Source organism: Oryzias latipes, chromosome 9, assembly GCF_053564925.1.
Source record: "Oryzias latipes strain Hd-rR chromosome 9, Olatipes_Hd-rR_3.1".
Taxonomy (NCBI): Eukaryota; Metazoa; Chordata; class Actinopteri; order Beloniformes; family Adrianichthyidae; genus Oryzias; species Oryzias latipes.
Genome location: NC_136245.1, coordinates 24,595,144 through 24,724,896, shown reverse-complemented (window position 1 = coordinate 24,724,896; position 129,753 = coordinate 24,595,144). Strand labels below are relative to the sequence as shown.

Genomic DNA, 129,753 nt, shown 5'->3' with positions numbered 1-129,753 from the left:
TTCTACAAAGGGCACAAGTCAGAGGGTAAAAAAGCTTCAACTCTCGAGCCCTAAATTCGTTCAGGATGTGAATTTCTATCTATTCCACACAAGTAGAATTAGGGAAAGGCTAGCCAGTTTAGCAAGCGAGATAATCCAACTCTGATAGCTCTGCATGGAAAAAGCTGAGCAATGAAGTTGGCGAAAATAAGTCCCCTAGGGTTTTTAATTCACAGATTCAAGCTAATGAGTTAAAAAAAACTAAAAAATTTTTTACACAATATTTTTCTTTTTATTTGACCAGTCTTTGACCAAACATTTTGCGCTCTAGTGTTAGGACTTTTATTTTGAAATGAGGACATCATGTTGCTGATGGTCAAATTCAAGTTCTCTTGTTTTTTTTCGTTTTTGTTTCAGCTACTTTTTACCACAAATAGTTTGTCAGCTTCATTTCTTTGTTGTCATGTTCTCTACTGCTATCTTATAGCCCCTCAAAACCCCAACCTAACATTACCGGTGCAAAAAAAAAAAAAAAAAAAAGAAGAGGAAAGCAAAATTGAGGCTATCCAGCCTTACAGATTTAAGCCAGTTCAGACAATGAAAATTAAGATGTACCACTATGTGGATCTATTTGTCTGCAAGTGGAGAGGGGCAGGGAGCTAGCTGCTCGCAACAAAGTTTTTCAAACAGCACTTTGTTGTCTGCTCCTGATTCACCTCCATTGAATCACCACTGACCATATAAAGAAACACAGACATCAAGACCTGGAGGAAAATTACTTACCCCCTTCTAAACCCAGAAAAAACTGAGGTCATAATACTAGGTCCTAAAAACCTGAGAGATGCTCTGTATGCTCAGAAAGTCTCCCTGGGTGATGTAAGTATATTCTCCAATTCCACAGTTAGAAACCTTGTTTTTTTTTTGACTAGGATTTATCATTTAAGGCTCACATATCACAGACTCGCAAAACTGCATTTTTTTTCACCTGCGCGATAGGGATAAGATCAGAAATATACTATCTAAAAATTATGCTACGAGATGTTACGTCTAGGCTGGATTACTGCAACTCTTTGCGAGCAGCTCGTCCTTAAAGTTCTTTAAGAAGTCTTTAGCTTGTTCAGAATGAAGCAGCAAGATTGTTAGCAGGAACTAGCAAAAGGGAACACATCACTCCTGCGTTAGCTTCACTTCACTGGATCCCAGTTGATTCTAGAATCAAGTTCAAAATCCTCCTAACCTATAAGGCCTTACATGGTATGAACCCATCCTATATTAAAGACCTCATAGTGCCTTACCACCCAAACAGAACACTTTGTTTACAAAATGTAGGACTGCTTGTGGTTCCTAGAATTTGTAAAAGTACAGCCCCTGTCTTATGGAATAAGCTCCCAGCTCATGTAAGAGAGGCCGGCACAGTTTCTACATTCAAAGTTAGGATTAAAATATTCTTCTTTAGACAGGCTTGTTGGCAGACTAACTAGTTTTCAGAGAATATTTACCTTATTGCTCCCCTTACCTCACCCACTGTGATGAATTTTGGGGTAGTAATTATGATTTTTATTATATTTTTATTACTGGATGAAGCCCATCTGCTGGACTATTTAAACGTGTAGTTGTAGAGTTAGAGAAGTTAATTCTCCTTCTGGAGTTTTGGTAAATCGCCTGTCGATTCTGGGAGAGGATCCCTCCTTCATGTGGACATCCCTGAGGTTTTACAGAGAAGAAGGGTCTAAGGGCAGGGATGCCCAGTTTAGCCTAGACTGTTCAGTTATGTTTAGCAGTTACCTATTGAATTTTATGACTGATTTCCTGTTCCTTTACCGGTAATTACCGGTATGAAGCCCATTAAGACAACTATTGTAATATTAAGCTATATAAATAAATTGAATTTAATTGAATTTCTCAGTAATGCAGTTTTAATCTAAATTCTCTTAACACATGTCCCTTAACCTATAAGAACCCATGGTGACATCATTGTAACCGAAAAATATCAGAAATCGACTCTGTGGTCCACTTGGTTTGTGGTAAAATACACATAATTTTATTCTAAGAAAAATGGGTCTGGGTTATTAAGGGGTTAAAAATGAAGCAAAATAGGTTTAAAAAAAATAATATAATTTCCTGACATTCATAGTGTCAACCACAACATTATGGTTAACAGTATTTTCTTTCTGTGGTCTTTTCTGAGCACATCCCATTCAAAGCTGCCACCAGCTTTTCAAAGGGGCACAGGCTTGTTTTTCCAGTTGGTTTTCAAGAGAACTTGTTGAATTTTTGCGTCTGACTTGTAAAGTCAAAGCTGGTCTGTGTGTGGGATGTCTTCATGTAGTTCTCACCAAATCTCACACCTAACAGTCAGGAACACATTGTTTTCAAATCAAAAACATTTCTCTGGAACCACAATGGAAACCAGTTCCAGTCGATGCTCTGACACTGTGAGACTCTCGTTTCCTGTGCGTGCACGTCTGCAGAGAGGTTTTGTGTGTTGTTTCTGCATTGATCTTCGGCTTGCTGTTGCACTGAATGGATGCAAGTAGTCCTCTCAAGCAAAATGTCTGCAGGAAATAGAAGTGACAAATGAGTGGAGGGTTTTTTGTTTTTTTTCAAGTGTAGGCAGGCGCAGAACACAGCAGCTGTTCAAATCAAGTGCGCATTAAACAACTGAATCCGATCCCCTGCTTAATACTAACTCGAACAACAAACAGACGAGCTCCATGTCTCTCCCCTGATGTAAACTGCAAATCAGATTAATTACTGTGAATATATAATTCTCTAATTGTCTGTCCCCAGCTCCCAAACACTTGCGCAAACACGAACGCACAAATGTTGTACAGAATGAGGTAATTATGTGGCAATTACAGCAGTCACAGTGATGGAGCAAAATCTGATGCTTGGAGGAAAAAATGGAAAAAATGTCACTCCAAGTTTTCAGCCAATCCTGAGATTTCTGGGCTCCGAATCCCAACGTTCTCTTTAATCATCACCACTGCTGCTTCTCTCCAATACATAGAGGGATTATTCCCACTAAATCTCCCAAATCCCTAATCCTATTTATCTGTACGCCACACAAAAAAGGTGCTCTCTGCTTACTGCTCAGCTTATGTGTACAGTATGGATGTAAGTACCGTATGTCAGAATGATTTGTGAAGCCTTGTTCATAGTTGTGTTTCAGGCTGGAAATGATCAGTTTTAGTGTCACTGGATGAGGCCTATTAAAGATTTTCCTTAAATGCCTGCACGTGGTCCTTAGAGCTGCGGCTTGTCACAGCCTCAACACTAAAACTATTTGACCTCCATTTGCAAGTTCACAAGTCAATTCATGTTTTGATTCCAAATCGATGCCATTCATCACCAAATTTGTTTGGCAATAAAATATTCTTTACAGTTAACTGACAAAATAAACTAAAAGAAGAATTTTGATCTATAAAATGATGATTTCTTGCATTAAAAAACTCAGTATCTAGATTTTTGACTGAAAAATACCAGAGAATCAACACTGGAGCATCTTTTACAGGATTTGAAAAGGCTAAAGTTAGCCTCCGTGAAACTGCTTGTAACCAGTTAAGGTTACAAATATGAGAGAAAAACTCTTTCTGTTGACGATTTTTACTTGAAATTCACTGAGTTGGAATTGGACGATTGGTTTTGAGTTACCCCACGTACTCATAGTTTTTGATATGCTCATGCAAAAACATTTGCATGACATTTGCACAAATGTTGTGTGGTTTTTACATGCTCAAAATGTCACATTCCCAGTTTTAATTCCAGTCAGTACCAGACCTTTAAGCTACATTCACACCATTCACGTTCAAACGGCAACTTCCATGTGAAAAATCGATGTAAGCCTGCATTTCAGGCTTCCACATTCAAAACTCTGGCATTTACATGTCGCTACGCAAGTTTCTACGACCATTTTTTTTGGATCTATGTACAAAATGCACAACCATTGAGCGCAAAGTGCAAGTCAACCCAGTGGTATAGATTTGGTGGCGATGTATGGCTCTTTAATTAATAGAAATCCTAACCGTTTGTAAATGTTGATCACGAAGGAGAAATTACTAATTGAGGTTTTTGTCCGGCTGGAATTATATGACACTAAGTCTTGCATATATCGGCATAGAGCTGTGAAAAAAAGCCTGGAGTAAGATTCTTGATATTTGCACTGTTTTGCACCAAGCCTGTATCAACTATGGTGGATATGCGCTAGTGAACATTAGGTAAAAAATAAGAAGCCCCTCCCTGCTTGGGCTAAATGCACGTCCATGAACCAGTGTTTAGCGCATTCTTGAGCGCGTGCCACAATGTGTGTAGCTTTACAAAGTTTTCTCACACTTTTTGGTCACATGTTTTGAGACAACTGCAGAACAAATCAGTGACAGGGAGTGGGACTAACAAATGCAAGTATTTCAAGAAGTAACGAGCTCTCACAGCAAAGGAACGGAAACCTAGAACAGTGAGAAACAGGGTACAATAACAGTGTCTAAACAGCAGTTTGTAAGAATTATTCTAGTCAGTAAGTGCCATTTCAGGAATAGCATGCCACAGAAAAACATGTGGACAAAACTGTTAACCCTCTTTGAATGGAAGAAAAAAAAAACTAAGAACTGGCTCATTTTGTACAAATTTTCTGAAAAATATCTAATAAACAGAATCTTAAAAAAAAGGAAAGCTAATGGAACTAATGAAATAGGCCAGGGCTAAAAAAAAAGTACTTTTGGTTAAGTACCGGTACTTTCAACTTATTTGATGCTATTGATATAATTGTCAGTGAGACCTCTGCACCTGCCAGCAGGTACTTTGGCTCACGTGATTTAGGTTTGAATTATGTCTTCTCAAGAGCGTTCCCGTTCAACAGATGATCATCACGAGTCAGATCAAGGTCAATTTAGAGTTTCCTTAGAAAACCAGAAAGACCATTACTTTGGATTTCAAAGGATTTGTAAAAAAAAAGAGATCTACAGGATGCAAACATTTCTGCCAGTAACCATTTACAAAGGTTAAAGGTAGGGTTAGCAAGTAGCTTTACAATGTTCATGTCTTTCAGAATAAAATTGTTTGTTGTCAACACAGGAAATTTGAATCAAATTTTTCCAGAATCATAAGAAAGCTCTGTTTTTCTGAGCATGAAATATCATGACAAAAGTGTGATAAGGTCCCACAATCCTTCCTGATTACCTCTCGGCTCATTTCTCTTTATCCTTAGTTGGAAAGCAAAACCAGGAGCTGCATTTTGTTTTTTAAGCTCCAAATATTTTAAAGAAAATTTCAAAACTATTCAGCAAACAGCTTCAGTACTTTCATGTTAAAACCAATAAAAACATCTTTTCAATGTGATTTCTGTTCCATCATGTTTTAAAGTCTCTTTGAGGTTTTAATTTGGCTTTTTAAAGCCCCCTAAGTTGTGCCTTTTTCTACTGGTGGTGTATAAATGAATTGCTTTTTGATTTAGAATGCAATGCAACATGAAAAAGAATTGCAGAATTGGTGCACAAATACAAGAACTACAGCAGTGGAAGGTATGTGACTTACAGTACATATAGGTGAAATAAAATCAAATCTGATTTTGAAATAATTTGGATGAATAAACCCAAGACTTAAAACTATTAGATCCTATTATGATGTCTTGAAGAGGCTGATCTTCCAACTCTTTTTCTGTCTCCTCCTTCCTGGTCTCACTAAGGCATCCCCCCTCCTTTTTTTTAAAGCCTTTGTCTTTTTTTGCTCTTTATTTTCTATTTCTCTTCATCTGTCCTTCATCTTTCTCTTTTTTCTGTGTTGAACCGACTGTCTCCCCTCCTTTTTTAAGCCCTTTTCTGCAAACCCCTCCCATTTTTCTTTTTTTCCCCCAGATTCCTCAGGAAGCCCCTTTAGTGTGCGTGTGCATGAAAGTGTGTGTGCTAATGAGCTTAGAGCTGTCTCTCCCCCAAGGTGAGGTGCCACGCTGAGGTGATCAGCACTGCTGGAGCTGCAGGTATCAACCGCAAACACCTGCCTGGTTGAGCACTACTGCACACAAGTGTGCAACCCTGATGCCAACACACGAGCACACGGGAGCTTTTCACTTCCTTTTGCTCACATGCACACTGACACACTGCAGAAGAAAAACTATTCCATTCCTCTGTTTCACTTGTGCAAATGTAAATATAGAGTAAATCTTTACTTTTCTGTCTCGTACAGTTTTGCAAACACACACACAAATGCTGAATTTAGTTTGTTCTCTTCTTGCACACACGTGCACGCGGCTGACTGCTGTGCAAGGCTGATAGCATAACTGCGTCCTGTCAACACACAGGATAATCAGCTGCTGGGGATTGTGGGTAAGCTGTAATAATCCCTCGCTTGGAATATGGAAAGCATCAGAGAGTTATTCAATAGGACAGAGATAAAGGTGTGTACATATTTGTGTGCATGTGTGTGTGTGTGTACACACCATCTTTAATATGCATCTTTACCTGAAGCGAGTTGTCAGTGGGAATAATTGAAAAAAAAAAGAGAGAATCCCTCCCATGCACGTGTGTACTCTGACAGTAAAACATCATCTCAGCTTCCTCCCTGAGAAACTGCAACCGCTGTGACGTTGCCTGCTGAAGCAAGACAGCTTTAATTAAGAACTACATCTTGTTCAAGCCTCATTTAGTTCTAAGAAACTGACAATGTTAGTATAGTTGTTCGCTGCCAACTTCAGCCCAGGAGAAAAAATGTAAATACAAATATTTTGTCTTCTTTAAAATGGTTTTAGCTGGTTTATGTCATGCAGGATTTCTCTGTTTTCCTTGTGAATACTTTTAATATTTTTTAAATTTTATTCCTTCATGCATGTTTTATACCAGTTACTCAGGTCATCACATTCCCGGTCATCACCAAAACTTTAAGTAGGAGGGATTAAAGTTGGAACACTCCCTATCAGGCCATGGAACTCAAGATTCAACACCTACTTCTTAAACCAGTTTGAAACCTCAAATGTAAATGAAAAAATTAACTTTAATGTACTTTTGTATTGTATTCACAGTAACGTCAGAGGCTAAAAATGTGCTATACTCAGACTGGTGCTATTATTTATAACAGCTTGTGTAGTTTTATTCTCCGTTGTCCGTTTAGAACTCAACACTGTCTAATGTATCAGCAAATGTCCCGGCTTCCCCTGTCCTCCCGACGTCAACTTCACAGGCTATTGTACATCTTCAAATTTTGTAACCTGAGTTACCCAGAATATCACAAACGACATCTAATTCCTTTTCAGTCTTCTTATAATCTATGTCATGCGGATCAAATCTTTTTTGTTGTTTCAAGAGTCAAAAAAGAAATCGGAAAATATTCATTTTATTAAAAAAGCACCCTCTGACTGGAACTTTCTTCCTCTATCTATGCGTTCTTTAACCTCATTCTTTGCATTTAAAAATGCCTGTTTAGAACATCTTCAACACTCATGTAACTGTTTTTGATTGAATTTGATTTCTTTCCTGCTTTTTATTCCCTTACCTTTAAACTAACTGCTAAGAAGTGCAATAAATGTCTGTGTTTGTGTGTGTGTGTGCATGTGTACCTGCTCGTTGCCTTGTATACTTTAAGTTCTTCATTGTTTTGACTTATGTAAAGTTTGCTCAACTGTATCTGTCGGTATTTGCTTGTTTTGTTGTATGTCAAGGACCCCCTTGAAATCCTACAAACTAATAAATTGAAATTTAAATTGGACTTTTTTTTTTACTTTGTTGTAAAAATTCTGATCTGTGAATCTGAAAAGTCCATCTTGTTACATTACAATGATTTTTACCCCAAACCTGAGGTCAAAATGTTGCTCCAGAGTTTAAACCAGGGATTTCCCACTTCAGGCCGCAAGGGTTGGCCTCCTGCTCCCCCCCCCAGGAAACCTGCCTTGTCTGTTGCTGATTACCTGGAACAGATGTGCTTAGCCAATAAGGAGCTTCAATGGCAGGTTGGTTGGAAGCATGTAGGACACCGGTCCTCAAGGCCTGAATTTGGGCACCCCTGCGGAGGAAACAAATGCACAAAGTAGAAAAACTGATTTGTGTGAGTACCAGGACTTGTTTCATCTATTGATAAATACAATCACTTTCCAGATTCAATTTATTTCCTGTTTATTTTGAGGCAGACTTTTATTCAAGGATGTAAAACATGGGCAAACGGCTCCAGTGTCAATGCATGGAAATGAGCTAAAGGAAGCTCCTATTCTAAATATACTATTGGTATAATCACTGAAATGTTGCTTACCTATTTGCCTTTGTTGTGTGTTATTGCTTTGCTTCTTTCATTTTCTTTATCAACTTTATTTTTCTCAATTTCTGTACAACCATCAGCCACCATCTTTGTTGTTTCCATGAAAGCTGCAACTTCACCCAGGTTATGTTTGCAATGGTTGTAAAATGTTTGAGCTTTTTAAGACAGAACCAACCGAAATCCCTGAAAACTCAAAGCTACATCAAACATCTGTGGTTTAAAAATACAGTTTGCCTGTCAGAAACTCTGATTACTTCTACTCTGAGTCACAACTCCTGAGGCCAATCACTGAGCACACCTTTATTTTCCCTCTGAAACTTTGCATTTGATCAAATGAGAAAGACAGTCATCAATCATCAAGACGCAAAGGAAATTAAAACTTCTTATCACTCCCATACTAATCCTCTATCGTTATTCTTTTTAGGATTTAGCTGGCGACTGCAAAGACATTAAGAGGGCATCACACCATATTTTCCATAATTATCCTGCAGGAGAGCGCTAACACCAAACACAGGTCCTAAATAGTGTGAGTCCTCCCAAGAGTCTGGATTTTCAAGGATTTTAATCAGTTAAATATGTGCGTGGCTACGTGTCTAATCTGCTGGTTAATCGCACTAACACTTTTTATGGGATTGCTAGCTGCGGCAAGGATTACTGAGCCACAGATCACATCCTGATTTCCATAATCCTCCTCTTTTGATAAAACTCTGTTTCCCTCAGCCTGTGCCTTTGTCAGAGCGTAAAACATTGTCCTTTTATTTTGTAATTTATAGCCCAGGTACTTCAGCAGAGATTGTTTTGTTTTCTTTAGCTGAGCCAACTGAACCTCTTGTTCTCATATTAGAATACAAAGTGAAAGAGCAATGAACGACCGGAAACTGAGTATACTGTGTTTTAATTTCCTGGTGGACTCTGCCTTATCATAATTATAATCTTAATGGATATTAAAAACTGGATTCTGGAGCTTCATGCAGATTTTGATTACTTTCTCATGAGAAGAAATGGAAAAAAGGAGAGAAAAGGGTTGCAGTGAGTTTAGTGACAGTTGAGTGTTCTCAGTTTTATATTTCAGTTAAAGCTCTTTTTCTCACATTGTTCTGCATTTCACTGCAATTTCTCTTTTAGGTCAACAATGTTTTAAATTTCTCAGCAGATTTTGGGAAGATGCAATGTTGCTTCATTGGCCTACATGAAACTGATTTCCTTTTTTATATCTGAGCCTTTTAATTTTGCATCAATTTTTTGCACAATATTTATTTTGTTTGAATAGAATAGAATCTTTATAACGGACTCAAGGTCCAAATGTAAAAAAGACAACAACCAAAAGATAAAAATCAGAAAACAACACATAGAAAAAATTAAAATACAAGTAAAACATAGGTTGTAAACTTTAAGACCCACTCCAATCAAACTCCTGTTTTTGGTGTTTTTAACATGTTCTTGTGGCATTTTTCTCGTAATGGAAGACATCTATAAAGAAAATGGAGCTTAAAATTGCTCGTCATTTTTGTTGCACCATTAAATTGGGGTTTTAAGGGGCTGTAAGCCAGCGGGAGAGCATGTAAACAGATAGATGATGGGAAATGGTGGTGGGCTTGCTCCGTGCCAACAGGCAACAACTCTGAGATTAATTTCTACTAAAAACATCAACATTCTTATTTAAAAAAAAAAAAAGGAAATGCTTTTGGAATAGATAAAAAGAGGATTAGTGTGGATCCTTAAGGGTTTAAAAAAGCCTTCCATGCCAGTACTTCCAAACTGGGGACTGGTAATGAAGAGTGCTTTGCCTGATGTTGGTAAATCTTTGATTGACTTCATTATACGAGTCATTAAGACGATGAATAAAACCACAAGACTTTTGTTTGGTCAACCAAAAAAGAGGTTTGGTGAACTAAGAAGAAGGAACTCAAACCATCAAACCTGTGAAGTTCTGGCATCTGATGAAAAGAAAAAATACCTGTTCTGTGTGACTGCTGCATCGGCCGCTTGCAATCCCACAACAAGAGAAACAATTCAACCTTTTTGACTCCTTCCGTCTACCATTATCTAAAAATGAAAGCCGTTCTGCTTGTTTCTGCTGCAGCTCATGTTTAGAATTCACTTGATTTTGGCATTGATGAATAAAATATTGGAAGACAAAAAGGAAAAGACGGCGCTCTTCACAGAACTAAACACCGCCTTGACAAAGAGGGGGGAAATGGCTCTGCTTGATCAAAAGATTCTCATTCTCTTAGGTGCTTCTGTAAAAGTCATTGAATTGAAAGAGGAAAGACAAATCAGAGGCTACACAACAGTGCAGTGACTGCAAAGTCAAAGGCTAAACATTAAAGATTTACTTAAAGAACAAAGTAAACAGTAGGAAGTGAAGCAGCTGGTTGATATGTCATAAATCGGCAGTGGAGGAAGCTGACACATCTGAGCATGAAGAAACACAAAAATGAGATCCGTGCAGAAAGGATCAGCAAAGTCAACCAGCTGGAAGAAGCTCTGATCACTGATGGACCAGCAAAATGCTAAGCCATAAATGCATCATGCAAACCATCACTTTTTGGTAGAAGGGTCTGTATCATGCTGTTCTTAAGCCTTTCAGAGTGAACTATACCCTTATATAGGACAATGCATCACCTTTGCCACACTAAGAAACCATTTTTAAAATAAAACATTAGTTATTTTGTAGCTCATTTTCCTACTTGGAAGCAAGACAACTCAATCTGTGAGGCACCGCCCTTCTCTGTGTGGGTGCCGCCCATTTCATGGCGTTGTGTCATTTTCATACCTGTAGCACTTAGTGGCACTATAGCAATAGTTATATCCATCCAATTGTCCTACCTTATCAGATACACTGTGAGCGCGGTGCAGGATATGAAATTTTGCTGGAGCTGAACCACTCAGCCAATGTTTAATTCTTATTCTGCGCTGCGCTCATGTCATTCGGATTTTGCAGATTTTGAAACGTTTACCACGTGGACAGAGAGGCACTGTGGACACAGGTCTGTCCCGGAGTTATGGTGGGGTGTGAAAAAACAAACCGTTAAAACTTTGGATAAGAAACCCAACATTGCTCACCAATGTCCAATATTGTCCAATATTACTAAAACATGGATTACTGAATTGGGGAAACATGGTTCAAATTTTCAAATCTCTGTCTCATGTACAAAATCATTCATGGCTTCATCATCCCCTCCTCTTCACCAGTTTGTTAACATCCGGACAGCAAGTCACAACAGAACTCGGAGCGCATCCAGAGGAGACTGTATCATTCCCTTTCGAAAAAGGGTTTTTGTCAGACTGCTTTTTCTATAACTATTAGAAATCTAAACACATATAATTGATTTAATACACACTTAAAGAAATGACTCATTGACAATCAGAGCAGTCAACACTAAGTAAATCTCCTCTCACCGATCCCCGGTATACCATCTTTTCTTGTCTGTGTTTATATGTTCATACGTTTGTCTGATTTTGGATTGTTTTATCGCCAATTTATTTTTAGGTTAACTGCTTATTTTACTGAATGTATGGTTTAATATATGTACGTAATATTATGTTAATCTGTAATTTTATTTTGATCTTTTAGGGTGATTTTAACATCTACATAGGGACTGCAGATGAAAAATAGCCCCTTGGCTAAATATTGACAGGAATGTTTATCGATATACACTGTCCCTGTATCGAATAAATATATGAATCTAAAAAAAAAACAAAAAAACGTATGAGTCCCAGAAGTTTAGTTGTGAGCTAGCCAATAAGTTCAGAGCTAAGTTGACAAATGTAGCATTGCAATAATTGCATTAGGCATACAAATTAATGTAACTTAAAGTTACAAAATTGCCAAAAACTGTAGAGTGGCGGTAGCACGGATTTATGGGTGATCTACCAAAAGTAAAAATTATGACTTAATCTCAGACTGTGCATGCACAGTGAGTGTTTGAATAAAGATTTCATGGTTGGAAAGGATTTATAGAACACCTGTCCCAGCAGCGATACAAACAACATCCAAACCTTTGCAAAGATTGATGTGCATATTTTGCATATAAAATAAAAGCGTTTTGCTGATCACCGCTAGCTCCGTGGAGAGAAAATGGGGCGAAAATGGGACTCTTCCTGGAAGGGGCTGATCCCCCTTTTCAAGTCACAATGTCAGAATCCACTGGTTTTTGTTTGTGGATAGGGAAGGGTGAGTGCTCAGCGCAGACTTTAGGGGAATACTCAGAAATGCATGAATGAATACCACTTTGGGGTTGTTTTTCATGGGGAGTTAATATAACAATTCCCTTAAAATCGCAGATATGTTGATTTTTTTTTTTTTTTTTTTTTTTTTTTTTATATCGAGCCTTTAAAAGCAGCCCAGCGTGGTACATGTGTGTCTGTGACATTTTCTCTGTTATGATTTTCAGTTTTATCTATGACCGTCTCCCTCCACTACCCTCCATTTTCTGCTCTAAAGGTCTAGAGAATCCTCACATGTGGAGAGAAAGTGTAATAAAATGAGCAGGGAAGAGGCAGGGAAACTGGAAGGGAAAAAAAAGGAAAATAAGAGGAAGAGGAGCTGTTTGGAAAAATGGCAGGAGGAGTTGATGATTGGATGGTGGGGTGTGGTGGGGAAGAACAAAAAGGCTACTAGTGTGGAGGAAAAACAAGGGCAGAAAGAAGGAAGGTCAGCTGTGGGAGAGCAGGCAAATGGGGGTTGAAATGGGGACTTAACTGTGTTATACTCTGGCATCTCCATCTTCATGGTTTTGTGTGTGAGTGTGTGTGCTGACACTTTCGTGGGTTTGTAGCACACCCACAGGGCCTTTATTCTGACAGTGCTCTGCAATAATCAACCTTCTTCTGATCCATTTCTCCACCTCTATCATTCACCCTCCTCCACTCCATTTTTTTCTTCCTCATTCCCACTCTTGTCACTCACAAACACACACACGTGAACACACGTATAGTTAGATAAATGTGTGCGCGTGAATCGATTCAGCCTCCGCCCTTTTTAAGTGTTCTACAAGCTCCATTGGCCTTTCACTCTCCACTGAGCAGCATCTGTTTCACACTCCACATCTGCTGGATGTCATATCACTCCATCACGCCAGCGCTCTGACTTTACATGTTGTTCTTTCTCCTCTTGTGCTTTTGTCTTTTTTTTAGAGCTCCTCTTACTCTGTTTTGAAAACCTTTTTTTCCATTTTCTCCTATCACTCCTTTAGGCAAAATGGGACTTATAGATCCAGGTTTTATTGGAAGAAATTAAATTAAGAATATCACAATTTTGCCATTTAATGACAACAGTGGCTCTTTGTTTTAATGTTGGTGAGTATGCAGAGCTTTGACTTACTGATCAAAATTTCTGATAAAACTATAATTTTTCTCTAACTTCAAATCATGTCGATTGAATTTGATACTGGAACCATCTTTTTATTTTTCAAATTTTGACACAGGGAGTCAGTTAAGATTAAATGGCCAAAGCTCTTCTTCTGCTTCCTTTTAGCGCAAAGGAACAAGCTCCTTCTAAAATGTCAAAGCTGGTCACTTCTTCACTAAGACTAAACTCATTGGAAAGATCTTGTTTCAAGCATTTGTGCTCTCGTGAAATGCTTTTTGGAAAGCAAAGTGACAGTATTGCTTTTTGGCTAATTGCTGTCAGCACTGAAACACAGCAATGCAGCATTGGCGCCACATCAGTTGTGGGCCAAATATGTCACTCAGCTTCACATCTTAATCTGCATATTAGTGAATTCAATCCAGTCCAGGAATCAATTAATTTGTATCCCAGACAAATCTACATTTTGTCATTGATGAACATGACTGCCGATTTGAATGTTTACCCATACTCTTGATACTCACAGGTCTACGCTTCAATAAGACCATGTCACACAGCCACTACATACATTTTGCACATATTGCACAGATGAAAATTGGTCATACATGAATATGCATGAAAAAAGTAAGAAAAATTGTGGTCTTTACGTGAAATTTACACAGATGTATCCTGAATGAACCACGTTAAAACCAAGGAAGAAGTACGAAGAAACCACGCAAAAAACATGTAAATCAACGTAGAACAAGAACATGTGTTATAATTGCGCTCTTTAAATACAATTCATTCATACTGATTGTTGCATTTGTACAATGCACAATGTAGGAGTTCTACATCGGTGGTACATGCCTGAAGAGTCTGTTAGACGTATAAGGAACGGTCGTGGAAAACCACAAATTTGCGTTCGCATCTCGCAAAAATCACGCACAATGACGTAAAATTCACGTAATATTGCATAACAACTATGTAAAAAAACATGTAAACTGCATAATTCTCAACTGACCAAACATTTTGAACAGCTCAAAACTGATTTCACAAAAAGGTTCTGCAAAACCCTTAATGGACATCTGCGCACATTAGCGAATGACAAGTAACACTTGTAAATGATGTATATCACTCACGTATCTCAAACAACTGAAATTTCATACATGGAAAATGTGAAAAACGTTTGTGGCTGTGTGACATGGCGTTTTGATCAATCTTTTTTTTTTTTTTGACTAAGCAAAAAGGTTCTTTCCATAAAACCAAACTAAAAGCCATCTTTAGAAAACACCCATGTGTGCTTTTCTGGCAGCACAAACCAAATTATTGTTAATAAAAAAAGCTTTAACTACAATAACATGTAAAAGAAAGCTTTAAAAACTAAAGGATTTTCCATACCTGTGACATATCATGTTAAATCTAAATGTGTTTCAAACCCTAATATCTGTTTTTGATTTTTACATGGCTGTGGCTGAGTGTTTTTGTTTCGCTAAAAAAAAATTTCACAGACCACTCTGTTGTCTTTAATTGAGCTACTTCAGCTGCAGTTTTTCCATTCAATATTTACTATATTTATGATGCACCTTTTATAGTTTTAGCGGGTTCTGGAAAGGGATTTTAGGTATTTGTATTCATGCTCCAAGCATGAATGTTACATCCACGATCAAGCAAAAATAACTTTAAAGAGGAGAGTTTCTTGTCCAAAGACACTTCAGCACACAATAGATCATATCAGTTTTTGAGTTTGGAAAGGTGCAACTCTACTAACAGTGCCACCGTGCAATCCTTAAGCATCACAGCTTTAGCGATGGGCTATAACCTCCAAGCTTTCTGCTGCATTCTTGAAACAGTTAGGAGCTCCTTTTCCTCCAACTATCATCACTATTTTTTGCTTTTGTTGCATTCACATTTGATACAAATCAATGTAATAACATGCAACAATATACAAAAATATACATTGCAATGTGATAACATAACTCTGTGATGTGATACAAAATAATGCGATAGGATGCCACCATCTTTAGCCTTTTGATTCTAAAACCTCACTAAAAATTCAAACCCTTTTCTGTCCTGAAACTACTGTCAACAGGGTGCCACTTTCCTGTCCTCAGACTAACCAGTCATAATAGAAAACTTACCTTCACGAAGGGGGACAAAGTGTTGCATCATCTCAGCTGGATCCTGCTCGCCATTCAGTTAACAGAGTTAGCGTTATACACGAGTTTCAAAACTGTTGCGTGTTACTTGTGGCAGAGCTAAAAAACAAAAACAAACTGGCTCTAAAAAAAAGAGAGATTTGCTGATCACATCTCACCAACCCCTGTTTCACAGGTGTTTTATTTTTGAGAAAATCAGAGTAGACAGGTAGACAAATAAGTGGAGGGGCAGGTACATCAAGCTACAGGAAAAACGCACTGTTGGATTCAGGGTAACAACTTAAGTAGGGGTGTAATGATTCATTTTAATGATTTGATTCATATCCTAACTATGATACGGTTCACAGCGGATGTTGGTTCATTTTGAACAATCCGATCCAATGACCAAAAATAGATCCAGGTCATCTTTAGCCAAAACTTCAGCAAGTGTGACTCAGAGATAAATACCTGGCTACTGAACAGTGCAGGCATGGTTGTTCAGATTCTTTGTATTTCTTGCAAGATGATCAAGTTTAAATGAAATATGCTTACAAAAAAACAAGTAATCAAGAATTAAACGTTCAGAGAGTTTAGCTGTATAAACATTGGAACATTCTACCACACTGTTTTTGCGAAATTGAAAGTGTTTCCACATATTGGACTGGAATGATGGCTTGACTATTTTTCACTGTCATAAAATCAAATGGCATTTTTCAATAATTATTACAATTGATTTATTCCATTTTGAAAGGATTTTATAATGGTACAGGTCGACTCAATTAACAAATTTCCTCAAATAGATGGATCTGGTTGGATTCTAGGAATAAAAATTAAATACTCGATTACGTCGATTAATCTCTACACCACCAGTTTTGAAGCTTTTGTTTAATCCATGAATGGAAATTTAGATTTAACCCTTGTGCTAGCTTAGATGACTCCACCCTTACATTGACATGTTCTCCCTACCATGACAAAGGTGGATAAAGGTGGAGAGGATTTCATGTAATCCATGGACACCAGTGAAGATCACAAATCATTGAAGAAAAAAGGTTCAGCGCACTGTCTAGTGGGTCTAGATGACCCAACTCCCAACGTTAAAGTGCCTAGGATAGCAAAAGGGTTAAAAGCTGCAAGAATTTAACATCTTTAGATGAAAATTATTAATACTTTTCCATCAAGTTGGATCCTTTCATCGAGTATACACTTTTGTTGATTTTAAACTTTTCTAAAAACTATATCAGAAGTGACATTACAGGTAAGAAAAAGCAAGCTGTAATAGCTGCAGTCTTTGTTGTTTTGCGGCTGCAGCAGCAGAAAGGCCTCTGCTTTGTTATCTATGTGCTGTCAGGTAGCATTGGCCCTGAAATAAAGGCAGTTAGTGTGCATCTGTAATTGCCCTGTGAGATACCTCAACACGGGATTTGATTCACAGCTAGGAGAGAAGATAATTAATGTTTCCTCCTCACCTCTCCTCTCTCCACCCCTCCGCCCTTCTATCCCTCCCTCAACTCTCCCTTTTTATTTTTTTTGCAACTCTTCTTATCCAGCTGAGTGATTACCCCTCATTAAAAATCAGAATAAAACATTGTTAGCGCAGATCGTTAGGGTGCTTCACTCCCTCCTCTCCCTCACCCACCACTCCATCGTTAGCACTCAGCTTCAGCACTAAACGAGCGGCCTTTGAGGAATGTTATTCTAATTCCAATTAGCTCTTCGGGCTTGGATAGAAGCCAAGTCCCTGAGAAAAACACTAAAGCTGTGAGGAAGTGCACACCAAAGGGAAGCAAGGTTGCACACACACCACATAAAAAAACAAGCTCACACACACACTGAAGTGACGTGCACGCTCATTTTCAAGAGAGCAAAAACACACACTCAAGTGACATACTGAATTCTGAGAACAGCAGCGGCTAATGGCTTTGGCAGCACTGCACAGGGACCTGAAGAGCAATTAGGCTCCAAACTACACATAGTAAATCCCCTCTGATTACCCTATGTGTGTATTTGTGTGTGTGTGTTTGTGTTAACCGCTGTTTATCTGCCACCAATTACCTCGCCCTGCCACAAGAGATGCACACTAGATAAATGGGCTCTATAAACACACATGCGCGCTCACTGAGTGTGTACACTCAGGTAAATGGGCACAGTGACACCGAGCCAAACTCACACTCGCGTATAACACACTTGCAGAGTAGCTGTCTTATCAGTTTGTGTTGGTGTGACTGGAGGATTTAGTCACATGACCTGCAAGACAGGAGCAGCCAGGCGCCAAAACTAATTTCCACCTTCAAAGACTCCCTTATCTCCTCAGACGCCATGTGTACGTAGGCGTGTGTGCCTGCAAGTGTGTGGGTGCGTGCATGTGGTTGATGATCTGATGTCCTCTGACAGGAAGACTTGCAGTAAATCATGTATCACTGCCTCATCTGAATCAACTAGACAGACAGACAAACACAGGAAAGCAAGTAGTGACAGACAGTCAGATGGAAAGATCAAAAGAGAGGACATGCACCTACCCTGCAGTACACACAGCAGTAGAGAAGAAGACAGCAACTGTGAGGAAATTGCAGATACGGCAAGTAAAAGATGAGAAGCATTGGCAGAAATGGAGGGAAACGCGGGGCCCAAAGAGGAATGAAAAAATGTGAGTCGCATTGGACTACACAGTGAATAGAGGAAGAGAAAAACAATGCTTTGGTTCTGCATTGAGTTAAAATTTTAGTAAAAATGGAAACAAGCACACAAAGAAACAAATTCTATCCTAATAGTTTAGTTTTTGCAACCCAGCCTGTGAAAAATAAAACTATTAGGCTGGGTTGTTTATCCAACCTTATCCTGAATATCAAAGGTGAGCCCAAGCAGAAAACAGCCTGATGTAAAAAAAAGAAATAAATAAAATAAATAAAAACACCTGGAGGTATCAGGATTTTAGGCGACAGCCGCAACGGTGTGTTGTATATTTCATGGTGCTCTTTTGAAGTTGGCTCTACATTTTCCACCAGCTCTTCAAAGGTCAGTCTGCAACTGCGTTTCATCACTCCAGCCCCACCCTCGCCGTGTCCTTCTCCATCTCCTCTCTGCTCCCACTGATGTTTAACTCACATCGCATTCTCTCTGTTCATCTCTCTTGTCGAGCTCTGAGTCTGTCGGTAATGATTTCTATTGAATCGAGTCACAGTCAGAAGAACACGCATAATTCTCAATGCTCTGGGACAAGGTTGTGATGCTCACGGGAAGCATAAAGAGAGCACATACAAGGAGATGAGTAGGAGCGCATTCACTTTCCTGACCTGCAAGATAAACTGCAAATCATACAGAGATCAGAGAGGGCTGCAATGCTTGAAAGCATAGTGTTTGTGCCGGATGTAGACAAATGGCGTGTTAAAATTAAATCTTTGAAGTTCCTGGATGCATTATGTCCTTTTTTGTGTGCAGGAATCATTTCTTTAAAAGCTTTATGCTATTAAATGTGTGCAAATGAGCTAATTGAGTTATATTTGGACTTCCACATCATTATAGATGATCACTATGCTAAAAAAGCACACAAAGTCATGGAGAACGTGATCTCTCGTGTGTGTGCTGTACTCCCTCATACAGTATGTTGGTTTGTGACCTATTTCCCCTTGTGTGTCCTTGTATGTGCCTCGGCAAAACTGTGCACAATTTGTTGTCCACATCATATCCATTAGCATCCTCCTGACCTGGAGCTGTCCCGGCCAATCACATTTAAGTCTGCTGTCAGCAGGTGTCATCGGCCCTCGCTGTGAGATTTATCAAAGTGACAGAGCGCGCCGCACAGCACGACTGCAGCATTTATCTCTCTTCCTCCCGCGCTCTCCTTCTATCTGCACCATTAAGTGCACACACACACACAGACACACACACACACGCACACACCCACACACACAAAAGTCACATCAGCATCAGAGTGTTTACTGTCGAACCGCAAGATGCTCCTGCCACAGGAATGTATACTGCCTAATTGAATACGATTTGTGCACGTGTGTATCTTCTAATTTCCATTTTTAATGGAACCACTAATACTAAAAGACTTATCCTGCTCTTGAGTCTTTCTTGAGGTTGTTTGCTGGTTTGGAGGAATGAGTATAGAGGAAACAAGAATGTTTGCAATTTAACAGTTTATGTATTTAATAAATGACTCTAACAGCATGGGTACCCCTCCTTGTGTTGGTCTGTTGGTTATAAGGACTTCCATTTTTTTATTTTTAAATCTACAATTCCTAATTTATCGTAAAGGACAAACTGTGAGAAAAGGAATTTTGAACTATGCAGAATCTTATCTTGATATCTATCGGCACTGAGATTGCCTCCAGTGTTGACAATTTCCTGAGAAAGCTGCTTCCTCTTCCCATCACGTTGCCTCCACCAAAACGCATTTTGACCCGAGTGCCAACTGCAGTGGGCAGAATTAGGACTGAAAGGAACAGACTGAAAGGCCTTATATATATATAAAAAAAAAAAAAACGTTTTGGTATTGGCAGATAAATCAGCTTTATTTCTTCAGCACTTTTCATGGAGCTTGTAGTTTAGCATGCTTTTAAGGAATGTCAACATCCCAACTCACACATCAGCTCATCATAAAAACACTTGGAAAATGACATGATGAATGATAAAACAAGATAACAGCTTGACAAGGACTGTAAGAAACTTAAAAACTGTTGAAATAATGGGTATTTTGGAAGATAATAAGCACTTTTTCCAATTATTAGCATTTTTTCCAATAAAGCGAATTGTTTTAACATAGAAACAAACTAAAGCCCTTTTACGTTGGATATCCAACTTTATCGTCAATAATTTGACCTCTATCCAAACATAAAACATTGTAATACTATTTTTTTTGAGAATCACAAGGGTAATCATTAGTATTTAACCTTTGAGTTGACCTTTTAGGGTAGGACGCCTCTTTTAAAAAATATTTTTTGGGTTACAATTAAGTACAAAGCATATTTATAGTCTAAAATTTGTATATATCTTGCATGTTTTATTTGTTAGAGAAAAAAGGGGACTTTACAACTTTAAGAGATCTATTTTCATCCTGAAAAGTAAAAAGAAGATTGAAATTTCAGCGACTGATGAATTTTTAAATCAAATCCTTTTATTCTATCCTCACAATATAATAATTAATACATATATATTTATTTTTTTTGTAAAGAAAATGTTTTGACTTCCCCGTAAGAATATGGACAGTTCCTTCAGCTCAAAACCGTGTTGTTTCTCTGTATTTACAACTGAAGTGCCTTTGTGCAACAAACCCTAAAACCCCCAGAATGTCAGAACTGTTTAGGCCCACTACTCTTTATAGTGTTGCTTCCACTGATCAATGCCTTCAGTGTCTACACAGTCTCAGCTAAGGGGTACAACAACTTCAGAATTCCTTCAGTGTAATAAAAGCATGTGGAAAGCCTGTCTCCTTTTATACTGTACATTTACATCATAAGTGACAGCTTCGGGGCGGATTCCGAAGGAATTGTGCTCACACTGCCGGATCTTTCCCTCAACACAGCAACTTGTATAGACTGATACACTCCAGCACCCCATTCCACCCCTGACCTTTACCCTTTAACTGGTGCCACGACCCCATCGTGATGATGTACAGCAAGCACATCATCTCCATGGTAACATGAGCTAGCTGCACCGAGCAAGCCACAGGGGGGAGAGTTCATGTGTGGGTGTGTTACGTGCGTTTGTGGGGCTCAATTAATGAAGGCCATGCACACATATGAGCACAGACACACATCACTAATAGGGCTCTCCATCTGTCGATGTAAATCAATCCTGACCTTAGCTGAACTCTGGAGGTGCAGTTTGACAGTTAATCATTTGATAATTGTGTTATGTGAGCTTCACTGTACTACTAGTTCTCTCTTTGTGTGTCTGTGTGGTAGCAAGTGTGTGCAAAAATGGTAATCTCTTTAGAGCAACTGAGTAAACATGTCACTAAATCTGAACTTCAGATATTTCTTTTCACATAAAGTTGGGCAGAGCGCTGCCTTTTTTGTCTTATAAATAACGTTTTGTTGGTTTGTTGCATAAATTTCAGGTGGTATTCTAAGATTTAACTATAACTTTACCTCCAATTTTGTTTCTTTTTGGAAAACATTTTGAATTGCCTAAAGAACTGAAAAAAATATCTAAAACATTTGGATCTTTTCCTGTTTTGCATACTTTATTAACCATTGTTGAATTCTAAAGCTAAAGAGCATGACCAGTGATCCCAGCCCAATCCAGCTTCCTGCTGTTTGAGCAACAGGTCAATATTGATTGTTCTCATCTGTGACATTGCTCGATATGTCGATGCAGGTATATGAGGTCTTTATGCTGTATCCGTCATTAAGTCTGTGGGTGTCCCCAGACACTCACATGAACACGTAACAGTGGATTACCCTCATGTTTCATCAATGACTCCATGATTATGTAAAAGAGACCCTATGTCCCATTTCACTTATGAAAATTTTCATTTTAGATGTTGTAAGAAAGCAGACATTTTTTCATGGTAATATGAGCTTAAAGCAGTGACATAAAAGCTGAACCATAGTAACCCTTGTGCTATCTTAGATGCCCCCCCCCCTTACATTTAAGTGTTCTCCCTACTATGAAAAAGGTGGATAAAGGTGGAAAGATTTTCTGTAATCCATGGACACCAGTGAAGATCACAAATCATTGAAGAAAAAAGGTTCAGCGCACCTGTGTGTAGATGACCCAACTCCCAACGTTAAAGTGCCTAGGATAGGATAGGATTGACAAGTTGCTGGTCTAAATGCAAACTTTCACAAAATCTTTACTTGGAACAGATGAGATCACAGAGGAAATGCTTTACCCAAGTTCACGCTACAGCTCTCAACGTTTAAGTTTTGTTGCTGCAAATGTGAAAAGTTGAAGCCAGTTTGAAAAGGAGAGTTCTCTAAAATTGCTGAAAGAGCAATTTTTAGCAAGAGACACTAGGAGTTGGAATATTAATTTTATTCCTATAATAAAAGTATTTTTCTATATGGACTTTGAAAAGCGGCCTGACAAGTATGTGATGTACCTAAAGGCCAATGGAAGTGATGATGCCTCTCAAAAAGAGAAGAATGAGGACTTGTGTTAGCGGCCTGCAACGTGGGAACACAAAGGAGGATGGAATTTAAGGGAAAGGAAACATATATGGCTGGAAAATGCATTCTGAATGGCTTTTAGACCAATGAAGGGAGCTAGATGATGGATGAATGAAAGCATTAGAGTGAAAGTGGCAGCAGCCCAAGGTGCAATGAAAGGAGAAACAACTGATCTTCCTATTTAAAAAAATATGCCAAAACTTCCCTTGATTACAAAAGCATGAAATAATGAAAGAGAAGAGATTTAACATGTTCCAGTCCACAGTTGTGTGTCTGGACTTTTGTATGAAGGAACACAAACGCAAATGCTCTGCCCTCCCCAGGGGGAAGCTAAACTAATCTGTTAGATTAACACACATAAAATGGGTTTTAATCCAACCCATCCTTTAAAGGAGTTGATTAAACAGACATAGAGATTAACACTAAAGTCTCTTTTGTCTTTGGACTGATGCTCACGTAATACAAACAGAAGAATTTCCCTGGTTTTGTTCAGCTGTCTGACATTCATGAGGACAAAAACATGCTAATTTAAATTATAATGTTCATATTTTATGTATAGGTTAAAAAATAAGATTATACTTGTAATATTTTTTGGGGGTCTTGGGATAGTGGAAATCACATCACGGAAGTGTCCCAGACAGAGTGGGGTGAGAAGAGGCGTAAGAAATAACCATGTGAGCGTCTGCGCGTGTCTGACCTGGCGCTGGGTTTGGAGTCAGCTGTCCCAGATTGGAAATGGTCTGTTTTGACCTCTGACCTCACCAGATGGTGACAAACCCCCTCGCTCAATAAACGGCGCCCTACCAGAAGCACCTCATGTGAGTGTTTCTTTGCTGATGAGGTTTGACAAATGAGCCACAAGGACCTAAATTAATTTCAGCTCTTTTCAAGGCTTTGTTTGGAGAAATATTGATGGAAGACTTTTCATCCATCCTTCTCTTTCACAGGAATGAATGACGTATGTTTGAAGAGCTTTGCTCATCTGCCAGGCATGCACAGACACACTTTTGCTCTTAACTTTGGTTGAGAATAAACCACTCATGTGCAGAAGTTAATAAATTAAATACAGGTTTTTGTAGTTTCTGAACAACAACAGCAAAAAGAGCCTACTGCAGGTCCTCCACACTAATATGTTCATTACTGTCATTAACCTTTTGACAGCACAGTCCACTCATCTAATTATCCCCTTATTACTAGCGGAGAACACACACTCTCTAACAGACAGCTCTCTGTTGCTTCTCCTCAGACGCCGTTCCCGTCTCCACTGTCCCACATGCTGGTTGACAAATGAGTGGTCTCGCTTCATCGAGCACACGACAATGTAAACAGATGGGAGGAACAGACAGGCACTTGTGCCAGCTCTAAACATATACACACTCTGGGAAAAAAAAACCCAAACATATGCGGTAGTAATTCAAACTGCTGCGTTTGAAGACGTCGCCCGACGCCCTGGAACCACGGCTGATGGGGGGTGGGGTGTCTTTCAGAGCAACCACCAAGGGAAAAATGCCTGTTTTATGACATGACGTTCAGTGGAGGTTCAGAATTAAACGAATGATTTAAATAAATCTAAATCTGTACTTCTAACATCCAGCATTATTAACTTTCCCTACTGACAAAAACAAGACAGCAAATTAAAAAAAAAGTATATTTATTCATTACCATTAGGCATGCCTCAGATAAAAAAAAAAATGTTTTTAAAACAAAGCAAGACAAATATAAGTTTCACCTAGTTTCCCTCCCTGTGGTCAAAAATAAGAAAATCACAATCTATTTTATATAGTGTATTTATTTTTGCTTTTATTCAGAACTTTTATTTTATTATTGTATTGTGAGTTCAAAATATGATGTAAATCCTCATTATTTATTTAAAGCCCACTGAACCTTCATTGTCTTTCATTAAATACATATTTAACATGGTTAACATATATAACATCGGTTAGAACTCATGTTTAAACTCATTCACACATTTTAACAAACAATTTTTGTCGGAAGAAAAATATTACATTAGAATTCTTATTTATGTGTCATATTTGTTACTTCTTTTTCAACTCAAATGATCTACTAACTGTTCAGATGTACAAACTCTACGTTAAAAAAAGTAATACTGTCTCGGTGTCTAGTTTTCCCATGATCCTCAGCCTCTATTACAGCAATAGTTACACTCTGATTCCTTCCAAACATCACAAATTTCAACAAATGTCCTCAAACGGCAGAACTCACAAGCAGTTACTCCACTTTATATCACAAGAGAGATTGATCTTGTATCACCTGCCTTCTATTTCCACAGTAATAACATGATTAGCTTACCTCATGACTTTCATCCTGTGCAATTTTTTTCATACACTTTTTAAACTCCCTTTGTAAACTTCACGGCCACAGAAATCGTTGTATTTGCATGATTCACTTTTTACTAAGCTTAACAATTTTTTCTAAAAGCAGTCTGACATACATTATAGTTTTTAACCAGATGTGAAAGAGGCAAAAATATGCTTGATAAACAGAATTCACATATTCTAAAGTTCATACTGATGAAAACGTTCATATTAAATCATGTCATTTAAAAGTTTATTTATCTGATTTTCCAGTTTTCTCTATTTGTGGTCTTTCTTAATCCTGTGCTGAGTTGATGGGGATGGTCCACCTTTTGAGGTCCAGGTCTGGTGAGTGTGATCAGGTGCAGCAGAGGTGCTTCGGTTTAGTCCTCGGAGCGTCTAAGCTGGGCAGTGACTGACCACGACGTTTTTCCTCAAAAGTGGCATGCTTTTTTACCAGCCTGTCCAGTGCAAAACAAGAGAGAGAGAAAAAAAAGAAACCCAAACATTTATCTTGTTCTTGAGTGGTTGTTTGCCACATTTTACATTCAATTAATTTTACTTTTATTGTCTTTACTTCAGATATCTTATCTTTAGACAAATTAAACAAATTAAAGCAAAAATGAACACATTTTGGGAGGGCGGAACTAATAAATCCGCAAAAACGTTACCAAAGTACATCCTCGAAGTACAGTCTTTTATTTAAAAGCAAATGTGTTACTTTAGCTATAGTTACTGCAACCCCTTCATGGCACAAAAATGTTCTAAATATTTATTTCACCTGGCCAGATGCAGCACAGCTTCAAGGATGTTAGAGCCATCTTTAGCACTGGTTTCACAGAACAGAGTGTTGTATGTCTGTGAAAAATAGACAAAGTATATTCAACTTTCACCCTTAAACTCTGTAAGCTCCAAAACTACATTCACACCGGGCATGTGACGCAACATGCATTCTTAACCCTTGTGCTATCCTCGGCACTTTAACATTGGGAGTTGGGTCATCTAGACCCACTAGACAGTGTGCTAAACCTTTTTCCTTCAATGATTTGTGATCCTCACTGGTGTCCATGGATTACATGAAATCTTTCCACCTTTATCCACCTTTGTCATGGTAGGAAGAACACGTCAATGTAAGGGTGGGGTCATCTAAGATAGCACAAGGGTTAAATGTGCTTTCAGCATATGGTGTTCACACTGGACAAGAAAGGGGCTTCTTCTCTTATTTCTTTTTCTGCTGTTTTTCTACTGTTTACTAGCGCACGTCCGCGACCTACAGTTGGAAGAGGCTTGGTCTGAAAAGTTGAAGTGGTGCAAATCTTATCAATCTTGCAGCCTTTTTTTCTTTGACAGCTCTATCTGTTCCAATATATTAAAGTCTTGGTGTCATATTTTGGCACAAACCCCAACTATTTATTTTATTCATCATGATAAATTTTCAAACAGTCGGAACGTCTGTGAATTAGTGTGAGGGGGACGTCATTCATTCGTCAGTACCAAATCCAAATCACTGAAAGGTCAATGTTTAATCATGGGCGTTCAATGGTCACGTGTTCTGCACGTTGAGATCGAAACTGATCATAGAAACTTGCAAAGCTACACGTGAACGTTAGTCTTGAAGCGGATGCCCAAAACGTGCGTTTACGTGTGTTTACACAGAATTTTCCTTGAAAGTGGCCGCTTGACGATGGCGGTGTGAATGTAGCTGAACAGTGAGCTGGATTTACAGGAACACAATGTGAGGAGAATGCTTCAAATGTCAGAACCAATGGTGTTTTTATTCCCAACAATTATTTACCATGGCCAGCTTTTCTCCATAGCTAATGGGAACACAGTTAAATTCTTCTTTTCGCATATCACATTTGTTGCCCACGAGCATGATGGGAATATCTTCGTGCGAGACATCCTAGAGAGCAGAGCATTAGAGAGGTGATGATCAGTTGAACGAATAGAGGAGACATCAGCAAATTTAAGGCAGCACTTTCACTTTTCACAACAGTTTGAGACGAACTTGATTTAAAAACATAAACAGCATTGACGGACACAAACAGAGCAGGCTTTACATCCAACACTTACATATCTGCTGCATGAGGAAGAAGAAAGACAAACATCAACTTACTCTGACATTCATATAAACCGTGCAAAAGGTGTTATGGAATATGCTGTGTTCAATATGAACAGTCTTTTACCTCAATCATGTCCACCCATTCTCTGATATTAAGAAAGCTCTTCTCACAAGTGACGTCGTAAAGCAGCAGCACGCCGTCTGCACGCCGGAAGTATGACTTGGCAATACTGCGGAATCTGGGAGGACAGTATGAATGAAAGTTCACTCAAACATTACGTTTTTATGTAGGAAGTTGTGCATGGATTTTTTTTTAAATTAGATTGAGTATCTTTAAATATGACTGTACCTCTCCTGACCAGCTGTGTCCCACAGCTGTAACAAAACAGGTTCTCCGTCCACAATGAGCGTCTTCATGTGAAAATCCACACCTGACAAGAGATGAGGCAAGTGTTGATTCTCATCCTAGCTGCTTCACACACTGAAGGCTCTCTAAGCAAACCCCTTTGCACTGAGAAATTCTGATTCTGTTGATAAAAGCAGCAAACCAAGCCCCTGATTTATTTGTTCAGTGATTGAAGGAACCCCCACTGTGGGCCATCCATACTCCCAGAACTCTTCTCATAGAAAATGCTGAGGCATTTGGTAAAGAATCTTCTCAAAGTAATAAAAACACAGAAAAGCTGAATCTTAAGAAAGTAAAAAATACTATTATTTCAAGAAAATTTGTCTACTTTATGCCTTGCAAGAAATATAATCTTTTGAAGAAAAAGTTTGAATAGCATAATATTAGTTTGAGAAAACATTTCTTTGTGACAAGAATTTTTTTTGAATTTGGAGAAGACCTTTTTTCTTATCCCTTTGGCAGATTTTTTTTTTGCATTTTTAAAAAAAATCCACCAATGGAGTAAAAACTATTGACTTATTTCAAAGTAAAAAGAGCCTAAGTGTTGAAACTCCCAAAATTTCAGGAGAAAACTGGAAAAGGTAAAAAGCCGAACCACATTGTTTTTCCTGAATCTGAAGATCAAAAATTAACTACAATTCTGTTTTCCTGGGATACTTGACCTTAAAAGTTGATCCTAAAGTCATTTTGCTGCTCTTATACCTCTGGGCCACAGTAAGACCCCCACCAAGTCATAAGACCTTAGCCGACTTGTCAGGCAGGAGTAGGATCGTTGACATTTGCTGCTAACATTAAATCTATTTATTTCACTTTTTTGCCACACTTTTTAAAGCAGTCGGCCCATGAAAAGCCCTCTTCAACAGCAGTTAGAAGACCCCAAGACAAAACATCAACAAGTTTTAAAGTCCATTCGCTCTGATGACATGACTTGTATGACCAAAAATCTTCCCAGACAATTTTTTTCCAGTATTCCAGCAAAGACCTTACATAGGAGGCAAAACATTGTAATTTCCCAAAAATCTTTTATTACAACATATATGAACTGTTGGTTTGCAGGCCCTTAGATTTACAGCATGTTTATTTTTAAAATCTACTAACTATCAAGTGCAGAGATTAAATCAATCCTCAAATTTTTCTTTGTCTAAATTCTTTATGGGTCTCAAAGGAAAAATCATAATATGTTGGTTAAATTTTTCCTGTACTCACCCAGTGTAGCGCTCGAATTGAGTTGGAATTCATTTTTGCAGAGGCGGAGCAGAAAGCTGGATTTTCCCACAGCTGCATCTCCAGCTAATACAATCCTGTAGGCCTTCTCTGATGTCATGTAGCCCAGGTCAGCACCGTCAGTGTCCTGCCTCTGCAGAGGAGCAGAAAGGCCGAGTGAAGATTAGGAAAGTGTGAGCTCTGAAAGCCCAAGAGTATGAGCGTGTTTGCTACCCTCATTAAATCCCAGTGGTTTTGAATGTCTAAAATGTTGACTTGAAAATATTTCTGTTGACTAGAGCTGTACTTCCCAAACTCCCATCATTATTTTATTTGTAAGCAGAAATCTTGCGCTATCTATAAGCAACAAGCTTCCGTTGAGTTCATTCCTCCATCATAAACTCCTTTACCCACCTGAACACTGATGGCGCTCAGCGTTTTCCTTGTTGTTGGTGTGCTTGACGAAGGGATGGTTATTGACTGTGTCAGCTTCCATTCCAACATGGAGCTGGTATCCGACCCGATCGCCGACTCGGCATCCACCGTCTCTGCCTGCTACAATGTTGACACGCAGAGGCAGATGGACTGACTGTGACACAAACGTCTGAGCACAACTTCTCAGCGCTAAGAAGGCGTCACATTAAATGTCTGACTGAAACATTACTGCAGAGAATCTCACCTCCGTGTCCGAGTTTTCTCCCATCAAACTATCATTGTTGTCATCCTCTACCGACTTCATCTCCTCCTTTTTCTCCTCTTCCTGACCCTTGACCTCCTGCTCTGAGTCGTAGCCTTCATGGGAGCGTTTGAGAGTCGACAGGCCGCTGTCCACAGAGACCTCCGGCAGGCTGTCTTCCTCACAGTCACTGCTGTGTCTGCGCCTCAGGCCCGGGTCACAGATGGCCAGAGCCAGAGTGTCACTGCTGGGCTGACGGCTGAATGGAGATAAGTCGTTGATGCGCTCACTGACCCTTAGGACAAGGATTGTGAGGCAGAAGTTTTATGCCCACTGGAAACTTCTTAGGTAATGATGGATGGATAAACTACTAATTTATAATAAAAAAAAAATCTGTGTTTAAAGTTGTTTAAAAAAACATAGGTTTACAAGTAAAGTCATGCCGGCTGATTAAAAATAATTCACAAAGAACATTTAAAAAAATCTATTTTGTGTTGTTTGCTTTCTCACCTTTCTAGTAAAGCATGTGGTGATGAATAGCAGATGCTTTTACTTCTGAATCTCTCTCGGATTTCTCCTGGTGAACCACCACTACCGGACTGAAAGAAACACAAAAAATACTGCAGTTTTCTTATGTATCTATTTCTACTCAGGATGCCACCATTTTCAGTTTAAAACTGAACCGTATGTCACACCATTGAAACAAACCAAGGGGAAAATTAATACTTTTCCATAGGTTTACATTTAATGTGTCAAAGACGTGTTGTACTAGATCTAATATATTTAATATTGTTGTATGACATTACTCCATGTTTAGTTTAAGCCAGCTGGAAGGTTTCTCTTCATTGTTACTGCTCATTAGCAAATCTAAAAGGATTTTTCTGAATATTTTGTTGTGCTGTCATACACAAATCATATTTGAACCAAAACAAAACTGTCACCTAAAATTCTAAATTTGAGTTGAATTGTGGGGCAAGTGAAACGTTGTATCCCTAATTTTTACCTTTATTTAGAATCTACTTTGTTATCAAAAGACTTTTATTTTTCAATAACTGCTTTGGATCAAACAGACAGAAAACAGTTCAAGTAAACGGTGCAGACTTACTCTTGTTACTTTCTCCAGAGCACTCCTCAGACCATCATTGCTGTCATGGAGCTTCCTGTTAGCTGTCCTGAAGCAAAGTAAATTTAAAATACCATGACTTAATGTTTTAAAAAATGGTGCTGAAACCCAGCACCCAGGTGCTGGGTTTCAGCGATGTTGTGTAGTCTAACTTACTGCAGAATTTCAATCTGACTCTCCAGGATGTCTCGTTCATCAGAGAACTGTTTCATGAGCTCCTCGTCTCTAAAGCAGAATCACAGTAATGTCATCAGATATGTCAACCTTATCAACAAAAAACGTCTCTGTATATTAATCAGTTTTATCTATCTTTAACATTAGATGCATCAATTAATCAGTTGTATAGCACTTTAAAAACAACACAGTTGACAAAAGTGGTGGATATAGATGGAAATATAAGAAACAACAAATTTCAAAATTAGAAAAATAGACTCTTTGAAATAGAAATAGCCCCATAGTAAAGCTGTCATCTTACTGTGTTAAAAACCTTCACAGTGGAAGAAAAGTCTCAAACCAGCAACTGCAAAAGCAGCTCGAATTTACATTAGTTTTCAGAATTGAATGGTGTCTCATCTGCTGACTTCAAAATGTGAAAGGGAGTTTGTGGGGCAGTGAGGTCACAGAAATACTGTGGAGTGAGACCATGATGCTATTAAAAAAATACAGTTATTTTAAAATCAACATGAAAATGCACAGAAGCCAAATGAGTGAAGATAAAAGTGAAGTAATGTTTTGCTGCATTTGAGTTAAGATAGAGGAACAACAATGATCATTACAGGGAAAAGAAATGTAAAATAACAAGAACGTTTCATGATTTGTCATTTTGCATTTGTAATTGTGTTTAAACTATGCTTATACTAGACTCTTTCAATTATGGGTAACTTATGGCAACAAAAGATGGCAAAATGACAGAGTCAACAGCTGATCCACGGTGCCTCTTCTTGCCTCCTTCTCTGTTGTTTCTGTTGCTAGGCAACCGCTCTGAAGAAGTGATTGTGTGTGTGAAGTCACTCCAGGATATCCTGTTTCAACCCTGGCAAATAAAACCTCCAGAGACCAACCCTATCCCATACAAATGGTGTCTTCCTCTCTCTGTGAGTCTCTAGCCCTTCGCAATAAAAGTAATCTAATATCCATAATCCAATAAGCAAGGCCATTTATGGCTCCAAATGTTATTACATAAAATGTATGTGTTGAATCATTAGAGCTGAACTCAGAGAACAAGTCAACAATACTCTTGAGTTCAGAAACAGGAGCACAACCTGTTCTGCAAGTTGTAGCCATCAGATTGAAGGATTTAACTTTTTTTTCCCTTTCTTTCTTTTTCTTTTTTTACAGAAAATGTGAAGGGTTTTTTTTTAAGAAGAAATGTAAAGTGTAAAAAAAACGTTTTTTTTTCTGGTCAAAGCTCTTCTCAATTTGTTTCTACTTATTTTTTACCAAAAAAATCTAGATACATGTATGTGAGACTCTGAAAATGTTACTTCTTACTCAATTTCTGTTAGACAGCTCTGCCCTGTAGAGGCCAACTGGAAGCTGAGTCTGCAAGCTAACATCCCCACTTTTCCACTTTTTTAGAGCTTAATGAGTATATGAACAAATAACTTGGCATTTTTCCAAACCACTGACTCCTTAACTTAACCTTTTTAGACTTCTGACTGACAGAATTGTAATTTTTATGAAATATTATTTCAGTTACAGAAAATCAAAAACAAAAAAGTGCTTAATGCTGCCACTAATTGACTTAATTTAAATGCAAAGAAATTTAATAATTTTTTTCATCATGATTCAGCAAATACAATACGATCATTTTGAAAAGGAAAAGATTAGTATCCCAAGAAATTGGCACCAACAAAAGCAGCAAAAAGCAATTTTACAGTCTTTTCACCGTTCAGAGTTCATGCTTTGATCGGTCAGCTCCGTCTTCAGCGAGTCCATCTCACTCTGCAGAAAAGCCACTTCAGTTTGGGACTTCAGCAGCTCTTGTTTTAACCTCTGGTTCTCCTGAAAATATAAAGAGTAAAATGTGAGGAAAAACTGACTTTTTTTATTTCAGATTTTATAAAACTTGAAGAACTTTTAGTCCCACCAGCGTCAGCTCATTGATCTTCTTCTTCAGAGCTGAGCTCTCGTCTTTGACTGTGATGTTCTTGTACTTCTCTTCAATCTAATGAAGAGATTTTTGCTGTTAGGTTTGGTATCATCAGAAGCTCTTCGGCAGTGTTTTACAGTTTAGGACTGTTTTTTCTGAGGTTTTTATTTTATTCTCTTATTGTAAAATACAGCACATAAACCAGTCCTGCTTTCATGATGTTTGTTGAATGTAAAGTGAGTGGAAATTACCATCTGCATTCTCTGGACCTTACACTGCAGCTCATAGACTTCCGTCTCATAAGTTCTTCGTAATTCATTCAGGGCCGTCTCTGCTCGCCTCTTTTCCTACAAAAAAAGAACATTTGAATTTCCTAAACAGGCAGTTTGACACTTTACAGTCCAAGTAAATGCTTTTTTTTGAGGATCTGCTTCAAAACTAAAAAAAAAAAGTTTCCGTCAGCATTGAGATACACTTTTCTCTAACAGGTGTCAGGACATTTGGATCACGAGGAACACAGGTGAGCCCCATCCCGTTCCGTCTGCTATTTTAAGACAAAGCAAACATTAGCTCCTGAGTTACGGAGAACACTTACATAAGACATCACCCTGAAGATAAGACAAACCTCATGCTTCCTTTCAAAATCCAAAATGAAAGTACATGAGCAAAAACTTGGATGACGGATTTAGCAGATTGTGAATGTTTAATAATTTCTTTTATTTCAAAATTTATGCCATGATACGGAAAGCTTTAATAAAATACCAAAGTTTCTAGAATTTACTTTAGTTCTACAACTTTAACATTGATTAGCAGATTTCTTTTTAACCAAGACTCTAGAGTGCCAGTCATGTCCTTTCACAATATATAATATTATATATGTTATGTTATGTTATGTATGTTATGTTAGAACGTAGCTTTTAGTGTATCAAACATTTCACAGAGAGGATTTAGGCAAAGTAGAATGTTTCAAGAAATTATTTTCTTGAAGAAATTTTTTTTTTACCTTTCTGGCAGTCATTCTCATTCAGTCTAAATATTCAAATTATAATAATTCGAATAATATTCAAATTTATTATCACACTAAAAATAAGTTATCTGGAAATAAAATCTTTGAAAAGCAACTTGACAAAAATGAACCAAACGTAGAGTTGGTATGAAAATATTAAAAAGGCGATAGACAGATGTATTTAATTAATTGATCCCACAACAGGGAAATTGAATTGTTACCTTAAAAAACAGGACAAAAATAAAGAAAAATATATGATAAAGGGCATAAAAATATACAATGAATAACATGAATGAAGTGTAGAGTGTCTATGAGGTGTTGTGAAGTCTAATTGCTGATGGGAGAAAAGATCTGCAAAAGTGCTCTTTGCAAAAGCCCCCCCCCCCCAGCAACACACTCCATAGAAGAGGGCAGATGCAACAACCCCATCATAAAAAAAAACCTCTAACAGTTTCCTGTAAACTCCGAAGAACTTCAGGCTTCTTAGCAGGTGGAGTTAACTCTAATGCACAGATTTTTAATTATTATATCTAGAATAATACATTTGTTAAGGTCAAAAAAAAATTGTTTTTTCTACTGCAATAAATATTTTAAACATTGCAAAAAAGTATATATATATATATATATATATATATATATATATATATATATATATATATAATGGTGCCGTTTTTTTAAATTAGCTGTGCTGAGGTCACATGATGCTTGTTTAGATATATTTCAATTCCGATTTAACAATTTTAACACTTAATAATTTTATATTCTTGCTCAATTGACAGATGCGCTTTTTATGTAGATGCATATAAATGGTTTTCAGTGAGCAAATGATGCACTTTTTATTTTTCAGTTGTAAAGTTTATCATTTCTTATTGTTTTAATGAATGAATGGTGAACTGACCACAGAGCACTTTTTAAATTTGTTGTACCTGTGACTATGACAAATAAAGCATTATCAATCTAGTATGATCACAACAACAAACGGTTGGAATTTCTCCTGAAATTTCATCAAAGTTTTAAACTCTTATCTACACCGTGACCCCATACACAGTAAAGATTATTTCTACAGTATCATTCCAAGCCAGACGCCACCCAAACATATCACTGCAAACATGTAGAGTTTTATCATTTCCAACTGAGGGATAAAGCATGCTTCAGCGTCTCCATCTGTCTGCTTTATCTCCTCAGATTCATGAAATCCCTCTGATCAGAGGGTTTGGATCAGTAACCTGATAGGCCTGCGTTTGTTTGTTTGACAGGAGGGAAGAGCTGAACAAATGAGCTCTGCTTATCACTTTATCTACACAAACTCCAGCAGAAAATGTTGCTTTGTGCTAAAACCTGGCTGCACTACTTGTGTGCATGTGGATCTGCTGTGGTGTCAAGTGTGTCCCACCTGCTCTCGTGTTTTTCTCTCTGCACCATGTATACGTTGATCCATCTCCTCCTCCATCTCACTGAGCTGCATTGATGCTTGGTCCTGTGCTCTGAAAACCAGTAAAACAAGTACTCACAAAAGATTCTTCAACATGAACATCCTAAGAAAGATTCCATTATCTCTTTATTGTTCTTCATGCTTTTTGTGTCTCACCGTTTAATAGCGAGTGCCAGGTTCTCCATCTCTGAGTTCTGCTGTTTTATCTCCTTGGTGAAGTTCATGATAACTTTCTCATACTGAGGAATCAACCTGGGCTCAGTCAGGCTGATGTTTTGGTACAAAGTCGCTGCTTGTTCATGCCTGAAGAAAAAAAAAAAAGAAAAAGTTTAGCTTCGTACTTATAGACTTGATCCTCTAGTCCTCTCTAAGGCTGGGAACCACAGCCAAAATACTGAATGCATTTAGATATATAGAAATTTAGGATTACAGTCTTTCCAACTTTCATTATGTCAATGATATATCTTAGAAAAAAAACCATTAGAATACTTATCTGCTTTCTTGAAAAATACAAACAATAGTTAAAAAGGGATTTGAATAATTAATCAGTACTGTCATGTCCTGCGTTAAAGATCAATTGACATTATGCTTCTATATCTTTTTTCATACACACAGCTGTTGGGAACATACATTTCAGCCTACACTAAAAACTAAATTTGAATGCATTTTAAATAGTAATCCCCACAAGATGTGTCGAGTTCTAATCAATATCTGCTGTTAAAACCCTGTTTGTTGTGTTAAAGTCATCAAAAAACAGTGTATGCATGTGTAATATGCTTGTTTGTTAAGTGAGAACTAACAAACATATAATCCTTTGCATACAGACATAGATATCTCTCCGTCCAGAGGCTTCCAGAGAAACACTGCTAACTTAAATACTATGATGCTTTTGTCAAAGTTTACACAAACCCTTCAGCATCAGACCTGCACACACGTAAACAGACATAAACTCAAGGAGTTGCCAGGCAACAGTTTGATCCGTACTAAACAAATATGAAAACGGAGATGAGGTATGAAACAAAAGTGAGTACGAAACCTCTTATTAAAAATGTTACTCTAACAGATGTAAATGAGAGGATGCTGTTTCCATCCTCCTTCATTTTAGATCTTGGACTTATTTGTCCCTTTGTTCTCAGACGAGGATTATAAAGGGGTACGTAGATCTAGTTGTCCTAAGTGGATGTATGAGAAACCTTGTGTCCTCCCCAGCGTATTTACTAGATTACAAATACAACTTCTTCAATGTTTTTTTATTTGCCCCTAATTCACAAACATTTAAATAAAGAAATACTCAGAAATGCAAGTTTAATCCAAAATGTTTTAAAATGTCCTCCATTATATCAAAAAAATACCAAAAAATCATGTTAAAAACACCAAAAACTCAATTATCACCTGAGTGGGTCTTTAACCACTTCAATTTTCTCTCTATGTTACTTTGTTATAAGGTTGGGGAGCTCGCTTAGTTGCTGTAACATGGACAGTTTTTCTTGAAGTTGCTCCGATGCGCAAAAAAAATGCACGTCTGTGAAGGTTTAACTAAGACAGTCCCACTAGTTTATATTACAAAAAGAAATCACACTAGTATATGCTTTGCTTGTATAATCATACAAACTTTTAAGTGTGATTCTAAGTTATTTTAGCCTGCATGTGACACAAAAACTGGAATGAAGCACATTTAGCACAAAGCTCATTTTGTGATTTTAGAATTTAGCAACTTCTTGATCAACTAAAAAAAACACTAAATTGTTATTTGGACACAAAAATTACTGTATCAGTACAGTACTTTTCAGTATCAGTTTCTGGTGTGACCAATATAGCCTCAAACTGCACGCATCGAGCCTATCAGGTGATTGTGGCCTGTTGCGTGCTGATCTATTCCCCTGCATTGCAAATTTGCTGGAAATTGGTATAAGAACTGGAGAATGCTGTCGGATGTCTCCATGCATTACATTACATGCAGCTGTGGCCATTCTCTATTAACTTAGCACAGGGGTGGGCAATTCCAGGCCTCGAGGGCCGGTGTGTCTGCATGATTTCCAGATAGTCTTGCCCTACTCATGGCTGATTACCTGGTTCAGGTGTGTCCAGCCAATTAGAACATGCCAGAGCAGGGTATGCTGGAAAACATGCAGGAATGCGGCCCTCAGTGCCCACCTCTGACTTAGCATAACCGAATACTGATATCTGCAAACCCCTCCATATACACTCTTGGATCTTGGATGACAGGGAGCAAAGACCAAAACGTTGTTTTGACTCTTGTTGGGAGTATTCCTCTTACACAGAACACTCATTCATCTTGAGAAAAACCAATGGGAGCTGTGTACTAAATTGTCAGTGTCATCTCTCAGCTGACTAACTGACTGGGATTTGTGACTGTTTGAAGATAAAGGGAGTACTTTCAGTGGACAACGCCGCTGTGACAATCAATGTCCTGATGGCACAGCACAGCAGCGCGAGGAAGAGTCCCATGCAGTGCTCGAGGACTCACTAGAGCACAGACAAAGATTTATAAAAATGTGCTGATAGATGATTGAAATGGATTGTTGAACTTGAGCTACTTTAGTGTCTTGAAGTTGAGTCACTTCCAACGTCACCTGCAGCCATGACTCAACTTCATGATAACACCTGGACAATTGAGCATCTTTATTGATACTTTCACATAAAACCAACTAAGCTGAAAGTACATCTGTTTGGTATTGTAAATTTGGCCAGCATTACATTTTAAGAGTTTTTCACAAAGCCATGTTTGTTTAGATTTACCTTTAAAACAATTTACAAATAATAGTAAATTACTTTACTGACTGTGAAAGGCTTGTGCCAAAAAAGGAAATAAGCTTTAGATCTACTGTTCACCGTTAGATCTGTGTTTGCAGTAGGACAAATAGAGAAATATTAACAGTTTTTGGAGACATGAAAGCTTTGCAACTGCATACAAATGTATAAATCCAAACCAGTAGCTTTCACTGCTGTACAAATAACTTCATATGGAGCCAATAGGAGATCTCAGAGATTATGTGGCTGTTCTGTTTTCACTAAGTCACTTGTGGAATGGTGGGAAACAAATCTATTGTGTAAGAATTCCTTCACTACTTTCTACATGGTGAACTATATAGGACGTTTGCCATTTTGTAGTACTGTCCAAATCTTCAAATCCAAAATCGAGTGCCCTAGAAATTTCCCAGAAGTCTCTGTGAAAAACCAGTGTGCATCGATGCTCACTAAATTGGTGAATATAGACCACAACACACTGCATTTTTTTCTGGAGAAAAAAATAAATTTTGTTGTACTTTTTTATTTTAGAAACCATACAAATTTTTATCATCAGAACAGTGGGTTCATAGATAGTCTTTGTAATAATTTAATTATATTAGGTTTTTACTTTGGGAAATCGGTGACGTTTGAAAAGAATTAAAACAGTTCCAGGGCTCTAGAGAATCCCGCAATATATAGTTTAGTAGTTATGGAGTACTAAATGGTCTCTTAGCCTCCAAGGACATCATCTGATGTGCCAATGGAAAGGCTAGATTTTATCAACATTTTTTAGCGGATTCTACCTGCAAATAAAATAGTAACTAATGTTTTCCTGTATTTTCCCATCTTGAACTTGGTCTCTCCAAAACTAGGTCATTTTTCATACTCATAACTTTTACAAACAGGCATCATATAAAACATTGTCATCAAAGTGAACAAAGCACAACAACCAACAAACTAGATACTTTAAATCGAAACACAACTGTTAAAATTAGCAGTACCCTATGTATTTAAGCCTTTGGATCAACCCCATTTATTTTATCTGTGTGTCCTAATTTTTAAGACCAAAATTAAAAAAGACAAAGATAAAAATAAACAAAACAAATGTGTAATATTTGAAAAAAGGTAAAATTATTTGTGTTGTAATCAAACTACAACACAAAGTCTAAATTATTAAATATACTTTAGTCAAATTTTACTAATCTCCTAACTTTAAATATAATTTTTAAAGTAATCAGATTCCTGCAACACCATTACTTTAATAATATCTAATTACTTTATGTGTGTCCCTATAACTACACATGTAATCTGATTACATTCTGAGTAATCCAATAATTTTCTATGCAATAGGATTCCTCTTCATGTAATATAACAGGGCTGCCACCCAGCACCACAGGAGCTCTCCTGTAGGTTGTGGGCTCTCAGAAGAGTGATCCCACATCATTCATTAGGGTTTGACCCAACCAGGAAAGTGCCTCAGCTGCCAGGCCTTTGCCAACCCGAGTCCTGACTCCAAGGTGGGGCCTCTAGCCGCGTTTACATGGACAAAAGTAATCGGAATGAACGCCTGATCGGAAAGAAAATGCGTCATGTAAACGCGTCGTTCGGAATACTCTGCCCCGGTCAGACTCATTCGGATCAGAATTTCTTTCCGATCGAGATAGGTGGGTTATACCGATCGTTTATCCGATCGTGGAGCATGTAAACGGTCATTCCGATCGTGTGTCACTGCTGCTCTGGTTTACGTCACGCATAGACGGTGTTTCGCTGAGAGAAAGCTTTGGAGCGCATACGGGACCGACCAGCTCTGCGGACGCCCCGTGAAAAGCGCCGCTCCGCTCTCGCCCCGCTGGCTCTCCCCTCTCTTACACCCCTCACGGGGGAGATTAGGAGGAGGAGCGCTTCGTGCCCCCTGACGCTCACTCGGTCCACTGGCACCCGAGTGAGCAGAGCAGCTGGATTAATAATTTTGTGTCGGGGGGGGGGCTTTTTTACGTGTGCGTTTTGTTGTTTTGTTATGTGTGGGAGAATTCAGACTGCGAGCCGTCCCGCCGCTCTGGGTTAGCGGCTGCAGGACTCAGGAGGAACCGTGTTCGAACAGAGCTCGGGCCGCTAGCTCACAGAGTGGCTTTGGGGCGGTCTGTGTGAAATTTCAGAGCAGAAATAAATGTCGCTCAGTCCTTAGAAAGCTGCAGATTGCTGCGTTTCTCGCACGGTCCTGGATTTTGTGTCCATCCATCAGGCTAATGTTAGCCCGTGTTAGTCTGTCCTAAGCTTTCGTCCAGCTTAATTCTTCCACAAAAAAGCACTGACCACACAGATTAAATATAACGATGAGCGAACAGGCAATTCATAATATTCATGACATTAATAAAAGCACGTTTGGAAGATCGTCTCGTATGTTACCGAGCTGCTGCATAAATGTCTGTGGCAGCGGTTTGTTTACAACGGGACCTATATCCGCATCCGGGTGATTTTTACACTACTGCGCATGCCCAAATGATTCATTCCGAACGAGAGTATGAGCCATGGGAACGTTTGTTCTAATCGGAAAAAGGTTTTCTGTGCCCATGTGCACGGGTGAATTTTAACCCGACCATTGATCCGATCAAGATATTCTGCCCATGTGACCGCGGCTTATGACACTAATCCAAGCAACATAACAAAATCTTGATTTTACCAACTAATTTGGAGATTCTCAACCCCTTACTGTCTGACTCGTCATTTGAGTCTGTCTGTCATGGGAGACACTACCAATAGCATTAGCTCCGGACAGCTTAGCTCCACAAATCACTCGAGCTCTCAAACCTCTCCACGGCATTAAGGTGGCATTTCTTGGAGGGTTTGTTGAAGTTCATTCATTCAGTGTTTTGTGGATTTGGAGAAAGCGTTTGACCACATCTCCCATGGCGTTCTGTGGGAGTGCTCTGTGAGGATGGGTTGGGCTGACTGGGTTAGGAACCCATTCAGCTCAGCGTCAGTTGTTGGAAAAGGCATAGCTTTACAGGAGCAAGAAGAATTCACTGAACGGAAACAAGACTGCACTTTGGACAGCTTTTGATTGGTCATTTCAGTTGCCCAAGATGGCCAATTAGGCTATTTCCACATTGCTCCCACTTTCCACAACATGTCTGTGTGAGCTGACTGAGGGGAAAAAACGAGTCTGGTTGACACTGGTATAAAGGCCCAGAGACTCATCCAGACAGAAAACTAACTGCATGAAGAGCACGAACTTCCCAAAACAAATGACCTTATAAAAGAACAGTCATGTAAATGTCATGAAGAAACAACAGAAACAAATCTGACTTACAAAAAGACAAGAACTCAAAGAATGCACAGAAACAAAAGCAAAGTGACTCAAAAACACAAGTGAAAATAATGACAACAAGAATGGATTTGTAGTAAATGTGAGCAACATGAAGCAGGTTGAAGCATTCAAGACCAAACTTCAGGTTTTTTTCACACACTTCAACAAATCTCCAGAGGCATGAGGAGAATCAAAAAATTCTAATAATGTAGGTCTGGATCAATACATATGATTTATAGCGGGATCTAAAAGTTAATGAATCAGGCAATAAATAAGATTAAAGGACTAACAGACAAAATCTGCTACTTCTGTATCCCTTGTGCTATCCTAAGCACTTTGACATTGGGAGTGAGGTCATCTAGACCCACTAGACAGTGTGCTGAACCTTTTTTCTTCAATGATTTGTGAACCTCACTGGTGTCCATGGATAACATGAAATCCTCTCCACCTTTATCCACCTTTGTCATTGTAGGGATAACATGTCAATGGTCATCTCGACTCCATAGGATAGCACAAGGGGTATACTAATACAAAACGTTGGATTAACTGAATGAACAGAAATATTACAAACACTGAATTTTGCCAATATCAGACATACTGATAGTGACAAACTGATTGTAATAGCATCTCAAACTTAATGAATTTCATTTTGATAAAAAAAATACACAAAGACTCTGTTATTTATCAGTTTCCCTTTCTTCTTTGAGTATTTTAATCAGTTATGCATATGTAGATTTCAACACACCTTTGTGTCTCCAACATGAGGAATTTTGTTACAGGAGAAACTGACCCCTTATTGTTAGACTTTGTACATGAAATAATGCGTTTAGATATTGAGTATTATAATTGTGGTATTATTGGATGATTATGTAACATTTAGTAAAAGTACTAGAGCCATAAAAGTTTTAGGTAACAGTAAAAAAAGGACGTTATTTACAGTTTTGCCAAATCTACTTAAGTAAATTAGTAAGTGTAATCGTGTGGAAATATACAGGCTTATCCGTGAGCCTATGACAACTGACAACAAATTAAAAAGTTTTTTTTTTAAAAAAACGATAGAGGATTTAAGTCAAATATTTTTATGAAAGCAAGCAAAACTAAGGTGTTTCTTTATCATCCTTGCTCATCCGGTGGCTTCTGTTCTGTTGAGCGCCTGCATATCTTCGGGACATTTTCATACATTAACCACATGCCTGCAGTCTATCTCCACCATGACAGCGCGCAGCTCTCACCTGGGGATGTACTTTGCCTGCTCGCCCAGCTTCAGCTCGAAGTTCTCCCACGCTATGGACACCTCTCCCCCGTCAACGTCCATCTCCTCTGCGTAACGGTCGTGGAAGCCGTGGATGAACTCCTCCAGGTTGACTGTTCCGTCCTGGTCCACGTCCAGCCGCTCAAAGATCCTGCCGGCCTCATCCGCAGACACCTGTAGCTCCGAGCAGATGGTGAGGAACTCGTTCCTCTCGATGCGCCCGGAGTTGTCCACGTCGTAGGCGCGGAAGAGCGTGCGCAGCCGGTCCTGCTCCCCCGAGCTCATCCCTCTGATGGCCGGCTGGCTAGTGGACACAAAGGTGATCACGAAGAAAAAATAAAGTCTTACTCTTTTCTGCTGGACTACAGCCGCTCCTGTCCAGTCAACAAGTCAAACCCCGACATGCTTCCTTCCTTAAGGTTTCCTCTTTTTTAAAAACCTGGGAGAAGGACAAGCAGCGCTCCTGTCATCAGTTTACCTATGCGTTACTCCTCCTCTTTAGTCCAGAGGTGTGAACTTCAGGCCACCTTACAGCGGAGAAAACCTGAACTGCAGCTTGTATAAACAGGTAATCCACTTATTAGAAATGCATCATGGCTATGCATATAGCAATTAGATCAGTTTCTATCTTTGGTGTCTTGGGGGGCTGACTTTTACTTTGTAAATTCTTCTTTTCCAAGGGAGTCCTGGTCAAGAGGCAGAACAGTTCCACACACCTTAGAAATGGTTCTACTCTAAACAAAGCCTCAGATATAAGGGATGAAAAGTCCTCCCATACCATCCTCTTGAACTGCATAATTAACCAACTTGGTTTTGAAGATCCTCTCCAATAAGAATTGTGTTTTTGTCGTTTTTTATATGTTCTTGTGTAATTTTTCTGATTATAGAGGGCACATGTTTAAAGAAAATTACGTTTAAATTGGCATTTATGAGTACCGGTATGTCTTTATTCAAATTAAATCGGTTAGTTCAAAAGGGGCCCAAGTCCAAGAGGTTTGTTTTTCCAGGAAATTATTTGAATTGCATAGCTTAAAGGGAGGCTACACCAAATGATTAATACTTTACCAAGATTTAGTTCCATTTCATAGACTACAAATGATATAATATGAAGCACCTCACTTTTATAATTTCAGATGACTAGCAAACTAAAGTTTCTGGACTTGGGCCCTTCTTGAATTAAACAGGGGCACTCCAATATTGGATAACTAGTGTTGCCATCTATGGGATAAAGCAAAACCAATACAGGTCCAGGAATTTTGCACTTAATGCATTTTAAATGTCAAGCATAGACAATACATTACAACAGACTTAGGACTTTTTTTGCACATAATCAGATAGCTTTTCCCTTGAAGACCATAGAAGATCTAATATCTCTATTTTGAAAAAAACTTGTGGACTTGGACCCCTTTTCAACTAACTGATTCAATTGTTGTGAATCATGAGCAGACAAAATAATGCCTTTGGAAATCCTTGGAACAGTGACGGGGAAAATAGTACGGCAAGCCCCAAGCTCCCTGCTCCACTCTATTCTGCTGCATCTGCTTGTAGACGACTACATCGATCTATGTCTTTGTTTTCGTCGTTCAAGCTGGCATCTGGCCCTAAACTGTACGGCTCGATAGATACAATATTGCTCGCCATTTTTGGTGGCTTGGAGTTGTGAGGGGCTGTAAGCTGTTGAGAGAGCATGTAAACAGATGGATGATGCATAATGAGGGGAGGGCTTGCTATGCACCAACAGTGCCCCCTACTACCTCACTGCTGATCTGCAGAAACTTTGTCTGAGAAATGAATTTTGGTATAATCATAAAAGACCACTGAGAAAAAAGGATTAATGTGAGACTTTAAATGTAGCTTTACACTTTATTTACAGCTGCAAAAACTTCATGAGAGCTTTAAAAGTGCAAGACTTTGTCATCTATGCTCAAATATTGAACTTCTGGTAGAACAAGGAACTAAAGTATTTTCTTTCTTCCATCTTGTTTACACGTCCTTGTGTTGCTCAAAGCATATTTGTTGACAGCAAATGCTCATAGAAAGAGGAAGTTAACAGGAACATACTGTAAATGTATGAAGCTCCACATCTGCACCAGCAACTTTTGGAACCAGCTTGGACTTGTTCCAATGATCCCTTTAAGCTTTGCCTAACATTTGACAGAGTTGATGTAATAGTTTCAGTATCAAAAGCCAAGGATTGTGCCCTTTAAAACAAATATAACTCTAGCAAAATATTAATTTAGTTGAACAACCACATAGTTTTTATTTGACAGCACCTTAAGCTTTGTTTTTTTATTTTTTAAACCAAAAAATATTATGTTTTTGTGATAGTTCAAGCATCTTTTCTGAGGCTGCTGCGGAAAGGATCAAGCTTAAACATATTTTAAAAATATATTTTTGATTCATTTGAACAAAGGGTTTTTACTTTTTACATCATTATAGTATTTCTTTTTTTTTTTGAATGAACATTAATTGTGGAGGTTTATTTCAGAAGTAGTATTTTTTTGCACAAAAAAATAAAAAATTGTCTTGTGGGGTCTAGATGACCCAACTCCCAACATTAAAGTGCCTAAGATAGCACAAGGGTTAAATATGTAAATATGGTTCTTGATATTGACTTTAACCTCCCTCATCAGTGGTCACTGTTGCTATAGTTGATCACCAGAGGTCCTCTTTTCTTGTTGCTGCAACTAAAACTTACTTTTTTCCCCCTCAAAATTGTAATCAGTTTCAATTTCCTGTAACGCTATGTACTGATAAATAGTGGGGGGGAGTTCTGTTGTATGGTTAATTGGTGTGATTTTTCACTGTTGTGCACATGTTAGAATTAGCAAGAAATCCATTATATGTAAAATAGTTTTTAAATTGGACGCTTTTCACAATTCAGTGTTTTGACCAAAGATCTTTGCAACACAAAATTGATTTTCGACATAAGCAATGACGTTGATGATTGGTTGCAGGCCTAATCATAAGATACTTAGTGACCCCCCCCTCTCAAAAGGATGCTGTGATCCTTCAACTTTCGTCTGAGCTTAGCTTACATTACTGCTCTGTGCTGTTAAAGAACATTTGTAGCTGGATCTGCACCCCATCTGATGACAAAACCCATTGAAAAATTGGGTGTATGAACCAGCAACAACACGCTCCTGCATACAAGTCTACATTAACGGTAATAGTTAACTGTAAAAATAAAGCATTTCAGCTGTCAAAGCTTTAGTTATGTGAATAATCCCCCCAAATAGTTGCAGCTTAAAAAACATCTAAATTCACCAAATTTCTTGAATCACATCTCTTTTTCCCCCATTTTGTTCCCTTTAAATTATGTTTCAGACATAAAAGTTTTGAAAGTTACACTTAACATAATTTATTATTATCTTATTGAATTGATTGGAAAAGTGATATTGGAAGAGGTAAAGGAACCATTACTGATATGTCCTAAACTGAGCTTTTGTTAATACTCTGTTACATGAACTTCAACCATTTCAGCTTGAAAGAGGATGTCACCTAACATGCCGTACAGAACCAACGACAAATGGTGATATGTAGAGCTTTTCATGTCTCACCTGCTTATAACCTGTTCTTTGGTGATGGAAAATTCTTCCACAGCTGGCAGGTTCTCATCTTCCTCTTTATCCCCATCATCATCTGTGTTCTTCTTGTGCCGCTCTGTGAAGCCATCGAGGAGCTCTTCCAAAGTCACCGTGCCGTCTTTGTCAGTGTCCAGCCGGTTGAAAATGCCCTCTGCCTCTTGGGAGGGGACACAAAGATCTCGACATATGGCAGAGAATTCACTCTTTTCAATCCGTCCCGAGTTGTCCACATCGTAGGCGTGAAAGAGCAAACTCAGGCGGTTCTGTTCCTCCTGACTGTTTCTCTTCAATGCCATCGTTTTGCATTTAATTCATCTACAAATGACTCTGAAAGCAGGAGTCCGTTGAACCAAACAAAACTCAACCGACACCTAAGTTGTACTTTTCTTTAAGAAGAATTCAGGAGATGGTGGGACAGGTTGCCTCCTGTTTAGCAAAATAGCTTCACTTCTAAGAGTATGCACAATTTGACTTTCACATCCCCACCCACTTTTTACCACATTTTTATGCCCGTAGTCTTGATAAAAAATGATTTATGCTTGCTAAAAATGGTGTTGCTAATAGTGTTAAACCATGACGGCCATAACAGAAAGAGATTTCTCCAGAAACTTGAGAAAATGCATTAAAATAAACGTTACTTTTCCTTTCAAATAGAAGAATCTTTAGTACCAGTTTATTAGAATGCCATATTTACTCCGTATTTTCAACAGTTAGACAGTTATTGTTTCTGTTTTTTTCAACTCAGTTACTCATAAATTATAGATATGGAAGAGGGTCCTAAAAGGAGCAGCTGAAAGGCAAAGAAGAGGACAGTGTGTTAAAAAAAAAAGTAACATTCAATCATTTTTTGATAACAGCTTGATAAACCCAATCTAAAAAAAACAAACATTGTTTCTAATGATATTAAAGACATAATTCCCAAATGCAAGTGTGTTTTATCAACCATGAACAGAAAGTAAAGCCTCATGTTTAAAAAAGTAGTTGAACGTTTCATTAACATTCATAGCAATGAAAGCATGACGACAAGTGGAAGATATTTTGTATTTTAAAAGTTTTTATATTTTTCATTGATAGATAACTTGTGTTAGCTAATGTACTTTAAAAAAATCCTTTAATTCTATTTTTCACTCTGGTATTTTTCCATTTCTTGACACCACAAGCAGCTGATTTGTTTTATACTTTCCAAGTGGTGCTTTCAGACAGTGAAGTGTTGTGTTCCTCCGCTATGCTTTATTTTTATGGTCTTGGATGGATTTCACTGCGCGCTCATCACAAGAAAGAAGCAACTCTTGTATGTTTTGCAACAGTCACATCTTATGCAAGCGAAGAATTTAATGACATTCATCTCAGACCTGCGTCTCCTTCTAGCAAGTCCAAACCACCAAACAGGCTTTTACAACAACCTTGATTTGTGGGAAAAAATTGTATAACATAAAATTCATCCTAAAATTATTAAATCTTGTCTATTTAAAGAATTCATCTTGAATCATTTTTTTCACACTTTAAATTGAGTATGATATTGGTTATTGTAAGGACTTTCAGTTGGTTTTATCCATTTTTAAATGAGAAGGAAAAAAAGAGTTGTTACAGAGGAAAATAAGTTCTTCAACTTTTACAGTTTCTCCGATCCATCTGCCACATCCTGCAGTGATCACATGATCACCCATTTGACCAGTCAGTGATGGCATGTGGTTACCATGAAAACTGGGACAAGGGAAACTTGTGACCTTGATTTGTTTTTTTGAGAAAAAAAAGTGAATATTTTGCTGATTCTAAATTCTGTGTTGTGTATTCGCTAATTCATAGCAATTTATTCAGTTCATGGCATAAAATGCACAGGTCGAACTAGCTGTATCAAAGAATTAATAAATGTTCTTACGTTGATTTTCCTTAATGCACTGCACTTTGATGCATATTTTCCATATGCCAAAGTTTCACACAGACTTTTTTTGGCTTTTGCTGTATCAGCATCTCTTCTACAGCCAGTAGCTTTGGTTGAGTTTTCTTTGTTTTTAAAGAGGAGTGGGAAACCCACAAGTCTTCTTCATTTTAATGTTTGTTGCTGTGGTTCATTGAGGTTGTTTCTAACCTGTGTGAGTCTGAGTGTAATTCTAGTATAACTGCTGTTTGTCCAGGGAGGGGTTTATTAGCACATGAAAGTGCTGTAAGAGCTTACTTCATGAGAACACACCATATGCTGCTGCCTATGGAGTCCTAAACTGTTCATAATTTAATTAATAAATATGACATTGTGCAAATACACAATCAACCAATATATATCTCATAAATATATAAAAAGATCATGAAATCGTGAAAAACCTGCACACAGATTTTAAATTAGCCGTTATATTATTAAATATATTTCATTTTGCTTTAAAAACCTGTTCATTATTTTAAAACAGCATTTTAAAATATTCATTTTTAATCAAGTTGAATATTATTAGAATTCTATGGCTTTTTTCAGAACCTCGGATTTCAAAATCAATATTTTACAAAGTAGCTTTGTTTTTATTTCACATTGCTGTTTTTCAGAATGACTTATTTATTTATTGTTATGAGAGATTTATTGGTTGATTGTGTGATTGCACAAGGTCATATTTATTTATATAATTATGGACAGTTTGGGACTCTATAGGCTCCCTGGACAAAGTTTGGGAAGTCCCACCGCTGTGTTTCAAACTTTATCCAAAAACCCCCCCCCCAACAAATCAGAGGGAAACAAACAGGAAACATGCAGGATTGACATCTGTCGACTGACTAATGCAAGACAAGAAAAGAGAAAAGTGTTTTTTTGAGGAGGGAAAAAAATCGCAATTTACAAAAACAAGTTGTCCATAAAGGTAGAAGTCCTTCTGGTGGGCTAGTTAAGGGTAGAAGATTAAAATTGAAGCAATTAACCCTTGTGCTGTTTTAGATGACCCCACCCTTACTTTGACGTGTTCTCCCTACCATGACAAAGGTGGATAAAGGTGGAAAGATTTCATGTAATCCATGGACACCAGTGAAGATCACAAATCATTGAAGAAAAAAGGTTCAGAGCACTGTCTAGTGGGTCTAGATGACCCAACTCCCAATGTTAAAGTGCCTTGGATAGCACAAGGGTTAAAAATCATCTTTGATGAAGACCCCTCTGTTTTATGTCGTGTAAATTCCATAAAAATAGCACTTTTATCAAATCAAGCATGTGTGTTAGATTAAGTTATTTATATTAAAAAAATTTGTGAATTTAATGTTATTCATTTCAAAAGAGTTAACTTGCACTAGTCTAGTCTACTGACTCGTTTAGGTTTTCCGCTGTTGTTATAAAAATCCTCTTTGTAATGTCAGCCTGTTTAGATTCATGGTCAATTCAGTAAAACATAGATTTTAACCCAGAAGAACCCATGTGCAAAATATCTCGATCGGATCAATGGTCGGATTAGAATTCAACCGTGTACGTGGGCCCAGAAAACCTTTTCCGATTAGAACAAACGTTAACATGCGCAGCACTTTCTGTCGGAATAAATCATTCCCACATGCGCAGTTCTGTTTAAAACACCGGAAGAGGAAATGAGTCCCGCTGTAAACAAGCCGAGCTTCCACATGCATATATGTAACAGACCACGTAATTTTTCTAAGGACTGAGCCGCATTTCTGCTTTGAAAAGCTGATATGAAAAGCTGGCGGCCCGAGCTCTGCTCAGAGACGGGAGACATGGTTCTCCTGAATTCGGCTGGTCGTTGACACAGAGCTGCGGGACGGATGGCAGTCCGAAGCCTCCCACACGTAACAAAGCATCCTCTCCTTCCCTCAAACACAAAGCTATAAGTCCGGCTGTTCTGCTCAGAGTCACGGTTCGCTCTGGAGCGAAACATCCGCCTATGCATGACGTTAAACCAGAGCAGCAGTGACACACGATCGGAATGAACTGTTTACATGAACAACGATCGGATCAACAATCGGCATGACCCACCTATCTCGAAAGAAATTTTGATCAGGAGTCTGATCGGGGCAGACTATTACGAACAGCTTGTTTACACAACGCATATTTCTTCCGATCAGGCATTCTTTCCGATTACTTATGTAAATGCAGCTATAATAGTGACATTAGTGGTGTTTTTTTCTGATCTGGTAGATCCACATTTAGTTGATACAACTTAATTTTATTGTTTAAAGAAAAAAAAGAGAGCGAAATTAACCCCTTCACGTGCCGCTAATTCGGAATATAGCATTAAATACAGGACTCCACTTAATTTAGCATCACCTTGAACTGAAAAAAGATTGAAGAATATTAATTTATATAAATAGAAAGTCAGACATGAAGGGGTTAAACTGGGATTTGCAACCCTTTAGCTGTCAAAAAGAATGCTATGGATTTTGCTTAAATAATGCACAAATATCTGAGTGGGAATTTCACTTCGGATTTCTTTATTCTCTATTTATCTGTCTTCTCATTCCAATGATTTTGTGGTTTACTTAACATAAAATGCGTCCGTAAGTTCTTTGCCTTTTCATGGATTCATTATGTAAAACTAAATGAAGACTTCAGCATGAGCTAAAAAAGTATTGTAATTATCTTATAAATAAAATAATTATAGAAAGGATACATTAACCAGTGTGTTTTAGGTTGACATGTTTTCTGTTTAATGTGAGAACTTTTCTAAATGTTTTGGAAAACAAGTTGGCCTATTACACTGGACAAAAATCTCACATTTTTCTATTTTCTTAATTCCAAAGCAACTGTGAAGGTTTGTTACGCACAAACCATTGGATCAGTGCCTGCATAAATATTTGAACATGACTTATACAAACAAAGCTATTACCAAGAATGACAAACTGCAATAACTACTTTTCTAACACCAGGTGGAGACAAAAGCTCACAGAAAATCTAAAAATGATTTGTTAAAATTGTGTACTCTGGTGACATGTTTAAAAATAAATAATTGTTCCACACAACTAAGACCAATATATATTCATTGAGATTTATTGTGGCAGTATTAACATATAAAACAACTCATTTGTTTTGCTTTTAGAACATAGAAACATTCAAAATTTTCACTTCACAAAGTTTATAAGGCTTGGTTGTCCCAGAAGAGGAGGGTCAGTACTAGAGTTTCTTTTTCTTTTTTTTTTTTTTACTTAAGTAAAATCTCTAATTGTGTTCTTTTTAAAACACAGAAAACAAAATATAAACAAATAGGCAGAAAGAACATAACAAGTAAAACAAAATAAAAAAATAAAAAAACAACAACCACACCAATAAACAAGAGGTTTGATTGACAGCTGAAAACGAAATCCAAACCGTGCAATAGAATTTACCACTTTGCATGCCCACATAACACTGAAAGAATATACATTATTTCTTTCAAAATTTATTTTTTATCAGTTTTGCATAAAGTAGACCTGAGTTCAAATATTTAAAATCTTAAATAAACGAGTTCAAAGCACGTATTACTTTTAAATGGTTATGTTAGTTGAGTTTAACTCGTCTCCACAGCGCAGTCATCAAATTTAAGGTTTATAAATACTTGACTCATGTCAGGAAATTGTAACTTTGCATTGAAATAATCTGACATCAATTAGGTAATCACAGTTTAACATTTGTTGCTTTTAAAACAAAAAGAGAGAAAGCTTTTTGTAACATAAAAACAAAGAAGTTAGTTTAAAACAGCTACTGAGGACATCATAGATGGGCTACAATGTCATGTAATGCTACAGTGACTAATGGGGTAATGGTCTTTGTTACCACAGGTCATTCAGACTTTTTACTTCACTCAAAAAACAACTCTATTATTTAAGAAATGGTTTACATTGATCATAAACTAATAAACACATGAACTTTCAGTATTCAGTTAGTTTGATGGCTGAAATTTGGTTCAAATTTTCTTTTTTTATAAAAATGGACAAATTTCCAACAATGTTTCATTTAGTTAATATGCATTCCTGTTATTACTGAAGCAAAAAGCTATTGAACATTGTACAGACACGCAGTGATAGCATCATAATGCATCTAACTGAAATGCTGTTTATGGGATGATAGAATTACATTTTCTGTCGCAATTGTTTTTTTTATCTCAACAACAAAATTAAAAACCAAATTTTGCCAGTCTTTCTGAGCCAAAAAATAAAGTGTTGAATTCAAACAATTTTCCTGGATAAGGCTTTTCTAAAAATCCTTTAGACTCTCCCAAATGTTCAAAACACATGCAGAAGTCTAAGGTGGTTGAGACAGCCAAGCCTATATCTACACTACCTTACACTGAGAAGACAAAGAGAGGGTAGAAAGAAAGGACAGCTTTTACTTTTTCTATTTTTTTTTTTTTTTTTTTTTTTTGCCTTTGCCACAAATATAAACACAATATTTACAAATGAGGGCATGCTCTTTGCACTGACCGATGAGAAAAAGGGGCAGACATGACTTTTTCTAGTTTGGCTGGAAGCAGATGAAGCACAGCAAAGTGCTAGGAAAGAAGTTATACCAGGATGGAGCTGTGTTTCTAAGGCAATACTGATTTTTGTTTTTAGAGATGAAGCTGCTGGTTAGTTGTCGCATTGCATCAAAGAGTATTAATGCTTACAAATGGAGACTGAGGGAAATTATGGGGTAGATAGACTATGTATTTGTTTCATTTGCTGCATTAAAGTTGATCTTATCTCAGTTTTGCAAAGTTTTTTTTAAATCTTTTTTTGGAACTGAAAATACTTTGACAAATGCTCAATGATGCAATGATGAAAGTCTGCATATATGACACAACAATTTCACATGTATTTTCTGTTACAGGAGTATATTACACAAAAATGATGCTGTACAAATCTGTATTCTCTCAAATCCAGCACTAACGCTTCAAAAAAAGAAAACAAATGTGATTTTAACGTATATCATCCATGTGGTAAATGATCATATCATAGTATCTGAGTTTTAAAGCACAACTCATCTTTTAAATGAGCCTGATAGAAGGTGTTGGCCTTTGCATTGTAAAACTCAACCGAGACGGGTTTTGTGATATACAAAATGACACACTCTTTCTTGATAAAATTAAAGCAATATTCGAGCATACACATATAAAGCTTGGATATTGATGAAAGCTTAATGCCTGAAGAGTAAAATACATGATTAGAATATGTTAAGATGCACATGTTGCATGCAGGTTTTTAGACATACTTTGATTTTGACAGAAATTGCTAATGCCCTTTCCTGAGGTGTTCATCCAAACTGAGCAACATTTTGAATGAAACTTAGTTTTTTGTTTTTATTAGACAACTGTTATTGTGCCTGAAGATTTTTTTTCTCACTGTTTGCATGTTTTAACTTCTACAATTCAAAGCAACAACACTACACTGAAGAAGCCCTCTGTGTGACAAACTTACAAGGTTTTGATGGCTTTATGTTCCAAGACAAATCACACAAATAAATATCTTTTAGTTTTAAGTTGCATGAACTAATTCGCAGTATTACAGAAAACAACTCCATGCCATACCTTGGTTTTTTAGCTATCAATTTCCGTTAAAAATGCAGTTTTTGTCTTTTCCTTCTTGATTTGATTAAGACTTTATATATGTTCCAGGAAACATTTCAGAAAAATGTATTTGGGTATAAATTATTTTTTTATTTGTGCCACTAAGTAAAACATATTTTGTTTCTGTGGGGTCAGCAGAAGCCCTCATTAATGACAAACCTTGTAACTTTCTTTTTTTCCCTTTTTTTCTTCTCCCCTTGCATTCACATTTGAAACACTTCTCGTCAACCACAATGCTGAAAGATGTTCTAACATACAAGCTAAGATGTAGTGCAAAATACATTTGAAAGTCCATCAAAACACAACATTTATCAGGTACTCGCATCTCCTTTCCCTCTCCTGCTTTCAAAAGGACATCGTCACAAACAGCTCTAATCTGAAATGTCTTGTGCTCTAACCTCGGCACGAAAAGCCCAAGGGACTACCACGTCAACAAATGCCAGCGGTAGTCTTAAAACTATGTTTCTCAACACCCGTCACCCAGACACTGCAGCAAATGGGTGTTCTTTTTTTTTTTAAATACATCTTTTGTAAACTCTTAATTTGAAAATAATCTTAAAGTACATCCTCTGATTGAAAAACTCTTGAAAGATCACATAAAAATGTAAAAAACCTTAAAAACAATGTATTTAACAGTACTTTTTAATATATTTGTTCATTTAGATATAAATAATGTATCTCTGACTGTGGTTTGTGTACACTGCAAATAAGTCATTTTGACAACCCCCCCCCCCCCCCCCCCCCCCCACTCTGTCACCACTGACAGGGTGTGACCAATTTAGCATCGTGAACTGAGGGAGGACAACACATCATAAATGTTTCAGGGAAAATTTGTACCCACTTGTCAGCATCAGGTGTGGTCAGACTACTATTGGATTCCATAAAAACAACAAAACAACAATTACTGTTGTTGTTTTTTATTTACTTCTTAATGTGTATTTGTAATTTTTTTAACCTATTTCTTGCTTATTACCATCCTTTTTTTTGCTCCTTCATTTAGTTACGTTGGCCAAGTGTCCATCTTAACAGTATCTGACTCTTGGGGTCAGGATCATAGTTGGTGTTATGCTCCTGCAGTCATTCATACTGGCAAAGGGGAGAGCGTGTCCTGCAGAAATGGATGTAAGTTCCACAGAACTACCTCGTTGGATATACATTTATAACAAGCACTTTGCTACAGTTTTGTCAGCCATCATAAATAAGTAATGCGCCGTTGGACAAGACAGTGAAAGTAGAATTATTTCACCTCACTGACTGATTAACTCTTTTGACGTAAGTTAGTTAAGACTGAACACACATCAAATAAATCAAACAATTAAGACAGACAACCGGACGCTTGTTTTCCAACGGGAACTTCTTTTCTTCAGTCTGACCACAGGTTCTCCATGGCCATGCTGATCCTGCAAAGGATCCAGCGCCGGAGCGGGCAGTAATACTCGTAGTGGAACTGCTCAAACTCTGGTGTCTGTCGGATCTCGTGAAGGAATGACCAGTTGATGTCTGACTCCAGGAGAAGCAGCAGGGCGGGCACAGTGACGAGCAGAACGCCTACCACCACAGAAACGAAGCGGACCACGCTCAGCATGCATGCGTTGACTCTCTCATTGGAGGAAAGCAAGCGGAGACTGTTGGTCAGGACTCCGCTCATTTGACTTCTTGCAGCCAGACGGGTGCGTTCATAGGCGCGGTCTCGCGCCCTTTCAGCCTCTAGCTGGGCCTGAATGTCAGGGTCTGCGTGCAGCTCCCTCAACAGCCTGGCTGGACTTTGAACCGGAGAGAAGAGCAGGTCAACGCCTCCCTGACTGTCATCCACCGGGCTGGGAAGCATGCTGGCACAGGGGCTGGAAACAGGAAAGGAAACATTCAAAGTAGTCTTTTAAGTTTATGCTCTCACTAAGATGGAGTATTAGGGCCACCATAAAAAGAAAAGGAAATATATAAGAGTAAAGTCAAAACTGTACCAGAATAAAGTCGCACAAATTATCAGGAAAAAAGACAAACTTTTGCAAAAATAAACTTATAAAGTTATGAGTACAAAAGTATTTCACAAGAATAAAGTTTTTATTCCATAAGTTATAAGTTGAGAATTTACATTAAATTCATGAGCCAAAAGGCTGTTAACTATAGAAAAATAGAAGCAATATTGTGTTTCAATATGAGAGGCGTAGAGCGCATAGTCAGTGCTTGCTTCAGCATTGCTTTCACAAATAGGGAAATACTAAGTCTTTTAGAGAGTCAAAGGTCTATTGCTGTAGCTATTAGGACATTGAAAAGGAGACTGGGCCTCTTTAGAAGAAAATTCTTGGTTGTAACTCACACCTACTATTTTATGTAAAATACGGGATTTACTGCATCAGCAACGGATGAGTTCTGCCTGTAGTTTTCACCATGTTCAGTTTCAAGTACAAATTAGGAATTATATATTAATTTTTGCACATTATCTTCTGATAGCTTTAAGTTACCTTGGTTTTTTCCTATCTATATACTGTTTAACTGTCTTTCAACAGCTGGGTATTTTTTCTTCAATGATTAGTGAACCTCACTGGTGTCCATAAATTACATGAAATCTTTCCACCTTTATCCACCTTTGTCATGGTAGGGAGAACACGTCAATGTAAGGGTGGGGTCATCTAAGATAGCACAAGGGTTAAATGGTTGACTGCTTTAGTTAAAATTACTTTTAACAAAGTAACCTAAAAGGGAAAAACAATTCAGAGGCATCTTTAGGCATTATTTATACAATAACTTTGTATAAACCTGTATGCAGTTTCAGAAATGGTGAGTGCGCCACCAGCTTCTTCCTCCTCTTCAAATCCATCTTCATCTTTCAGTGCTTGAGGTCGGAGGTTAGAGTTTTCTGTAGAAACACAGGGAGGCTGCAGGTCATTGCTGGAAGCAGAGGTATCTCCTTTGACACTTCGATGCTCTGCAGCAGCTGGCTCTGCTGGATGTTCAAGGGAAGACAGGGGGACAGAGTCCTTCACAGCAACAGCACCTACAGACAAAAAGACACCACAGCCTGGGTGAGACCTCTGACACGATCTCCAAGTTTTGTAGTTCAGCACTTCGACCACATGATGGTGTTACTGCTTCACATAAGAATGAAGCAGGGGTCACATACATTACAAACATACAGACAAAAGAAGAATTTAGACCTTTGCCTTGCCCATAATCTAGAGATTTAACAGCAGCCAACATCTAAATGGTTTGCTGCAGGTGCGTCTCACAGCCTTAAATTTCTGGATGTTTCCCTGCCATCATACAGAAAGACCTGCAGCTATCAACAGTTTAATTATGCCACCTGTGTTGGTGCAGTTTATAATCAGTTTAAATAAACCAGAAACTTCTTTGGACGTCACTCCTCTGACTGATGTGACGCAGCCTGACAAGAGAGCAGCTGCATGTGGATACAAAGACTCGGAGGTGTTGACTTAATGATGAGTGTTAAGACAACAGCGATGCCTCAAAGTCAATCCGACTCTCTGATATTATATGTGTATCCGCCTAAGGACTGTTAAAAATAAGGCCAGCTGTCTTCCTGTGGTGGATTATCACAAATGGGAAGTGGACGGCAAATGCCCAGAGCTTCATGACCTCATCTGGTCAAAACCTCTGGTCCAGACTTTGTTCTGGCATCTCCAATATTATGGTTGTTTGCAACCAAACTGATGACGGTCATACATTTTTGTTAGTTGTTACTGTCAGTAGAAATTAAGGTAACTTTAACCTAACAAAAACAAGCAGACCTATTACTATGAAAAAAAAATGGAAGGAAATTAAAAGTTCAAGAAAAGAAAGAGGGTCATGGAGTGAAAACTTCAAGACGCAATACAATGTTAGGGGAGAAAACTATGGAATTGGGGACCGTCATAAGAACTACACACAAACTCACAAAAAGAAAGGGAAGGAAATAGAATCATGATATCAACTGATGACAAATAGTAACAGCACAACAGTCAGCAACTTCTCCGTTTTAAAAAAAACAAAACAGAAATGAGAGTTCATAAAGGAAAGAAACAGTATACTTTGGCAGTGAGAAGCTAAAGAAAAATTTGAGTTCTGACTTTTACCGAAATAAAGTCCAACTATCACGACTTTCATAACATTTTTGAAATTGTGTGCTTATGTTTCTGCTTTTGTTCATACAAGCCTGTATTTGATTAAACTATTCACATGATTAGCCCTACCCATAATATTAATCATCAACTGTTAATTTCAAACCCTAATATTAATCTAACCTCTATCATATCTTAACCCTTAACTTTACAAAGAGCCGAGATATCTTATGTCTTTGCATAAAACTGGTCAAATGTACCTGTAAAGCCTGTAGTCTCCATAGTGCCAACAAATATGACACACACAAACTTACACACATGGTTAATACTGTCTAGACCATACAGAAAGTCATGCTTTCTTTGAGTAAAAAAAAAAAATCATCCTGTTTAATTTCAACTAAATGTTTCTATCTAGTCTGCATTAAACAGGTTGGATATTGTCCGTTCTGTGTATTTTATCAGTGGCACAGTAAAAAAAAAAACTTGAGCAACAACTCACACTAAATGACATTTATTAGGTTTCGTTTGTTACGTGTATTTCAGAATAGCCCATCAAAAATCTCCATTGATCTTTTTACTCCACATTTGGCATATATGCAGACTGCGTGCTGTCCTACCAGCTTTGCATTTTTCCATCTAGTTATTTAAATACATAGTAATTTCCAGACACATTATGTCAAACTTCTACAATAAAATTTTAAAACTTTGCACAAAATAGATAATTAAATTTAAAGTATTGCTGCCCTTCATCTTACCCTGCTTCAGGGTGTATCTTCCACATCCAGTACTGATTCCAGCAATCCGTTCCCCATGCCCCACAAGTCGCACATACACATCCCGAGTCGTGTGATTGGCTATACGCAGGTGGAGGCTCCTGCGTGTTGTGATTTTAACCTGGCACCTCAAGGCTTCAGTCACCACTATTGACGTGTCTGGTTCATCTGCAGCTTCCCCTGGTTGGAATACTTGAACAGGACCGGTCTCTCCATCCTCCATCCGCTCTCCGTCTACACTCTCAGCTGTTTTGTTCTGACAAATCTCTCCTGCACTGCCCTGGCTTCCGTAGCTGCTGATGTCACCTACATGTGGATGCTTACTTGCTCCCGTTTCAAAGTTACTTTGCAGGATGCTGCTTCCAACATCGTTGCTTTGTCTGTGCTCAAGAAGCTCCATCACTCACTAGGACGAACAACCTTAGGCCAGCTGTCTGCAGACAAACCCCAATGGCTCGCCTGATTGGGTCGCCAGCTGGGCTCAAATGCCCGCTCCTGTACATGCACTCAGAGACAGATGCCGCAAGACATACACCAGACACATACCGTTTCTCATACGTAGACATGGTGGGCCCTTCTGTGAATGTCAGTGATATTAACACAGAATGGAGGGGGCATTAGAGAAGGATCAGCCCAAAGCTTCAGTTTCTATATATAACCAGGTGCTCCTAACTTCAGAGTGGCAGCTAATCTAACTCTGATTACAGAGGGGCAGGCCCAAACCATGATAGGGGAGGGATTTTTTCCGCCTTTCCTTTCCTTTCAGCAAGTTCTTTAGTTGCTCCCCCTGAGAGAGAAATATCTGTTCCTAAATCTGACTAAATGTCAAAACTGTTAAATTAATGTTTCAATGTGTCTATCAGATGTGTTCGTCAGGGTTATGCAGCCTACACAAGAAATGAATGAATATGAAGTCTAATACGAACTAATCATTCATGATGCTAACCAAAATAAAGCACATGTGTGTATTTGTGTATGGATTTTAGGAAGGGAACACACTGTACAAACTCAACAAGGTCAACTATGACCTTGCATCAGCTTCCTGTTTCCTCTGTCAAGAGCTGAGATTAAAGCTCTGAATATAGATGGTCCAAAGGACACTTTATCCCAGAGTCCTTCCAACGCTTTCTTAAGAGTCAACATTTTATTTAAATCTTTTAGTTTGTCAATTATCAATTGCAGCTACTTTTGTTTTAGTGAAATAGAAATTTCACTTTGGATTTTCTGGTACCCTTGTAGAAGTTCTGGTTTATTAGTACATGCAATAGGTTTGCTGCCTATTGTCTCATTAAGTATTAGGTATTTATATTTAAGATTTTTCTTAATTATTTTTTTTCTTAATTTTTTTTTAGTTTTTCCACTTTGTCCTTTTTCTTTTTCTTTTTCTTTCTTTCTTTATTTCCTGTAGCGGGGGCCATAAGGTTGATATTTTAGACAAATCATGCATTTGCACAAGGAACTAAAGATTGGTCACTGACTTTGGGCCAAGAAAGAAGGGATTTGTGCTGGTTGAGTTGAGATGAAGAGACAGGTAAGGAGAGCAGGAGCAAAAATGAGGAGCAGATTAAGCCGATGAGGTGGCAGTAAATTCTGATACTAAAAGCAATGGAGACAAGGAGGAAGGTCTACTGCTTTAAGAGAGGGCAGGTGCAACGGCATGGTAATGCTGACAAGACAAAAGATCCAGGTAAATATTAGCTAATGAAGATGATAAAAAAGAAAAGTTGTAAAATATGGAGTGAAAACACTGACACAATAAAAAAGAGTTGGGCTTGATAAAAACCAAAAAAGAAAGTCGGGATTTGTGTTTGGGCTATGTCAAATCAAACTAGCCTCTTTGTGACTTTTTCCATACTATCATTAAATATTATGTCTTAGATTGTGTCTTTGTTTGTTGGTTAAATTTTAAAATTAGTATTTACATGTTCAAATAAAGGGAATTTAATTTCAAAAAGTGGCTCTTACAAGATCCTCCCTCTGCTCCAGTTGATTGTAAGCCAATACAAACCTGACACAAAATTCCGAAATGGCTTCCACAGGAACAAGCTACAAATACTACATTTATGCTCACAAAAAATATTGCAAAAATTAGTAACAAAAACCAACCTTAACATCAATCAAGAGATTTTATTAAAAGTTTAAAATATGCTAGAATTAGTGCTAAAAATTCAGACTAAAAACAAAATAATCAAGCGGAATAGCTGTCGCTTCAAGCTGTTGTCTGTAGCAGAACCATAAATCAAAATAGCTTTTGAACCGTTAAAACCATTTTAGATGTCAATTTCCCATCCAGGCTCCAAATATGTTTATGTTTTCATTAATGTAAGGCTTTCTGATCTTTGCTTTAGTTTCATTCAATGGTATTACAATCATTTAAATATTTACTTATGGCATTTTGTAGCCTCCTATTAGTTGGACTCCTAAAATAAAATCCCAGTTCCTGTGTCCTCTGTGTGCATGTCCGAACAGTTCCTCTCATGCTTGCTGATTGTTAATGGAAACAAAATAAGAGAAAAGGAATTTTTGTTAACTCAAATAATTTTTTCAAGCAAAAAAGCAGGATTTCTGGACCCAGAGGAAGGAGGATTTCCATAAGACAGCAATGTCCTTCCAGCTTTCTCAGGCGAGGCAGAGAAATAATCTAAATAGCTAAAGCTAACGGATAATTTTCCAGTGTATCTTGTAGGGATTATGGACCTGAAACATCGAACTTAACCCATAAACAAAGTATCTGTTTGGGATTTGAAGCAACTTAATAATATAATGTATAATATATAATGTATAATAATATTTAGTTCACAAAAAAGTCTCAAGCACCCAATTCCCTGTTTTTAAACCTTTAAATCCATCAAATAATCCTTTTTCAAGCCATCTTCTTTCTTACTTGTAATGTCTCTGAGATCTTTCTATCTTCTCAATACATTCCATGTATTATGTCATTTCAGTTTTTTTCTTTCCTTCTTTTTCCTTGTCCCCTCTTTGATTCAACTTTCTCTCTTTATCACCAAGCCTTTAACCTGATTTATGCTTCAATCAGATAACAGCTCAACGCTGCAAGCGTTAGAAATACTGAGAGGGAAAGGACAGAGAATGATGAGAACATGCAAAAATGTCATGGGCAAACTAAAAAAAAAAATCCAGTGTTGTGAGTACTTTTTATGGGGTCTATAAATCTGCTGTGCAAAGGTTGTCTCAAGGAAAAAAAGCCTGCTTCATCGCTTTTTCTTGGCTTTGCCATATTAGGTCATAAGGCTAAAAGGAAGATATTTTTAATCCTGCCAAGGGAAAATTAACTAATCTAATAAATTTGGGGGAAAAATTCTGATGGCCAGGATTTTTTGGCATTCCCCACTATTTGATAACAATTTCTAAAAGATTTTCTAAAAAAGGAAACCCAAAGTGCTGAAAAGGAAACTTTAAATTTTTTTTTTTTTTTAGCTAGGTGTCTTCAAAACAGCACTTTGTAAATAAAACTGTTGACTCAAATACTGGTCATTGGTGCAGATTAAATGTTAATTAGTTTAGGCAAGAAATAAAAAAAGAAATGAAAATGTGTAAAATACTAAAACCAGCATCAGAACTGAATAAAAAGCAACAAGAACAAATATGTTTTAAGACACAAAACTGAGAATTTCTATCAGAGAAAGAACCGCCACATATGTCAGATATATACATGTATTTATAACTTTTTGTATTTACAATAAAAAATAATGTAAATATAAAAATCAAAGTTTGCTGAGTTTCTGGGAATGACTTTGCTACAGCCTCCCCTGAAAAATGCTTTGTTTAGCCAGAGAATACTCAAATCTCCTGATGACTGAAAACGCCAACAAGACAAAGTAACATGATGGCATTATAGTAGCAGGCGCCAGGTTTGGTTGTTTCAGCAGTTACACAACAAAGTTTAAAGTGTCACACCAGGACTCCTTCAATTTATCAAGATAACCAACAAGTGTGCTTTGGGCTGTGAAGGATGGTGGAGTTTATTATTGTTCTCAAACACAAGATATTAATACCAGGCAGCACTGGATCCATTCATGTTTTTCCAGTTACTGTAATCCAAGTGAAATGCTCTTTCTCTATAACTCCAAAAGGTTATATTGCTGCTGGAAAAAAACAAAAAAACAAAAAAAACTGACTTTCATTAATAAACATAAAGGCAGCTTGATAAATACAGGCAGCAATCACTGATCATTTCACTATACTGCTCCAAACAAACAATAGCCTAAGATCCAATAACTGCAGTTTTTAGTATCACACAGGCCAAGCCTTAAATCCTTCCAATTAGTTGACCAATTTTCCCTCACCCAGAGGTGTTTCTGTGCATGGAGATAAGTTGTGTCATGTCTCCACATTTAGAGAGCCAATTAAAAATCCTTAAATTACAGTATGTGGTCCTCTGGGTAATTTTCAGATTAAATTACACCCTGGTGTCATTGGGGACAAGCCGTCACACACAGCTGACAGGCTGGAGAAGGTGTAGTCAAAGGCAAAAACAGTATAAAAGTCATGCTTTTGCACACATTTATATAATTAGAAATAACATTCCCTCTTTAAGTAAATAATATAACAAACAAACAATACTCCCAACAGTTTTTCGGTTAAAATAAATAAATAAATACAAAAGTGTTCTAGATATTTGATTACTGGGTCCTTTCAAGAAACCTATAATGCTACATTCATACCAGGAATGTGATGTGCGTTCAAGAACTTGAAGAATGTGCATTATTGAAAGCACCTTTAGCCCATAGTGTTCACACTCGACAAGCAGGGATGGCCTCTTCTCCTCTTTTCTACTGTTTATTAGCGCATGTCTGCCACCTCCAGTTGGAGGAAGCTAAGTGCAAAATGTTGAAGCAGTGCAAATCTCGTGAATATTTATCCAGACATTTTCTTTCACAGCTCTATTTTTATTTATGAAAGCCTTGATGTCTTATAATTCCAAAGACCTACAATTCCACGAACTAGAATTATTAATTTATTCCTCATGACAGGAATGCCATCCATACGTCACTATTCAATACAAGTCCTTGGTTGAAATTTGTCACATTTGGTCACATGAATTTGCGTTGAAGAGGGCGGTGTGAGCGTAGCTTAAGACTAAAATAATGTAGAGTAAACAGGATCCATGTTTTAATGTTGGGTTCTTCGTTTTCTTTTCCATCCATCTATCCCTCCATCCATCCGTTTTTCCTCAATCTGTCACTCATCTTTTTATTTAAAAACTGTATTTAAGTATGTGATTTACGGCCACCCAATCATTAAAAACAAGCAAAAAATGAACATTACTATCCATAGAAAAATAACCAAGCAAAATGAGGATAATTCCTCCTTCACTTGCTAATCGCAGTTCGAGTTTCCCTCCATACTACTTAGAAGCATTTGTGAGTGTTGGTCTAATGTCAGAGTGCCTCTGAAACTGTGAGAGCTCACAGATGCTCAGAGGCACGATAGCTTTCTCAGGCAGGATCTCGGGAGGAGTGTTTTTAGCGTGCTGCAATTGGTGTCTCCAGGGAGACGAGGCTGACGAAGAGATCAGAGTATTAGATGCCCAGTTAACTCCCTCTCACTATGGGTGGGGCAGATGAGCCCCCTCCTACGCAAGGGAACACCCCTGTGACTCTCCAAGCATTCATTTCAGGATGGCGTCAAACTAAAACCTGTTGTGTACATAAAAAGCAGAATCCTCGTACCACTGTCTGCTGCCGTCTCTTCGTACTCATTGGTGGAGGGCAGTGCAGGTACCAGAGGCTCCATGTTCATGATGAGATTTTTGTGACTCAGAGAGTTGAAACTTCGACTCTGACCAAATTGAGCTCTGAAAAACACCAAACAACAGTTAACTGACATACATCATGAAATCCTTTGGTATACTTTGACTCCTGTAACCACAGAAGTTAAAGCAAAATCTGAATATTCTATCTATGTTAATAATCTGTGCACAGCTGCAGAAATATTGCATTAGTATTCTTACCTGCGCACCTCTGGAGCATCCCTCTGAATTTTTGAGCTGGCTTCAATCACCTCCTTTGCTACCCTTCCACTAACAGAGACAGATATGCATTTTGAGAACAGCAAGCACATGTGATATTCTCTAAATCTATGAAAATATATTTTTGATATCAAAATAAAAATATTAATTAATGGAAAAAAGAGCAATAAAACAAATGTGTTGGATCTGCTTAACACTCCATTAGCTAACAGTTTACCGTCAAAAGCTCCATTAGTTGGATTTGAGAGGCAAAAAGCTATTTGTGCATTTCAGGGCAAAGCAGACCTGAAATCTTTTTCTTCACTCATTTTGTGCACACTAATGGGGAAATGGTAAATTAGACTGAATAATTAAAAAAGCATCAGAACATTTACACTTTCCATAAAAGTATTGTTTAGAGATTTTAGATGCTTGATTTGTTCAATGCACATTTGCTTTTTTTGTGGAGTATGAATCTTGTTCCAGTTTTGGATTGACATGTAATGTTTATAATGTCATTGTGGTATTAGTTATGTGTTAACCGAATGTATTAGCAGGCTAACAAACTGAAACTTTGTGTAAAAGTGATCAAAGTTAACATATCTACAAGTTTTTGCTGTAATTGTGACTTCGGAGAGATTTCAAAGCAGCATTAACAGCAACAGGAACCCATCAAGAAATTAAACAACTGTACGGAATCGAATGATTGTCTGCTTTCATATAAATTATAATTTTGACAACAAAGGAAGTGGCTCACAAATTTGTATTCAATTATAAATGAGTAAATATTTTGTTTTGTTTTATTTCTCTTTCATTGCATTTAAAAAAAAGAGTTGTGCAAATTACATATCATAAATTGTACACAGTTTATTTTCATGTAAACTGCATCATTTGTCTCACCTGTATCTGAACCTGCTGCCTTTGAAGAAGATGTTGCTACTGGAAACAGTCTTTATCTGACTTGACTTCGCACATCTGTCAGCCAGATGGAGAAAAATATACAAACAGAGAAGAAATACAGTCATCGAATCGTGAAATTTCTTTGGAAACATCAGTTCTGCAATTTGGACGTGTCACCAGGAATAAAAGAAGGGCTATTTTTTTGCATGTTTTAAAAATGATTTTCAATTAATGTATTATTTTTGTTACCTATATCACTTGTCCAAAAGGTTTTATGTTAGTGTGATCTGAGCTGTTAGAGATCTTTCTGCTTTTTACAATGAACTTCGAACAGTGAACAGATTCCTAGAATCCTAAAAAAGGCAGACGTTGTTTTAAGAAGTCCATAGTATTTGTAATTCGGAGAAAAAGTTTGTTTTATGCTTTTTTGTCTTGACCCTTTATTGCAATTTATAATATTTCTGAATGTCATTTTGTGATGAGGATACGGTTGACATTTAATCTGAAACTATACTCCAGGTCAGTAGAGGCGGTGTCAGGGTGCAGTCATTCCCTTTCCTCTTCATGAGCAAGTGTTCACTAAACTCCACTTGGCAGCCATGACTGTAACTCACACAAACTCAATTTGCTCTAATTTGATTTAGAGCTGTGTTGCTTTCCTGACATCTGAGACATCTGACATCCACCATGTAACTCCTAGAGACCCTCAGGCTGCTGGAGTGAAGATATTAGTTTCCACGGCTACAGACAGGTGCCATTATAAAAGCTGTTCCTGCTGCAAATCACTTCACAGAAATTGTTATTGAGATTTTATCTAACATTCAAATGTATGTATTAATGCAGAAAACATGTAGAAAAAATATTGCCCACCATAAAAAAGCCCACGTTAAAGACCCACTCCAATGAAAAATGTGTTTTTGGTGTTCTTAACATGTTGTAGTATTTTTTTCATGATGGAGGAAATATATAAAGACTGGATGGCTCTGATATTTCTCACCATTTTTATTGCACCGGTAATGTAAGGGGCTGTAAGCTAGCTGGAGAGAGTGTAAATAAAGGGATGATGGGAACTGAGGATAGGCTCACTCTGCTCTAACAGTCCTGCCTACAACTCAGGGGCAAATGTCTAATGAACTCCTATGTCCTAGAAAACGACGCAGGTTTTTTTGATTTTGGCTAAAAACAGCATATTCATAACTAAAAGTCAGCTGGAAACGATTTTACAATAAATCAAAAGACGATCGGAGTGGGACTTAAACAGCGTGACTACTGTACACAGGGTGACAAGGACCTTGAGAATGATTCACAATTTGAAGGCTGATGGGCACCATAAAGAGATCCATCAAGAAGTGGCCTTCACTTCTGTCTGACCTTTAGAAGATCTCATCTCTTCCAACGTCCTGTTGGAAATATCTCACATGACTTCAGAGTTTTTTTTATACTGCATCTTTTATAATAGCTGCTGTGAAACGTTGCTGCTGCATGAACATGAGGGAGGTAAGGAGGAAATCTGATATTGGGATGGGGAGGATCACTGTAGCTATAAGAAAAAACCTAACTGCTCCAGATAATATTTGTTATTTGTGTGTTGTGTTTCTTTTTGTTGTGGAAGTTAATTTGCAAACTAATTTCATGTAAGATTTGTGAGTGCTTGTGTGTAGACACACTTGTAAAAGGCTTGGTTCTCCACCCCACATTTCCAGAGGTGTTTGCATGCTGCAGGAGTCGAGGTGTGGAAGGTCAGGACCAGTTTCTTCTGCACAGAAAATACAATCAAAGAAAAAGAAAGGGTGAGGATTTATCAGCAAAAACATAAAGGAGCAGTAAAGGACACAAATGTGAGGGAGCTGCGCAAAATGTCCACCAACAGAAGCTGTAAACCCGACAAGATTTGGTGCTTCTGTCAAGAAGAAAAGGTGCTTATATCTTGAAAAACACCAGCTTTATAAACTTAGTGTGAGGATTTATCCTTGTAGACGTTGAGTTTTCTACGCTGCAAACCTGGTAACATGAGAAACCAGATCGATGTGGCTCAAAGACGGGGTTAGAGGGATAGAAAGCAGCAAGGAGGAAACACGGAAATCAATAACATGGGAATGAACTGCTGCAACATAATATCGGGCATGTGTCATGGCTATAAATGTCTAATGCAGCCCAGGCAGCTTCAATGCAAAATTTAAAGCTTCGCACTTAAATGCACAGCTCCCTCTTTTGTCATGCATCAGTTACATGAGGGTCTCAGTTGTGCACACCTACACACATGTGCTGCAGGTGCCATGTGTGTGCACAGATCTCATGGTGGAACAATCAGTGAAAAATTTCTTTCTATCTTTCTTCCTACTTTGGGTGACATGCAGGGGGGGTTTTAAGCATGTTTTGTGATCATTTCATAAATGTAAAACGACTGCATAATCTTTTATAATCGTAGTTACATGACATAGCAGTTATAGATATAAACTGGACGCAATCTAACATGGAAAATAAAACACAATAGTTGTGAGTCTTTCCTCTAACAGATCCACAGAACCACAAATTAAAAAACCATGAACTTGTTACTGTAAAGTGATGATATTCACCTCTAAATTCCCATGCAGCTCCATTTACATTTATTGACTTCCATTAGGAGACCAAGCTGGGTCTTGGGAATAATAAGCGTTTTTGAGCACAAAACTTAAATCTAGCTTTAGGATGTTTGGAAATGCAGGTTTCTGTCGTGATTGTGCCAGATTCATAACTTTCTCCAATGCACAGACTAAAACATTCAAAAGGCAGTTTTTATTGAGAACGTAGTAAATACAAGTTGGTATAAACAAGGATCCAATTGAAGTAATAATGTTTCAACAATTTTTTGTGTTTTAAGAGAAAAAAAAGCTCTTATTTAACATCCGTGTAACATGAACTAAAGTTACGCATTTGTCCTGGTACAAAAGTCTGAGAATCATCCAGTGAGATCTGGAACAAACCTCGCTTTGTTTCCTTTTGTTGTGTTCATGAAAGCTACACTGCAACGTCAGTACTTGTTCCTATCAAATCATTTTCATAGTTGTGGTCTCTCACTTTACAAATCCTATGATGTACAGGTGATTATGTGATGTAAAGAACACTTTTTTTTTTTACATGAACAGCATTCTAGTCTTTTGAGTAATTTTTCTGCAAGTTAGCTAATAAAACTCTTATAAAGAGGGTGGTATCGGCCCAACTTTAGGTAAAAACAAAGAAACACTGACTTTCTCTTCATGTATGCTAAAATAGATTATTTTTAGTTGCATGCCTTTGTTATTTTAGGACACCATAAAACAATAAAATATTATCATCAGCTCAAGGTGGGGAAAGGAAATGCAAGTGATTGAGGGCAGGATGTGAAGACATCATATATGATCAGTCACATGGGGAAAAATATAATCCTGATACACATAATTTATCTTAAAAAAATGTAATATTAAAAGAAACAGCCCTCTCTAATTCAAAACAGTCTGGCATGACATACATGGATTATATTGCAAAATATAACAATGATTGAAATCTGAAGGGTGACTGTGACCGTGTTGCCAAACAGACAAAAAGTAAATGTGAGGGAATGCAACAACAAACCTTAAACTGAAGCCAGTGACAAACAGAAACAATGACATTTACAAAAAGACAGTGACAACAAATAACAACTAAAAAAATGGAAAAATGCTGACATTTGCTCTGATTCTAAAGTGAGGTGAGGACAAGACTGCTTTGCTATAATGACACACATTTAATGTACTCACCATTGATGACTATGTTTAAACACGAAAAGAAGAGACACAAACAAAGAAAAAAACTGAATCTCAAGGTCGTCATGAGTTTGACAGAACAAGCTGATAAGTTAAGCAGCAATGAAAGAGTTGAGTAAGGCTACAATACAGAGAGCAGTTATGAGGACGCTTAAAAACCTTTGGCTGCTTGATTAAAGTGCAAACCATCAGTCTTCCAACTAGAAACCAAAGGGTTTGCTCAGTATCTACCACAGTTTTGCTGGATGAAGCAAACAAGTAAAGCAAGCGTCCAAAACCTGTCGTAAAATCAGTTTATCGTTTTTATTTCTCTGAGATGGAACAGCATCAACCAGATTCTTGTTTGGACCACAAACAACACATGATGTGTGAGTGAGAAGACTGTTGGTAACACCATCCCGCTGCAGTGAGTCCTGCCTGCTAAGGAGATGTGAAACAGCGACACATTTGTACAGTGTGCGTGACGGTGGAAAGGATGACAAAAATGACAGTTCATCTTTAGACGGATAAAGGGAGGAAGGAAGAAAAGGAAGAAAGAATAAAAGATTTTTGCATCTGTCTCATTTCACAGGGGTACAAATGTCAAAGGAAAGGGAAGAATTTAATGCAAAAAATTGCAACTCACTAAAGGAGAACATGGAATTTATATATACCGACTAGTTTTAACCTTTAAACACTGTACTCACCTCTTTCTGGATCCCGATGACGTAAAAGGTTTTCCCTTCAAACTTCAGCTTACTAACATCCATCCTGCAAACAACGGAATATATATTTTCAACACATCTTTGTGTTTCCCTATAAAGAATGATATGACATATTTTTTAAGTTTATAATACAGGAGAAATATGCATTTGAGATGCAAAGAGGATTTTGTTTATCTCTCATGTGAGCTCATATTTGTTCTTTGGCTTGTAGTATTAAGTTTAGTTTTTAGTCTATTGTCTTAAAATATCCACTTTGCGTAAACAATGAGTATTACAAATCTACAAAATCAAGTTTTGCAAAAAAAATATCTTACCCTCTTAAGACCGGAGCTCTTGTTTAATAGGGCTTATAAATTCTCTTTGACAGTTAAGGAGGATTAACGATTGTGGTGCTATAACCAAAAATCTGATGTCCATGCATGTTAAAAGATCTTAAAACATGCTTCCTGGTAATTCTGCTTCACTGCAGATTCTAATGTACACATTTGATTGACATATTTGAATGGTACATTCAAAACAAACCATTTGAGGAGGTGAATTCTCTTGTTTCCCTGGAAAACCACAAACCCTGTGGCTGTGAACCCAAGAAAAGCTGTGGCGCCTGTGAAGTCCTGGGAACACACATGCACGCCAGTGTTACACAGGTGGTGTGACCAGCAGGGGGGCAAATGAGGCATCACTGGTTTCCATGGTAATGGAGCACACACGAAATAACGTTTAAAACAGCACACCATTAAAAAAATTAAATAGAAGCATGACAGAGCTCATAAAGATGATGTCATTCAAATGGACGCTGAAAAGCATGATTATCACACGTCTTAATAAGCATACCATTTTGTTACTTGACAAAAAAATCTGATTTGATCAAAACCAGATCATGACAACTATGCAAAATATAAAATAAAATAAATAAATCCCACCCCTATGCAGAATAAGATTGATTCCTTCCACTCCCTTTCAAGCAATACATCCAAATCTACTCGTCATATTAAATGAATCTAATGCGACTTGAGTAAGTATTTCATACATCATTGCAAAAATCTCTTTATATGATCATGAGTACCGGTAATAACATTGTCTTTTTCTTCTTACATTTATGTTAAATTTCCTTTGTTTTTTCCAACCATACACTCTATGATCCCACACACGAATACTTTATAATAAGAGACCTTTTCTAAATATTAGTTAATGCATAATTAAGCATTAATTAACTATAAAATAATGTGTTAACAGACACTTTTATAAAAGACTTGTCTCTGCTATGAGGAAAAACAGTATATTAGGAATCTATTTTTACTAGAAGCCAGCTCAGCCACAGGAACATCGCCACAGTGCCCACCCACACCCGCACAGCATCAGGGTCCACTCCACTGCCGTGAGGCGACAATGCTGGACCCCAGCCGCCACAGTGTGGGCGAGCACCGCGGCAACAACCAAAGATCAAGCTGGCAAGTCCTGGAACAAAAGATTCCCATAAGGAAACACTGGGGCTAAAATCGTAATAATAAGAAAGTCAAAACTAAATATTTAAAATGTATTTTAAAATAAAATAGAATTCAATACCTAAAATAAATTAAATACTTAGAATAAAGTTATTTAATAAAATTTAGTATAATTAAAAAAACAATAAGTAAGCAAGAAAGATGATTCAAAAGTGATATGAAAAGGATGGGTCTTAAGCCTTCTCCTAAAAACCTCATATGGTTTCTGCAGCCCTGAGACTCTATCTTTTACACATAGGCCATAGTTTACATTGAGCTATCAAGTGTTTCCCTCAACATGAAGCAACCTATCGATAAATATAGATATAAATAAATATACAGCAGTACAAATCATATTTGAAATATAGAGAAATATCAACACATAGATGCAACAGTCCAGGTTGTCATTACTTAAGTCATCCATGTGTCATCCTGTAATCCATGGATGACACAGTATTGCACAGACTGCTTGATTTATATCCAAAAAATATTCATAAATGACTAAAACTAAATCAATCAAATTCTTATTGACCAGCAGTGACATTTTTGTGTGGGTCTCTATATTTCGCAGTATTTCCCTTACTTTTCTGTTGTATCTTTATAATAGCTTATATTTTACATTAACACATTTTAAATGATTTTCTCTGATATGAATTTGCTTCCTGCAACATTTCCAGCTTTCGGAAAAAAAAACCACTGTGCACCAGAGATGAGGGAGGGAAGCCCTCTCGGTTAACATAATTTAAATATCTTGCTAATCAGTGTTGGTATGAATCTTCATGAAACAGTGTCCTCATTTCTCACTCTGCCTGCCTGGGCCAACGATGATCAAAGAGGGGGCTGAAAGATTCCAAAATAACGAACTTCAACAAGTTTGCCCTAAAGATTGCAGTTCATTCAGCATCACAGCTTTGGAGTGTTGCTAGAAAATAAATACTTTCTGCAAATAAGGCCAAAAATAAACAGTGTGACATGAGATTATAATCATAATATAATGTCCTTTGAGGAGGGCTTTTGTATCCATCACACCAGTGGAACCTTGTCAGTGAGGATGCATTTCTGAATTTACCTTACATGGATGTGGGTCAACTCCATACGTTTCAAGACTGTGAGCCCTTTGGAGCATGTTCAGCTCAGCTAGTGCAGCACTCTGGCCCCTGAAAGGCAAAAAGACAAAAATAACTGTTTTGTTATTTGACTGACTTTAAAATTAGCATGATGCTCCTACTCTAATCTAGAATCACCAAAATTGTACGCGTGTTGAAATATTGATTAACACAAATCATTGTGTACTTGAAGTCACAAAACTTGAAATGTTACACAGCATACAAATGAATATGGCATCCAGTTAAACGTAACAACACAAAACCTTACATGTAATTCCATTACAAATGGTCCCAACTGTCCCTGGCTCAATCTCCAGAACTCATTAATCCACACGCTGTTAATCCTGCAGTCCGACCCATCGGGGCAGAAAGAGGTCACCGTCTTTGATGTTGGGTAATCGCGGTAACAGTGACGATCACAAGCCTCAAATTTATGTCATCTCAGCAGAGACTCACAATCTGCCCTTGGGAGGGGATTGACATACCGGTACTTTATATAACGTGATCTTTTGATTTGGGGTCTTAATCCTTCCAAACAAAGAAGTTTTTTCTTTTATTTTTTACGTTGACACACTTAATGTCTGTTAATGTCTGTTAACACACTTTTCCATCAATTTATGTTAAATTAAAGGTCACATTAACACATTTTTGTATCTAGTTTGAGTTTGTTGTGGCTGAGTCGCTTTCAAAGGACAAAGAAGAGAAAGAATTGTGCTCTACTGTGTTGTACAAAGCTCCAGGAGGTGCTTCTCAAGTTTTGACCACTTTTAAAAATTATAAATAAAAACAAAAAAAATGTCAACTAGCCCAGCAAACTCTGACTTCAGCAAAAAATGAAAAGTGGAAATGCCATCTTTCTTAGGTTCAGTAATATTTGTTTGAATTGATCTTGAATTAATTCTATAAAATTCTATTTAATATATTCTGCATTGATATATAAAAAAAAAAAAAAAAGAATCTGGAATCTTTAACTTCTGATTGTTGGTGGTGCAGCGGTTAGCCCTCTTGCCTAACCGTAAAAGGGCCTTGGTTCAAATTCTGGCTGGGACCTTTCTGTCTGGAGTTTGCATGTTCTCCCCGTGCATGTGTGGGCACTCTGGCTTCCTTCCACAGTTCAAAAACATGCTTCATAAACTAATTGGTTGCTCAAAAGCAGGGGGGGGGGGCAATTCCGGGCTTCAAGGGCCAGTGTCCTACATGTTTTCCAGCCAACCTGCCATTGAAGCTCCTTATTGGCTGAGCACACCTGATCAGTTCACTTCAAAAAACAAAATATTGTTTGTACCTGAGCTCATTCTTGTGTATTTCCATGATCTTCCTCTCTAGTTTGAGGGATTGTTTAGGGAACAGTTTGAAGTCTCTGATGTAGTCGCATGGATGCTCTTCTGCATCATAATCTCCAAGTTCAGCTGTAAAGAAGAAAGAATACAACATTGTAGGTGACAAATATATGAGTAAACAGTATATATGTGTTTTTTTTGGACACATGACACATATTGTGCAACTAAACTGGCAGTTGGTTCCTCCAGCTTAAAATCGGCTAATATTAAGATTGACTTCATCTAACACTGTGTAACAAGAAGTACTTTTAAAGACCCACACTGATCATCTTTTGATCCATTTTAAAAGTGATTATGCTGCTTTTAGCCAAAATCAAAACACCTGTGTCAGAGTCTAGGACATAGTTTCTGCAGAGTGGCAGTAGCTCATTAGAGTGGTGAGTAATACCATTGGCAAGGGGCAACCCCCCTCTTCCCCCTTTGCTGAGAGCTCTCTGTTTACATGCTCTTCAGCAACCTTACAGCCCCTCACAACCCCAACCTAACATTATCAGTGCAACAAAAATGGTGAGCATTATTGGAGCTATTCAGCTGTACAGGTTTGAGCCAGATAGCTCGGACAAGAAAACAAAGACAAACATGCAGACATTTCTACTGCACAAATACCCTTTTTTCCAACAGCATTTCTTTGTCTGTACTTGGTTGACAACGATTTGAATAAACAAATAATAAGAAACGCAATTTTGAGTTTAATTTTCTTAATATATGTCCTCCATCATCAGAAAAATGACACAAGAACATGTCAAAAACACCAAAAACAAAATTTTCATCGGAGTGGGTCTTTAAAGAATTGTACAGTAGAAGATTTATCCAGATATTTTAAATAAATGAATTAAGAAAAACAGTTTTGTTGTAGTTTTGTTAAACTTAATCCATGCATGTAAAGTAAAACATATTTTTGACATAAAAAATTCATGGGTAGTCTCCCTCTGTTCAACAAATCTGCACAGTTCCTCTTCCTACAGTAAAGTTTACTCTAACAGATGTAAGTCAACAGCCTGATTAGACTATTTGCACGTAGCAGTATGCTATACCTAAATAATGCTTTCCCTGTAAAATCCAGTGCCAACCGACACTAATTTGTTCTTTAATCCAATTCTTAATTAACAAAGATAATAAAGGTCGAAGAAGAAAAAAAACGCAGCTGAAGTTTAATTAAATAATAATCCTTTAACTGTTCATCAGCACTCTTATGAGCGGGCTGACCGTGTGGGACAGGGACCTGTCCTCGTTAATGAAAGCTGCCCGTGATATTCTGCAGACACACTGTGAGCTCAGATTACTCAGCCGGTCACACTCAACTCCCTGAGGCATAGAGCCAATCACAGGATGTTAGCATCGCTTTGCGGCCCATGAGTCAGCCTGAAATCTCCATTAACATGCATCCGCTTGTTATTTTCCCAACTTATTTAAAAGCAAGTGGCCGTGCATCGTAATGTGATGTTTATGCTATCCTTATACAGACAAAAAATCTCTATTACTATTTACAATAAAGCATACATGCATCTCCTTGTATTTCAAGTCAAGTATTATGCAGATTGTTGTAATATTCTTTAAGTCTTATTTTGTGGAATTTGATATCATTAAGTAAGATAAATTGAAGATTGTTGATCATTGGGAATGATCTAGAGACAAAAAATTGCTACATCACAGAAATCCGTTTTCAGGCTTTTATAAGCTTGTATTTCTATGCAAATTCTTAAAAGTTAAACTGGATGATTAATGATTGGGAGTTTAAACATTGGACACTTGAATTAATTTTCTCTAGTGATTCTGTCAAAATTGCAGTGTAGATGTCACCCTGTACAATGCAGGCCCCTAGATATGCAGCCTCAACAAATGGGCAGAGCAGACGACCATGGTAGATGTCCCTCTTCAGCTGGAGATACAGAAGATACCTGAATGTGGAAACAAAACACACACAGAAAAAAAACATGCTCAATACTGGCTTTAAATTGAAACTGAAACCCTTTGATTAATACATTAATTTGTTTCAATAGAACTTTAGTATAGCTGTTCTTATTGCATTAGAGCAAATGATTAACATCAATTTCGCCATAATGCACTTTAGTTATAGTAATAAATATTACAGAGACAATCGATGATGGAATTATCATCGAACTGTGTTGCAATAGCAGTTATTTAGGCAGTAGAAGTGCCACAGTGACATCTATACAGCAGAGTGGTTACTGTAGTTACTATGGAAACAACATCATTAAAAGCAAATTTAGCCTGATGCTGTTTCTGGTGTTTACATGAAAACAAAACACAACGCCAACAAAACTGGAAAGACATTACCATAAACGCATGAATGAATTTTTTTTCAAAAAGTTGCAGTCACCTGCAAACACTGATGATATTTATAACATTACATCTATTTATTGCAAACCAAGACACTCAATTTGCAAAGCAGTACAATGCTTTTAATCATAAAATCTAACAGAAACTGCACTTTGTTTTGTTTTTCTTTTTTTTAAAAAAAACAAATAGTTCAGTCTGTTCAATGGTCTAAAGACAAGGCACTTTTCTTACTTCACCATACCCAAGAAGCTTTAGCAGCAAAGACCATTTTCTTAGAACTCGTCGTTGAAGGTAAAGACCACAAACTGGATGAAATACTTTATTTAAACACTAAACATCAGTTGTAACTACGGTTATGTGTACAGTTTTGCACTTTTGTTCAACTGGTAATCTAAAGAAAGATCTGTTTTTATGGGCTTATCTGCACAACTTCCTGTCATGACCAGCAAGTGAAAAACTTGCCAACGAAGCAAAAATGGGGGGACAAAAATAATAAGCATTTTTTTTAAACCAGCATTTAAAATTAATGAAAAAATTCAGAGGGTCTTGATTTAAAATACATTTATTTTGAATATTTCTGAAGAAAGAAAAGCAAAATATTTTCCAAGAATACTTGTACCAATCATTTCTAGGTGTTTCCATGTAGAACTATATACAAAGCCTTTGAGACTAAAACTTTACGACAGTGAAATTTAGGAGAATCTATTTTTGTGCAGATTTAAATGTTAGCTTTAACATGATGGGTGGTCAAAAAAAGGGTGAAAATGCATTTTTCTTCTTCAAAATCTCTATTTATCTTATTAGGTCAACTTTACTGACTGTTTGACACAACACGATATACTGTCTTAATTATCAAGTTAAGATCAGTCTGAAAGTTTCTCAAAATTCCCATTTAACCTTGTTGTGCCCTAGTTCTGTTGCTAGAAAGAACCTTTTTTCCCCCTTTCAGACTATCTTTGTAAAAGGGGGCTTTCTTCTGTATTTGTCTTGTGTTTACCTGGTGAGCTCCTCCTTGATTTTCATGGGCTCGTGGGGATAGAATTTGACCCGGAAGCACATCATGTACGGCTGGTGGGCTGCTGAAGCAAAAGCAGAGACCCTTCAGTTAGATTTGAGGTTCAAAGTAGGAAAATAGAGGTAAGATGAGGACTGTGACCTTTTGGAGGAGAAAATCGTGAGGGGGAATGCGGGAGATATGAGGCGTGAACTCAGGACAGGTAAGGAATTTTAGATCCAAAAAATAAGTGAGCAGAAAAGACAGAAACATAAAAAACAAAGCATGGATCGCACAGATTAGTCCCTTGATAATTACAGTAATTACCCAGACACCAACTCACAGACCCAAAGAGGGGTCAGCTTCTTTTCTTCGATCTGATTCCTACAGCATTTCATTTTCTTTTTCCTCTTATGTGTGTCAGGGAGGATTTAAGCTCTGCATGGTGTTTAAATATGCACAGTAACATTCAGTTGCATAAGTGCTGAAACACATGAAAACATTACGGTAAGCTTTAGGATTTAAAACATTATCAAAGGCTGGAACCTCACAAATATTTGAAAAAGTGATTTACCACTTTATAAAGCTGGTTGATTATTTTTTTCTGTCAGATGGCTAAAACTACTTTTCCTTTTTATCTCCAGAGCTTTACAAGCAAAATGCTGATTGTGTGTCATTCCTTACAACACAATCTTGAAAAAAAAAGCTTGCTCACCCCAGAATTAGATTATGAATTGTCTAAATTGAAATGTATTACTCTATGTTTCTATTTTGAGAACTTAAACCAATCAACAAATTCTTTTTTTTTAATGTCTTTAAATTCTTTAAAGGTTCTTGGAGACAAAAATCTGCACATCACAACAAAACAAGCACACTATTTGCAAAAACAAAAAAGAGGATGCAGATTACTGGCATTTAATTATTATTCAATGTCTTGCATTAGCTGTTCATTTATAACAAACATGGATTCTAAATTTACAAAACTATTGATTTTATTCAGGTTAGTTTCAAATGAGATGCCAGCAAGAAGTTGCAAACAATAAAACTGGCTATCTTCTAACCGGTTATCATGGCAGTGTGCCCTCAACGGTTGGCTGTGAATTGAAGGACCCTCTGTTGTATCATCTTGCCATGAATAAACAGCCCCATAATACATGCAAAGCACTATGAAAGACGTAATCCTCCCACCCGTTCCCAGTGAACATCAACTCCTTATTTCGTCAAGCTTAAGGGATAGAGCAGTTGGAAAAACACACAGCTGTGTGGAAAGAGTCATGAGAAGTGTGACGTGTGCTGGTGCACGTCATAAGGACGCACCAACACTACTTAAAATCTACTTTAAGAGTGAATCCTGCCATAGGGAGAGCTGATGTGTCAGAGCAGCTCAAATCCATTCATCCCCCTCTCCTTTCTATCTATTGCTCTGTCAGCTTCTCTTATCTCAGACCGTCTCCGTAGTCTCTCCATTTTGCCCGTCTTTGTCTCCTACTTTAACAACGTTATCCATCTCTTTCATTCATCATTACGCAGCACAAGCCCAAATGTTTCCTGTTTTTTACTTTGTTCCTCTTTAGTCCCTCTCTCAATCCAGTTTTTGCTGAGGTCTACTCGCAAAAGATAAACATACCCCTAAAAGCTGTTTATTAATTTATAACAAGAAAGACGGAACGGTAAAGTTAATGAAAGACAGAGTGGAGTGCACAGACTTGAAGAAGGATGAGAAAGAAAAATGATTAAAAAAAGGTGCAAAATCAGAATTAAGTAAAACAAAAACAAAAACAACATACATTTTGGGGAAATGTTTGGTTTTTAATTTTATCTTGTGTAAAGAAAGCGTTAGTCCTCCAAAGGTTGTTCTTCACCAAGCCTCTGCTTCATGAAAGCCTTTAAGAACTAGGTGAGGCCCGGTTCACCAGAACACAAAGAGTTGCAGCATTAAACAATTCAAAACTGAGATGTTCATCATGTTTCCAAGGCAACGCAGAATCACAAAGCCACTATTTATTTCTAGAAACTGTGAATGAGCATGAATAGCAGATGAAAATGTGTTTGGCGGAAACATATTTCAGTAAAACTGGAATTTTTAATGTAATAAAAAAAAAGCATTTTCCTGTTTGTTTTTTGTTTTTATTCAATAATGTGAATAAATACTGTAAAGACCTGAAGAATACTTTAAAATAAGTATAAATTATGATTTAAAAAGTTGTGAAATAGTACGTAAATGGAAAATTAGTGTTCTGTTTTGTTATAAAACCTGCAGTAGCTTCGGCAAACTGATCTCTTTCATTTGAAATGACAGGCTTTGGTGTTGAACTGAAGTGCAATGATTCAGTTAAGAAAATGCATCACCAACACTCATGTGGAGTTCTACTAAGGTTTTCCTAGACTGTAAATATTTACCAACATCAACAATGATTAATATCAAACTGTGAGATATTCAGGAAGGAGCCAGGCTTCTCCCTGACTCCCACTGCATCTCGAGCACAACAACACCTCAGAGGAACTGTCAGCTTCTCCAGGGCTCAGATCAAATTTGCATCTGTTGCGTTCATGAACGAGCTGTTCAGGTGGATAATTTCCCAAAATTTAAAAGTGGCTTCCCGTCATCTGTTCCATAAAGCTTTAAATATTTAAGTGCATATCCTCTAAAAGCAAGTCTTTGGCTACTCTTCTATGAACATATGGGCCTTCAGCTATTCTCTCACCTCTAAGAAAGCCTCCTATAGTTCCTTTGTTTCACTCTGACGCTTTTAGATCTTTCTAACGTTGTGTTCAGTTACATTTTGTTCTTGTATTTTTTCCTCAGTTGCTTCTTCATGACCTGGAAACCTTTTAAACTATTATCTCTTTGTCCCATGTATTTTAAATCCTAGCAATCAAACCAAATCTTGAGTTTGGGAAAGATGCAGAAAAACTTAACATTAAAGTGTTAGTTCTTTCCTCAATCCCAGCAGTTTTCTTGGTCGAGTAATTTTCACGTCAGATCATAAGCTCTCCTTTCATGCGCTGTTAATTTAAGGGATCATTTTGTGCACGTTCAAAACACTTGATCGCTGCAGCCTGCAGAGGACTTCAGCTGCGAGGAAGCCCCTGTGGCTTTGTCTGCTGGTCGTATAGCTTGAGTCTTTCACAATAAAGCACAGATGAATACATTTACACACAAACACTAACGTGCATTCACTCGTTATTGACACACGCAAACAGAGATATGACCAGGGGGAACAAAAGGAACACTTACATTTCATCTGCCTCACAACAGGCTTATTGGGCTCCAGCCAGTGCTGATGGAGGGAAACACAGTCAACAAAATGAGGCAGAATAATTCCACAAGCAAAACTAATGAAAAGCTTCAAGTGATTCTTTGAGATGTTTGTATGAATCAGCAAGCCTTTAATCAGCTATGTGACAGAAACTCAGATAGAAGTAATATCCTTTCAAAGAGATATCATTGATATTTGTATACAGTGGCGAGCGCTTCTTCTGTAGAAAGTACAATAATCCTTCTGGTTTTAAATAAAAATGTAATTAAAATGACTATCTTTTATAAAAAACAAAAGTTGTTTTTTGCTTTCTTCAAGTCAACATTGTACCCACTTGCTTCAGTTTGTACATTATTGGTTTTTATTGATGAGTTTTTATCCAATCACATTTTAACTACCTTGTGTTGTCAGATTCTATCAAATCTGCTTAAAGACACACTTTAATCCTCTTTTGATCCATTTTGAAAGTGTTCCCAGTGGTCTTTTATTCATTCTTATATCATCTATGTCATTTTTACATAAAGAAAATATAAAATAAAATAAAACTATAGCCAATCAAATCTATAGTCTGTGACAACAAGGCCAACAAGAAGACGTTATTGCTGTGCGTATAACATTCTGATAGCAGATGAATACCCATAACTCATCTTCAGAGCAAAAACCTGAGTGTAGCAGCATCTTATGTTATAGTCTGTGTGTGACTCTATGCAATGCTTCTCTTCAGTTTCTTGGCATTAAAACTCATGTCAAAAAACAAACAAGCAAACAAAAACACAAGCATGCAGAGACAGCAAATTAGCTTATGTTTATACAGCTTAAAGAGCAGGGACTTGTGAAATTAGAGGTGGAAAAACAAGAATAAAGCAGCGTGCAAAGCACTCACAGAAATCTGTCTGACCTACAATACCTATGGAAACAACAAAATCCTTTTACAGCCTTTAGCTTCTGTAGTAGGACATTGCAGGAAAAAAAACAATGCATGAAAGCTTCATAAAACAGCTCCCATAGTGTAACTTATCTGTTTTTCAACTGTTTCACAACACTAAAAAAATGTTTTTTATGGGCAACACTGACTGTGATTATCTCAGACACAATTTTTACTAACTAAATACACATTTTGTTGTTGTTGTTTTCTTTTGCATTATCTTAATCACATTTGGCTAAATGAGCCTCAAGTATTAAACGCTGTGCACTTTCATATTAAATACTACGACTGTGTTTGAAGACAAAATAAAGGCAATCTTCACTCAGTAATGAACAAGTTCATCAAATCCATGAATGAATAGTCTTATAAAGCGGCTTAACTGTTGGTTTATGGTATTACAATTTGTCATTTTATTTATGAAAGTTTCACCTTTGTTCATTTAAAAAAAAACATTATGTACAATTTTTCCTATAACCATAAAAAAATTTACAATGTAGATTTGACAAATGACATGTAATTAAATCCTGTTGAATTCGAAACTGAATCAAATTTTGACTTATTGTTGTTGTATTCAAATCCATTCAGCGGTTTGGCTTGTCTTGGATGTCTGGAAGGATGGATAATCAGGATTTACAACTATGAACATGTCCATAGGTGTGTGAGTTCTGCTTACCCTTTGCTTCTCAGGATCTACATATCGAATACCAAAATAGTCCTTTTCCAGCAGGTTGTAATGATTGCACACGTGGTCCAACAGGAACTGGCCTTTGGTGTCTTTCTGCGAAGCGACAAAACACATTAGATGAGTGTGTTGTCATCTATAAGCATTTGCCTTTTTTCCCAGCAGCACTAACGAGACTCAGAAACAACTGTATCCAAATGAAAAAAAGTGCCTACCCTTTGTTGGAAAATATTTCAAAATAAATTTTCCTTTCAACAAGCATCTACCTTTTTGTTTAAAAGTCCATGCCTCTAATTTCTTGGCCTCTCAATGCAAAAAAAGCATCTTAGGTTACTTTGTTGACTCAGCTTCCAAATGTGCCAGTAAATGAGCAGTTTTGGTGCGTAATCAATACCAGCTCTGTTTTCATCGCCTGCTCCACAGTCAACATAATGACAGTCCGATTTAAGTGTAAAGGGTTCAGATCAACGCAACGCAACACTCATCCTATTTAGCATTATTTGGCCTACTCTCAAAACTCTGCATATTTTCTTTCCTCGTTTCTTCTTAGCAAGAAATTTCTCTTAAAAAGTAAAAGTATGATCTCAGTTTTTTTGCCACTAAACAAAAGATTTTACTTTAGTGTGAGATAATGAGATCTAAAAATAAGCAAAATATCAAATAGAGCACAGATCAGAGAAGAATTTTAGAGTCAGGATGCACTACTTTGCATTTCCTTGCAAGTCACTAAAGATTGCCCCATAAAGTAACAAAGTCTATGCCCAAAAATAATTTTAGTTTGTTTCTTCTGTAGGAGCATTCAGCTCATGACATTTGTATTGATTATTTCTCCTCCTCTTTAGGGCCTTTTTGCCCAGCCAGTCATTTTATGTTCATTTTAGGAGCAATTTTTTTCAGCAACGGAAGCACCACATTTTTCACTATACTCTCCTGCCTGCCGCATCAGCAGCACTTAGCAGGTTCAGGTCCTTGTCAGCAAACAAGCTAAGGACATTGGTTTAAGTCATCAGCTTTGCACATTACACCCTCACCTGAAATGCATCGTAAAGTGACTGACATCTGCTGACTCTGGTTCTGGCTAAAGTGCTATATGCAGAATCTCTGTTCAGTGGGATTGACTAAAACAAACTGTAACAATTTCTGTGAAAGAAACAGACAAAATGGGACAAAATCTGAATTTGGGATTAAGTTTTGTCCTTTTATCTTCATTGCTTCCATTGGTGATTGGTTTGGTTTTTGTTTTTTTGTTTTTTTATTGCCATATTCTGTGTAGCTACACAGAGTAGGAATTTGTTTCGGTGCAAATGTGCAACATAAAACAGAAGAACAGTAAGCAACAAAATTTTTACACAATGGACAGAACACAAAAAATATAAATAGAGTCAGTAGTGCAAGGAGTGTCAAAACAGTGCAAACTGAGAATGTTCAAGGTGCAGGTAGTGGGCTGGTGACTGGTTGGACATTGACGTGAAATTTGGGGGGGGGGGGGGGGGGGGGGGGGGGGTTACAGGGCATTTAAGAGTCTGACTGCAGAGGGAAAGAAACTGTTCTTGTGTCTGGAGGTTCTGGTCCTGATGGACCTTAGCCTCCTGCCTGAAGGGAGTAGTTTCAGTAGGGAATGTCCAGGGTGAGAAGGGTCGGCAGCTATCCGGCCTGCACGTCCCCGGGTTCTGGAGACATATAGTTCCTGGACAGATGGGAGGCTGCAGCCGATCACCTTCTCTGCTGAGTGCACAATACGCTGTAGCCTATTAATGTCCCTGGTTGTGGCACTAGTGTACCACACGGTGATGGAGGAGGTGAGGATGGACTCAATGATGGCCGTGTAGAACTGCACCATCATCTGGGCCGGCAGCGGGCTTTCTTCAACTGCCGCAGGAAGTACATCCTCTGCTGGGCCTTTTTGAGGAGAGAGCAGATGGACGGCTCCCACTTGAGGTCCTGCGTGATGGTGGTGCCGAGGAAACGCACAGAGTCCACTAGGGTGATGGGAGAGTCTGACAGGGTGAGAGGGGGTGAGGGGGCTGTGACTTTCCTGAAGTCCACTATCATCTCCACTGTCTTCTGAGTGTTCAGCTCCAGGTTGTTGATGCTGCACCACAACACCAGCCGGTCCACCTCCCTCCTGTAGGCAGACTCATCATCATTAGAGATGAGTCCGATGAGGGTGGTGTCATCTGCAAACTTGATCAGTTTGACAGAGTCATGGCTGGAAGTGCAGCAGTTAGTGTACAGGGAGAAGAGCAGAGGGGAAAGTACACAGCCCTGTGGAGTTCCTGTGCTGATGCATTGGGTGGTGGAGACATTCTTTCCCAGCCGCACACACTGCCTCCGGTCCATAAGGAAGTCACTAATCCACCTACAGGTGGAGTCAGGCACGTTGAGCTGGAGGAGCTTTTCCTGGAGCAGAGAGGGGAGGATGGTATTGAACGCAGAGCTGAAGTCCACGAACAGGATCATAGCATAGGTTCCCGGGGAGTCCAGGTGCTGCAGGATGAAGTGGAGGGCCAGGTTGATAGCGTCGTCTACAGACCCATTGGCTCTGTAGGCGAACTGCAGAGGGTCCAGGAGGGGGGAGGTGAAGGATTTGAGGTGGGGGAGGACCAGACGCTCGAATGACTTCATGACTACAGACGTAAGTGCCACAGGCCTGTAGTCATTGAGGCCAGTTATGCGGGCCAGTTCTTGGGGACAGGGACGATGGTGGACCGTTTGAAGCAGGCCGGGACGTGGCAGGACTCCAGGGAGGTGTTGAAAATGTCTGTGAAGACCGCTGCCAGTTTGTCTGCGCAGTGTTTCAGGGTGGCAGGCGAGATGCCGTCCGGACCCGGAGCCTTCCGTGGGTTTTGCTTCCGGAAAAGCTTATGCACCTCCTCTTCTGTCACTGAGAGGACAGTGGTGGGGGAGAGGTGGTCTGGGGGGGTCATACTGTCCTCAGTGATAGTGGTGGGGGAGGAAAGTGGCACCAGAGTTGTTGAGGAAACCTGTTCAGTGAGGGGGGAGGAGGAGGGTTGTGGGACCTCAAACCTGGCATAAAAGGTGTTAAGCCTCTCAGCCAGTTGTAGGTCGTCGATTCTCATGTTTGCCACCAGCAAGAGTTGTCTTAATTACCATGAAACTAAAAGCTTTCTTTGGGTATTTTCCTAATAGTGAACTGTCCTCATTTCATACACTCTAATATTTTTTTGCCTAAATCTCTACAAGTCTCCATTCTGCAGTTTTTTAAGCACACACAGTCTCTCAATTGTGTTGAATATTACATGTGTCTCCTGACGGCAGAAAGCATGAAAAATGACCTATTTTCAGGTTGAACAGTCATGCAATCACATTGAGCACATAGCATACATAGTGGAACAAGTTCTACACAATCAAACCATATAATCTTAATTTTGTGATTTAATGTTTTTTTATGATATTGTTAGCTTGGTGTTCTTTTATTGTATCCATCTTTGATCTTTGATGCATAAATTCTTACAGTCAGCAGAGTAAATGTGTCAATTTCTTGCCAAGGCAACACCATAAATTTGGTGGTGAGTCACTTTCGTAAGTACAGTGTTACGAGCAGAAGCAGACGTGTTAACAGAACAATCTCAAATAAGTCAAAGGCTGCAAAAAGTGTTTAAAAAAATCAGCATAGGGAGTAGAAAGGGTTTGTTTGATTGTGTATGTTGTATTCTGAATGAATTACAAATGATAGAGAGACAGCGCAAAAACAAAGGTTGGAAATCCAAACAGGACCCACAGTTAAATATGTTTTCAGGTCAATGAATCTAATAAAGCCCCAGAAACGAAGAAGGAGCAGAATTTACATCCAGCCTGATCTCATCAAAACTCTACAGGCTGAACATTATTAAGTCAATATTTGATTGACCACCATTCTTAGTACAGACATTTTTACAGAAGACTGTCAAACACGAAGACATTTCTACATTTCTGCTTTCTGAGTCTACTGAGCTTGGTTAGATGTCAGCGCTGAAGAAGACCCTGATCTCAAAATCAGTGAGTGGTTTCAGGTGAATGCAATTCAACTCATTTCCATGTGGGTCAATTCAAGTTTATGGATGTGTGTGTTTTCTGTAGATCTTTTCATCTCTGTTAAAAGACCAAACTGACATCTTGCCATCACCACCTCAGTCAAAAATCTAAACTTATCTTCAACTTTGATGAATTCTATTAATTTTTGTTTAACAAAATCATACTGGTTCTCAGAATCTTTGCTTTGTCCATTTACTTTAAATTTACTTACAACATTGCAGTTACAAATTTTCTTCATTCTCATATTTGCTTTGCCTCTCTTAAAAACATCATGTCTCTGAGTTTAACGGTGGGCTAAATTTCTTCATAATTCTTTGTGTATCTTTATTTCCAAGATATTTTGTTCTTTGTTCTATCTGCAAATAATGTAGTCCCATTTTTCACTTTTAAAGTTTGTTTCCAAAAACAAGCCCAGAAGACTTTTTATAGTTGCACAAACTGGTATTAAGCTTGCACTCACCCAACAGTAGTAAGAATAGACTAAAACTTGGCAGCAAGAATTAAAAACAGCATGATAACCTGTTGTTTGTATCTACCTCTTGTATTATAACTATCTACTTTACTATTTGATCTACCAGTGTTTGTTTTTTTTAAATACAAAAAGTTCCGCTGAAATGTGAAAGCTTTAAATATATTCATGTGAAATGAATAGTTTGGATTACATTCTGCAACCTCGTCAATTGGTCTCACCTACTGTATCTTAAACTATTGCCGCACCTCAATTACGGTACTTTCTTTATGTTGTGCTTCACATATACATCATAAACGGGATGCTTGTGTCTGCCTAAGCCGCTCAAGAGCAACAGCATGTGTGTTGGTCTATATCTGTCTCCATCTTTTAAGGATTTTCTTCTGATCCGTGACAACGGTGTTACTAAGCTGTTAAATCAGAAGAGCAAACAGATACAGACAGAGAGAGAGAGGAGTAAAATAGCTCAAAAAGGGTGAAAACTGCTGCGCTGGGAGGTGTTTCTGTCCAGATCATTAAACGATACCTCTCCTATGTCTGGTTCTCAGGGCAGAAGCTTATGATGAGAAGAGAGGTGGACAGAAGCCAAGAAACAAGAAAAGGAACCAGTCCAGACAGAGTGGAACATGCTGAAAGGCTGCAAAAAAAGACTCAGCTAAAAAAGAAAGGAGTGAATAAAAGAGAGATAGAACGAGCAGAAAGAGAGATGTAAAGAGTCTATGTCATGTCCAACAAGGTCCGAATGCATATTTTATATTTCCAAAGGCTGGGCATTAAGAATTTACAGGGTCATCCTGTCTCAGCATGATCTTACCAAATGACAGCAAAGTGCTGCTCTCTGGGCCTCACTGGATCGCACAGACGTGTGCATGCAGTTTAAAGAGAGGCTCAGAGAGGAATGTGTTCAGTTTATCACAGACAAAGTGCACTTTGACATGTTTGTTCTATTATATGTAGCTCTTTTTTAAGGAGAAAGCTAAATCCCTTAGAGCCAGCCATCTGGGTCCAACAAGACCACAGCAGCAAAAATAGAAAACCGTTCTCAACTTTAATATTAAAAAAAATATTTAATCCTCTATGTGAGTTCATGGAAAAAGACAAACTCACAGGAAAGAGATTAAACCAATTATCCTCTAATTATCCCCTTTTGATTTGGCGTGTTTCTTCTTGAGGACGTTTTGGTTAAGAAGAATGAATACAGTAGATATTTTTGACCTCTCAGCAGTGGATGCAGTTTGCTTTTACCTGACAGAAGCGCATTTGTGATTTGAATTTTTTGAATGACTAATGCCAACACTGTCCCACTAAAGGCCCGTACACACCGAGACGAATATTCGCCAGGCGTTATTCGCCAGCGTTTTTCGCCACGTTTTTTGTGTTCACACCCAGGCGATTTTCGCTGACGATGAGCCGAGCGAACATGCAATTTCATTCCCTGACATTAGATTAATGTAAAACAGAAATACTCCTGTACACAAGGTGGCGCTGCGCAACTTTACGCTTCTTAAAGTCGCTTTTCACTCAGAAGAAGAGAGCAAGTATTTACGCGCTTGTCAGAATCATACAAAGAAAACATGAATATTTCAAGCACCAGTTGCTCCAACTGGTGCTTGGTTCGGGGATATTTCAGAATGTCCGTCATTATTTCTTCGCGGCAGTGTAGACGCTACTTGGCGTCTATCTTCTTCGCTGATATGTGTGCTTAGCAAGGCAGTTTTGTGTTTGAGCGCCCCCAAGTTGTGTTTTACTGTAACTTCAGAAGCTCCAGACACGTGTGCAAAAGCGCCATTCTCATTGGTCGAATAGATTTCGACGCGAGGCGTCAAAAAAAAAAAAACGAACCCGATGCGTTTTTTTTTTTGACGCTTTGACGCGTGGCGTTTTTTCGCGTCGGTGTGCACACTCTCATTGGTGCCCTTTGTTTAGTCACGAGGCGTTAAACGTTTGCGAAAATCGCCGGCGAAATTCGTCCCGGTGTGTACGGGCCTTAAGGATGCTATTCAACACAGGCGAATTATTTTTTTTTATTTAGAACTGGTCCTTTTACCATGATGTCTTGTGTAAGATCCTGGCTCGGTTAAATGCTGCTTGTGTTTTATCATTATGCATGCAAGCTCAACTACAAGTGTTCTAAATCAACTGTGACACACTTCACTTCTTGATGCAGCATACCTAATTAAGCTTACATGCTGTGTTAGGAGCAGCTTTAAAGTCCTGCAATCCCTACCAATTCTCACTGCTCACTTAGGGTCAAGGTTGATCAGTACAGACTGAAACAGGAGTAGAGGGGGACCAGGGACTTGAAGACAATGATACACCTCCTGTACCCACAAATAACTCTTCTAAAACCTATGAGCTAACAAGGACAAACAATGGAGAGCTGCTACCCAAAAAGTATTTCTTTCAGTGAAATGTTTTGTTGGACAACCAGGCCCTTAGGTGAACATGGTTTTAGAGCAGGGGTCGGGAACCTTTTTGGCCAAGAGAGCCATAAATGCCACATATTTTGAAATGTAATTTCGAAAGAGCCATACAATAATGTAGTGTCCCTTCCCCACACTGAGGCACGGAGACTTAACCTCTTTTAAAGTTCTTTATTCTGGTTACTGCAGACCGCAACAAACGCCGTTCAATTAATTCATCAACTCCTGAATCTCTCCCGCCGAGACGAGAGCGCTTCTCCCAACTTTATATTCCCCTGCTCCCGCTGCAGCCCTCCCATTTCCCTTATTCGGCCCATAGCTGAACCCCATTGGTCCAAACTACCTAACAACAGGCTGAGCGACAGAACTGAGAGCCAATCAGATCCTGCTTGACGCGTTCAATGAACTCCAGAACTTTTAACGCGGCCCAACAGCCACCCAACTCAGTCCGCGACAATTTGTTTAAAACTAAATATACAAATGAATGTGTGCATTTGATTTAATTTCAACATTTTTAAAGTACAATAAGTCTGTGGATTCTTTTTAATAACATTGTTATTCTGTTGCTAATAAATGATGAGTATTTCTCGTGGTAGTTTTGCTGATGGTCTAGTCTGGTTGATACGTGGTGAGTTTCTGCTTCGTGCAGGCGTTGAGACTTCAAACGTGATCGTAGGTCTGAATGTTCTTTAGATGTGACAAAGACTGCTCACATGCAGACGGGGAGCCAAACTCACACTCACACGCTGCAGTGAGTGACGGGAAGCGGGTTTTACGTTTTTACAATCCCTGCGCGATTCACCTGCTGCCTGTCCCCACAACCCCCCACCCTCTGCTTTCTCCCTCACACATCCCGTCCCCGCATCTGCGCGCTCTTCTCAGAGACGGGAGCGCGTAGTTTTAGGCACGCCAATTCACAGGTTTCCAGCTGCTACAAACTCTGTGAAATAATAGATAATAGTAACTGATAGCGCTGGCGCAGATTTCTCTCTCTAAGCACTGCTACTACTGCGCGCCTCTGGCATCGCATCGCGCCCGAGAAGGACTGGTCTAATGAAAAAAAAAAGTATAATTAAAGATTTGTCTGCGAGCCACATGTGACCATCAAAAGAGCCATATATGGCTCGCGAGCCATAGGTTCCCGACCCCTGTTTTAGAGGAACTCTTTGCCTCCATAATGATTGATGTACAGTTAATTTATGTATTAGGGGAGATTAAAGAAAGGTTTCCCTTACTTTCATGTTTTGATCATTTTTTGTTTTATTCAGAAAATGCTTAAAGACCCACTCTGATGAAAATTGTGTTTTAGTTTTTTTAAGGTGTGGCATTTTTCTGATGTTGGAGGACTTGCGGTATATAAAGTAAATTAAACTCAAAATGCGTTGCTGAGTTTTCTTTATTCAAATCGGGAGCAGATGAAGTTATGCAGTTCAAAAAAGATCGTAGTTGTTTCGTTGGGGTGTAAGGGGCCGTAAGCTAGTGGGAGAGCATGTAAACATAGATCTCAGAACTACTTTCACTCTGCAGAGACTATGTCCTAGAAAATGACACTTCTTTTTGATTTGGGCTAAAAATGGCATAATCATAACTGGGAACACTTTTAAAATAGATCAATAGAAAATTGAAGTGGAATTTTAGAGCTTACTTTCTGTGCAGTCTGCCTCCTCCTGACTGATTTCCGCTGTCTGACCAGTTTTTTTGTCTCTCCTTGTTTTTTCTGAAAGTTCATTCGTTTTCTAGTTTGTCATGTTTCTATACACAATTTAGATTGTATATAATTTATAAATTAATTATTGTTTTCTAACTTTTTTTTATTGTTTTTTATTTGTGTTTTAGATTTATGTGCATCCATAAATCTAATCCATTTTTCCCTCAACCCTATTCTCTCTTTGACTCCTCGTGCACAATTTTTACTACAACACGACTTTGTTCAAATAGTTCTTAATAAATATTTGTATAAATAAATTAGTTGCAAATGTATGTAGTGCATTGTTTTACCATCATAAGTAGCAGGCAATACTCTGCATCTCTGTGACGGTCACTTACAGCATCATGACTTTGACCTTGTTACACAGTGAATGGAGGAAAACCTATTTCCTTATCATCAGCGACCATGCCTCAGGGACGCACAAAGGCATGATCACATGATTACACGTGATTCAATGGAGACTGATAAATGCATTTAGTGTGCACTTTCATGAACACAAAGAGTTTCACGGTTGGGCACACAGCATATATAATTTTGAAGTAGATCTGGGAATGAATCTGTGAATTTCTGCACAAGGGGGAGCAGCCTCTTCTGAGTGTCAGGATTTTAATATTTGAAAAAGAGCAGCAGCTTCAGAAAGCAGCATCTGAACACTGTTTGTTTGGTTCAGAAAAAAATAATGAAATCTTTAAACGACTAAATAAGGACCTCCAGCAAACAAAATCAAAAGCCTGAGTTGTTTTCTAGGACAATTTCTGCAAAGCGGCAGGACTTCATCAGAAATTTGCTTCTGAGTTGTGGACAGGAGTGTTCACTACCCATCATCCCTGTGTTAAAACTCTCCCCTGCATTCTTACCACACCTCACAACCCCTACCCAACGTAGGCGGTGCAACAGAAATGGCAAGCAATCTGGCGAGCTATCCAGCCATGCATCAGAATGAATGCATCCACCATTGTCCCTGTCCCCAAGAAGCCCCGCAGAACTGGTCGTAATGACTACAGGCCTGTGGCACTTAAGTCTGTAGTCTTGAAGTCGTTCGAGCGCCTGGTCTTCCCCCACTTCAAGTCCTTCACCTCCCCCCTCCTGGACCCTCTGCAGTTCGCCTACAGAGCCAACAGGTCTGTAGACGACGCTATCAGCCTGGCCCTTCACTTCATCCTGCAGCATCTGGACTCCCTGGGTACTTATGCTAGGATCCTGTTTGTGGACTTCAGCTGGGCTTTCAACACCATCCTCTCCTCTCTGCTCCAGGAAAATCTCCTCCAGCTCAACCTGCCTGACTCCACCTGAGGGTGGCTCACTGACTTCCTAATGGACCGGAGGCAGTGTGTGCAGCTAGGGAAGAATATCTACACCACCCAATCTATCAGCACAGGATCTCCACAGGGCTGTGTACTTTCTCCTCTGCTCTTCTCCCTGTACACCAACTGCTGCACCTCCAGCGATGACTCTACCAAATTGATTAAGTTTGCAGATGACACCACCCTCATCGGGCTCATCTCTAACTATGATGAGTCTGCCTACAGGAGGGAGGTGGACCGGCTGGTGTTGTGGTGCAGCATCAACAACCTGGAGCTGAACACCCAGAAGACAGTGGAGATGATAGTGGACTTCAGGAAAGTCACAGCCCTCTCACCCCCTCTCATCCTGACAGACTCTCCCATCACCATAGTGGACTCTGCCCGTTTCCTTGGCACCACCATTACTCAGGACCTCAAGTGGGAGCCGTCCATCAGCTCTCTGCTCAAAAAGGCCCAGCAGAGGATGTACTTCCTGCGAAAGTTGAAGAAAGCCAAGCTACCGGCCCAGATGATGGTGCAGTTCTACACGGCCATCATAGAATCCATCATCAACTCCTCCATCACAGTGTGGTACACCGGAGCTACAACCAGGGACATAAACAGACTGCAGTGTATTGTGCGCTCAGCTGAGAAGGTGATTGGCTGCAACCTTCCATCTGTCCAAGACCTATGCGCCTCCAGAACCCAGGGACGTGTAGGTGGGATAGCGACCAACCCTTCTCACCCTGGACACAGTCTACTTGAACTACTCCCTTCGGGCAGGAGGCTAAGGTCCATCAGGACCAGAACCTCACGACACAAGAACAGTTTCTTTCCCTCTGCAGTCATGAACACTTTTTAACTCCTTTCCCGTTAAACCTTTTCACCTATATGTCCAGTTACCAGTCCACTACCCGCACCTTGATCATCCACAGTTTGACCTGTTTGCACAATTTATTCCTATTTTTTGTTTTGACCAATTTTTATTTCTTTCTTACTTTTGTTCATTTTTTATATTCTTAAGTGTTTTATGTCGCACATTAGCACCGCAGCAAATTCCCATTCTGTGAAACTAATCTGTACACTGAAAATGGCAATAAATACTCCTTGAATCCTTGAATCTACAAGCTTTTTTAAACCTCATTTTTTTTCCCATTTGCTGTTGATTCACACAACGATTTGAAGAAAAAAAATACTCAAATGCAGTTTTTATCTGAATTTTCTTTATATATGTCCTCCATCATGAAAAAATTGCTACAGAAACATGTTAAAAACACCAAAAAAATTTATTTTCATGGGAGCGGGTCTTTAAAATTAATCAACAAACACATGAATCATTTAACTTGAGATTGGTTTAGGTCAAAAGTATGATAAAATATAAGCTAAACCTGTGGTTTTACAATTTTATTTTTGCAATGGGTATGAATAAAATTAAAGGTTAATGAAGATCAGAACCGGTTCACACGAGTTTGATTAGTGAGATATTTTCTTAAATTCTAAATGCAGTTTATAACTTAACTCTTGCTAGTAAATAGACTATTCAAATGTTAAGTTTGGATGCATTTTAAGGCCTTAGAAACATCAGGAGCTCAGAGTTCATTTCTTTTTTTTAACTTCTTTTTCTTTTACTTCAGCAAAAAGAATCTAAACCAGCCGCTATACAGAATGTGTGTACCAGTAGTGCTAAAGTAAAGGACACTGAATAAAAGGTTTATGACAGCTATAAAACTTTAGTTTTGGCTTGAATGTGGAAAGTAAGACGCACATTAGATGGCAGATCTGCTTTTTGTGAAAAATTCATGCCTGTCATGTTCACTGAAAGGTTCAAACACAGCAGTTATGTTCTCCTCTTGCCATCTGTGGCCTCATTTTGTGCTATCTTACAGTAATTTACGCCTGATCAGAAAGTACACTGCAGTCACTGTGACCAAGCTTCTCATGTGTCGTAGGAAATCGATTTAACAAACTTTTTTACAAAGTTTCAAATCATTTCTTCAAGTTTTAGAGACTTTTCTTATTTGTAAGTCTTTGTACACTTTCCTCTTCTTAAAGAACCACCTTTCAGAATCCTTTTGAGTTACTTTCTAAATCACTTCAATAATTCTTATCTTTTTTCCATAACTGCTCTACCTCATTTCCTCCTCGTTCAGGCTGTTAGTTTTCATTTTGATCTTCTCAGATCGCATTTTCCAAGCATCTATCCCTTCCCATGTTTCCTGATTTCAGCCGTCTAACTTTGTTTCTCATTTTAGTGACGGTTTAATGCATCCATTCCTCCCTCCCTTTCATCGCACTGACTCATCTTACACTGCTTTCTCTCAGCTACAAGCACCAATCAGAAAAGGGATTATTTCTTTTTAGCCATCTTTTATAGCGCATCAAAGGTTCACAGACATCTGGAACGGAACAAGAATAGAAAACAGATGCTATTTATAGCAGGCTTTAAAGAATGCATTCAAGTTGAAACAGGAGCACAAGATCAGTTTGGATTCTGTCTGAACACAGGCAAACACATGCGCTCACACACACAGAATAATCTTAGCCTCACACACCTTCCCTTGACCAAAGGATAACAGTGAAAAACAATAGCATCCTAAAGATCCCTGTTAAAATAGACTAAACGATTTGCTGAAAACTTCTGAACACAAGTATTAGGGGCATAACAATTCATTGAAACAACGATTCCATTCATATCATAATTTGTGGTTGACAATTATGATAGTTACAAGACGACAGTCGATATTGGTTCATTTTGAACGATCCAATTCGATCCAATTCACTGACTATAAATCGATCCAGGACATCTTCTGCCAAAACTTCAACCAGTGTTACTCAGAGATAAATACCTGGGTACTGAAGAGTGCAGGTGAAGTTTTCCAAATTCTTCAAATTTCTTGCAAGACAATCAAGTGTAAATTAAATATGTGTATAAACAAATGAATAAACAAGAATTCATGGTAAATCCTTTCATATTTTAGTTTTATAAAGTTTAGCTCACTGTTATTTTTCCACATAAAAATGGGATACAAAAGGGATAATACTAGACTATTCTACCACACTCCATGATCACGTCAGCAAAATGCCAAATGTTTCCACACATTGGACTTTAATGATGGCTTAATAATTTTCTGCTGCCATCACATGCTGTGATGGCACATGGTCGTTTTTTTATCATAGAAAAATAAACTCACTGTCTCAATCCAGATGGTTTTTCCCAATATGAATTCTCGATTTATTTCATTTTGAAACAATTTTATAGTGGTATAGGTCAATTCAACTAAAAACTTGTCTCAACCTGGTTGGATCATAGGAATAGAAATCGGTTCATCAATTGAGTCAATTACTTATAACACCCCTAACTAATACTGGTTCTCTTCTGTAGATGCCAATGAAAATATCTCACACAGTTCATATCTTCGTCACTACTTTTGAATATTTTATCATAATTCTGAACACATTCATTATACAAGTCAGCATCACTGGCAGATGACTGATGTTAGCCTCATGAAGATCAGTGATCTAACTTAATTATACATGATGTGTTACACAGAAGAGAGAGGGAGGGGGGGCGGGACAGAAGGGGGACAGACAAGCAGTATAAATATAGAAAGTGAGAAAAGGTGGTCAGAGGGGTAAATGTGCAGCTGAAAATGGAGCAGGGGATAAGTGGGGTGAAAGGCAGATCGGAGAACAAGTAAGGGAGGCTCAAGGAGATGAAGGAGGAGAGGAAAAGAACAGATGGGAAGAGAAGTGATGATGAGGACAAGAGCTGCAAACAGAAAAGGTCAGAGGGTTTTGATCCTTGTGTGTGTGTGTTTACTACAGCAGGTCTGCCTTAACATTTTCACTGAACATGGATGCAGAAGGCTGAGCGCACTTAGGCCCAGAGGGCCGGACACAATGAATAAATGTTCAGTGCACGCAGACACCTCATGGTATCCTCAGCACCTGCCTCATTTCCTGCTGCTGAGCTACAATAAGTGCCTTAAAAACACAAAAACAGGAATAGGCATGCACATCCCAAAAACAAAAAGACAGAAAGTTAGATAAAAAGGGAATGCTGGATGTCACCAAAGCATGGAAAGGTTTTGGAATTTAGGAAAATTGGGGAAAAATTATCAGACTTTTAAAAGGTTTGGAATAAAAAAAAGAAATATTCACAGAAAAGTTTATAATGAAGTATTATTTGACATGGAAATGTTTGTGCTAACTGTATTAGGTAAAAAAAGATTGCTCTTTGATAAAGTGAAATACATAGGGGCAGTTCACTGTTAAACTCACCTTGAAAAAATGTTTTCTATGACATCAAGTAAAAGTTTTAATTTAAATAAAAACAGCTGACAAACCTGACGCTCTATTTATTTTTATTGTAGTTGACATAGTCCCTCAGCTTTTGTAGACAGTGTTGACAATGTGGAGGCTTTCCTGCTCTGTTAGAAAAAAAAACAATTTCTTAAAATCATGGTTTTGATTTGAACATATAAATGATCATTAAGTGTGTTTGTCATAATCATTTTTTTTTGGTAATATAAATTTAGATCCCTGTTAACTTCGTTTTTTTAAACCTGCATGTGATACTTACAGTTCTCACAGTCTGATGCTTCTATGTTATTTATTTAACTAAAGTTTATTATTTTACCTGCAATTCTTCATTCACCATCAACCTACACAGACTTTTTACACTTCATATTAATAATTGATATCTCTGGAATAGAGGTTATTGAAGGCCAGCCTTTAAGTCATTGAAATTAAAAGTTGTTTGAAATTGGCATCAGTGTTACAGGAAAGCTTTTTTTTTTTTTTTTTAGAAAAATATGATTTGTTGTTTCATATTTTTACAGAATAACATTTATTTCCTAAAGACTGTCAATTCCATAGAGCTGAGTCTTGAAAAAAACACAACATAGAAATAAGGGTGTGTCAAAAAAACATGTTTTTTTTTCTTTTCTCTTTTTATGAACACCATGTCTTTAAATTTTTGATGGATTTTAATGTTTAGAATTATTTTTGAACCATTATTACTATCTCAAACAATACTAAATTGGTCAAATATTTTATTGAAAGTGAGGAACTTGTATGCTATGAAATATTTAAAGGGAAAAAAAGATTCATAAAAAGGACTGACCACCAATACACTCAAACATACACACTCTTAGTTTAGTGTCTTTCTTTGCATCTGATCCCCATCTAAAAAAAAAAAAACAGAATAAAAAATTGGATTTTGAATTGACGTGAATATAGAGATAGAGAGCAGAAGTTGAAATAAGATGAGGATTTCTGTTGTTAAGAGGTGAAGCATGAGAAGAACAGGATATCATGAAATATGTAGGAAGGAGTAGCGCAGCGCCGGAACACAAACCCATTAAAGAAAGACCTGGAAAATGCAGTCAGCTGGAAAAATAAATGTCCATTTCCTTGTGGTGCAGAAAGAAACAGATGCACCACTAAAAGCACAGACAGGGCTGTGCCCTTTATTTTTAAGCATACGGTTACAAAAACGTTAATATTCCCTGACATGACCAGTTTAACACACCTTCAAAGGAACAAACACAACTTCTGCATCTATAGTGCTCTCTTCATGTGCAGAGTTGAGTGTTTTAAATCATTAATTGAGTACAGTACCAGTGAGATTGTTGGTCTCATCCACAGCACAGTGAGAGATCCCCCTCTAACTCTATTTAAGCTCACTGCTTGTTCGTAGTTGTGTTTTATTTTGGGAATTTGTCAAGCTTCTGCCTATACAGAGGCGGCTTTGAAAACTAAAAATACATGTAGCTCCTAAACACTGACCTCTAGAGCTGTTGTTCACACACTTTCATGCAACAAGCAACTTTTGTGGTTTTTCTCACTAATGTGCTGTTATTAATTTATTTTTTGTTGTTGCTCATGAGCCCTTCACCACATATTGACTGTCAAGCGATTAGACCATCGACTTTCTAACAAATCAGCTTTGCCTCCTGCTGTCTCTGTTCTGCAGAGCGATTCCGACTTCAACACACAAGACTGCTGGGGAAAAAAATGGAAATGTTCCTTGACAATATTTGGAAGTTATTTTCCTTTTATAACAGTCATCATTTTGACTTGATGAATAGAAGTCATCATCAAAGGGCGTAACACATTAGAGGCGGATGGAACGCAGTTGTCTCAGCTATTTGGAAGACAGATCAATGATGTGTTTATTGTGAGGCTGCACCACAGTTCCAGCATTTTCAATAATTGCTATGTTTCTTCTCACCTTTTGATTTGCTAACTTAGAAATAATAATAATAATAATTATAATACTTATTCAACTCTATTCACTATTTGTTCTTCACAAAATTCAACATTTTTTAAATCTGTCTTCACTACACACTTCATATTGTTCCTTCATCCTTCCATACATGATCTATTGAGGTGTGGGGAAAAAACATGCAAAACAACAGTAAACCCTGTATTTCTTCTTTTTCTTAACAAACAAGGAATTATCAACAGATAATCTTACATAATACTGACTAACTCACTGTTTAACAGCTTAAAATCATCAAAATTTTAAATATTTAAGACATCAAAAAGCCTATGTTTAAGAAACCAGCTGTGAGAACAAATGCTAAACTTCACTGTAATCTCCACATGGAAATCATCAGTCCTTAAAAAATGTATAGTGATCATAAAATCTAATAGACTCAACAAAATACATTGTATTTTTGGTTTATTTTATTATTTTATGGACCATAATTGCTTGTTCTCAGCGTATGTGTTTATTTCTTGTAATTCTATAAAAATTACTGTTTGTATTTGAAATCTCGATATTATATACTATCCACCTATCCATCTTTATAAGTTGTTAAACTTCATCCAAAGCCCTTTTATTCATGGTGTTATTTGTTTTTAATTGTAATTTTATCAGTTTAATAATAATAACAATTAATAAGTTTATAACGACAGTATGACTGCTCCACTCATTGCAGTCTATAACCTAAATTTCTGTCTGTCTTTGATATCATTACAGTCATGGAGCTCTTCTTTTCAATGAAGATGAAGTTGATCCTAACTTCTTTCCACGTGGTTCACGATTACAAAAATAGGGCTAAATGTTTGTATCATTGTCATCATTATATTCTTCCATAGCTTCAAAGCAAGGATGTTCAGAGATGGATAACAAGGGGGAAGAACAATGCACACTATGTGGTGTTTTCTCTGCAGACATGATGATACGACCAGAATAATAATCAACCACATGAGGCTGATTTGATCTATCTTTGTGGAAGATGAAGGCGAATTGTGGACTGCAACAGGAGCATCAAACAGCCGGTTTCCTTTACCTGGATGCTGCAGGAGAGCTCGGAGTCGTCCAACAACCTGATCGTGCAAAGGATCTCCTGATCCAGGGAGCGGATGCTGGGGCTGCGAAACCGGAGCATTTTCATCCTTGAGTCGGTTCAGGTTCAGCTGTTAGCCGCTCCAAACAGACCAGAGGCAGCAGGCGTAAAATTCACCAAGGACTCACTCGTCCTCACGCATGGCGCGTTCCCGGCGGGTCTCTGACGCCTCTTCAGACGCCCTTGGAGGCGAATGGGTGGATGGATAGGTGGATAGTTGGATAAGAGAATGGATGGATGCGACAGTGAGAGAGGAGGAGGAGGAGGGCTTGCATCCGTCTGCTGCTTTCCCACTGGTGGATCTGCACAGGAGGGCTCTCTCTGTCTGACTCAACCCCGCCGTCAGTTCAAAGCACTTTGGAGAGGCTGTAAGCCATGATGCTGGAGGAGAAACACCCGCCTCTACGGGGCGTGGAGACAAACCATCTCACCACAAATCTGAAATAAATAAATAAATAAATAAATAAATAAATAAATAAATAAATAAATAAATAAATAAGTATTATTTTTTTCAAATTAGCACATTAAATTATAAAGAATTATTAAAAAATATTGAAAATTTACGATAATACACGTTTTTTTCATTTAAAATAAGAAAAAAATGACTGTAACTGAAAAAAATAATCAAAATACAACTAAAGATCGCTATAAATAGTGTTACGTTCATAGTTAATATTTAAAAAATAAAAATAGAAAAAAAAGTTATATATATTATAGTGTGACTGTGTTTGGCCTGAACGCGGTCCCTTTAAACGTGAGCGTAACGGACGTGCGTCATCACGTCACGTGACAGCCTGCAGCCTTGGTCCCGCTGTTGAATGCAGGATGTGCAGCGGAGAGTTTTGTCTCTTAATTTGATCACCGCCACCAGGTTATACTGACTCTCTGCTTCTATTGTGATGTTTAAATGTACATATTGTTTTTAAAACGCCATTAAATTACACCTGTTGTAGGTTTTTACAAATCTACATGGAATATTATCATATTTGGAGCCATTTTTCCAGTTTTCTGCAGGACTCTTCAGCTGAGGCTTCTCTATGACACAACAAGTTAACTTTATAGTGAGAGAAATTCATTATACTTATAGAAATTGGTTTAAATAGACGAGAATGTATCTTATATCGCCTCCACAATCTGCTTATTTAATAAAAAATACAAAGCTGAAAGCACACAAAAGTTTTAAACAACCAAGAAACAATTTAAGGGGCCTTTTCTTTTTGATAGGACTGTCTTTCCTCGTGAGATTACCTGATTGAAAACCACAAATCCTTGCTATAATCAGATTTTATTTTTTGTTCTTTTAAAGTCTGCTGAGGACCTGGCTGGAGGTGTCTGAGCATTCACAGACAGGATGATCTACATCATTATGGGAGTCTCTGGCTCTGGAAAGTATGTGCACAGTTATGTTGTCATTAAAGTGTATCAGACCAGTTTAGCAAATTTATAAACACCCACACGCACAGTTGTGTTTTTCCCTTTTTTTTTTTAAACGTTAAAGTTTTGATTTGTATTTATCTGCTGATGTCCTTCATAGTTTTCCTATACATCTTAAATTTGTTCTTATATTTTACATTTAACGCCACTTCCATTCAAAGAAAATTAAGCTAAAAATTGCATTTCTGAGTATCTCTTTATTCAAGTCATTGTGAATCAGGAGCAAATGAAAAAACAAAGCAGTTTGAAAAAGAGCGTATATGTGACGTATAAAAAATACCCTCCTCTTCACAGCAACGGGGAGGGTAAGTGGGGCGGGGTTGCTCCCCTCTATCGGTCTCGCCCACATTCAGAGGCAAATTTCTAATGAACTACTGCCACCCTGCAAATACTATATCCTAAAAAGCGACCCAACATCATCATAATGAAAAGACCACTGGGAAGGCTTTAAAAATAGATCAGAAATGATCGGAGTGGGTCTTTAACAGCTTCAGTGTAAATACAATCTGTTCAGCATTTTTCTCCGGAAAGCATTGACATTTCCCTGAAGCTTTCAAATGTTTTGACATTTGCTCTTGTAAAAGTGGTTCCTCCAGCTTAAAATATAATTACTAAATCATTCAGTTCCTAGCCTCAATTGTCAACTCTCATGTCTGTGACTAGTTTGTGAACTGCTTTCCAAGGATTTTTTTTATTTCCGACAAACAGAAGCACATTGGGGATTTTCCTGTCTAAAAAGGTAAACAAACGAAAGTAGATTTTGTTTTCACACCGTTTTGCTGCTTCTTTCTGTTTCCAATCACTGGTGTTTTCACACTAACTTGTCCCGCTGTGTTGCACCATCAGCTGAACTGGCCTTTTCACGAAGGAGACAGCTTCCATTCGAAGGAGAACATCGAGAAGATGGCTCGTGGTGAGCCACTCACAGACCAGGTCAGTCTCTTATGTGTGCTTTTACAAATTTTATGGTTGGAGAATGCATGCATGTCTTTTATGGAGCTCATATTTTCACACAGTCACGAGTGAATCATTCTCGTGTCAGGTGTGCAGCAACACAAACCCTGTCATTCATTGAGGTTTCTCCAAACCTGAGTTGCTGTGACTTAAAATCTTCCTCCTTAAAACGTTTCGCCGCAGCGAATATCTTCAAAGATACTTCACTACGACCATCAATGCTTGTCCTCCTAGCTCACTGCTCCTCTTTTCCGTTTAATCCTTCATCATAAGGTTGTTCTCTCTGCCCCTGCCGACATTTGTAAGAGCTGAAAAGCTCCAAACAATTGACTGGCTTCTCTCCAAAGCTGAACGTTCAAACCTGCAGGCAGAGCAGCGTCTGCAAACATTTGGCAGCAGTCTGCTGGTAGCTGCGCTTCAATTGATAACCTCCCACTCAGGTTTCCTCTCAGCGCTGTGGAGAATCGCTCGGGCACCTGCTCTGATTATCTCTCCGGCATATTTCAAAAACAATCAACAGTTTGCAGTCTGAGATCAAACGGTGTTCTGAAGAAGAAATGTGTGAATGTGGGATTAGTGTCAGCCTGTGCCATGTGGTAAGTCTTGGCAGGGAGGGTGCTGGCATGAGCGGAGAGGAGAGTGTTGGGAAATATCCTAATAAAAAATGTGGATGCGTTGTTACACATGCTGCTTGTGATCTCCGAGTGTAGACATGCAAAGAGGCTGAAGAGGCATTCGATTCTCTTTCTGCTGCATTATGTCACAGCGGCCAATAGGGCAGTTTACTTTTTGCACTAAAAGGTATAAAAAAAAAAAAAAAAAAAAAAAAAGCATGGTTTTTGAATGGCGGCCCTGAAGTTAGAATTACATCGATAAAACGCACAAAAGTATTAAAGATCACAACAAATACAAATGAACTGAATGCCAAAAAAAAAAAAATGAAACGTTTTGGAAAGCAAAAGCAATTTGCAAAAACCAAAATGAAACGTTTAAAAGCGACACATGGTAAGAAATCTGAAAAAGTAGATGCAATGGGACATCGCTGATTGGATGATGACATCCAGTACCTCTTCATGCCAAATAACTTTTAGTTGAAACGATGGACTAATGTCATCATCCAATCAGTGTGTAACAAAGTTGCATTTGTTAATTGTCTGTGTCTACTTGATTTCACCTGTTTTTCTGCTCACCTTCTTCCTCACCAGGGCATGTTTGGACAAATGTTTGTTAAGCTGCTTGGCAGCTAATTTGAATGTTCAGCTAAAACCATTTTGAAAGGGGTGTTTAGCTGTTAACCCCCACATCCCTTCTGTAAGGTTTTGAACCAATCGGGGCGAGGCTATATAAGCAGAGGTGTTTGCTCAGTAAGGACAAGGTGGATGGAGTTGGTTATTGAGAAAATGTTGGACTATGAAAAACAAAACAGTTAACTCCAAACAAACCAAGACCCAGACTGGTCACACAGTGATGTCCCATAGTACCTAACCCTAACCCTTTTGTTTGTGTCAAATACTGAAAAATCACCCATAACTGAGACTGCAGCCTATAACCCAGTACGCCCTTTATGGTGGTTAAAATAAGGTATATTTTAGGTTACCAAAATAAAGCACTATGAATTTGCTTGGGTAAAAACAAATTGTAAATGAGGATGAGGTACAGTCTCAGGGCTTAACATTGTGATCATTAAATAAACAAAATTTTGCAATTTTACTACAATGAAGGACATATTAATATTCAGGTATAGTTTTGTCTAAGTCATACTCTAAAAAAACAAAAGAAAACAAAATGTGTTCCAGTACAATGTGGGGATACGTACCGTGTCACCAGACTCTTGCCAATACACACCCCTACTGGAAATGCTCCGTACCAACTATAAAACCTTTATTAGTATGCGGACATTGAAGATGCACTTGAAAATTTTCAAACATCATCATCCGATCAACAACTTCCCATACTACCTACTTTTTCCAGTTTGTCATTGTGTTTCATTTTTAAAATATTCCATATATTTCAAAGTAGTTTATTCAAATATACACCTTTTGTATCATTAGATTCAAAACCCACATTGTAACAGTAAAATATGTCCAACACAAGAGGCCTTCAGTTCTCATTTGTTTGCTCAGCTGTTGGAAAGGACAAGTTAAAAAAAAAAGCTACAATAGTAGCTATTGTAGCTTTTTTTTTTTATGGTCTTAACCTGCAGCAACACTTTGCACCAAAAGAGAGGTCAACCACAGCAGAATGAACCCCTTACTTTGTACATCTGGTGCATATATATATATATATATATATATATATATATATATATATATATATATATATATATATATATATATATATATATATATATATATATATATATATATATATATATATATATAATATATATATATATATTATAGATTCCTATTTTTTAACTTCAAATTATCTGCAGTGTAAAATATGAGGAAAAGAACAATCCAAAATGGCACACTGACCAAGGAAGAAGATCAGTCTCATGGTTTTTTTTTAAGAACACATAATGAAATATTACAAAAATTCAATGATCCAACTCAATAATAAACAAAAACAGAGAAATTAAACCTTAAAAATGGTGATTTGCTTTGTTCCCTTAGGACAGATTTCCTTGGCTTCTCAAAGTTCATGAAGTCATCCAGAGGTGAGAAAATCCAACTGTATCCATGATATCTGCTCAACTGTTCCATTTAAGACTTAATTGGGTTTTGCAAAGTGCTTTAAAATAAGACAAGATAATCATTTAGTCGTTCCACAATGGGGAAATTCCAATATAGCAGCAGCATTAAAGATAGTATGACAGATTACTTGATTACATTTCAGTGTGTTGCATTCATGCAACTTCCTGTTCATGTGTGAACATTGGTAACTATAAGCAGCACTTTTTTTCTGCATTCACACAGAACATGTCAGGAGTACAGCCAATGAAAAAAAACATCTCTCTAAAGGATGTTCACCTGCATGACACAGATTTCCCTGAAAGATTAAAAACCCTCCAATCTTTTCTTTGTACGTTTTTTTTCAGTAGGATTGTTTTGGTTTTCTTTCTCCCCTTTTTTATATTGCCGGTACCCAGTTTTTACACAGTCTTTCTCCTTTCCGTCCTAAATACCTGCACTATTTGTGTGTTGTTGTTTCAGGGAAAAGTGTTCGGGCTGTGATGCTCTTGTGGCATGTTCTGCTCTGAAGCGCCAGTACAGGCAGATCCTCCTCCACGGCTCCAGAGCCCTGTCTGCTTCTTCGCCCGGATCCCACCTGGACATCTCCTCTTCTTCACCTGATGTCTTTTTTATCTATCTGCACGGTGACTACGACTTCATTTACCAGCGGCTGGTGACCCGGCAAGGTCACTACATGAGGGCCGACCTGCTCCGTTCCCAGTTCGATGCTTTAGAGCCTCCCTTAAATGAGGAGAATGTGCTCACTCTGGACATCAGGAAGGGTGTTAGTGAAATGGCTGTGGAGGTTGAAAAGCACATCATGAGTGTGAAGCCCTCAACAGAAAAGCTGTGATCCTGCATGCTGAGACGGATGCTGCTGTGGTTCATAGCTGAATCAAACCCCTGCAAACTGTGGACATTCCCATTATCTTCTGTGATGGATTTTGCCCTGGAGCAGTAGGCTTTAATCAGCATGTAATTGAAACCAATTTAACACAATGAACGTAGTTCATTACATACCTGTATTTATCTATATGCAATGATATTTTGCTCAAAGATTCAGCGATCCTGAGTAGAACATAATTGGTTGAATTAAGGTGAGAAATACATTCCTGTTTTATTTCAAATGCAGATCCACATTGAAGCTCGTGCTGATTTTTGTCGCCTCAGAGGAGCCTAAAGCAGTCTACATAATCTGCTTTAGTTCTGAAACTATTCAGTCAAAATAAAGATTTTAATTTGCAAAAGGTTTGGATTGGGATTTGTTTTGTGGAACTATTTCTGCATTTTCGTTTTTAGCTCATTAACCCATAAGAACTCATGGTGACATCAGTGAAAAATATCAGAAATGGTTTCTGTGGTCCACTTGTGGTTTGTGATAAAATATACATAATTTTATTTTTAAGGGAAAAAAAATGGGTCTGGGTCCTTATGGGTTAAAACCGAATGACCTACTGATTAATTTAAAGTTTGTGTGCAACAAATATTTTTAATTTTTACCATCGACTGTTGCATCGAACGCAATTCAAAAATAAAAATGAAATAAATATCAAACAAGTACAGATCATGTATTTATTTATTGAATTCATGTCTTAACAATTATACTTCCTACCAGAACTGTCCTTTTTCTACAAATGCAAGAAGAAAGCAGACATCACTGCTCTCAATTTGGGTCGGATCAGGTCAAAGCTTCATCATTCCTGTTTTCAGATCCACTGATGACTTAAGAAGAAACAGGCAAACACGCATTCCCCACCTAAAATGCTTTTTTTCTCCCCCCACAAAGCGTGACTCATCTTCAAACCTCAACCCGAATATTTTTGGAGCTCTTAATCCAGAAAACCCCGTCAGCTACTCCCATATCTCACACATGCAGTCACACATGCTGCTGCAGATTACTTCTCCTCAGCCTGGCAGCAACAAACAAAACACACAGGTTGTCATGCTGATCGCATGCATGCATACAAATGTCAGAGGTTGGGCTTTGTCACCTGTGGTTCACCTCTGACATTGAGAACATGTAGTCACACACATTAGGATGTTTGTCTGTATCATTGTAGGGTTTGCCATAAATTATTAAATAATGTCTTAAAATGATTAATTAGCTTGTCTAAGTTTGAAATTCTAAACCGTTTAGTTTTAAACAAAAATATATGACTTGAGGCACTTGAATGTTCAGTTCAAAGGCCACCTAGTGTTCAACAACGCACACTACACCACCTCTTCATCATAGATACGTTTTCAAATATTTTTGAAATTCACCTAGTAAAAGCTGAAACATTTTGCAAATACAAAGAAAAATCTAAACCGAAACATAAAATATGCACTCACTTTTGTATGAAAAAATAATTACAATCAGATGAGATTTCTAATTACAAGCTTGCTTCTGAATAAAACATTGTGTTAATCATTATAGCTCATTTAGTCACATCTATTTCTTTACAGATTTACTTGCCTTCATTTTTCTTCCTATGTTCATTCCTTAAACATCTAACATGTTACCATCTTGGCTTAATCCTTTGCCAGAGACTGAGAAAAGATCAACTCTGAGCTTCCAAAAAATGAAAGCGTCCTCCAGTTTCAGACACTGCATGAGTGTAAAAAGATTATGATTTGACCTAATTCTGAATGTTGATTCATTGTGCAGTAGCACTTTGACTGGATTTAGAAATGCCTGTGCATGGGTGTGTCAGTCTCCCAAGTAATTAAAAATCACTGTTTTTTTTAAATTTTATTTTTATTCTATGTTGCTGTTTTACAGCAGATTTTATTCCATTAAAAACCACTAAAAATCCTGCTTTTAACAACTTGATGTTTTACAATTTCTTCCTGATCTTTTTGTATGTCTAAAATTATAATTTAAAACATATTTATAAATGTATATATATATATACATATATATTTTTAACAACCTTTTTAAATTGGCTCTCCTGGTTAAGAAAAAACACCATGGAGTAATAAAGCATAGTCATCCAGACATGACAAATTACAAGCTTCCTTTTAAGGCGTAACATCATTCTACAATTGCAACCATTAATATAGGTTGGAGTCATGGGTTAATTTGAGTTTTTGATGAGACCAAAGATGCTTCATGATTATTTAAATATGGTAGTTTTGAACTTCCTGTGTGCTAGTGTGTGTGTCGGAGGCTGAGCAGATCTGTCGCAGTGTTCCGGTCTCCAGCTGTGCTGTGAGGACCTGAAGGTTTGCCCGTCTGTCTTTAAAGCCCGTTCAGCTCAGCTGCTCTAACTCCTAAAGATCCTCCTCCTCTTGACTGATCTGATGCACAAAGAAAAACAGATTTTTTGTTTTCTATTTTTGAAAAAATGCGTGGTGTTCTGACAACACTATGCATGTTTTGGAGGCAGACTGGGGCACTGACTCCCAAATCTGACAGTTTTATATGTAACTGTAAACTTAAAGAGTCGGATGTTTGATTCTTAATCATTACATAATACAAGGGAAATTTAAAAAATGATGTATAGACTAAGTACTGTATGAGTGTGGCTTCCAATGCAATAAGGAAAACAACAAAGAAAGATGCAGAAACATACCTGAATATTAGCCAGTGACTGCAGCATCTGGTGCACAAACTGCTGCTGCTGTTCTGTCACTGACACTGCCGGAGGACTCCTTCCTGATTGGTTGTCGACAGCAACGTCAGCATCAGTAGAGTCATAGGAAGCACTGTAGGACGCAGTCAGTTTAACATAGTTACTCAGTACACTGTGACCTCATTAGCACAGGATAAGAAGCTGACATGTACAAATCGTTTGTGCTCACACAGGTATGAGGAAGGGAGCTTCTTCAGCCAGAGTCTGCAGGCCCTGTTGGATCTGTAGAAGGGCTTTCATCGCTTTGGGGCTAAACATGGACAGCAGCAGCTCTGGACTCTGCATCTTTATATTAGTGATAATTGATTCATAAGAAGTTATTAATAAACACCCTGCAGATAACATTCTGGATAGCTGAATGTTGTAGGAGCGTTGGCCTGGAGAAAACTAGTGCTATTAGATCACTGATAACCTTCAACAAATTCTTAAACAAAAGTTTTGCTTACGGAAAACAGAACATTTTTTTTCAATTAAGATATGTACGATCATATGGAGGAGAGCAAAAGTAAAATACACAACAGACCTGTTGCAGAAATAAAGAAAGTTGCTGTCTCATTTGCTGCTGTAACAGAGGGTTTCCTGTCAGAAAAGGGTGACTTGGCAAAATCTGAAACAGATATGGTAAATGAATACATGGTGTATACAGCACTTTACTGCCTTCTTAGAAGGCCCAAGGTGTTTTACAGTCACCCATGCTCACTAATGGCGACTGTGCTACCAAACGCTGGTGCCAACCTGTACCCACCAGGAGCAATCTTGCCCAAGAATTGTTTGATGTATGGGCGGGCAGGGCGAGAACCAAACCTTTGATCAGAGGTCAACTGCTCTGCACCACGGCCATCATTCATCTTCTTAATCACGGGGCTGCCAGAGCCTATCCCGGCCATTCGTGGGCAAAGGCAGGGGACATCCTGGACAGGTCGCAGGGTCATAAATTACACGCCCATGCACACTCACACTTGGGGACAATTTAAAGTAACCAACTAATCTATAAAGTATGTTTTTGGACGGTGGAAGGAAGCTGGAGTCCCCTGAGAAAATCCACGCCTGCACGGGGAAAAACATGCAAACTCCACACAGAAAGGTCCCCCATTGGTGTTCTGTTTCAGCTCTTTGAACCGGGGGCCTTCTTGCTGTAAGGCAAGAGCACTAACCACTGCGCCACCGAGCAGGCCCGGTGCATTTTGAAAATCCAAGTAGATGCTCCATTTCAAGATGCAGGGGTTCCCAAGTGTACATTTAAATACAAGATACATAAACATGTGTCACCTGTGCTCCCAGGTCTGGGTACTGACTGAGGCAATGTAAAAGGCTGCTGACATGCGGCCCAGACAGCAAACTGTCCATCAAACTGGGATTGGCCATGATCTCCTCCAGCAGAGATTGCATACCTAAAGCAAGACCAAACAGGCAACGATATGAAATTTCAAAAAGTTGACTTTTTAATTATGTTCTGTTGTAAAATGTTAATATTCTTCAGTATAATCAACATAATAAGAACACAGATGTGCACCACTGCAGGTTTATTCACAGAAGTCCTTTGTCTTGCCTGCATTAACAGAGCTCTGGGAGCTTGGAGTCGCTGTAGGAATGACAGTGAGCTCTTTGAGGACACTTGTGGCATGGCTGGAGAGGAGTGATGTTGGATTGCTTTTTTGTTCTCCAGAGTACACAAATTTAAATGATGCATTTGCGTTCTTTATCTACAAGAGGAAGCAGAATCAAACCTTCAACAAAATAAATGCACACAGTCCGTTCAATAACTAGAAAAATATTTAAAGAAATCTTTAAGGCTGGAAAAGATATATTAGAACTAAGAGTAAAGTTTGTAAAACATAACTATTTCCCATGGGCTGCGTTTTTTTGGATGTGTATGGGGCTTTTTGTTTTGGAAAACCCTTTCATAAAATGAGAGCGCTTATTTCCCACCTCTAGGTCTGCGTGAAGAAGCTGAGCAGTTAATTCAGACGAGGAGACTGCACTCTGCGTAAATGGATCACAGTGACTCTCTTGGTCAGCAAGCAGCTGTTGATCCATCGGTTGGTGGGGTGCAGGACAGAAGCCTGGGTCATTGTTATCCAAGTCCAGAGCTTCTTTACTATTTCCTGAAAAAATGACAGGGATGTAAAATACACAGCTGAGCTGAATTATAAGTAACTCTGAGTAACAAGTTAAGTTGTGCAGGTCTCACCCAGATGGAGAGGAGATGTGGTGGTTGAGGGAAAGCTGAGGTCCGAATCTGGAGGTGCTGGGAGTTCTGATCCGTCTGCTTCTGAGGACTGATCTTCAGTGGGCTGGACCCTGAGAAGGAAGTACTCGACTTCAAACCAAAGTTTCAGATCTCTTGTAAATGTTGTGAAAGCACGATACAATTTAGCACCAAATCGGTCCATCTCTTTGACAATGAATATGCCTCACAGAGATCTGCAACCGGTTCTTTCTCACAGATTTATTCCAAGCTTCTTCTTTTTTTCAGCCATGCAAATACTGGTAGTTCAAACTAAACATCATTATACAATAATAATTGTATAATGATGTATCCACACCTGTGGAGACCCACTCTTCCCCACCTCTACCACTCTTCACCCCAACAGCCTTGATCATCGGAGACTCCATCACCAGGAATATAAGATACTTTAACGCAGTTACCAGATGCTTTCCAGGAGCCAACGTGAACGACATTCTCCAAAAACTCCCAGACCTTCTGCCTTCCCTCCCATCCACCATCACCCAGATTATAGTCCATGTTGGGACCAACGACACCACACTGCAGCAGTCAGAGGTAACAAAACTGGATTTTCTGGACCTTTTTTCTCTTTTTAAACACCACTGGGAAAACGGTCTTCATTTCCCGACCCATCCCCACACTCTCCCGAGGATCCACTAGATTCAGTAAGATCCTCTCCCTAAACACCTGGCTGCAGTCCGCCTCTTGCAAGTTCAGGTTTGGTTTTATTGATAATTTTAATCTTTTTTGGAACCGCCCCTCTTTTTATCTACCTGACAGTCTTCACCCAAGCCCTCTCGGAACCAATATTTTAACTGTTAACATGCATTGTTTTAAAGAGGACTGACTATTAACTCTCAATACTCCCTTAGAACCATCACCACCAACTGTCATCTCCACCATACCATCCGTTATATCCACACGATCTATTGACTATAGGAAACGCAACAGTAACTATAATAATCTTAAAACAGTGCACATCAAGAACTCGTCCAGTCACGGCAATAAATCCATCGAACTGAATTTGGCACTGAATCACTCTCAAACAAATCATTTCTTATTCATGACTTTATTTTAGATTACAATCTTATTGGCCTGTTTTTAACAGAAACTTGGAACTCTGGTCCACCAATCTCTCTGTCAGAAGCAACACCCCCCCTTTATAACTTCACAAACAAGGACAGAAAACCAGGCAGGGCTGGTGGAACAGCTGCAATTTCATCTGCAGGTATTGGTTTTAGAGACACCATGTTTAACGAATATTCTTTTTTTGAATATCAGGCCATTGTATTTAATAATCCTGTCATGCTGTTTTTGATATTGTACAGACCTCCTAATATATAATTCAGCTTTTATTTCTGATTTCACTAAACTGCTTTCTTTAGTATACATGGATTTTAGAAAAATAATGGTTCTAGGTGAATATAACGTATACGTTGATAATCCTTTAGAAATGTATGTCCATAATTTTGAGAACATTTTAACAGCTATGGATTTTGTTCAGCATGTGAATGTACCCACCCACAACAAAGGTCACACTCTGGATCTCATCATTACTCATGGCCTGAACGCCTCAGTGACCTCTGTTCTGGATCTGACCCATGGGCAAAAAGGGCTCCCAAAAGATTTTTTTTCTCCAGACTTTTTCTTAATTTTATTTCTTAACATCAAACATGAAATTCCCAGCAGTTTCAGTAAAAATGTAGATATAACTCTTTTCTATGTAAAAAAATTAAATGTATCCCATTGCATAAAATAAAAATACTTCATTTGCATTTAATGTTTGGTATTAAAAGGGATTAAAGCAGTGTTTTTCAACCTTTTGTGAGCCAAGGAATGCTTTTTCCTTGACAAAGATCACACCAGCAACCAAAAATAAAAAAAGTTCAATTCTGTTTTGTATAGATGTACAGATCCATAGTCTCGTGCGCATTTTTTTGTGTGCAAAAACACAAAAATTTGAGGTTGCAGTGGTTTTTCTTAAAAGTTGCAATAGTTTTTGATAATGATTGTAAAGTAAAGTTAAAAATTTGCCTAGGTAGTAACGACACAAAAACCAAATAAAATGACATTCTTTCCAAACTGTAATTTATTTTAAAAGATTTTTTAGGTTGTGTAAGAGCAAATTTTAAACAAACACTATCGCAGCATTAATTTAAGACAAAAAAGAGCAACATTATATTCATATTTAGAAGTTTAATTGTAACTACACAAAAAAAGTGAACACGCTGAAGTTTTATTCGTTTTTCTTTTGTCTAAATTAAAAATGGTAACTTTAACAAAAATGTTTATTTCTTTTTGGGGTGATAACATTGTTTCATTTCAGTTAAATGTGACTGATGACAACTTCGCCTTAATGCCGTTTTGTTGATTTTGTTTTACTTATATTTAAACTTCACTTCAAAATTTTTCAAAAGTGTTTGAAGTCTGAAATCGAATTTGTCCTTCAAACAGACTATATATCAGAAGGCAGCAGTTTCTTTTATATAGATGATTCGGACCAAACACTGAAATCTCTGGCTTTAATTCCTTTGTTCTCCAAAAAAAACTTGAATTAGAAATCAACGGTTTATCTCTGATTTTCATCAAGACACTTCGCAGACTGGTAGAACAGATGTTTGCATTTATTGTGCTTCATGACAGTTAACTTAACAGCAGCGCAGTAAGAGACGACCGTCACATTAATCCAATGCCTCATGGGAGATGTAGTGAAAAGCAGTGGTGACTCACGTCTCTGAGCTTCATTGTTTTATTCACTTTTTTTACACGGTCTGACACCGGATCCCGCGAGAAGCTACTACGGGGGGACCCGGTTCTGTACAGACCCGCCTCAAATGCGCTACTGGACATTTGACCAAAAGTAATCCTGACGCTCCCGCCGCGCATGTGCGAAGCTATAGTTAAAGTTTTTCTCGCCCTCCTAACCCCTGAGATTCTTCTTATGAAGCCTGTATGGACACTACTGTACAGGCAATCCACAGAGCAAGTATAGTTTGTTATTAAAAATCTCATACAAACTCTCTCAGGTGAACAACTAAAATTATATTGGAGTCGCATTTTTAACACCCTGGGAATTATGGGATGAGTCTAAACTTTTTTTTTTGTTAAAAATCTGGTTAAATAGACAGAATCAAGATATAACTCCAGCTCCACAGTTCAGTTTTCTTCTCTAAATCATTTTTTTGGAATGAAAAAAAAAAAAAAAAACAGCTGATGCAGCATTCCTGTATGTCGGAGTACCTTTGGATCACCTGGAGCCTGACGCACCGGTTATGTCCCTCAAGGTGACCAATAAGTTCTGATTCTGTGAGGAGCCGTCCGGAGTGCATCAGCTCCAGCTGCTCTGCAGAGGCCGCCAGCCGCTGTGACAGAGCCAGTTTGAGCTGAACACAGACGCACATCAGAAACAAAGCAGGGATCACAAAAAACACAACCAACTCCCGCCGCTGCTGCTCCAGAGTCCAGTCTGACCTCTGCGACGGTGCAGCCTCCTCCTACAGAGAAGCCTCTGCCTTCAGCAAGAGCTCCTATAGCTATGTGGATGGCTTCGGGTTCCAGGGAGTCCAAAGCTGCTCTCTGCTCATCTGGAACCGCATCAGACATCTCCGTCCTGACTCTGGGGTAGACCTGGAGTGCGTCAGGATGACTGTGCAGATTGTTGTGATTTGTAGCCTGACTGCGCACCGCTGCGTGCGCGCACACGAAAACAAACGTCTTAATATCAGTTCCAATGCCATGTGACTAATTTACCCTTTTCTTTGTTTTTGTTTTTTCGTGGTAGACCTTTAACAGATGTTAAGCTCTGTATCTACAACCTATAATGATGCGCCAACACAAAGTGGAACCTTTACGCATATAGTTGACATCCTGGTGCAGTCTGGGATGTTTTAGCCATAACTTTAGGCTGACAGAAAACAAAGCTGTGTCTACTCTGGGACTACTGATTCTCCATACAACTGATACAATAAGTGCATTTTTATTTAATGGAAGAATGCACTAGTGACATTTACTCCAGGCTGCTCAGCCACAGTTTGCATTTAAAAACACAGTCTGTTCATAAAACAACACTATAAAGAAAATATACAAAGGAAATTCACTGAAAAGATGTTTTATTCAACTAACAGTGAGGGCAAAATACACGTCATTCTGGCTTTCTGGCATTGAAATCAAATTTGAAGCACTTGGAATGCTGTGGCACTTTGATGCCAGCAGAGGGCAGCACAACTATTTTCAAAACAACATTTAAACCCAAATTCTTTTCAACTTTTGGCTAATCTTGATGTAACACATCATGCCAAACCTAAATTATTTGTGCGTATGCCAGTGTGTTAAAGGGGACATGCAGACTCGAACATTTAAAAAAAAAAAAAAAACTTTGTTATGATCACTTGCGTTTTACAGTTTCTTCATTCATTTATGTGAATTTCTTTTCAGACATTTTTCCTTCAGTAACTTTTATGATTCTGCCTCAGAGCCTCTTTTCCCCCTCTTGTTACCCTGCCAAAAAAGGGATGAAAACATAAGTTATTAAAGTTAAAGAAAATACTTTTTCATGCGCAATCTTCAAACTTTTATTTCAATTACAGAAAGATGTCAACAAACTCAAATTTTTGGTGATCTTTTTCAATAATTCAGTCTTTAACAAGGCGCATTTACTCAGAGAAGACGGTAAATGGAAAAATGGATTTGTCCTCTCACCTGATGTTTTGGTTGATCTGATTGGAGCCCTTTAACTTTAGATCTTTCTTGTTCAAGAGCAGCATGTAATAGTGATACCTTAGAAAAGAGACAGCATGCAAATTGGTCATTATGTGCCACAAATTGACCATTATCTAAAAAAAAAGAAACGGCCATACACACCTGTGATGACAGTTCTTCTTTAATATGCATAAGTTCTTCCACCTGTAGGAGAATTTCTGCTTTATCTTTCACTGTAGAAGAGAGTAAAACCTCATAAACATCAGAGAACTCAGAGGCTTTAGATGGAAACCAATTTAAATAGTAGACTCACTCTCTCCTTGTTGTAGCATCTTAAGTAGTTGAGCGTTTCTTGCTTTCACCTCTTTATATTTTACCTGCAGATTTAAGAGGTAAACTTGACTTTGATTTACTCTGCTTCCCCTTTTTAAAACACTGGCTTTTAGCTGTAGCTTTAAAGGAAAATAAAGAATGCGTACAAGCCAACAAATATTTTTAAAATTCAGAGATGAACCCCCTAAAGTAGTTAAAGACCGACTCAGAAGATTTTTGGTTTTTCTAACTTGTTCTTGTGTCATTTTTCTCATAATGGAAGCCAAATAAAATGAAAAAAACAAGCTTAAAACTGCATTTGTGGGTATTTCTTTAGTTAAATTGTTTTGAACCAGGAGCAGATGAAAACATGACATTTGGAGAAAGAAAAGAGCGTATTTGTCATGCAGAAAATAAACTGGGAGGCCACAAGCTCGCCACTCCGCTCCATTCTGATGCATCCACCTGGAGATGAATAGATCCATGAATGTCTTGGTTTTCCTCGTCTGAGCTGACATCTGGCTCACAAGTGTACGGCTGGAGAGCTCAAATACAGCTCATCATTTTTGTTGCACCGATAAAATTAGGTTGGGGTTGTGAGGGGCTGTAAGCTAGCAGGAGAGCATGTAAACAGAAAGTTCTCAGTGATGGGGAGAGGAAGAGGGGTGGGGTTGCTCAAAGGAGAATTTCTAATGAACGACTACAGAAACTATGTCCTAGAAAACTGGTTTTGATTTTGGCTAAAAAAAAAAGTCATAATCATAATTAAGAAGGAACACGTTTAGAATAGATTAAAAGATGATTGGAGAACACTTCAAAAGAGTCTGATAATGGCGCTCTGATGTGCTCAGTATTATCGATTCTAAAGCAGGACGAGAACGTTTACAAGAGCAGAGAGGGTGACAGGCTAAAGAAGCAGAAGACCACACAGGTCACTCTTCAACAATACTAGTTAATGGCAATCCTACCTATTTGAGTCAGTAGTCATGTGCCTAAGTGCAGTTAGAAAATGACCTTCATAATAATGTGATCATATTTAGTTCTACCTCCCACTGTGAGATGGTTTTCTTTAGCTCGTCGATCTCCTGGTCTTTCTTCTCCAGCTCGTATTTTAGCTGTTCTGCTCGTGGGTCCTAACAGAAGGAAGAACAAGTCAGACACTTGGGTAAAAGATTGCTTGTTTGCATTAGATTAAAAAAGAAAAACACCACAAGAAAACAAAAATGAAGAAAAAGATAAAGCTCTGACATGAATGCTAACAATGCTAACATGCTAAAACCTAGCCTGTGGCCTCACCGGTTCGTGTTCTGTGGAGGTGCTGACTTCCTGTCCTTGGCTGCCGGTGAATTGGTCGCGTCTCTTCTCTCTTTGTACGATACGACTTACATCATCTTCCAGTTTGTTAAAGAAACGCTCCTCCTGACCGACTCCCAGTGCTGGGTTTGCCACTCTGGTGTCCTGGGAGGGGAGTTGGTGAACATTGTAGTCAAAGTACACTTCAAACACAATTCTCTCCGAAATCAAGGCAGCATTCAACAGTATTTTTACACATTTAAAAAGGTAAATAGTGAGAGAATCCAATTATTTTCTGAAAGACTGTACACTAAAGAAACAGTTACAGATAGTTGTATTGAGGTATCCAATGAAAATAAAGGTTTTTGTTTTGCTCTTTAACAATAATGTCAGTATTCATCATTAAACAATAAGATTAAAACCAATGGTTGAATTTAAGTGGAAAAAATGATTACATTATTTAGTATATGCCAACTTTGAGCTCACCTCTTGTCTCCTACTCAAATGTTCTGCAAGACACAAAAGGGAAAATAAGATTAAAAAAATGTAACCACACTGAATTGAAACCACACATATGGGTCTTAAATGAAAGAACTTGTCACCTGTGCTGCCGTCAGCCTGAAAGTCCTGCAGAGAGACAGTCTTTTTGTCTTTTGCTTGCTGGTTCTTCTTTTTGTCCTTCTTCCCTCCGCTCTCTTTTCCCCCTCGAGATTTTGGTGAGGTTGTGTTTGTGTTGTTCTGCGGGATGACAGCTCACCGTTTCACTTGTCAAGTATTCAGACTAAATGTTCATTATTCTCATACTAACAAACAACACGATGGAAATAGCTGAACTGTTTTGTCGTGATTTGCAAAAATCTTATTTCAAACTTGTCCCAGACAGTTATGTCTCACTGCTGCCAGAAGGTGGCAGCAGTCCATTTGTTCCCATCAAGGCTGAGAAACTTAAAATACTTGAACACAGTTCATTACTGAACATTTCAGACAAATGTTTGGAAAAAATAATGTTATACAACAATACTATAACTCAGTTGTAACTAGAACTGGATCTGCTATGTGTACATGTGCTTTGGGTACCTGTTTTTGTTGTTCATACTCCAGTTTACTCAAAATCAAAGCCTTCTCCAAATCTGCCTCATACAGTTCTGTCGTCATCTATGGAAAAAAAACAGAAATAATTCCAATAATTCTGGATCTAATTGTTATTTTACCAGGAACAGAAAACAGACTATTTTTTATCTTGTCTTGTTTAGTCCTTATAAAACATTCTGCATATCCTGGGAGATAAAGCTGCAGCCACTCCTCCATCCTTGACCTCTGAACAATCAAAGGATATTTGTGATGTAGGCAGGTTTTATTTCATTTACCTGTTCATCTCTCTGTTTCCACTGCTGCCATCCCTCTGAATGTGTGCTGTGGTCCCCTATTGCAGGGTTAAGAAGTTCATTGGCTATTCCTGACAGGCTCATATTGGGCGGCGGGGCACAAGACTTCTGAGGAATCTTTTTGAAGGCCAGATTACGCAGCTGAGAGGAAAAAAAAATGTTGCACCAAATGATTTAATAATGCAAGAGTGAATAACAAGGAGGCATTCCTAGCTTCTGGTTATTTTAAGCAAACCCACAAAAAATTTGCACATGCAGGAACGTCCGCTGAACCAAAAATCTGCAGCTTTTGTAAGAATGAATCATTTTCAGGGGCTCTTTAGGCACAAATTTGTAAAATGTGTGTTTGTAAAATGAAGACGTGAATCACAAATACACTAAATCAAGACTTGGATAACAAAAACAAAAAAATGTCCCATGTGGCAGCTCTTTCTGCGTGTCTCCTTGCTTGGATACAGATAATGTTTCCCTGTTTTTGAAGAGGAACAAGAATGTGAGTAAGGTTTCCAATATTTAATCAAGGATCAAACTTAAAAATATGAGTTATTAGCTATGAGAATAAGTTTACCAAAGGGAACGCTGCACCAAACCAATGTCTCTCTTAAGGAACAGACAGAGTGGCCCAGAGGGGTATAAACTTCTCTTTTTGTTCTCTCAATTGACTATCTATGCCTCTTAGGACGTCCGCCTGCGTGGATCAGTTGTTAATGTGTCCAAACCATTGATTGTACAAGACAGAACTGGGCTGAGCGCGTGTGCCGTCCTCCATAGAAAACGCCTTAGTTCCAGCTCCCTCGAAATCAAGCCGATTGAGTCAGCATTTCTCTGTGAAACGGACATCACCATTTCTATGGCAACTACTGTCGCCAATCAGGAGTGAGCATGTTCGAAGTCCACACCCCTTCCACTGAAAGCAGGCTCGGGAGAATCTGTCAATAAGACGTTCGAGGTAGGGGGCCAGCAGGCACCACATGCTTCTACTAAGGCATCTGATTGGTCAGTTTATAACTTGAATTACATGCAAAAAAGACAAAATAACATGTAAAAGTTTTTTAGGATTAGCTAGAACATGTTTAAAAGAAGGTAGCAGGTCAAGAATGGTTATTCTGACCAAAAGAATGACTGAGTAACAGCTGTTTATTTCTCTATAGAAGTCTATGGGATTCTGGTTTCTTGGAGCTACTTCCTGTCACTTTTTCCCAGTTCTCATATACAGTCAAGGGTTCAAACCCGGCAACAAATGCAGGGTCTGATTCTGATTCTGAAGCATTAGGGAGGGGTCAAAAGGTCAAGCCATGTTCACTAAAAGTTACACTATTTATATATATTAAAAAAAACCCACTATTTTAGTCTATTCAACAACAGTACATTAGCATTCAGCCTTTTGTTTTTAGTAAACATACAATTAATATCTGCACCCTTCTTTCTTTGTGCACCTGCATCTATGCTTTCATTTCTGGTGAAAAGAAAGTGGAACGGTTTGTGTCACATCACCAAGTCACGCACACAATCAATCATGATGTAGAAACTAAGTCCTAATCTGAAGGGTTTGTCGCTTTTCCAGTTATTCACCTCATTGGCCTCACTCTGCTGCTGTTCCTTTCTCTTCTTTTTCTTGTCTTTCTTCTTGTCGCTGCCCTGAGCAGTTTTACCTGCGCCTCCTGCTTTACCTTGCCGGGGCTTTCCAGAGGACTCCCGCAGGTTTTTAGTGTTCGACTTCCCCGACTCAGAGACCTCGGAATCTGAATCCGAGTCTATTTGAAGCAGGGCGAACCGGGAGGCGGTGGTCGGGACGGTGATCATTGCTGAGGATGCCATGGCGAGCCGAGAAAGAAACTACAAAACAGAGATGGCTCGTTTCAGTCCATTAATTATGACATAATGTAACACGTTGGCGCTTTGAGGCTAGATTTCGGTCAAATGAAGACAAATACATTGATTAAAACAGCCGTCCAAAATATTATTTTACTTAAAATGACCCCCGTGGCCCTAAAATGTCTGTAAAGCTGGTGTGTTTTAGACGGTGCTGTTCGCTGCTAGGCTAGTTTCATGAATAGCACCGACCTGCCATAGCTTAGCTACAAGATAGATTCAGTTTGGTGCTCCTTAAGTGCAAAAGTTGTCAGACATGCTGAACGAAATCAGAACCAGAACCCCGCGTTGAGGCTTTGTTGTTATTGCAGTCGGTAAGGGGTGTCGAAGAAAACAAAAAATACTTACAGGGAAACTTTGCAAAAAAGACTTTCACCTGTTTGCGAAGCGAGCCGTTAGTTTGCTACTAGCAATGACCGGAGTGTGTACGGAAGCCGGTAGGTACCACCATAAGACAACTGCGCATGTCCGGTTTTAGATGTGAAATAGAGTATTACAGGGATGTCCGAAATTTTGACAAGAGGGACAGATTTGGTGAAGTAAAAATGTGTCAGGGCCAATCATTTGGCTTGCATTCTTTGAACCCTAATAATAAAATGAATTAGTGTCTTTAGTAAACTTTTTTTTTTTTTGCAATGAGCTACTTCTTGTCTATTCACATAAAACACAAATCCATATAATTATATTTTTACCCAAATCAGGCTGCTGCGAATTTCTGGTTTGAACATCAGACATAAAATAAAGAAAAAGTCTGTCTGGGGATAAAAAACCTTTATGTCAACATTAAATCTGGGTTCACACAAAATGTTACATTATTCACAATTAAATGCTCACTCTAAGCCAATAAATTTAAATCACGTAAACAGGAAATTAACACAAATAGTTATCTTATTCAGAAATGCAAACCATTGTGGTTTTGACCACCGAAACAAATCTGTTCTTCTCGTTTGGCCCCAAAGGCTCTGAAGGCCAAGTAACCACAGGTTTACAAATAGCCAATCACAATCAATAAATGGTACACATAGTTTTTAGACAGCCTGGACTAGCATATTATTGATTTTATGACAGGAACCTGTAGCTCGATGGAAATTTATATGCCGGCCACTTTTGGCCTACAGGCCAGACTTTGGACATGCCTGGATAAGGACTTAGAAAATACTACCGTAATTAAAGACAAACACCTGCTCAATTGACAAAGTCAAAGTTTATTGTAGAACTTTGCAAAATTATTTCAACTTTTATAATAAGGAATGGAAAGAATCAATCAAAATGCCAACTAAAAGTGCGACTTCATCCACTATTCCCAAAATAGATGTCAGGTTGTAGAGTTTGTATTTTGCATAACAACATATTCACTCTTCAATAAATACTACTCTAGTAATCAGAGTCAACTTTTTTGCCTACTTCTAATTAATGCTATTGACTTATATTCTTCCACTAGTTTCACTTCTAATTTTTTTTTTAACTGTGTGTTTTTCTGAGCATTTCTATGGAATCTTCTAACATCGACTCTTTGCTACTGCTAACAGATTGGAGTCCTCCTGTAGCAGCACCAGAAAGCCGCTGATCAGGGGTACAAATCTGCCTCAGCTCTCTGCGATGTAATCGGACAGGAATCAATTTTGAACTTTCATCCGATTTACCTCTTGCCCTCCTTATTTTGGAACCTGTGGGAATCTGATCATGTTCCGTTATTTTGGGTTTAGTGAGATCTTTGCAGTCAGGAGATGAAAAGGGATTTTGAGTTTTTGTGTACACTTCATTTTGGTGTGCACTTCTGTTTATATCAGAATCTTCATGCATCCCAGAGTCCTTTTGCTCAGAGTTTATTTTTGTGTATGTTGCTCCAACCTGTGCTCCTGACTGTCCCATATCTAAATGATTAAGGGGGTTGAAATCATTTTTCTGCATTTGTGTCAGATTGATTTTCCTGTGGTCCTCCTCAGATGAAGGTTGAGTATTTGCAGCTTGGCCATCAACAAAAAGCTCTTTGAGTTTCTTCTTCAGCTGACGGCTGGAACTTTTGTAGAAAAACAGCTCTTTCTCCAAGAACTGCAGTCTGTCTTGTGTTGCCTGTGGCATCTCTCCATGAGAACCTTCAAAGCAACACCACAAAAAGACAAATGTGAATGGAAAATTAAAATGTGCTTAACAGTTTAGAGCAAGATAAGTCAGCTTGCTCTCTTTTCTCACCGTTCAGTTTTTGTAGTAGTTCCTGAAGGTTGTTCTGGTGATCTTTTTGCTGCTCTGTAAGCCTGCGGTCTGTATCAAGGGCCAGGCGCTGCATGCCAGCCTCCAACTGCTTAAGCGCTATCTCTTGTTCCCCAGCATGCAACTCCAGTTCTTCACAGCGCAGACGTAAATGGCGTTCTGCCTCTCGCAGGCTAACAACCTTCACGTGAAAACAAAAGTGGGCAAATAGAGTAAAAAAAGAGTTAAAAAAAACATGAGATCATTATGACAATGCAGTTTTTGGCATTAGTAACCAAAGGAAAAAATACAAAAAGGCAAAAGAGGTGAACATTTACAATGGCTTAAATAAAAACAGTTCCCCACATTTTTACGTTTTTACATGATTTATGTGCAGAGAGAAGCAGGGAAAGTAAATCAAGAAAAAAAATGTTTAAATGTTTTCATCACACCTTGTTGAAATAAAGAATGAGAAGCTCCACAGCCTCAGGAGCTGAAAGCTTCTTGAGCTTTCCGACGACACTGCAGAGTTGGGCAGGTTCGGAGCTTTGAGACGGATGCAAAGATGAGAGCTGGTCCTGCCTGCTCTGGATTGACTTGTTTTTAAACTCCAGAGCTGCATCCAGAGCTTCAATTGCTTCCTCCAGCTGTAGAAGGGAATATTCCTCCTAAAGGTTTAAATCCAAGGGAGGAAAAGATGTTGAAATGCTTTAAGGTTTGAAATAGCCATGAAAAATATATGCCTCATGTATTTTCTGACCTCCACAGGGAGTACTCTGTTGTCTCTAAGCTGGGCATCCAGAATGTCTCTCTTCTTTTTAAGCATGTCTCTTTCTTTCACTAGTTCCTCTAGAGTATCTCCTCCACTCTCCCTCATAAAGCCGCTGCTCTGGAGTTGCTCCTCCACACATTCCAACCTCAGGGACACACTTAGCAAGTCCCGACTCATACCCTGGACACGCACATTTCAGCTTTGATAGCAGCTGATCAGAAAGTGTCATATTACAATCTTTAAAATTCACTTCTAACAGAAATATGGACAGACCTGACTGGAACGCAGCATCTTGGTTTCCAGACTTTTTTTCTGTTGAAGACAGGTTTCCCGCTGTTGCACCACCTCCTCTCTCCTCTTCAACTCTTCTTCCAGCTCCTGCATCTCTGCTTTTTTCTGAAGGACTCGCTCTTCCTCCTCCTCCAGCCAACTTATCTCTTGCAGCTTCCATGAAAACATGCAAGAAAAAAAAACGGAAAAAGGAGTCAAGGTGGGAAAGCAGGCAAGGGTGACGGAAAGATCACAAGAAAAAGTTAGGTTCTGTAATTGGAAAGGAAAATACTTAAAAGAGAATATTTCAGTCATTCTTACCATTTGTTGGGATTCTATCTTTTGATCATTTTTGAAAATATTCAAAGTCTTTGAACCTTTTTCCTGTGACACAAAAAAGCCCCTTTTTATACAGGTATTAATCTACCCAAACTTTAACTTAGCTGCCACAGTTCTGCAATTGTGCAAACGCCCATGTTTATGCATTAAACGATATATTGATTCTGTTTATTTCCATCAAGTGACAAGAAGAAAAACAAAAATGAAGAAACAGCAACAAAATATAGCAAAAACACTTAAGTTTGGCCTCAAAATGTAATTCACAATCTTACCACTGCTGTTTTTTTTTTTAACTTTCTTCATTAAATTTACTGCTGAATAAAAGTAATTATCAATCGGTTATCTTGTTTTCTGTCATCTTTACCATTCATCTGTTGCAAACGTAATAACTGGAGACAACAGAGTGGACACATTTAAATCCAGCAAGACTGAGACTTCTTCCACCTTCGGCTTCTCCCATCAGGGGTCGCCACAGCGAACGAGTCGCATGGTTAATTTGGCAATGTTTTACGCCGGATGCCCTTCCTGACGCAACCTTCTCAAACTGGGCTTGGAACCGGCAGAGGTAGACTGAGACTACTTGTAAATATTCATATTTTTTCTGAATATGTCTAATAGGAAATGTTTGTTTAGTATTTGGACAACTCACCCCGTTTTGTTGCACCTCTTTGTTAGTGTCAGCGGTCTTTCCCAGCTCCCTGAGGCTGCTCTGAAGCTGAGCTCTCTGCAGCCTCATGTGCTGCAGGCTGTGGTACATCTCTGAGCACACCTGCTGGTTTTGCATAGAAAGTCTTGCAAGCACGTCCACTTCTCTCCCCTCACCGCTGTGCTGGCCATGTCTGCGCAATGCAAGCGCTCCCTTTTCTGCACGACAACAAGCACATTTAAGAGTGCAAATACTGATTTATATATGTGTATATTCTATTGAAGCCTGTGGAAGTTTATTACTCCGTCATTGGTTTGAATAAATTGGCTTACAGAAACCAGCTAAATATTTCAGAACCATTATCAGCAGAAATAATAGGAAAATTCATGGAACAATCAAAACACCTTCAGACTATTTAGACTCAGATTGGCATTTTGTAACTGGCTTGATTTTAATTTAATTGAAGTGACAGCAGACGCACGAGTTTTCTGAAGTTCTTTGATGAGTTCCTCCTTCATTCGCATGCTGACAGACAAATCGTGTATCCTTCTCTCAGTGGCACCGGCTCTTCTTGCCCTCCTCATGTTGCTTTTATTGATGCCTTCCACTATGTCTGCAATGAATTTCCAACTTACTGAGTATTAAGCCTTGAGTTTCACATACATGATTATTCACTGCCTATGGAAAATAGGAAAATGAAATGCAAAATGTACCTGTGGTCGCCTGAGGCTGCTGTACGTCTGGGTCTCCATCATTTGTTTGAGCTCGGATTGAGCTTTTTTCTGTTAGAGCTGATTTGCTCAGATTGCTGGTCCATGTTTTATTTAAGGAATGACTAAAGTAACATAACATTTAGGAAAATCATTATTATTTTATATCTTATTACTTGAAAACAGTGAGTCGTGGACAGACAGCATGAAGGAAGAAGACATGCAAAAGGATTTGGAAAATTAAATGTATTTAACTTAAAAATAACTAAAGGAAAAAATATGAAATAACTTAAAATTGTGTGTGTGTTTAAGCTGTTTTATAGCAGGTTTAAGATAAAAAAAATTGTGTTTCAGTTACATTTGAAGAATAGCTGTGAAAAGAAAGTTTACTAAATTAAAAAAGCTAATATTAACACAATACTATTGATTATTGTGAGCTATCATCTTTAACAACCACTTTGGGTATCTGCTCTTTAAAGTCATGTTCCCAATGTCTTGTGTCCACAATCATAACTTAAAAAATAGTCATCTGAGCAAAGATATGCCTTTAGAGTGTTGGAAGGAAAACACTGTTATTTCTGGCAGCTCCAAGTGAACGAAAGCTCAAATCTAGGTGGAAAACATAACCAACCTGCTTAATGTTAATATTCTGGCTGTTAACAAAAACAAAAACACCCAATCCACTGCATTAATATTTCATTTAGTTGAATTAAACCAATAACGGATTTAAAGAGTTAGAAGAGATTAAGTTCAATTTTGATGAGACCGTTTTTTTAATAGGAATGAAATGTCGGCCGTCTACAGTAAGCAAATCAAAAACAACTTGTTCTTTACAAGGCCAATGCAATAAACTTAATGTATGTAATAAACTTAATGTATGCAAAGTTTTGAAGCAGCTTTTAAATATAATACTAACAGTAAAACCAAGCACGTACCACCTGTAATACAAGAACTCTTGTTATTAACATTTCTCATGATCAAGACAAATTTCAAAGTGAAAAGCTATGGACTCTTTTTAAAATTTTTTTGACACATTTTTTTCACTGATAACCGTAAAAGACGGAGACTTGACAAAAAAACACTCACCTGACTCTCTCTCTGCCAGTAAGAATGCCATTTTCTTCTTCCTCCTCTTCCTCTTTCTTAAGGAACGGACAGTACACTTCATCCTTCTCCTCTACCTCGGCCAGCAGAAGATGGCCGCGCATCTTAAAAGCTGCCATCACCCTCTCCAGGGAATAACCCGGAGGACTGGAATGAATCTAAAGATATAAAAATTCAGAAATATCATCAGAAGAAAATAACAGTGTGGAATTCTTCTGCTTTGGGCCCTCATGATAATTGAACTTGGGGGGGGGGGGGGTATAAAAATTGTATTTGTGAGAATAAATGGGTAACATAAACATATTTACACCCAAAACAAAAGCTATATAACTAGTGTACCTACCTTTCTGGGAGGACCATTCAAACAGCTGTGTCTGACCGGAGGGACACTGTGCGGTCTTTTGCCTGAACATGCAGGAGATTGTTCTTCTGCAGAGGCTCCTGAAACTCCCCTAAGATGGGTCATGAGGTTACTGCGAAGCTGGTTGATCAAAATTTCCTGGTTCACGAGTTGTTCTGTCTGGTCAATTTCACACAAATACTCATTATTAATAAAACAAAAACAGAAAAAAACTGTAAGACTTTGGGTGTCCAACTGGGGTTTCACCTTCTTTACCTTTATTCTGGAACGCTCCTTTTCTTCCTCAAGGGCCATCTGGTGGGCTTTATTTTCATGAAGAAGTTCCTCAACCTTTTGCTGCACCTCCATTTGTTTGGCATCTTTTTGTTGAATAAGCTGCTCTTTTGTGTGAAGTAATTCCTAAGGGTAAGGTAGTTGAAATCGTCAGACTAACTTTTTCCATCAAATAATGTATCTTATTGGATCCAGCTCATGTATGCTTTCAGTTATACTCAAAGAATTTTTCATCATCAGTGTAAATTAATTAAAAAGTTGTGCATAAAACACTGTATTAGTGCTTGTACTTTGATGGACTGTTTTTTTGCTAAACTATATAGTATTTTCTCTGATATACAATTCACTCCAAAAGACAATGAAGACAATGCCGTCTAAAGTATCACTTTGATATTTCAAAATATTTACTTGCAGTCTTCCAGATCACTTTTGATAATTTTCTATGGCTTGTTTACAAAAAATTTAAAATGTAAAATATTTGCTAAAATTCTCTCAGGCTTTTGATGGTCATTCTATTTACTGTAATTACCTTGCATTTGTAGAGTTCTTTTCTGAGTTTTGATATGTTTTTGTGGTGTTCTTCCGCCTTATCCACCTTAGTTCTCAGTGCACGGTCTCCATCATCTGTTTGACATGGTAGACTCACAGCTTTGAATCTTTCCTGCCAATCTTCTAGTCTCTGCTTGAATGAAAGACTTGAAGAAACACTAGAGAGCTTTGGAAGGATGTCTGCAGCTTCCTGAGCCAAGAGGTAGTACGTCATTCCTTCCTCTGGGCTCACCTTATCTGGTTCAGGCATTTGTATCTGATCTGACTCCTTAAAACTGTCTTTTTCTCCTGTTTTCTGCTTTTCTACCTTAATATCCCTCTCCTTCTCCTCCAGGAGCCCTCTCAGTGTTTGGACTTCATACTTCAGCTCTTCTAGTCGAGCCTCATCAGGATGCCAGGCTGTGTGACATGATTTACTTTCAGGAGTTATGGCTCCTGGACGGTTGTGGATGTGTCGAGCCTTGGATGCAAACTGGAGAACATTCAGCGTCTCAGCAACATAGTGGTGGGAGGGGCTAACGCATGCCACCATCAGCGTGTGGGCTGTGCCTCCCAGTGAATCCCGAAGCAGGCGAGTGATCTTGGCATCACGGTATGGAATATAGGCACTAGTGCAGCTGCTGCCACGGCGACTTCGACTGTCAGTGAGAGCACGGATGACGTTTCCCAGAGCAAGCAGGCCTGTGTTGATGTGAGCAGTCTCTTTGAGCCGCGTCCCAGTGTTTCCAGTTTTCCCAGCCCGTTCAGAGCCGGCAAGGTCCACCAAGCAAAGTTTAGAAGTTTGGCTGTAGTTTATGGGAGGGGTGCTGGTGCCACGGCGACAGATGTTGACGTGAAGTGTGAGAACGGTGTGAGAGCGACTGGAGTGTTCATTCATTCCCGTGGTGCCCGTGTGGCGCAGGGCATTTCCCATCTCTACAAAGCTGAGCAGCTCCTCTGTTGAAGTGACAACCAACTCTTTGACTCCTACCACCACTAGAAGCACACAAACACCACACAGATCAGTAAAATAAAAATGAAAAACCCTAACTGTTATCCCTTTTTTACAGTAAAAAACAGTAAAATAAATGTGCTGTGTTGTAATTAGGCTTCACACTATCCTTGAAATCTACCATCAGCTAATAACTGGGTAGTTTGTCCCAACCAAATTTGAATGACCTGTGTTTCCCCTCTCGTCTTCTCTGATGTGAAGTTCTTTGTGGATGTTTTGGAGCTCCAGCAGGTCTCTGAGTTCTTCCATGTACAGCTCCACATATGAGACTCTCACTCTGGTGTCCAGGCCCTCATTGTTTTTCTTTTTTTCCTGGAGCAGTCGGAACACCTCCTGCACCACACGATCAATAATCCCGCCCTCGTCATCTGAGGAAGAGCGAGAAAAAGAGATGCAATTATAGGTACAAGTTGATTCATTTCATTTCAAGCATCGGTTCACAATAAGGATGTCTTGGAGACAAAAGACAAGAAAAATAATAAAACAAATAGAATCATTACAGTTGATGTACGTAATTTGGAATAAAAAAATGAGGAATAATAGAAAGACAGAAGCAGAAAGAGGGAGCATCTGTTGTGCTGGTGTCCAAGAAGCAGAGGAAAACACTGATTTAAGACAAAAAATAAAACAATAGTAGGAGACGTCGCTGTCAAGCTGTCACTGCGGAGAATGATGAAAATTCCTGCTATTGACACGGCCAACTTTTGTTATTTTGGGCTATCTTTGTTATTGTCTTAATTTGGGGTAAAATAAATATCAAACTAATGACAATTGCCATTCATTATCAATAACACTAAAGGGAAATTTTACATATGTCATTAAGATTCAGACCAAATAAGGAAAAGCATGTTATAACAACTTATTGGGGGTATAGTGTAGATGACAATGAGAGCAAACTGAGGAAATGTGCTGTCAAACCAAACCAAAAGAAAAACTATGTAATGGACAAGTGAAAAGATGTTCAGCAAGGGTCCCTGACGACCTGACCTTGGTTTCCTCCTCCCAGCGTGTACGTCTTGCCTGACCCAGTTTGCCCGTAACAAAACACAGTTGCGTTGGAGCCCTGGACGCAGGACTCCACCAGGGGCTGGACGCAGGACTCATACACCTCATCCTGGCTGGCTGTCGGTCCGAACGCATGGTCAAAGGAGAAGAGTCTGTCCGAGCCGAGCATCACCTGAGCCGAGCCCGGAACCACTCGCACGCACACCTGGTGACGGTGGAGGACTTCTCTGGCGAGAAGCGGCCGGACACGGACCGCCACACAGACGCACTCTTCCGTCATGACAGCCGTCTTTCTGACCGCGTGTCACATCAAACTATAATTTGTTTTTTAAAAAAAAAAAAAAAAAAAAAAAAAACAAAAAAAAAAAAACTATAATTTGTTTTTTTTGAGTCTTAAAGGTGACGAATTTAGATGTAAAACAATAGAGTTACCCCATTATCTGTCTTCATTAATCTGCCGTGACAGTCACTTGACAAGTAGTTGTTAATTTTGACTCACGTTTGTTGTCGCTTGTTGCCAGGGAAACCGAGACGCCGCTTTCCGCCAAACAGTCGAGGAAAGCAGAAACATGGAGCAGTAAACACAACAGCGCCATCTACAGGGTGTAAGACGTCACCACTCTGATGGCCATTTCATTTGGCTTTTTTGGTCCAACTTCAATAAAAATAGCATCGGGGTTAGTTTATATTGTTTGTTTAGATTTTGTATTTTCTCCAGGATTTGTGTAGCTATACTTATAATACACATTTTGAATGAACGCTTGCATTTTTCCCATCTGTAAACTCTTATAAAGTTACTAAATCATCGAACATCAGAGGTTTTTATTTGATTTCCTTTTTTTAAATGAAATAAAATAGTTAAATATTAGGATAAACATGACAAACATAAAGGGATTTAGGTTCTTGAAAATGAGCGGGTAGGAAACAAATTCTTTTTACTCCCACCTCCAATCTTACAATATTTTATCTTACATATAATACAATATTTTATATTACATATAATATTATTCAAATTAAAGAAAAAAGTATCAAGATACTGAAAAAAAACAAAAAAACATCATGACTGTTCCTGAATTGTCCCATTAGGC

The 129,753-nt window shown here is 38.2% G+C and overlaps 6 protein-coding genes across 20 annotated transcripts; 1 reads left to right on the top strand and 5 right to left on the bottom strand.

Moving 5' to 3' along the window:
• Positions 1-24,523: 24,523 nt before the first annotated feature.
• Positions 24,524-46,438, bottom strand: rasef (RAS and EF-hand domain containing). Of its 3 annotated transcripts, none has more exons than XM_004072331.5 (18): positions 45,940-46,438; positions 42,360-42,683; positions 35,226-35,372; positions 35,031-35,121; positions 32,883-32,978; positions 32,629-32,706; positions 32,428-32,543; positions 30,696-30,764; positions 30,522-30,588; positions 29,927-30,015; positions 29,420-29,711; positions 29,155-29,295; positions 28,744-28,894; positions 27,481-27,562; positions 27,256-27,370; positions 26,865-26,972; positions 25,851-25,927; positions 24,524-25,530 (listed from the first exon to the last, which is right to left on the bottom strand). In XM_004072331.5, the coding sequence occupies exons 1-18, from the start codon at positions 46,260-46,262 to the stop codon at positions 25,428-25,430; spliced, it is 2,469 nt and encodes an 822-aa protein (XP_004072379.2). In that variant the 5' UTR covers positions 46,263-46,438; the 3' UTR covers positions 24,524-25,427. The 3 variants fall into 3 exon arrangements, with proteins under 3 accessions (XP_004072379.2, XP_078808420.1, XP_011477316.2); XM_078952294.1 differs by having other exon boundaries at positions 29,155-29,292; XM_011479014.4 differs by having other exon boundaries at positions 29,420-29,675.
• Positions 46,439-51,064: 4,626 nt separating this feature from the next.
• Positions 51,065-99,431, bottom strand: frmd3 (FERM domain containing 3). Of its 3 annotated transcripts, none has more exons than XM_011479016.4 (15): positions 98,935-99,431; positions 81,707-81,811; positions 80,087-80,129; positions 76,852-76,930; positions 75,354-75,451; positions 73,499-73,622; positions 72,177-72,264; positions 70,149-70,237; positions 69,609-69,672; positions 66,829-66,917; positions 65,162-65,236; positions 64,265-64,333; positions 63,984-64,108; positions 56,220-56,457; positions 51,065-55,303 (listed from the first exon to the last, which is right to left on the bottom strand). In XM_011479016.4, the coding sequence occupies exons 1-15, from the start codon at positions 99,037-99,039 to the stop codon at positions 54,826-54,828; spliced, it is 1,869 nt and encodes a 622-aa protein (XP_011477318.1). In that variant the 5' UTR covers positions 99,040-99,431; the 3' UTR covers positions 51,065-54,825. The 3 variants fall into 3 exon arrangements, with proteins under 3 accessions (XP_011477318.1, XP_011477317.1, XP_078809216.1); XM_011479015.4 differs by having other exon boundaries at positions 76,852-76,933; positions 98,935-99,374; XM_078953090.1 differs by having other exon boundaries at positions 56,220-56,319; positions 76,852-76,933; positions 98,935-99,374.
• Positions 99,432-99,732: 301 nt separating this feature from the next.
• LOC101169116 (IDNK gluconokinase) lies at positions 99,733-105,301 on the top strand. 2 transcript variants are annotated; one of them, XM_020705838.2, is made up of 7 exons: positions 99,791-99,862; positions 99,996-100,052; positions 100,298-100,380; positions 101,134-101,164; positions 101,272-101,358; positions 103,995-104,038; positions 104,535-105,301. In XM_020705838.2, the coding sequence occupies exons 3-7, from the start codon at positions 100,343-100,345 to the stop codon at positions 104,905-104,907; spliced, it is 573 nt and encodes a 190-aa protein (XP_020561497.1). In that variant the 5' UTR covers positions 99,791-99,862; positions 99,996-100,052; positions 100,298-100,342; the 3' UTR covers positions 104,908-105,301. The 2 variants fall into 2 exon arrangements, with proteins under 2 accessions (XP_004072291.1, XP_020561497.1); XM_004072243.4 differs by lacking the exon at positions 99,996-100,052 and having other exon boundaries at positions 99,733-99,862.
• Positions 105,302-106,866: 1,565 nt separating this feature from the next.
• Positions 106,867-113,623, bottom strand: LOC105354720 (uncharacterized). The gene is made up of 10 exons (XM_020705842.2): positions 113,367-113,623; positions 113,136-113,278; positions 109,860-109,969; positions 109,598-109,773; positions 109,218-109,371; positions 108,938-109,059; positions 108,192-108,275; positions 107,838-107,953; positions 107,609-107,741; positions 106,867-107,333 (listed from the first exon to the last, which is right to left on the bottom strand). Exons 1-10 carry the CDS (start codon positions 113,496-113,498, stop codon positions 107,307-107,309), a joined length of 1,197 nt encoding a protein of 398 aa, XP_020561501.1. The 5' UTR covers positions 113,499-113,623; the 3' UTR covers positions 106,867-107,306.
• Positions 113,624-113,987: 364 nt separating this feature from the next.
• Positions 113,988-119,954, bottom strand: gkap1 (G kinase anchoring protein 1). 3 transcript variants are annotated; one of them, XM_023958380.2, is made up of 12 exons: positions 119,832-119,954; positions 119,156-119,419; positions 117,566-117,724; positions 117,276-117,353; positions 116,801-116,936; positions 116,685-116,707; positions 116,202-116,363; positions 115,952-116,038; positions 114,907-114,970; positions 114,756-114,826; positions 114,594-114,671; positions 113,988-114,392 (listed from the first exon to the last, which is right to left on the bottom strand). In XM_023958380.2, exons 2-12 carry the CDS (start codon positions 119,399-119,401, stop codon positions 114,351-114,353), a joined length of 1,146 nt encoding a protein of 381 aa, XP_023814148.1. In that variant the 5' UTR covers positions 119,402-119,419; positions 119,832-119,954; the 3' UTR covers positions 113,988-114,350. The 3 variants fall into 3 exon arrangements, with proteins under 3 accessions (XP_023814148.1, XP_023814147.1, XP_078809220.1); XM_023958379.2 differs by having other exon boundaries at positions 119,804-119,926; XM_078953094.1 differs by lacking the exon at positions 119,832-119,954 and adding an exon at positions 119,648-119,796.
• Positions 119,955-120,640: 686 nt separating this feature from the next.
• Positions 120,641-129,319, bottom strand: LOC101171496 (kinesin-like protein KIF27). Of its 8 annotated transcripts, none has more exons than XR_013658168.1 (16): positions 129,098-129,219; positions 128,648-128,979; positions 127,828-128,028; positions 126,650-127,644; positions 126,103-126,246; positions 125,830-126,006; positions 125,469-125,644; positions 124,386-124,507; positions 124,154-124,285; positions 123,676-123,890; positions 123,009-123,071; positions 122,691-122,861; positions 122,406-122,628; positions 122,098-122,292; positions 121,649-121,847; positions 120,641-121,551 (listed from the first exon to the last, which is right to left on the bottom strand). XR_013658168.1 is itself a non-coding variant. In XM_078953083.1 (16 exons), the coding sequence occupies exons 2-16, from the start codon at positions 128,943-128,945 to the stop codon at positions 120,917-120,919; spliced, it is 3,936 nt and encodes a 1,311-aa protein (XP_078809209.1). In that variant the 5' UTR covers positions 128,946-128,979; positions 129,165-129,283; the 3' UTR covers positions 120,641-120,916. The 8 variants fall into 8 exon arrangements, 6 of the variants coding, with proteins under 6 accessions (XP_078809209.1, XP_020561498.1, XP_078809210.1 ...); XM_078953083.1 differs by having other exon boundaries at positions 122,098-122,313; positions 122,406-122,597; positions 129,165-129,283; XM_020705839.3 differs by having other exon boundaries at positions 122,098-122,313; positions 122,406-122,597.
• Between the last annotated feature and the right edge of the window lie 434 nt (positions 129,320-129,753).

What these genes read in the sequence shown, in the direction of transcription:
- frmd3 (XM_011479015.4), bottom strand. Translation starts at nt 99,039, where the DNA reads ATGAAAATGCTCCGGTTTCGCAGCCCCAGCATCCGCTCCCTGGATCAG. An exon ending in AGCTCTCCTGCAGCATCCAG is followed by an intron (nt 81,812 to 98,934) that starts GTAAAGGAAACC and finishes GTCGCTTCGCAG; the next exon opens with AAAGACACCAAAGGCCAGTT. An exon ending in TAGATCCTGAGAAGCAAAGG is followed by an intron (nt 80,130 to 81,706) that starts GTAAGCAGAACT and finishes TCCCTCCATCAG; the next exon opens with CACTGGCTGGAGCCCAATAA.
- rasef (XM_004072331.5), bottom strand. Translation starts at nt 46,262, where the DNA reads ATGGCATTGAAGAGAAACAGTCAGGAGGAACAGAACCGCCTGAGTTTG. An exon ending in AGAGAAAAACACGAGAGCAG is followed by an intron (nt 32,979 to 35,030) that starts GTGGGACACACT and finishes CTTTTTTTGTAG; the next exon opens with GAAAAGAGGCGAGCAGAGAC. An exon ending in ATGGAGAAAAGCTGGCCATG is followed by an intron (nt 25,928 to 26,864) that starts GTAAATAATTGT and finishes TATTTTTCACAG; the next exon opens with ACATACAACACTCTGTTCTG.
- LOC105354720 (XM_020705842.2), bottom strand. Translation starts at nt 113,498, where the DNA reads ATGTCTGATGCGGTTCCAGATGAGCAGAGAGCAGCTTTGGACTCCCTG. An exon ending in TTCTTCACGCAGACCTAGAG is followed by an intron (nt 109,372 to 109,597) that starts GTGGGAAATAAG and finishes TTCCTCTTGTAG; the next exon opens with ATAAAGAACGCAAATGCATC. An exon ending in TTTCTTTATTTCTGCAACAG is followed by an intron (nt 107,954 to 108,191) that starts GTCTGTTGTGTA and finishes ACTAATATAAAG; the next exon opens with ATGCAGAGTCCAGAGCTGCT.
- LOC101169116 (XM_004072243.4), top strand. Translation starts at nt 100,343, where the DNA reads ATGATCTACATCATTATGGGAGTCTCTGGCTCTGGAAA. An exon ending in GGATTTTCCTGTCTAAAAAG is followed by an intron (nt 101,165 to 101,271) that starts GTAAACAAACGA and finishes TTGCACCATCAG; the next exon opens with CTGAACTGGCCTTTTCACGA. An exon ending in GTGAGCCACTCACAGACCAG is followed by an intron (nt 101,359 to 103,994) that starts GTCAGTCTCTTA and finishes TTGTTCCCTTAG; the next exon opens with GACAGATTTCCTTGGCTTCT.
- gkap1 (XM_023958380.2), bottom strand. Translation starts at nt 119,401, where the DNA reads ATGGCATCCTCAGCAATGATCACCGTCCCGACCACCGCCTCCCGGTTC. An exon ending in AGTATGAACAACAAAAACAG is followed by an intron (nt 116,937 to 117,275) that starts GTACCCAAAGCA and finishes GTCATCCCGCAG; the next exon opens with AACAACACAAACACAACCTC. An exon ending in TCAGGCTGACGGCAGCACAG is followed by an intron (nt 116,708 to 116,800) that starts GTGACAAGTTCT and finishes TGTGTCTTGCAG; the next exon opens with AACATTTGAGTAGGAGACAA.
- LOC101171496 (XM_078953083.1), bottom strand. Translation starts at nt 128,945, where the DNA reads ATGACGGAAGAGTGCGTCTGTGTGGCGGTCCGTGTCCGGCCGCTTCTC. An exon ending in GCTGGGAGGAGGAAACCAAG is followed by an intron (nt 128,029 to 128,647) that starts GTCAGGTCGTCA and finishes GCTCTTCCTCAG; the next exon opens with ATGACGAGGGCGGGATTATT. An exon ending in ACTACTACAAAAACTGAACG is followed by an intron (nt 121,552 to 121,648) that starts GTGAGAAAAGAG and finishes GTTGCTTTGAAG; the next exon opens with GTTCTCATGGAGAGATGCCA.